General features: G+C 37.8%; 1 protein-coding gene across 2 annotated transcripts; it reads left to right on the top strand.

Moving 5' to 3' along the window:
• Positions 1-43,495: 43,495 nt before the first annotated feature.
• LOC149795764 (uncharacterized) lies at positions 43,496-111,094 on the top strand. Of its 2 annotated transcripts, none has more exons than XM_089965675.1 (15): positions 43,496-43,649; positions 48,848-48,982; positions 58,200-58,296; positions 58,709-58,797; positions 62,541-62,658; positions 64,069-64,157; positions 66,552-66,669; positions 67,993-68,081; positions 71,473-71,590; positions 77,871-77,959; positions 82,873-82,987; positions 85,879-85,967; positions 92,153-92,268; positions 95,995-96,157; positions 106,758-111,094. In XM_089965675.1, exons 1-15 carry the CDS (start codon positions 43,619-43,621, stop codon positions 106,883-106,885), a joined length of 1,584 nt encoding a protein of 527 aa, XP_089821801.1. In that variant the 5' UTR covers positions 43,496-43,618; the 3' UTR covers positions 106,886-111,094. The 2 variants fall into 2 exon arrangements, with proteins under 2 accessions (XP_089821801.1, XP_089821800.1); XM_089965674.1 differs by having other exon boundaries at positions 48,845-48,982.
• The last annotated feature ends 28,958 nt before the right edge of the window (positions 111,095-140,052 follow it).

The raw sequence follows: 140,052 nt of genomic DNA, 5'->3' as shown, positions 1-140,052 counted from the left end.
GTCTGTGCAAACAATACATTTATTGTGTCAGAAAGAGAATTTAGTATGACCTATTCATGGATACTTTACAAGAGAACATTCGTGGTTTGCCTGTGGAGTTGAGAGAACGCATTTACCGAGAGCTGGTCAAAATACAAGTCAAACGTAAAGAACAATTGCATCCGTTACGTCACCAGATCTTTAACCACTGGTACCTGAATGGTATAAGAGGACTGATTCGTCAGAAATTGTTTCAGTGGTCAGACCTTGTTCATCACTTTCAGTTAGTGAATGAACTAAATGTTCGTAATTTTGGTTACTTCGAGATTCACCTAAAGCAACGTATTGAGGAAGACGAGTTAAAGGATTACCAACATATTTTACGTGGAATCTGCTTAGCGGAAGACGAAACATCTAGACAAACTCTGAAGTGTAGGTTACAGTATGCAAGATTTAGATTCCCTAGTGGAGACCGAAGATGTCTAGTTAGAAAGTACCTTTATTGCTTCCGAAATAAAGAGACTATAAAATCAGGAATCCATGCCACGGCTTATGTCACAAGTGATTGAACAGATTCCGTGGAAGGAACTCAATGACCATATTCAAACCGTGCATCATTGCCATCAATTATTACAAGAACTGTATCCATTCAATTTGGGTCGACAAGTGGTGCGTGTCTTAGTGACTTGTTTTCTGGGATTTCGTTTACCAGCCGATTCCTTGTGGACTCTTTACGATCAGTACTTACCACCCAATGGCCTTAAATGGTCACGAAAGGCTCCTTTTGCTCAAAGCCTTGCGGTTTCATCTGGATACTTCTCGACCTCTACGGGAAAAAAGATTCGTCAACTTTTAGCTACCCGAGACGTGTATGACGATGTGTGTGTAGCTTGTGACTTACACCCCCATTGGACAGATATCCGTGCCTGGAAAGAATGGGATTTTGAGGCTTGGACCCAAGAAGTGGCCCAGTATGCACGAGAGTTATTCAAGGAAAAAAGTCACTTTTAAACCTGTGTTAGTGACGGTGCCAGAAGAACCCGTCACCCAGGACAGGACTGCCGTGGACATGCCTGAAAGACCCTTTCGGGAAGACACTTGTGTGACCTTACCCCCTATAGAACTGGTCAGAACTTTACCCAAAACATGTTGTACAGACACTTGTTTCTATTGAACGTTGATAATTTCGATGTGCCTTTTATCGTTGTACTTAAGCCTTTGGCTTTTATGTATTTTTGTCTTTCGTATTCATGTTTAAAACATTCAATAAACGTGTCCTGAAAAAGTATATAAACTCTTGTCTTGTCTGTTTTCGTGTCACAAGTGACATTTCTCACACTATGGCTACCTCTGCTGTCTCTGCTCCCTCTTCCTCCACTGTCAAAGTCATCGACGAACACTTAGATCGTGCCAGTTGGGAGGCTTTGTATCTTCGCCATCCCTTTAACATGCTCATTGCTGGACCTAGCGGTTCAGGCAAAACCGAATTCGTCAAACGTTTGATCGAACATAAACATCACTTGATCGATCGTCCACCCCAACGCATCGTGTGGTGTTACAAAGAGTGGCAATCGGCGTACAATCTCTTGCGAGAAAGTCAAGGCGATTCCATCGTGTTTGTGGAAGGCATTCCTAAAGAAGACGATGGCATCGTCTCTGACTCCCGTCAAACCCATTTGGTCATTTTCGACGACATGTTAGGGGAAGACGAAGAAGAAATTAAACTGTGGTTCACGCGCAAAGGGCATCATCTTAATGCCAGTGTCGTTTACATCACTCAAAATTGTTTCAACAAAGTAAAGCCCATCGCACCATCAGTCTCAATGCGCATTATGTGGTCTTGTTTAAAAGCTCTCGAGATAAATCGCAAGTGCAAGTCTTAGCCAAACAGTTAGGAACGCCTTGGCTGACTCAGGCGTACGACGATGCCACCCAAACTCCACACGCCTATTTACTCGTCGATTTGAAACCTACGACCCCCGATGATTTGCGATTTCGTACCCACTTGTTTCACCACTGGTGCCAAGACGGAGGGCCTGTCCTGTACACGTCTCCGTCATCGACTTAATTTCACTCCAAAAAATAATCTATAAAAACCTCAGACACTTTTCGTCTGTCGCACACAGTGTGAACATGACGTCCCTTCAGTCACATCTTCCCGTCAAATTGATTCGTGCCTTATATGGCATCAGTCGAGAAAAAAACCCACAAATACGAGCTCGTTTCTTAGAAGCTAGTCTCAAAGAAGTCTTACGATGGTTAACGGTGACTGCACGTCAATTACTGCAATGGATCATTCAGATTCCTTATCAAACCAAACGCTTTTTTGATCGAAACAAAGTCGCTTTGACCCAACTGGCCGATCCCCGCATCGACACTCAAACCAAAAAACAAATCATTTTGAAACCTGGAGGGAGCGGTACTCTAGGAGGGGTCATCATTCGCTCTCTCTTAAGATGGGATCCTAATGCCCCCAAAGTTCTCCCCAAGAAAAAAGTCAAACGAAGCTCCAAGAAGAAGAAGAAAAAGACCAGGTCCCCAAGGAGACCTGTGTCTCCAAGAACTTCTTCAGTGGCGGGACCCTCCTCTTACCAGACACCACCCCGGAAAAAGAAGAAGAAAAGCCCCCAGAAAAAGAAGCAGAGAAAAAGTCCCAGAAAAAGAAAAGTCCACAGAAAACTAGTCGCAAGAAAGGCACTTCGGCCAGGACGCAACCTTACAAACGCAAACCACGACCTGCAACGGCGGTGACTGCGTCTCCGGCAGCCTCAAGTTCATCCACTTCCCCGTTGATGACACCAAGAACTGAAGAGTACTTGGAGACGTTGATCACACCAAGAACTTCTCCGTTGATGGTCCCAAGAACTTCCCCAGTGGCAGGACCCGCCAATTTAGTGGCAGTGGCTGCTGCTCACAAAGTACCTGCTCCCAAAATCAAAGTTCAAGAAAGATCGGGCATGTTACAAAGTTTACTGGATTTGTCCAAGCAAGAACTGGCTCGATTTAGTCCGTTGCGTACCCCTGCACGACGTGTCATGCCTGTCCTCAAGTTGATACGACGTAAAGACAATCAGTGGCGACGCGTTCCAGTATAAAAAAGGTCTGTGACCAAGTAGGGTATCAGTGTTTTGGTGCTCCTGAAGATGTCACCCTCCAGAAAACATCCCTCTTCTAAACAACCCCAGGGAAAGAAAAGGAAAGGACTGCCGCCACGTTTAGTCAAACATGGGAACATGTTATCTGTCCTGTCCAAAGCTTCTCCACCCCTACGAAAAAAACTCATTCAATCAGCCTCCAAAGAGGTCATCGATACCGTGTGCGAATGTTGTTTGAACGTCTTGAAAGGCACGATCCCTTTGTCCAAACACCAGAAACAATGCTTAGGCGAACATCGTCACGTTCTTCGCCAAATGGTTCAAAAGAAAATCCCCCTTCGCCAAAAGAAGAAGATGTTGGTCCAACGTGGAGGCATTTTACCCCTCTTGTTAGGCCCATTGTTGAAAGGAGTCTTGGGAACCATGTTGGGAGGACTGGTGGGAGCAAGATAAAAAGGCCCTCTGAAGTCCCAAGATCTCAGAATCGACCCCTGACAACCCCATGGAAGGACGAAAACTAGCTATATTGCCTTACAAACGATGGATGGAATACCATCGTTGGCAAGAACAACGCACCCCGCATTTTACCTCCCAATCCCAATTTGAGCGAGATGTCCCAGTTACAACACGAATTGCAGTCCTTGATGGATCGCCAAGATTTCTCCGAAACAGAAAAATCACAAAAGTACGGTCAACTCTTGCAACGACTACAACTCTTTCACCAGAAAGCTTTAGACGAAACAGCTCTACCCACTCTGAAAGATTTTAAGACCTTGATGAAAAGTTCAGCACCATCATCACTACCACCACCACTACTACCATCCCCAGGGGTCACCAGAGATGCTACCCCACGAAGACCTGAGAAAGAAGAGATGCGAGAAGTGTTTCAAACACCGTCAGCAGCTCCCATGTCAAGTAAGATTGCAGCATCCTTGTTGACCCCGTCCCCCACACCCCAACGAGAAGAAATGAAAGCTTGGGTTAAAAAGATGATGTCCACTCCTCCATCGACAGAAGTGAAAAAGAAAGAAAGGAAACCAGAAGTGAAAAAAGAAAAGAAGACCAAAGCCATTCCATTGCCACCTCCACCACCACTACCTTCGACTTCTACTCCCGTAGCCCATCGGACACGTAAATCCGTTTCTAAACCAACCTTTAGTCCCACCCAAAGTAACATCACCGAAGAATGGGTGACTTATTAACACACACAAAAAAATGGAAAAGGTGTTAGCCAACATTTACTACGATCCCTCCCATCCTGCAGGTTACGCAGGAGTTCAAAACTTGTATCGTGCTGCCAAAACTCGACTGAAAAGTCTCCGTTTACCTCAAGTGCAACAATGGTTATAAGAACAAGCTACCTACACTTTACACAAACCCATTCGACGCAAGTTTTTCAGAAGCCGCACCCGAGTGGAAGGCATAGATCATCAATGGCAAGCCGATTTAGCCGATGTCTCTCATTTGGCCAGCTACAATCGTGGCTACAAATATTTGTTTTGTGTCATCGACGTCTTTTCCAAATTTGCCTGGGTCGTGCCCATGACTTCCAAATCGATCAGCGAGTTAGTGCGAGCCCTGCAACGGGTGTTGAAACAAAGCGGTCGTCAGCCTCTTCGATGGCAAACGGACAAAGGTACCGAATTTCTGAACCAAGCTTTCCAAAAAGAATTAAAGAAACGTGACATTCATTTTTTTACCACCGAGAATCCCGAAACCAAAGCCAGCATCGTGGAACGTTTTCAACGCACTTTGAAAGAACGCATGTGGAAATATTTTACGCATCACCACACTCTGAAGTACATTGACATCTTACCGCATCGGACGTGCCCCGCAAGAAGTGACTCCCGACAACGAAGTGTTGGTGTTTGAGCGCCTGTTTGGTACGTCCCCGACGAGGGCTGTCCCCAAGAAAAGTAGAGTGTTGGACGTAGGAGATTGGGTGCGCATTGGCAAAACCAAACGCACTTTCGACAAAGGTTACTTACCTAACTGGACGACCGAATTGTTTCGTGTCACTGGACGAGTGCATGGCCGTCATCCTGCCGTCTATAAATTGGAAGACATGAACGGAGAAGTACTCAAAGGAAAGTTTTATTTGCCCGAGTTACAACGTGTCACCAAAGAAGAAGAAGACGTGTACGACATCGAAAGCATTCTCGGACGCAGAACCCGTAAAGTGGGCAAACGACGTGTCAAAGAAGTCAAAGTACGTTGGAAAGGATATCCACCCAGTTTTGATTCTTGGATCGACACTTCGCAAGTCATCGACTATAAAAAGAAGTGACCATCATGCCCTTTCACACAGACGCAGCTACGTCGACCACTCCTTCACCTAGTTCTTCTCTGCAAGATTTGCAAAAACAACCTTTGTGGGTGTGGTGTGGAGAACGTGTGCCTAAAACGCAAATCGTCTTTTTCTGCCAAATCTTCGTGGTGTATTGTGTCATCGGTGCAGCCATCGCCAATTTAAGTTTGCAACAAGGAGACAAACAATTGTGGACCATTTTATTGAGCAGCTGCATCGGTTACCTGCTTCCCAATCCCTCCCTGAAATTCTCTTCGAACGGGAACAACGGGAACCTTGTGTCCAGTGCCAGTGCCAGTCACCACTCCAACAACAACAACAACAACAACCCTATTTTGGGTGAAGACACTCCTCTGACGTCCAGTAACCCATCGGACAGTCACAGAACTCTAGCATTATGAGTCACACTAACCAATTTTACTTAACCTTACCCAGTGACAGTTCCATGGAGGTGTTTCCCAACAACACGTTGTGCTGTTACACGACCAAATTACCTCAGGCCATCCAATTAGATCACGAAGCCCATTGGGAAGTGGCTTTGGTAGAAATGTTTCACCCTACACAAATCCAAAACATCACTGAAAAGCAAAACACTTTTGAGGTCGAAATCATGAACGAGCAATTGCAACAAGCCATGAATGAAATCGGGTTTTCAGGCGACACAAAACCAGCCAACAATCCACTCTTCAGTATCTACACCTTGAAAATTCCGTCAGGGTTTTATTTTAGTGGCCAACATTTGGTGGATACCATTGCTTACAGGTTCGAGTTAGCCTTTGGCAAAGCCCTGAACAGAATCAAAAAAAGATCAGCAGGGAAGTTGTACAGACCAGACTGCCAGACCAAAATAAAGCTTCCTACGAGAACTTTCTCCGTAGAAGCCTCAGATTTCAAAAATAAGCCTTCCTACGAAAAATAATTTGCGTAAATTCAACCCAGAGTGCAATTTTTGTGTGCAAATTCGATGATTCTGGACAAGTAAAAAAGGGGGGGGGGGGAAATTTATTTCGTCGACGAAGTTTGCAAAGTTTGGCTGCGAGTCTCATGAATAAATTTGATCAAGACCGATTCGATATCTACTACGCGGATCATGAAGATTAATCGTGATGAAACCATGCGGTGTTGCCTGGGCGCGGCTGAAGAAATTTTTGAATTTGTTTATGTCCATATCACCGTTGCACCAAGTCTGATGAATATTTCTCAACGTGTGAGTATCAACGCCATTGAAAACCGACAAAATGTTACAATTGTCCCTAATTACCTTTGGAATTTGCGTATATCGCTGCGTCACGTAAATAACATCGGTGTTCTTGTGTCGGCCACGCGAAAATATCCTAGCCGGATTAGTTTGCTTATCCAGCATAACATCATCGAATACAACAAGATTATTAACATCGCCATCTAAATTTTCCACTGATGGAGCTTCATTGATGTCTGTGATGAATTCGATTGTGCCTTCGTCGGTATTGTCACTAAATTCCTTTAGTACTTGATAACAACGCTGATCATCAACGGACGGTGCAACCAAATATAACTTATCCCATTTTAGCCATCGCATTATCAAATTTAGCAACAACTGCGTCTTTCCAGAACCGGACGGGCCAATGATTATCATCCTTATCGAATTCGGTAACACCGCGTTGTGTTTCACCTGCTCGCGTCGCTTCGTGGCTGAAAAATCAATTACATTCATGTTACTAGAATACATGGATCTATATTGTGTTAAGTGTCGCACGCGCACAGCTACGATAAATCCAATCGAAATCGTCACACGCAATAACAGGAACGCAATTGCAGGAGAATGCGAAGTTTGTAAGACGCGCAAGTTCAAATTTGTAAAAAAAAAATAGAAGAACCGGAGGAGACATTACCGCCTCCATGAAAAATCTACCTGGGTTGCCCTGGGCGAAATATCCCGGAGAAAAGCATCTGCCAGGATACAATTACTGCGGACCCGGCACGAGGCTTGATATAAGACTCAATGATAATAATCAACCAAATCCCGGCGAAGATCCAGTAAACGCCATCGATAACGCGTGTTACTATCACGATCTTGCGTATCGTAGCGGGGATTTACAACAAAGACATCTCGCTGATATTAGGCTAATTCATGCAATAGACGCGATTCCTGACAAAAGTTTCAAAGAAAAATTGGCAACTTGGTTGATAAAAGGCGCAATGAAAGGTAAATTAGTATTCGGTGCTGGTAAATAATAATGGAGCAGATATATTATTCTCCGCGAGGATTCTGGCGAGGAAAATCAGCAATTGCCAAACTCGCTAAAGCCGCTAAAGTAAAACAATCCACCGCTGAATCGTGGTTATCGAAACAGGCAGTCTGGCAAATATATCTTCCTCCGCCTAAGAAAATACCATATGCAAGTTTCACCGTCAGTGTCCCTAATGAAGTCCATCAGGCTGATTTAATGTTTCTTCCTTACGATACCGTCGACGGAGTCACATATAAATATGTCTTGACAGTCGTTGATATCGCCAGCAGGTATAAAGAAGCCGAGCCGTTATCGAATAAAACAGCAACGGAGATCGCTAAGGCGTTTAGCGAAATTTATTCACGATCTCCATTAACATGGCCGAAGCTTCTCCAGGTTGATCCAGGTCGAGAATTTCTTGGCGCGGTTACTTCACTGATGAAAAAGAATAATGTTAAAATCCGTCGCGGTATTGTAGGTGTTCATCACAATCAGGCTATCGTCGAAAGATTCAATAAAACTCTTGCAGAACGATTATTCGGATATCAGTACGCGCGCGAATTTATTCAAGATAATCGATCTCATGATTGGGTAACAAGATTACCTCACGTGATTAACGCGCTAAATAACGAAGTAACTCGAACAATAGCAATGAAACCCGCAATTGCAATTACAAAATCGAATATACCACTAAAGCGAGATTCCACAATTCCGCCTGTGCTAGGTAGCGTCACGGTCAGGTATTTATATAAAGAAGGCGAGGCCGAAGGAGGAAGAAAAAGAGCAACCGATCCAAATTGGAGCGTTACGACACATAAAATATCAGCCGTAACAAGATCGTCAGGGAGACCAGCAATTTATTTCCTAGATTCGCTAGCGCCACAACGCGGATTTACCAAGGAAGAATTACAAATAATACCGAAAGATACTCAACTACCGCCAGCGTCATTAATGTGAAACCGAATTCTACCTAACTGAGATAATTTTCTTACTCTTGACACAGCTAAATATACTAAATTTGACCAGGAAATTCTATCATCGACGATCCAAACTTGGCCATCCACGGTTAATCCCTGCGATGAGTGTATCGTTGTTGCTTATCCTAGTTTCCATGGCGATCTTTCTGCATTTATCGCGTCATTGACAAGATTAATATCAACAAGAATAATATCGTTCAGTACCAAGATCTTTTCCTCTCCGCAGGGTAAAGTAACACTGATATTTTGTTTCCTGGTATCAGCGGGCCTGTAACACAACGGCACCTGCAATGTTGGAAATTTCTCGCAATGCAGCTTGAATAACATCTCCTGAATAATATCGCGAACAATTTTCCTACTGGCAACAATCAGATGATCGGGACGCCACAAATTAAGAAAAATATCCATCGGAATCTCGTCGATTATTCTTCTCATCACATCGCATTGAAACTTATTCGGTTGTAATCGAATTATTTTCTTAAATTCGGTCAGTAAAATATCATCGGATCTATAATCGGCGTCGATTTCCTCATAATAGTCAACGAAATTCCTGAGCCATTCGTGAGGAGATTCACCATCAATCGGATCAGGCTGGCCGTGATCTCCGCACATTATCACGGCGGTATTTTTCTCCTCCAGCCAGATCAGGAACGATTTTAATACAACTAAATTTACTGTGCAAATTTCATCAAATATTATAATTCTGTTGATATATTTATTTCCCATACGAGCCGAATCCCATAATCCACCGCTGTATTTGAAATAACTGTGATAAGTACAAGAACCAACGCCGCGTTGCCTTATTTCTCGCGCTAATCTGTGAGTTGGAGTCAACACTATCATATCGGATTTCGCAAATAAATTTATCGCTCGCGTTGTTTTACCGCTACTACCAGGACCATTTAGGTAAACGAATTTACTACGTGAAATTGGATCAAATGCGGATGCAGCCGTCGATATTTCCTCAAATTTATCTTGATGAAATTTATCGCAATCTTCGACATCGGCGTCCTCACAGTAATCTAGGATATCTTCGTTTTTTATCCTCCAAGTGCCCCAAGAACCATCAGCGATTAAATTTTCTAGCCTATACTGATATTTCTTATCGATATAAAACGAGTCCGTTGCGACCCTTACCGCGATATCAGAAAATTTATTTATCATCGACAGTAAATTTATACTCACATAAGCTAGCATCGATGATCTCAAATGCGTATACTGCGCTGATTCTCCATCGAGATAGCTAATTACGGTACCCAACTTTACTCCGTCAATGATAATATTTTCTCTGTTGCAGAATATTCCTCGCGATACCGTATCGGCGATAATAAAGTCCATCTCGGCATCGTTGATAAATAACCTAGCGTGTCGGTGTTTATGATCAACGGATCCTCCTTGAGTAAATTTGCCAATTATTTTTCTTCCGATATCCTTCGCGTTTTCACAATCCGTCGGCAACCACACCTTAGTTTGTTTTCTGTAGGATATAATCGCCTCGCTAACCGTCAACGATATTAACATTGACGAATCCAGCATATACCTCAACAACACCGTAGGGACCCAACGACGCTGCGATAAATGCCGACCAAACCAAATATAACAAATTTTATGTAAATTTTCAGCAAACTCGAATGAAGTAACACAAGCGAATCCGGTCATGACAAAATCAGGCAACGGTCCGTTAATTGCTACCCTTGTCATTTCGTTGGTGGGATGGCCGAATTTAGCAAAATAATCCGCACAATCGCCATATCCGAGGAAACTTCCAGGATAGCACGCGCTCATGTCAACGGATATCATGTCTTCGAAATAATATTTGGTATTCCACAATCCGCCATGGCCGTATTCGATACAGCTAAGTTGAATATCAGCGAGAAATTCGTTTCTCGTAGGTTTCCATGAATTTCTTTCTCTGGCAGCGTGAGCAGCAACAGACGGAACAGTAAAGCAGTTCGTTAATAACTGATCAGGATTTGACGAATATTTCACCGCGATATTTTTCATAGATTCATGTAATTTTTCATCTCGATAAATATCCCCTCGAGGCAAGATAAACTGATCATACCTTTCTTCGCTCGAGAATAACCAAACCGATATCGGATCAGATGCGGCTAATATTTTGATATATCGGAACATAGCATCAGAATTATCCTTTGCGCCTTCCACGGGATAAAATTTAACAGCACGATTCCGCGGGAATATCATTACCGATTGTGACCACGCATGTGAATTATGATCAATAATTTCGATTGGTACTCCTCGTGATCTATACGGCGACGAATATAATATTTCTCCCGATAGTGTTTTCACCGTGATAGGAAATTTAAGTTTCTTACTCAACGCAGCAACATCGTCAATCGATGCGCCATCAACAACAGTCTTCGCCCATGAATTAATTTTATTCAACCTCAACTGAGTCAGACCAGATCCACGACGAGCGTTTTTCATGTGCTCGATAACGCGCTCGGCAACGCAATTTATCATCGGTGATTCTTTCATCGCAGGTAGATTTTTCATGTCAGGATTATTATTTAGCCGATAAATTCCATAAACAACTGCACTAGATGGATATGCCCTAGCATAATAAGGACCGTCAATTCCCAATAATAATCCTGGCTTCGAATTTTTATCAAGAACAACATTTTTCTTACCGCCACGCACGGGATCTCGTTTATCGCGAATAATCCAAGTGTCGTCAGGCATTTGTGCAATAAATTTTATTCCAAAGATAAATCGCTCCTCGGAATGCGAGTTTTTTATATGCTCGATTATCTTCTTGGCCCGTTCCAGATTCATCGTAGCATCAACAGAGTTAGTTTTCCATGTCGACCAAACATGAATCCCCCCATCATCGAAAAATTCTTTTTTGGCACGATCAACCTCAGGTATAATATATTCTGCCTCATCAAGATCAAATGTATCCATTATTATATTTTAGACAAATATTTAAATTATAATATGCAATGCAAATGGATACCAATCGGATCAACAAAATCATGCGACAAATCCTGCAGAGGCGATTATTGTGGCGCTCACATATATGCGATTCGACGAGGCAGTAAAGGACCACAGCGGTGCTTAGTTTGCCAAGTTGGCACTCGAGGAAAAACTCGATTGTGTCTGGCTTGTGGAGGGAAAAATTATCGGGAATTGCGGCGATATTATGAAAAAAGATCCTCGTCGATAATAACATGCGAAGAAGATTATATTAATCGATTCAAGGCAAATTACGATTTAGACAAATGGAATATTGTATATGGAACTGAAATCGACGATTCCTGCAATGAAAATCACACACGAGTTTAGATCTCATCCTACGATCAAGGGATACGAGTCATCATCAGATGGTATTGTCAGAAATATCAGAACGAAGAAAAATGCTGGTAAGGTTGGTAATTCGGGTTATCTCAGATTTACTGTCAGTGAGAATAAAAAAACGAATTATTTCTGTCACAGATTTGTGTTCGAATGTCACAAAGAACCTATCAGGGATGGTCTTGTTATCGACCACATTGACGGAAATAAACTTAACAACAAAATATCTAACCTTCGCGCAGTAACTCCAAGTGAAAATTGTAAATTTAATGGCGGATACAGAATACCAAAGGCAGTTAAATCAGTAAATAGAGAAACAAATGAAGAAATTATATTCACGTCGATGAGCGCCGCTGCAAAATATTATAATATTAATTCAGCATCGGTGCATCGTGCGGCAGAAAAAATAACTAGCGCAGCATTTTCCTACAAATTTGGCGAGTGGATCGAGTTTTACTATATTCCGATAATATCCGAAGAAAATTAATTAAATATTACAAAATTAATATAACATGAATGAACAAACCATAAACAATATTATCGAAGCTATCGATGACCTGAGAAAAAAAAATATAAATCTTCCCTCGGAGTTGGACACGAATAAAATCCGATCCGAATTCGAGACGATTGTTCAGGGGAAACTTGAATACAAATACACGCTGCCGTCAGAGTACAAATTAATAAAAAAGATCCAAATTGCCATGTATCAATCACTTGCGACAGTCAGCGATGATCGCGTCGAGGATTTTGTTAAATTATCGACGCTGGTGGAAAAAGCTAGGTTGATTTTATCAGACGCATATGAATCAAGAAAAATTACAAGCTCACGCGTCAGACAACTGAAAAAACTTGTCGATGAGAGCAAGGCCAAGGAAATTTCTGATCCTTGAATTTTCCTGAAGATTTCCGCAAACAAAAAAAAACAAAAATTAAAAAAATCTTCCAATTTTGAAAATTTCCCCGGTTTTTATTTATTTTTTTGGCCCATTTTTCCCTGGTGTACAGATTCAAAAAATCTGCGATTCTCACGATTTTACCAGCAGATTGATACTTATCGTTTCCCCGCGTATATCAAGCAAATTTCCTTTCTGATCTGTTAGTTTGAAATTTATCCTTGACAACAATCGATTGTGGCATCGCTGGTAAAACGGATTTACTGGTTCTTTTATTATCAAATAACCAGGAGAAGCGCTAGGTGAAAACGAATACAAGATGAATCCCTGCTGTGCTTGATTTGACTCTGACGAATCAACATTGTAGCTGCCCTCGACAACATCCGCGTGAAGATAAATCGCGATAACTTCCGTTATGTTAACGATACCTGGCGAGATATGCCGCCCTTGCCCGGCGGGATCGTTATTGTGTTTGAGAATTAATTCCGATTGTATTTTTTTAGTCCACGCGGCATGTAACTTCGGAAATAAATCATCGATGGTATCAGTGACGGATTTTCTCATTTTATCAACATCATAATCGGGAAATTTGAAATTTGGTAGCGTTTCCTCGGTTAAACCAAATACTCTCATGAATTTTTGTTTTTCTCCTGAATTTCTGATCAACTCGAATTTGCTAATAGGAAGAACATAATCGGCAATTGATATATCGTCGATTATCGCCCGAATGAACATGTCGTGATAATATTCAACATCATTCGCGAGTTGATTTAAAATTTTCACGCGTTTGATAATTTCGCTACATGAGCCTGATTTATTTAGGATGCATTCATGAAATGATCCCCGCAATAAATTTAATTGTATTGTATGTTCTTGAATAAATTCGTCGAGGGTTCTTCTTACCAAGATACCGTCTATGGGGGCTATTATCATGTTAATGTTGGTAGCGTCGAAGATTTCCACGCCGGGGGGAATTTTGGGAAGAACCAACCACGAGAGAATTTTTTCGTTAATAAAAGTAAAAGCGAACATTGCCCAGTTAAATTTGTGGTTATTTATGAGGTTGATGGCGCTGTGGATCAGAGGCTTGTGTTTGTTATCTTCTCTCCATACTTCGTCAGTGGTAAAATCTGATTTTTTTGGCTCCGGTAGTTCTGGAGGAGCTTCCTCGTACCAACCTGGAATAAAAACATCTGGTTTTTCTGGTTTTACCAGAGGTGCGATTTCAGGCCAACCTAATATGGTCCTAATCGATGATTGGTAAATATCTACCATGTACGGCGATTTCACTTCTATCATCGATGACAGTGTTGGTTCATGCGCAGATATCTTTATTCCCGGAGTAGCATCGCCGGTTATATTTGATATTCTACTGGTAAATTCCTTATCTAGCTGATCAATTTCGTAACTGCCTGTTGGTATGCCAACGACGATCCAATCAGGTGTTCCATCGGGTTTGTTTTTGTTGGCAAAAACAAGTGAATTGTTTGATAATAATCTGCCAAATGATTTCGATCTAACATTGGGCCAGCTATTGTAGACACGCAATTGCGTTAACGCAATTTCTTTGACGCTGATTGGTGTTGAAAAATTAATGCTAAATTCTGGATTGGTTGAGCTTAACGATATTAGTGTTGTTGTCGGTGGTGTCGTGTTTGTCACGATCTGGGCTAGTTCGGACATTATTAATATTCATTTGTTCAATCTCCGAGTAAATACTTATCATTGCCGAAAATTCTGGATCGGAGATAACGCCATCGTTGAGACTTTCAGAAAGCAGCGATGATAATTTCGAATACGCGTCGTTGACCTGGGATAATTTATTCTTGTACAATGATAACTTTTCACTCGTGCACGAGGAGATTTTTTTCGCTACGATATTGAGAACACCAGCGATTGTCGTTGTTGACGAGATTATTATCGTTGCAACGATTGGCGCGATTGTTGTTACCGCGGATAAAATTATTCCAGCACCAGCGACTACCGCGGATACCGCGTACACAGCGACGTCATTGATAACTAATCTACGCTGGTATTTCTTTATTTTTGTTTGATATTCGTCTAGGAGCTTTTTTAGCGAATCCTGCCATGATCGCGCCTGATTATAACGGTAATCCGATGCGGTCATTTATTAATCTACGATAACAATTACGGATTCTGCGTATATTCGGATAAAAATTCGAAAAATATAGTATAATACACTGGTCCCATGTTGGTTCTATCTGGTGGTCCTAGCACAAATGTGACCTCGTAACCTGCGGCCATAATGTAATTAAAATTTTCATCGAAAGTGCCACGTGAGACTTTTATTTTAAATTTTATCGGAGCTTGAAGAAATATTCGATATACTCCAGTAATTGGCGGGGTAAATTTAAATATGTTATTCTCGGGTGTCCATGCGCCCTTTTGTGTCTCTACCATAAATGGCACACGGCATTGTAGATTTTTTGTTTCTACCTCCGCTGGTATCGAAATACGCGATAATCTTCCAAGGTTCATTGACGATATTTTTGTGTTAATATCGCTAATTTTTGTAGTTGCGTCGAGAAGTTTCGTGTTTAAATCTCGAATTTCTCCGCCGTACACTGATGTAACAAATTTTTGACGCGCTAATTCACGTACCACGTTAATTTCATCGTTAATTTTAGTAATATCCTCGTTGACTTTTTTTATTTTCTCATCTGTCGATTCACGCGCCGCTTTAAACCCCTTGGTAAATTCGGGAACAACAACATCGCTGAGTTTATTAATTTCCTCGCTGATTCTTTTGTTGAGATCGTCGATTGTTGTTCTCTGACCCAACGAGATATTTATTTCGTTAATTTCGGCAAGAATATTAGTAATTTCCTCGTTGATTTTTTTTATTTTCTCGATGAGATCGCTGTGTGTAGTTGAGGAGGTATCGATGAATTTTTTTATATCCTCGTCGAGTTTTTTACTGAGATTTTTTGATACCTCCTCGAGTTTTTTAAGATCATTATTTAGCTTGTTAAATCTTTTTGTTATTTTTTCCTGGAAATCATCCTGTGATGCCTTATCGGACTTTAGAAGCATCGCCGCTGATAACTCGCTATTTTTTTGTTTTATATCCACGAGATCGGCCTTTGGTGGAAACTCCGCGATAATATCGGTAATATCAGCTATAGATTTTAATACCATCTCCGATTGACGAGTAAACTGACTGATATGATCATTATATTCTTCTCGCTTGATTATATCAGTTATTTTCACGTTGCTGGTGTGTAATCTTCCCTCGGTATTTTGAAAAACAGCAACCTCGCCAGGATCTACTTCTGACAGCGATAGGAGATTGTTAATATCACTCTTGGTTGCAAAATTTTGATGTATCGATGTCGCCTGCTTCTGTTTTTTCCTTCCTGAAGAGGGATCTACCATAAATGTCAACCATGATATTTATCTACGGCGTATTCAAATACAATTTTGTTATAAGGACCGGATGATTTTGAAATTGCGTCGAGGACGTTAATTGACTCTGGGCCGCATATTGGTGGATCCGCTAATGTTTGTGTTGGAAGAGTCGAATACCAAACCGGAAGTCTCAGCGAAGACACGTAGTTGATAAATTCTTTCGGTGGTGCTAATCCATATGAGTCAAAATAAACGACTTCGCGAGGATTAATCGCGTAGGCAACCCAATGCGTGCCAGGGCCGGTATTTAAGTCGAGATTTATTATTCCTGTCTCGGTAGGGTTTGGTTTTTCTGGTAGTTGATCCCGCATAAATACGCCTCTGAAAAATTTTATTTTTTTATTCTTTGCTTCGCTAAGTAGATCTAAATTTGAATAGGCCGTGCTAATCTTAGGCCGGATCCGTATGGGGGACGTCTTAGATAAAGGCCGTTCCCCTTTTTTTTACCGTATCTCCCTCCGGTAACTTTTCGCATTACTGTGGAGCCTAATTCAGAACCTAAACCTCCGAGCGCGCCTAATCCGAATGCCTTTCCAATCGCCGGAAGAGCCATTTTCGCTAGCCCCAATAGAGCAGCAGGGAAAATACCGCCCGTTTTGACCATATCTCTGATGGCGCCTATGGAGAGACTCACATGAACACCGGAATTTAATGATTTGGCCTTGGAAAATCTTTCACGTTGACTTCTAGTTAGCGATAGTTTATTAGGTCCACCGTGAATTTGATCATTTTTCAGGGTTAATTTCATACCGCATCGCTTTGATATCGCTGATTGGAGTTTTTTCATCTGACCTGGGGTCAGAGTTACACTGACGTGTCGAAAAATTTTCAAAATCGATGGCTATTTCCTCGGATGGTTCTTGCTGGCCGTTTATTCTCAGTGAAACGTTTGTTGCATCGAATCTATCGAATATCATGTGACTGCGATTTTGATTATATCTATCTGCGTTTTGGAGAACAACGAAGATGTGCCTAGGTGCCGAAACGCCTTGTTGTGACGCAATTCTCCAGGTAAATATTCCGTTGATATTAACATCGCAGGAGTCGGTCATCGTTGTCAACCAGGACATGACGGATTTTCCGCCTTGATTCATGAATGATAATAATTTTTCTTCCTCAAGCATCGATGGAACTATCGCCGGCATCCACAGGGTAAATTTTTCAAGGACCACCTTACCAATATTAACATTATCCACGCTCACTTCTCTCCAGATAGCTCTGTTATTACCTTCGGTGTCTCGAATAAAAGTTATCGTGTGTTTTGCTCCATAAATAACTTTTCTAAAATGTCTGCAAAATCCAAAAATGTGAGATAACGGAATTGCACAGGAGAATTTTCGTTCATTGCCAGTCAGCATAGCTCTCCGCGTGGCAAATCCGAGATTGTAATCGACATTGGAGCCAACTATTATATCCTCAAAGGCAGCAACAATAACAGGAGGAACAGCGCGATCAACAGGTTGTCTTTTTTCATACAAGGTAGAATCAGGAAAGTCGGAATTATCCTTGGCGAACATCATACTAGGACCGGCCGACCTAGTAAAATCATCCGAGTACCTGGCTAGGCCTATAATCGTCGTTGCTACATCAACGTTGTCCGTAATTGATTCGATTTCTCTTCCGTCAATCATGTAAGTGGCGCTCTTGAATAAAGCCATGATACCATTGTTAACGAATCCGACTTGAAAATTTCTTTCATAATTGGTATCGTTTGTCCTAATAATTTTACCAACAACTTCGATATACGCCTCAGATGGAAGAAAATATCTTGTTGTATCGTGAACTTGAATTTCCAAGCGATTATTCATATTCGGTGTCACTGCTTCGTACGAGAAATACTGGAAATCCCGCACGGATGTGTCTCTACCTACAGGCTCGTCCATGTCAAACACTTCATTTGACACTTGTGCGAACATTTATTATTAAGAATATCATCTAAAACGAAGACCGCTGCCTGAAATAAAACTTGTATTAGCAACTTCATTTGCGAGATTTGTCTTAGCAACTTCCTGCGCTATATTTGTCTTAGCAACTTCCTGCGCTAGATCGTTTATTTTTTTATTTGCCGCGTCGTTTATGACTTTGCTGATTTCGGGTGGCATTTCTCTGGTGATAGGCAATTTGACGGGTTGTTTTTTACGCATTAAATTTAATATTTTACTTTTGACAACATTGAAGCCTTTACTGGCCAAATTACCGATACCAGAAATGGCGGTCTCGCCGATCTTTCCTATTGCTTTTAACCCGAGCTGTTTGACCACGGGTCCGATTTTAGGTATTATTCGCGTAACGAGACTTCCAATGATATCGCCGAATCCATTGCCGTGGATATATTTGTACACGGGCAATCTAGAGTTTACTATGCGGACCTGTTTGGGTCTGCGCTGATGTTTGTGAACAATCATGTTATTTCAATTGTGTTGTTTTAATCGATGAGCTCATCGACAAGTTCTTTGTAAATGTGAGAATTGATGATGCCACCGCGGAATAACCGCTGACAAATATCTGAGGCTTCGTTGATTACTTCGCGAGAGTTATTTCCGGCTCGTTTTCCTCCGATTAATACCTCGAGGCGAGACACGTCGTTGACAACACTGTCAGGGCAAATTGTATATCCGCTTCCTGTCTTTGGTTTTGGAAATTGCGATGGCGATAACGCTTCCTCGAATTTTTCTCCTGACGATGTCCCTGATGACGACGTTAGTGGCGAATATATTTCTGGTGAAGATGAAGGGGTACCCTTAAAAAACCAACCCTCTGTTGGATCAATACCCCATCTTATTTTGGGGGAAGGTAAGGGACCCTTCCAGTTTGTCAGGTTGGGGTCGAAGGGGGGTAATGGTTCGGGGGAGGGGATGTAGGGCCTGACTAACGTATAAACATCTCTAGTAGATGGTGGACTTTTTGTCGCTGTCGCTATTTCTCTAGTAGATGGTGGACTTTTTGCCGCTGCCGCTTTTGTTGATTTGTATTGATCAACCTTCAATAAAAATTTTGCAAAATTTTCATCATTGTAAACTATCGGTTTTCCTAAACTACCAAAATAAATTATCGCCTGCCAATCAATTTCTCCGACTTTATCAGCAATATCTTTTCTCAAAAATAAATTTTTAGTTTCCTGAGAATCATCCGCAGCAACTACCATTTTTTTAATATCGTCATCGATTAAATTCATATGTTCTTTGTTCAAATAACTATCTGCGGGTAATTTAGGATCAATTATTAATGAGCCGTTGTACACAGATGGTTTATATTCGCTTGGTTGAGTTACTGATTCCTGATCACTCTGATCTTTTTTCTTTTTTGATTTTCTCTCCTTTTTCTGAGGTGGAGTTCTTTCTTTTGGTCTAGCTCCTAATTCCTCTGGTTGAATTATTGGTTCCTGTGGTTGAATTATTGGTTCCTGTGGTATTACCCTTCTCTTCCGTGTTTTAGCTTTTTCTTCCTTCTCCTGTTGTTTTCTTTCTTTCGCTTGCTGCCTTTCTTCCTTCTCCAGTTGTTTTCTTTCTTCTGCTACTTGCTTATTATATCTTTGTGTGTCTCTTGCTGCTTCTAAAAATCTCCTGTAACGCGGATCCGTTACCATACTCACATGTGTTTTTCCCGAGTAAACTTTATATACCATGTTGTACCAATTATCACGAGTTCCATATCTTTTTTTTCCTATTGCAGTCAAATATTCATTTCGATCGCTAAAATAATTTTCTGCAAATTCGCCAATTTGATCTATGGTATACAGTGCCGAGAGCGGTCGTGATATCATATCCCATCCCTCATCGGTGAAATTTTCTCTTAAATTCTCGATATTAAACTTCCCTTTTATCATTACAGGTTTTCCTCTTACAGGTTTTCCCTTATCTGCTCCAGAATCAATTGCAAGTTGTTGCCCCTGTTGTGCTGCTGCTATTGCTAATCGCTCGGGTAATGTTCGTGATTGTTCCTCAATACCTTCCAACATAGGAAAAATTCCCTTTTTCCTGGTATCTGGATCTTTTTCGTCGCCAAATACAACTTGCTCGATTGTTCCGGTAACTGGCTTCAACCATTTCGATGATACCTCGGAAATTCCATGTTGTACATCTTCGTAACCACGAACATTTCTCTTAAATAATCGTTTTGTCGGGATAAGTTTCTTTAATGCCGCTAATTGCTCTCGCGCTAATCTGGCAGAATGAGGCTCTCCAACTGTACTAGCTTTCGGACTCATATTATTTTCAACTATATTGTTTTAATGCGAGGTAAAATTAGGATCAGCAGCCAAACTTTGCAAACTTCGTCGACGAAATAAATTCCCCCCCCCCCCTTTTTACTTGTCCAGAATCATCGAATTTGCACACAAAAATTGCACTCTGGGTTGAATTTACGCAAATTATTTTTCGTAGGAAGGCTTATTTTTGAAATCTGAGGCTTCTACGGAGAAAGTTCTCGTAGGAAGCTTTATTTTGGTCTGGCAGTCTGGTCTGTACAACTTCCCTGCTGCTAAAAAAGTGTCACCCTGGAGTACCATAAAGTGGCTCGTCGCTTACTGATGAATTTCAGGATTCCCAAACGTTGTCCATCAGTTTTAATCGTGACTTGTTTGACATTTTAGGTGGAGACACAAAAATGGCTCCAAATTTTAAACCCAAGATAATCAGTAATACGGAATTTTACAAGTTTTTTCGATTCCCTGTAGAACTGAACCAAGGACTGAATCTGATCTTTGTGTACTCAGATGTGGTGGAGTATAACGTGGTCGGACACACCTCCGTGCCGTTACTGTGTGTCATTCCTTTCAAAGTGGATTCTACCACGACCAGTGACCAGGAAGGTGGAAACACCTATCACGTTCACCGCGAATTTGTACATCCTCACTATTTGCCTGTCAGCAAGTCGTATTTGGACACGGTCAACATTGCTATAAAAGGAGATCTGGGACAAAATATTTCATTCACCAAAGGAAAAGTCACGGTGAAACTCCATTTTCGAAAACGGTTATCTCACGAGTTGTAAGTCATGTATCCAGTGTACCGAGGGGCTGCTCGACAGCGAGGACACGGTTTAGGAGATATGTTGAAACCGGCTTTTCGTTCGGTGGCACCGGTGTTGAAACCGATGGTGACACGCGGCTTGCACGCCTTGAAAGATGCCGCACTGACGCAAGGCAAAGAATTTCTCCAAAATGTCATCATCGACAAACAAAACCCCAAAGAAGCTTTCATGAGAGCAGGCAAAAATGTCTTGCTGCAAACGGGTAAAGATCTTTTGGGCCGACGAGACACACCTATAAATGCCCTGCACGCTACCGAGTCAGGCATTCCTACTTCCCTGACGCCACAGCAAGGACAAGGCAGAAAGAGACGACGAAGAAAACACCCTTTCACCAGACTTCACACGTCTAAAGCTAAAAAGACAAAGAAAAGAAGAACCGTTCAAGACTTAGACGTTTTTGATTATTGAGAGAGAGAAAAAAATGATGCACCGAGAGTCTTGTGCTTGTTCCAAGTCGGAACTGGATCTGTTTGCCATGCCCCCACCATGATGACGATGCAAGAATCCCAATGGGTCGAATTTCATCCCGTCTCCTCTTTGACCGATTCAGCTCCCATCGAGTTTGATATCAAAGGTCAGCCCGAAGATTACATCGATCTGAATAGCAGTTACCTGTACTTGAAAGTCAAAGTGATCAAAGCGGCGGACAACAATCCTGGAGCCAATGATAGAGTAGCTCCTGTCAACAATTTCATGCATTCCTTGTTCAGCGAAGTGGACTTGTACTTGAAAAACAAACTGGTCAGCAGCAGCATGGATACTTACCCATATCGTGCCTACCTGGAAAATCTCTTTACGTACGGAAAAGAAGCCAAGAATACTCATCTGGATGCTTGCGTGGTATGGAAACCTGACACAGCGGGTGATGGTACGTTTAACGACACAGCCCTGACAGAAGATGGAAATCCTCACAATATGGGGTTTAACACACGTAGAAATAAAATTATGCAAGGGCGAAGTTTAGAACTGATGGATCGTTTGCATTTGGACATGTGGTTACAAGAAAAGTATTTGCTGAACGGCGTGTATATCCGCCTGAGACTGAATCGTAGCAGTGTCGCTTTCCATTTGATGGCCCATGCCAATGAATACAAAACTATCATTCAAGAAGCCCGACTTCACGTGCGTCGTGTGGAAGTGTTACCCAAAGTGGGAAACGACATCAGTCACACGTTGAGCAGAACGACCGCCAAGTATCCAATACGACGCGTGGAAGTGAAAATTTTCACTATTCCTGCTGTACAGCGATCCATGATCGAAGACTATCTCTTCCAAGGCCAGTTACCCAAGCGTTTGATTATTGGTATCGTCAAGAATTCTGCCTTCAACGCAGCCCACAACGAAAACCCTTTTTAGTTTCAACATTACAACGTAGCCAAAATCGAAGTCAGTCGCGATGGCAAGACACCGTGTACACGACCCTTTGAGCCTACGTTTGGTGACAGGAATTACTTGAGATCATACTTGTCCCTGTACGAAGCTTCGGGACAGTTAGGAACCAACACCAGTCACGGGATTTCGTACGAGGATTATGCAGGAGGCTATGCTTTGTGGGCTTTTGATTTCACTCCAGACCAAGGCAGCGACGAGGGACATTTCCACCCTATAAAATTCGGTCAGATTCGTGTGGAACTTCAATTTGCAGAAGCTTTACGCGCAAAAAACACAGTGAACGTCATCCTGTATGCCAAATTTGATAATATCATAGAAATCAACAGTTTGAGAGAAGTCATTCTAGATTATTAGAAGCCATGGAAGACTGTTATCCCTCTTTACCTAGTGGAGAAACTTTGAAGATGAATGTGAGGAGACCGTGGAAGAAGAAGAAGAATCCCAAGACGAAGAAGTTATCATGATGAAGTCAAGATGGCCAAAACAAGAAGCCCATTTAGTCTCCTGTTTTGCTACAGTCCTGGCAGATATAATGAAAGAATTGTTCAAGGGAGAGTGCTATGGATGTCACAACGATCATCCCAGTCAAATTCAACACGACAAATGTCTGATGTTGAGTCAAGAAGAAAAATTGGACGAATATCTGGACAAAGCTTGGGATCACATCGAGATAGAATTCGTGTTGAACGAGTGGTATAAAGGCTTGGATAAACATTCTTCTCCTCCATTAACGTTTCTGGAGTGCCGTCGCATCGAATCTCTCTTGGACCAGAGTAAGAAGTCATATCTAAACGCCTTTTACTTGTGAGACATTTTCAAGCAAAAAGTCAGGATCGAATTGATCACTTATCATTACCTGTGAAGAAAAAAAACACACAAATCAATGGATACCTGGGAACTTTATTACCTTTTGAACCACAGTTCGTATACGGCTTCTTGGAATCCTGTCGTCTGTGCTAAAGATGAACTCCCTCATCGCAAACCTCAAGACCATCTAGCTTATGTCATCAACACGGACGACAGTCATCTCCCAGGAACCCACTGGGTAGCCGTCTACTTTCCTCAAGAAGGATGTGTGGAATATTTCGATTCGCATGGATTGCCTCCTTTGGAAGACGATATCATTGACTTTATGAGAAGAAATGCTCAGACAACCCGATTCAATAATGTGAAATTACAAGGCACATATTCCTTGGTGTGTGGACAATATTGTGTGTATTTTCTGCATCATCGCAGCCTGGGCTATTCCTTAGAACATTTAGTGACTCATTTTGATCCTCGTTCTTCTTCTAGAGACGATGTGAAAGTAGATCAATGGTTTTGTGACCATTATGCTTATCTTTTGTCTCAAGCTAGGAAACGTAGTGTCCATCAATGGCCTAATGATTTCCAACAGTGGAAATCACGATTTCATTCACAACGTTCTCAGCCCTGTTTAAAGTAGAGTGTTAATTGAAAAAAAATGTTTGTGATTTGAAAAATATGTTTGATGTTATATTGTTGAATTATTATTATTAAAAATGTTAGAGTTGTTTGTTAGTGTTAAGTGATTTTTGAATAAAAAATGTTGTGTTTTGAAGAAAAAATGCCTTTGTGGTTTGTTTGACTATAGAAATCTTGATTCATGCTCTTTGACTTCTTACTATCCCTCTCATAACACTCATTGAACGTTCCGGCTCGAAAACCGTGGAGGGATGTTTTCCTTCACGTCCGCGCTTTGACTTTAAAACCGGGGTAGTTTCCAGTTTTACCATCCATTGCCGACTCATCCTCCTACGAAGATGTGCTCCAAACTAGCTAAGCTAAACGAAGCCTACGTGAATTTGCATAGGGTCAGACACAGTCTGATACCGAAGCCAGAAGAGATAGAAAATGTGAGAATGTTAAAAGTCACTGAAGACCTGATAAAAGAGCTCTTCAGAGAAGAAGTGATCAGGGAGAAAGAAGAATGGACAGAGAAGTACAGACTCCAGAAACAGCAGAGAGAGCAGCAACAGCAACAACAGCAGCAGCAGCAACCTGAACCTGACAGAGGCTTTGTCGACTGTCGTATCGACACCAAAGAGTTCTTCTTCTCTTTCCGAAGAAGCAGACCTATCGTCAGAAAGTCTATCGTCAGAGGACGTCGTATTCTTAGAAACTAAAAGATCGCCCTAGCTTCAACTTTGCACACAAAAAACAGCCCTTTTCAGGGTACCCCAATCTCTAGAAAAGAAATAACAATCGATTTGCCAATGTGTGTATGTAGAGTAGTGTGAATATAAACAGTGACTCTTTTCTAGTGTGATTGTATGTGTTTGTGTTTGTAAGCACTCACGTACGTTTGTGTGGATAGTAGATAATGATAATGTTTTTTTTTATGTTTGAGGTGTAGTAGATTTGGGGTTTGTTTATTGCTGCTCCGCGTATGTGGATAGTATATTACTATTTTTAAAATAGTAATGGGTAGTAAAAAAGTGAGTGAGTGTTTCTTTTAGGTCCGCGCGTTGTTTGATCAGGTAATATAACTTTTGTCTTAGGGGATGTTTTCCTTCACGTCCGCGCTTTTAGTATAAATTGAAAATCGCTTGGCAGTCTAGCTACCCTGTTCATTCGTTAACAAGACAATGAATACCAGAATTGTAAAGCTTCTAGAACTCCAGATGCACCTGGAATATACCAGGCGTATAGTGAATGAGCTGGCTGCAGAGGCCATAGTAGAAGAGGCAAGGATAAAGAAAGAAGAGGAGGAAAGAAGACAGAGTAAAGAGGAGGATAAGAAATTAGGAGAGAGGATGGCTTACAAGATACCAGAGACAGAGGATTGGGGTGCAGAAGCCAATCATCCTCCCTCTGCGCTCTCAAGAAAAAAAGTAAAAGGAGACTGGGGAAGAAGATGTGAATGTGGTGCCTGGTCTGGAAGGTGCCATCATTAACCAGGTGTCACTGGAGTTCAAAAACAAACATCCCTTTTCAGGGCTACCCAAACCTTTAGAAAAGAAATAACAATCGATTTGACAATGTGTGTATGTAGAGTAGTGTGAATATAAACACTTACTCTTTTCTGGTGTGATTGTATGTGTTTGTGATTGTAAGTGGTCAATTAGGTTTTTGTGTGGATAGTAGATTATTGGGTTTGTTTATTGCTGCATCACGTATGTGGATAGTAGATAATATGAAATGAGAAAAGTAGGAGATGTTTTCCTTCACGTCCGCGCGTCGTTTGGTCATGATCTAGGTAATATAACTTTTGTCTTGGGGGGGGGACGTTTTCCTTCACGTCCGCACTTTCACTATAAGAACCCACAGTATTCGTCGTTCAAACCATTCTACAAAGAATAAAAAAGAAGATGGCTTCGAACCAACTTAATAAAATGAAAACATTGCAAGACGTCCTGGACAATTTGGGTATGATGGAGCAAATGTTAGTTAACTTAAACGAGGATCACTATTCTTATAGCCCCCATAGAGTGAAGATGGAGATTAACAACTTACGAAAAGTAAAGGAAATGATTAGTGATCTGTTGAAAGAAATAAAGGAGGAGAAGGAGGATGAAGAGGAAAGGATAAGGATGAGAGCATGGAACGAAAAAAATTGAAAAAGAAGAAGAAAATGAGAAGAGGAAGAAAGAAGAGGAGGAGAAGCAGAAAGAAGAGAAAAAGAAGAAAAAGGAGGAAGAAAAGAAAGAAAAGAAGAGAAAAAGTGTAGGACAGAAAATAAGAAGCTGGTGGAGAAATAGAAGAAATTAGAAGAAGAAGAAGAAACCCAAAGGTATTTTCAGGGCCACTCCAATCTCTCGAAAAGAGATAGACTTTCAATTGCCTACCCCTTTTTTATATTATGTGTGTGTGTGTGTGTGTGTGTGTTTTATCCCTGTTCCCTTTCCATAGACCCATCAGATCAGGTCGGGACCATATTAAAATAGGGTCCCGACCCTGTTCCATTTCCCCTAGTCCCTAGACAGACACACACTCTATTCCCATGTTCAATTCCCCTTGTCCCTAGAGTGACCCAGCAATTTTTCCCATGTTCAATTTCCATTGTCCCTAAATTGTCCCAGCAATTTTCCCCATGTTAAATTTCCATTGTCCCTAAATTGTCCCTGGGTTTTTTAATGGTAAGTCCCATTGTCCCTACGGTATCCCCATTCACTACTACCATCGCCGGGGTAAGGAGTTTCGGAGGAACATTCACGTCATAATGCTTCTTCTCTAGGGAGTTGTTAACCAAATTATTCATACGTGCTTTAAGATCAGTCTATGGAATTATTTACAGTTGTGTTCAAGTATAAGTTGAGAGGAATTAATTATTTAAATTATTCATTGGAATTACAAAGTGCTCATTGACATCTGGACTGGCACATTGTTTTGTGATTAGTGTGAACTCAATCAAAGATTCTGAATTGCATCATTGTGGTACGTCATAACATTCAAGACTATTTTGGTTCTTTTCTGAAGCAAATTATTCTCGAAACGTGTCTGATTTGAATTTCTTTGTAGAAATATGTAAAGTAACGAATATCGAATTCAATGTTGGAAGGGGGGGGGTCGATATTTAAATACCTAGTGCGGAACCCACTACTAACTTCGCATATTTATTAAATTGTACACATCATAAACACGTTTTTAGTTATAATAGTTGCAGAAACTATAGGACTAAAATTAATGAACTAAACCACAGCAACTGAACAATAACGTTAACTTGAAATATTTTATCAGACAGCCTACGATAAAATGATGCAAAATGGTTTACAGAAGCGGTTAACACATACCTACAAGTTTTTGTGTGGTATGAGAACGGTATGCCATAAGTTTGTTGTAAGCAAAAGTATTTCGGTATCCCTCGCCAATACGCTGATAAAGAACGCCATCTAGTGTGTGCCATCTTTTAAGACTTAAGAAACATACCATCATGAAAAAAATTAGAAAATTATTAAACTGCGTGTGAATAAAATGAGGTAATTACTTTCCTTCGTGTAATCATGTATGTATAGTGGCATATTAAGGAGATCTCGGTCATTAACAGAATCAGCCCATTACAGGCTCGGCCCATCCAAATTTTATTTAGAAATTTTCCAATAAAATACTCGGCCGTTTACAGAGTTGATCCACAACAAAGTCTGCCTAATCCTTAATCTTGCATCGCTTCGTAAAACAAATCCGTTTTTGACTCAGTTTTGTATTGTTTGTGATCTTATATAGCCTCGAAAAACAATATCAGTTTCGAACCCAATTTTTGTATTGTTTGTGATCTTGTATGGCTTTGCAACACATGAAATGTCTAAACAAAACATCTAAGGCTGCATTACCCCTGATCTTATATGCTTCATAACATTTGTTGCTATTGAACAATAAATAGTCAACAAAATCCGTTTCGGACCAAAATTTGTATTTTTGGTGATCTTGTACGGGTTTGTCACACTTGTTGTTATTGAGAAAGAAATATTGAATCCAAACATGTTATTTACTAACTAACTAGTTAATCATTAATGTGTATGCAAACTTTGTGGGTTTTATTAACCGTGAAATGAAAGCAATACAGAGAATGTAATACAGGTACGTTACAATTATTTTATGTACCTATATTTGGTTCACAATGACGGTTATAATATCTTCTGCTAAATTATATTTTATCGTAACTAAAAATCTAGAGAAAATCTATTTTAAAGCTTACTTGAATTTCAGTATTTTGTCAGATCGAATTGAAACCTTTTGTTTTTATCAATTGAATGATAACTTGTATCAATTGGTCAAGGAAACGTGTACGTCTAAACACTATACGTAAGTATAACTTACATAATCCATTCAATAAAAAAATACTTACATTCATTACTTTAAATTTTTAAAACTTTTTTGTCGGTTTTGATAGATTATCACCTGGTGAAAGATTAATAAAGCGAAACAAATCAAAACAGTAATAAGTCGCACTTTTCCTTCTTAATGTTAAAAATATAACGTCTTTGCTATAAATTCTCCATGGTTATTCAGTATATGATATCATGTTAAGAAGAATTTAACTAACGTCTTCTCGTTATTTCATCTTAATGCTTTGTGTCCTTTTCTGTTGACTCTATCTTACTGCGTTAAGGAATCCTTGGTTTTATAAATTTCGTTTTTGTTACGTGTTAGGGATTTCTCGAAAACAGTACCGTCAAATGATGAAACATTTAATCACTTTGCATTGAGAGAAGGAATAAGACAGGGCAATGACGGGGAAAGATACAAAATTTTATCCTAAAAGATAAAGACATCATAATTTGAAATGTTTGCTTTGTCAACGTCTTTTAAAACAAACATAGTATCTATTTAAATAAACTAACATAATGGCCTAATTACAAAGACATTTTAAGCTTAGAATAATGGAAAATATTTACTGCTGATACAAAATTTAGGGTATATGGATGGGAATTGCAACTGTAATCAGATTCACACGTGTCAACACATGTTTACGATTACAAATAGTAGAGCAGATACGTGAGTAGTATATGGGGTCACCCTAGCGTCAAGGGGACTTACCATGCAAAAACAGTCGATACACTCTGGCGTCAAGGGGAATTTAACATGGGAAATTTTAACATGGATGGAACTGTAGAGCGTCAAGGGGAATTGAACATGGAAATTGAACAGGACCGGTACTTTAACGTCAATGGGACTTTAACGTTAAAATATGGGGTTTGCACTTTGTCGTCAATGGAAATTGAACATGGGAATGTCACCTGGATGTCAATGGGAATTGAACTTTGGGTGACGTCATGAGGTTTATAGGGTCAAAACATTTTATAGGGATTTTAATGTATTTGTAAGGACAAAGGGTAGATAGGGACAAACATACAAATACACATTTAAACACACAGAAAAGACGATAGAAATGTTCTAAAACAAACCTCACAGAGAGAATAGAGGCTCAAAACAGAAATGTCTATTGTATGGGTTCAAAACATTTATTCAAGTATATACATGGGGTCTCTGGCCTGTGCTTTGGTCTAAGCACTGTCCATTTAATACATAAGCATTTCTACATCAAACAAACCTATTTACTAGTTATTTAGTTCTTGGCTCTAGTAAACCTGTTTACATTTAATTTCATTTATAAGAAAAAGCTAACACAAAACAAGTAACATGCAATCAAATAGGACAAAGTTCATGTTTCTCTCTCTCTATTCGTCTCACACGTTGTTAAAAATCTGGTCAGCTAGCACTTGTGTCCCAGCGTAGATATTTCCCATCACTCAATCCGTTTCATTCGCAAATCGGCTGTTATATCCATCGTGCTAGGTACACTTATCAGTAAGCAGATCAAGTGCAGTCATCGTCTTCTTCCCATGGAGGTACAATGTATACCATATGAATGGTTACTTTTCCTTCGTTGATGTCAAATTTTCCTCTCATCGACTGCACGTCTTCAATAGCTCTCAAAAGTTTGGAAGAAGTTATTTCTGCAGGTGTGCTAAATCCGAGACATACAGGTGAGTTCAAACTGTCGTGATACATAGATAGGCTCAAATGACCTCGATCTTTGACTTGGCAATGACATTTGAGTTCCTCTAACAGTGAGTCAAGTAGGTCCGTAATGAAACCTGCTACTTCCTCGGCTGAAATGTCAGACGCGAAGTCTCTAAATTTCACCGTGTAGGTGTAAGTTGTCGTTCTAAATTTTCTTGAGGTCGCTGTCTGAGTCATTTGGATGCTAAAATACTCCTGTAGGTCTACTGAATCCTTTCCCTTCTTGGACGCACTTTGCTGTCAGTGATGTTTGTTCCTTCTCTTTTTTCATCTGCGTAGAGTGATTCATCTTTCTCGTTGCTTGTCCTCGCAATGAAGTGTCGTTCTTGGAAGTCGTCCCTTTTTATACTGGGTGATATCAGTATGTCCATAAGGTAAAGTTTTGTGGTCTGGAAGTTTCACTGGTTGCACGTAGTTTGTCATGGCGTTAGTACATAAATAACTAAGATGTGTTACTGCATTGGTGATGTGATAGTGAGGCAAAGAATCACACCCGAGTTTCTCGTTGGACTTGAGTCTTACGCTCTATACTTGCTGTTTGAAGGGGTTCATTTTTTCTCGATTGGTCTTAGTAGTGACAATGAACTGTTGGTCTTGGACGTTGTCCTTTTTTATATGCTGACCAATATTGATGTGACCGTACGGCAAAGTAAAGTGGTTGGAAAGTCGCACTCGCTTCAGGTACACGATTTGATAGACTTTTTCCAAGGGTCGACTGACGATGTGGTGAGTGGGTAAACGTACAATCTTGTTCGGCTGGTAGGTGGTCACTTTAAAGTTTGCATCCTCTCCAGACTGCAAGGCTTCTTTCAATACGCCAAAGTTGACCACACGACTGGTACGATAATTCAGAGTCAATCCTTTCACTTTACACTCTGTGTGCACTTCTCCTTGTGGGTCCCGGTATTCGTAGCCGTAAATTTTAGGACCGCCACTCGCGAAACTTAGAATCTTGTCGTCAGGATGTTCGTCTGTCCAGGCTCCTAAACGGTCTCCTTCGATGTTAGGGTGTTGCTGACCCGGTCGATCGATGTAGATGCAACTGTCCGTGTCAAAGTACAGGACGCGATCCCCTAACAGTTCTAAAGCTTCGTACAATTCTAAGCGAGCATGAGCTGTCACGTAAGCCGCAATGATGACATTTCCAAATGCGTCGGCTTGTACAAAGTCCAGATCTTCTTCGTAATTGACCAAGATCAAATCCTCGCAAACGACGTTCACGTGTTTGATGAATTTGGTTTTGTCGTGAATCATCTGGAAGTAGCGGGAAGGTTCTGTCAAATATTCCGTCTTGGGTAAACACGGTCGTTGTGCCATTTTTTCCCCACAAGCAATTTAACATCACTTTGGCAAACGATCGCCTGCCTTCGTTTTTCTCTATGTGGTCTAAAGTGATGCCTTCTTGTTCCCGGTATTTATTTTTGAATTTTATTTGGTCTTCGGGAGTGTGACACCAGGAAGGATAGCCGCTGGCTTCTTGCTTCAGTTTCAAAAAGGCATCCACGTAGTCTGCGAAAATGACTTTCTGAGTGGGGTCACCCTTGTGGTATTGTTCTGTCTTGGGAAAGTGGCAAATTTCGTACACTTCTAACAGTTGGTATCCCATGTCCATAGCTTTGAACAATTCTACGCTGAGCCAGGTTCACGTCAAGGTCCCTTCTTCCTGGGTGTGCTGACAAGGCTAATCTTGGTTGCACGTTTCGGCACAAGTACGGCACAATGGAAACATCAGTTTGCCTTGACAATGGTGAGGTAAGACGGGACGGTATAGGTTCGTGGGAGGCAAAACTTTGCACTTGATCAAGCCTTCGTATTGTCGAATGTTGACCAGGTCGATGTGTTCCGTCAGCAATCGCGGGTGCCCTGTAGGAAAGTGACAATATTTGCACACGTAAGGATACAGCGAACACACATCCAAGTATCTGATTTCTTCTCCTTTCTCTTCGTCGGCTTGGTAGCAGCAAACAGGTGGCATTGGTCCTTCCTCCGTACAAACTATCCCTCGGGTTCAGGGGGTCCATCAGCTTGTAACTTTCCACGACACGTTTAAACTCGGGATCGATTTTCAAACGGTGATCGTATTCGTGTTCCCACATTTCCACCACTTGGTATCCTTGCTGTTCTAACTTCAAGCGTCGCTGACAAGTGTCCTGGTACAGGTCTTCCATGGTCCGTTGTAAAAACTGATTTTTAGTGTCACGATCAGGGTAGCTGACGGGACATCCGTGAAATAAGCAACCGTTAAACTCATACACGATCTTGGGTTTTTTTAAGTTCCAGCCATCGACCGAATACGTTCCGATGGTCTTTTCGCCTCCTCCGTTGCGGGCATGCTGAATCCATTTGCCTTCCTTGTCGCACAAGTAATGTAACCAGCGTAGGGCTTTGACCGAGTATTGACGTTTGACATAGTTGGTCGTTTGAGGACTGATGACAGCCACGGTCTTTTGAGGCACGAATCGTTGGCGGTACACTAAGGAACACGCTTTGGCAATGGTGCAAGCTTCTTTCAAAGGATCGACCCCTCCGTGTTCCATGAACAGTTCTCGAAATTTTCCACAGCAACGTCGTAAAATGTCCACGTCGGAACGACAATACTTTAACATTTCTTCCTGAAAGTCGAAGGGGTCAGAGGCATGAGCCTGGTACCAAGCGTAGAAATCTTCTCGCTGTTCGGTACGCATGTTGTCGGGGTCGTAATAGTGAGCCTCAGGCAAATGGGGTAGAACGGCATGTTGATTGACTTCCGTATTGAAAAAGTGAGGAAAATAACCTTTAGCCATTTCTGTCATTCCAAACGTTTTAGGCATTCGACGCAAAGGCATGGCCAAGTAACTCATCGAATCTTTAAACTGCACTTGTCCCACTTGCATGAAAATGATTTTGGCTCCGTTCAAAGTGACTTTAGGACGTTCGGTGCCATGTTCCGTATAGTACCTCAAAAGAAACTGTCCATCGTATCCGGAGAAATTGTGAGCCATCACTGTGGCATGGCGATGACAATCTCGGTAACGTTCGATGTTCTCTTGGCTCCATGTCTTGTCGATGGGGTCTAAGACCCATTTGGCAAAATCGTCTAGCGTCTTTGGTCCTCGAAAGATTTTTTCACGCCCTCCAGGAATTTTGCTGCAGTGAGGGCAATAACTGAAGATAGGTTCTTGAATACACTTCTCGCACGCTCGATGAGCCACGCAGAAATTAGGAATGTGAATGCCAGTCTCTTGCATGCATTCGAAATCGAAAAAGATGAAATTGCCTTTCTTCTTCTTCTTGTGACCGTCATCTTCCTCTTGTTGGGGTTGGTATTTTTGCACGTAACATTGATGTTCCAAGTCCACGATTTGGTGACAAATGTGACATTTTTTCTTTCCTGAACATACGTGTGCCTTGGCACTATTAGTACGTATGCCTTGTCCACACGCGGGGCACAATCTCAGCAGTTGACAAGCGCATTTCTTCTGTGAACCTTGTGTTTTCAAATGTTGTTGGTAACAGGTAGGACTGACAAACGTGCGCTGACAAGCTGGACAACGCACTGGTTCTTGTCCTTCGTCCAGACAGGGTTGAGAGGCCAAACATCCTGAGCATTTCGATCTACAATGTTTGTGTTGTTCTCGATTTTTATGGCCATAGTCACATTTCTCACAATAATAAACATATCCCAGGAATCCAGTGATACTGGTAATGGTATCGAAATGTTCATCGTGATGATAAAGGTGAATGTATTTTCCATCCTTAAAATCTTGGCCTCGAAACAACAGAGGCCCACGCACTTCTTGAGGGTGCACTTTCAAGGTGTAGCGTGGAGCTAGGACATCTTGCAATTTTTGCATTTCAGGAATGCCACAGGGTGTGTCTTTGGACAGGCCAGCTTGTTGCAACAGGAGTTCTGCTTCGTTTCGTTGTTTGGCTCGGTCCGATTGTTGAATAGTTTTCCAGGCTCTTTTCCATTCTGCCGTGTCGTTCTTGTTGGCATAGGTTCGTCCCACCACGATGGCTCGGGCTAAGCACATCTGGTCTTGAGGGTTGTTAATTTGGACGAGACTCTTTTTGGTGCTGCGAAGGTCGTTCACCAATAAGACCTTTTTGCGTCCTGTTCCTTGAGGAAGAGAGACGTGGGCCATTTTCAGTGTGGCTTTACCATCGGTGATGTCAAACTTGTCATTGGATTGTTGCACCTGTTGTATCTTGTCCATGACTTTGGAAGGGGTCAGTTCTGCGGGTCTGCTAAACTCGATTCAAACAGGGGATTTCAAGCTGTCGTGTTGTATGGATAGTGTCAAGCGATCGTCTTCTTTGGGTTGACATTGTCGCTTGAGTGTGGTGAGCAAAGAATCCCACATCTCGGTGATGAACCCTTCTGCTTTCTCCAACGGTACGTCGGACTTGAAATCTTCAAACTTCACCGTGTAGTTGTAAGCCGTGGTTCTAAATTTTCTAGAGGAGCGTTTTTCTGTCTCTCGAATGTGATAGTACTTTTCAGGGTTGACTGGTGAACTTTGGTTTGGAGTAGACTCTCTCTGTCTGGTCGCAGACGTGGAAGGTGTTGGTTCAGGTTCGCTCATGTCTTCTATTTGAGCGAACACTTCTTTTCGTGTGTGAGGCGATACGTCACTTCGCTGCCTCTTACGTTTTTCTTCTCTCTCACTGAAATCGTGCGATCGTTTCATCTCGATTGCTGATTCAGAAATGATTTAACCAAGTTCATTCTTTCCATATATACCCTCTCTACCTCTCGTTGTGATAATGACTTGATATAAAAATGTAACAATGTTCGTCCTATCCTCAGTGTAAACTGAGAGAATATAGGACGAACATTGTTACATTTTTTCCTGAACCCATGTTTTAACTTTAGAATTCAGAGTTAACCATAGGAAGGGTTATACGGTGCAATGTCACTTGGTTCATTCTTAAAAAAGCCGTGTGATTGTCTTTTTTCTGAAAAACTGTAAATCTAACGTTAGACGAAAAAAAATTGCTTGACATATTGCAGTTCCAAAACAGGATAAAGTTAAGATACCAGAATTGTGCGAACTCAAGCTTTTATTTCATCCAAAGATTTACTGATGGAAAAACAAAATCGTTCTACAATTTTTTAGAGTGTAAACTTTTGAAAAAAAAATGACATGACGAACAGTTCACGTAATTATGGTGACTACTGATCACAATTTTGGAGAGGTATCTTCAAACGGGAACATATTCCATTAGGGTATAAATCAAAACTACAATGAGAGAGAGAGAGAGAGAAAGAGAGAGAAAGAGAGAGAGATCATGTATTGCTACTTTGAAAATATGACGACACGTACGTTTGTTTTTATGGCACATTTTCCTTATGAAAGTTTCAAAGAAACACTCATTCCACTTACATAAGATAAGATAAGAATTCTTTATTTCAGACTACATAGTCTATACATCTAAATTAAAATATAGATATAAAGTAAAATCACTGAAAACATAAAAGAACATATAGAACATAACACAATCACATCCATAGAAAAAATACACCCTTTAAAAAAAATATCACAAGAGTGAACTGAAGACACATGTAATTAAAGAGTGACCGCAGAAAAGTACATCCAAACAAGTCGTGCTATATTTCGTAATATGACTAACATAATTTCCATGAGCCGCTCATGGCGTGATCATTTGTGTTTTAGTTTTATTGTTTGTGAAGTGACTAATGGTCAGGTACAGAAAAACGTGTCTGATCATCTCACGGTGCGAATAACAAGTGAAACCAATTTGAAGCTAAGGAGGTGGAAAATATCGACTGACCAATGAAGTCACTTACAATGTGTAACACATTGTTTGGTTGTAAATTGAGGGCAAGTAGAGTAGCGACCAGCCGCAGAATAAAAAAACACGTCCGATCTTGTCGCTGTGCGAAAAGGTACTGAAGTCAATTCGAAGCGAAAGCGGTAAGAAAATAAGTATAGCCAATGAAATCGTTTATGATGAGTGATGCATTGTTTTTTTTTTTTTAAAGGTAGTGTGGCAAAATAATACCAACGCAAGAGCGCTGTTACCATTGCAGTGCAGACAGATTGTAGTGTAAACGTACAAACCCTTTGTTGCGTATTGTACCATTTCTTCTTGCCACGTCAAATATTAAACGGCCACAGTATTGGTTCGCGTTTTGAAACTGACAAACATTTTTAATCTTACTCAAACATTTTGACAAGCACACTCACATCAATAGAGACAGAAGTGTAAAATATCGGTTAGCCAATGAAATCACTTACAATGTGTATCACATTGTTTGGTTGTAAATTCAGGGCTTGTTGACAGTAGTGTAACGACCAGCCGCAGAATATAAAAAAAAACAAAACACGTCCGATCTTGCCGCTGTGCGAAAAGGTACTGAAGTCAATTCGAAGCGAAACCGGTAAGAAAATAAGTATAGCCAATGAAATCGTTTATGATGAGTGATGCATTGGGGGTTTTTTTGAAAAAGGTAGTGTGGCAAAATAATGCCAACGCAAGAGCGCTGTTACCATTGCAGTACAGACAGATTGGAGTGTAAACGTACAAACCCTTTGTTGCGTATTGTACCATTTCTTCTTGCCACATCAAATATTAAACGGCCACAGTACTGGTTCGCGTTTTGAAACTGATAAACATTTTTAATCTTACTCAAACATTTTGACAAGCACATTCACATCAATAGAGACAGAAGTGTAAAATATCGGTTAGCCAATGAAGTCACTTACAGAATAAAAAAACACGTCCGATCTTGTCGCTGTGCGAAAAGGTACTGAAGTCAATTCGAAGCGAAACCGGTAAGAAAATAAGTATAGCCAATGAAATCGTTTATGATGAGCGATGCATTGTTTTTTTAAAAGGTAGTGTGGCAAAATAATGCCAACGCAAGAGCGCTGTTATCATTGCAGTACAGACAGATTGTAGTGTAAACGTACAAACAATTTGTTGCGTATTGTACCATTTCTTCTTGCCACATCAAATATTAAACGGCCACAGTACTGGTTCGCGTTTTGAAACTGACAAACATTTTTAATCTTATTCAAACATTTTGACAAGCACACTCACGTTGTCGAGTAGCGTAGTTTTCTGGAGTACGTACGTGTCCCAGCGACACAGTGCCGTCTCTAGGTCTCTTGAAGACACCAACTGTCTGTTTTATTTTTCTTGCAACTATTTTCTTTCGTGGTAGGGTTTGAATAGAAGGGTCGTCAAGATGCATGAGGTGTTTAAGACGCAACGCTGTCGTTGGGTTCCCATATGCTTGGCTTTCACTTGCCTTGTGAAATATACCAAGTCATTGTCACAACGAGAGGTAGAGAGGGTATATATGGAAAGAATGAACTTGGTTAAATCATTTCTGAATCAGCAATCGAGATGAAACGATCGCACGATTTCAGTGAGAGAGAAGAAGAACGTAAGAGGCAGCGAAGTGACATTCGAGAGACGGAAAAGCGCTCCTCTAGAAAATTTAGAACCACGGCTTACACGTACACGGTGAAGTTTGAAGATTTCAAATCCGACGTACCGTTGGAGAAAGCAGAAGGGTTCATCACCGAGATGTGGGATTCTTTGCTCACCACACTCAAGCGACAATGTCAACCCAAAGAAGACGATCGCTTGACACTATCCATACAACACGACAGCTTGAAATCCCCTGTTTGAATCGAGTTTAGCAGACCCGCAGAACTGACCCCTTCCAAAGTCATGGACAAGATACAACAGGTGCAACAATCCAATGACAAGTTTGACATCACCGATGGTAAAGCGACACTGAAAATGGCTCACGTCTCTCCTCCTCAAGGAACAGGACGCAAAAAGGTCTTATTGGTGAACGACCTTCGCAGCACCAAAAAGAGTCTCGTCCAAATTAACAACCCTCAAGACCAGATGTGCTTAGCCCGAGCCATCGTGGTGGGACGAACCTATGCCAACAAGAACGACACGGCAGAATGGAAAAGAGCCTGGAAAACTATTCAACAATCGGACCGAGCCAAACAACGAAACGAAGCAGAACTCCTGTTGCAACAAGCTGGCCTGTCCAAAGACACACCCTGTGGCATTCCTGAAATGCAAAAATTGCAAGATGTCCTAGCTCCACGCTACACCTTGAAAGTGCACCCTCAAGAAGTGCGTGGGCCTCTGTTGTTTCGAGGCCAAGATTTTAAGGATGGAAAATACATTCACCTTTATCATCACGATGAACATTTCGATACCATTACCAGTATCACTGGATTCCTGGGATATGTTTATTATTGTGAGAAATGTGACTATGGCCATAAAAATCGAGAACAACACAAACATTGTAGATCGAAATGCTCAGGATGTTTGGCCTCTCAACCCTGTCTGGACGAAGGACAAGAACCAGTGCGTTGTCCAGCTTGTCAGCGCACGTTTGTCAGTCCTACCTGTTACCAACAACATTTGAAAACACAAGGTTCACAGAAGAAATGCGCTTGTCAACTGCTGAGATTGTGCCCCGCGTGTGGACAAGGCATACGTACTAATGGTGCCAAGGCACACGTATGTTCAGGAAAGAAAAAATGTCACATTTGTCACCAAATCGTGGACTTGGAACATCAATGTTACATGCAAAAATACCAACCCCAACAAGAGGAAGATGACGGTCACAAGAAGAAGAAGAAAGGCAATTTCATCTTTTTCGATTTCGAATGCATGCAAGAGACTGGCATTCACATTCCTAATTTCTGCGTGGCTCATCGAGCGTGCGAGAAGTGTATTCAAGAACCTATCTTCAGTTATTTCCCTCACTGCAGCAAAATTCCTGGAGGGCGTGAAAAAATCTTTCGAGGACCAAAGACGCTAGACGATTTTGCCAAATGGGTCTTAGACCCCATCGACAAGACATGGAGCCAAGAGAACATCGAACGTTACCGAGATTGTCATCGCCATGCCACAGTGATGGCTCACAATTTCTCCGGATACGATGGACAGTTTCTTTTGAGGTACTATACGGAACATGGCACCGAACGTCCTAAAGTCACTTTGAACGGAGCCAAAATCATTTTCATGCAAGTGGGACAAGTGCAGTTTAAAGATTCGATGAGTTACTTGGCCATGCCTTTGAGTCGAATGCCTAAAACGTTTGGAATGACAGAAATGGCTAAAGGTTATTTTCCTCACTTTTTCAATACGGAAGTCAATCAACATGCCGTTCTACCCCATTTGCCTGAGGCTCACTATTACGACCCCGACAACATGCGTACCGAACAGCGAGAAGATTTCTACGCTTGGTACCAGGCTCATGCCTCTGACCCCTTCGACTTTCAGGAAGAAATGTTAAAGTATTGTCGTTCCGACGTGGACATTTTACGACGTTGCTGTGGAAAATTTCGAGAACTGTTCATGGAACACGGAGGGGTCGATCCTTTGAAAGAAGCTTGCACCATTGCCAAAGCGTGTTCCTTAGTGTACCGCCAACGATTCGTGCCTCAAAAGACCGTGGCTGTCATCAGTCCTCAAACGACCAACTATGTCAAACGTCAATACTCGGTCAAAGCCCTACGCTGGTTACATTACTTGTGCGACAAGGAAGGCAAATGGATTCAGCATGCCCGCAACGGAGGAGGCGAAAAGACCATCGGAACGTATTCGGTCGATGGCTGGAACTTAAAAAAACCCAAGATCGTGTATGAGTTTAACGGTTGCTTATTTCACGGATGTCCCGTCAGCTACCCTGATCGTGACACTAAAAATCAGTTTTTACAACGGACCATGGAAGACCTGTACCAGGACACTTGTCAGCGACGCTTGAAGTTAGAACAGCAAGGATACCAAGTGGTGGAAATGTGGGAACACGAATACGATCACCGTTTGAAAATCGATCCCGAGTTTAAACGTGTCGTGGAAAGTTACAAGCTGATGGACCCCCTGAACCCGAGGGATAGTTTGTACGGAGGAAGGACCAATGCCACCTGTTTGCTGCTACCAAGCCGACGAAGAGAAAGGAGAAGAAATCAGATACTTGGATGTGTGTTCGCTGTATCCTTACGTGTGCAAATATTGTCACTTTCCTACAGGGCACCCGCGATTGCTGACGGAACACATCGACCTGGTCAACATTCGACAATACGAAGGCTTGATCAAGTGCAAAGTTTTGCCTCCCACGAACCTATACCGTCCCGTCTTACCTCACCATTGTCAAGGCAAACTGATGTTTCCATTGTGCCGTACTTGTGCCGAAACGTGCAACCAAGATCAGCCTTGTCAGCACACCCAGGAAGAAGGGACCTTGACGTGAACCTGGCTCAGTGTAGAATTGTTCAAAGCTCTGGACATGGGATACCAACTGTTAGAAGTGTACGAAATTTGCCACTTTCCCAAGACAGAACAATACCACAAGGGTGACCCCACTCAGAAAGTCATTTTCGCAGACTACGTGGATGCCTTTTTGAAACTGAAGCAAGAAGCCAGCGGCTATCCTTCCTGGTGTCACACTCCCGAAGACCAAATAAAATTCAAAGAGAAATACCGGGAACAAGAAGGCATCACTTTAAACAACATAGAGAAAAACGAAGGCAGGCGATCGTTTGCCAAAGTGATGTTAAATTGCTTGTGGGGAAAAAATGGCACAACGACCGTGTTTACCCAAGACGGAATATTTGACAGAACCTTCCCGCTACTTCCAGATGATTCACGACAAAACCAAATTCATCAAACACGTGAACGTCGTTTGCGAGGATTTGATCTTGGTCAATTACGAAGAAGATCTGGACTTTGTACAAGCCGACGCATTTGGAAATGTCATCATTGCGGCTTACGTGACAGCTCATGCTCGCTTAGAATTGTACGAAGCTTTAGAACTGTTAGGGGATCGCGTCCTGTACTTTGACACGGACAGTTGCATCTACATCGATCGACCGGGTCAGCAACACCCTAACATCGAAGGAGACCGTTTAGGAGCCTGGACAGACGAACATCCTGACGACAAGATTCTAAGTTTCGCGAGTGGCGGTCCTAAAATTTACGGCTACGAATACCGGGACCCACAAGGAGAAGTGCACACAGAGTGTAAAGTGAAAGGATTGACTCTGAATTATCGTACCAGTCGTGTGGTCAACTTTGGCGTATTGAAAGAAGCCTTGCAGTCTGGAGAGGATGCAAACTTTAAAGTGACCACCTACCAGCCGAACAAGATTGTACGTTTACCCACTCACCACATCGTCAGTCGACCCTTGGAAAAAGTCTATCAAATCGTGTACCTGAAGCGAGTGCGACTTTCCAACCACTTTACTTTGCCGTACGGTCACATCAATATTGGTCAGCATATAAAAAAGGACAACGTCCAAGACCAACAGTTCATTGTCACTACTAAGACCAATCGAGAAAAAATGAACCCCTTCAAACAGCAAGTATAGAGCGTAAGACTCAAGTCCAACGAGAAACTCGGGTGTGATTCTTTGCCTCACTATCACATCACCAATGCAGTAACACATCTTAGTTATTTATGTACTAACGCCATGACAAACTACGTGCAACCAGTGAAACTTCCAGACCACAAAACTTTACCTTATGGACATACTGATATCACCCAGTATAAAAAGGGACGACTTCCAAGAACGACACTTCATTGCGAGGACAAGCAACGAGAAAGATGAATCACTCTACGCAGATGAAAAAAGAGAAGGAACAAACATCACTGACAGCAAAGTGCGTCCAAGAAGGGAAAGGATTCAGTAGACCTACAGGAGTATTTTAGCATCCAAATGACTCAGACAGCGACCTCAAGAAAATTTAGAACGACAACTTACACCTACACGGTGAAATTTAGAGACTTCGCGTCTGACATTTCAGCCGAGGAAGTAGCAGGTTTCATTACGGACCTACTTGACTCACTGTTAGAGGAACTCAAATGTCATTGCCAAGTCAAAGATCGAGGTCATTTGAGCCTATCTATGTATCACGACAGTTTGAACTCACCTGTATGTCTCGGATTTAGCACACCTGCAGAAATAACTTCTTCCAAACTTTTGAGAGCTATTGAAGACGTGCAGTCGATGAGAGGAAAATTTGACATCAACGAAGGAAAAGTAACCATTCATATGGTATACATTGTACCTCCATGGGAAGAAGACGATGACTGCACTTGATCTGCTTACTGATAAGTGTACCTAGCACGATGGATATAACAGCCGATTTGCGAATGAAACGGATTGAGTGATGGGAAATATCTACGCTGGGACACAAGTGCTAGCTGACCAGATTTTTAACAACGTGTGAGACGAATAGAGAGAGAGAAACATGAACTTTGTCCTATTTGATTGCATGTTACTTGTTTTGTGTTAGCTTTTTCTTATAAATGAAATTAAATGTAAACAGGTTTACTAGAGCCAAGAACTAAATAACTAGTAAATAGGTTTGTTTGATGTAGAAATGCTTATGTATTAAATGGACAGTGCTTAGACCAAAGCACAGGCCAGAGACCCCATGTATATACTTGAATAAATGTTTTGAACCCATACAATAGACATTTCTGTTTTGAGCCTCTATTCTCTCTGTGAGGTTTGTTTTAGAACATTTCTATCGTCTTTTCTGTGTGTTTAAATGTGTATTTGTATGTTTGTCCCTATCTACCCTTTGTCCTTACAAATACATTAAAATCCCTATAAAATGTTTTGACCCTATAAACCTCATGACGTCACCCAAAGTTCAATTCCCATTGACATCCAGGTGACATTCCCATGTTCAATTTCCATTGACGACAAAGTGCAAACCCCATATTTTAACGTTAAAGTCCCATTGACGTTAAAGTACCGGTCCTGTTCAATTTCCATGTTCAATTCCCCTTGACGCTCTACAGTTCCATCCATGTTAAAATTTCCCATGTTAAATTCCCCTTGACGCCAGAGTGTATCGACTGTTTTTGCATGGTAAGTCCCCTTGACGCTAGGGTGACCCCATATACTACTTACGTGCTCTCGTAAAACTGTATTAACAATTAACAGCGGGAGGACAAGGACAGTTTCAAAATGTTGATTATGCAGTATTAATCTCGGGTTATGATTTTTTCCACTATATTTCTATTGCAGAATAAATGACCAGTGAAAGAAACGTAAAAAGAATATTTAAAAACAAGAAGAAAAAATGGCTGTTGAAGAAAGAACATTATATCCACGTTACTATTTTATAAATCGTGGACCATAAGGCTGACCGAACATATAATGGGACGAGTTCATTATGGGCCGAACTGGGTAGACCGAGTTTGTTATGGGCCGAGTTCGTTCATCGGCCAACTCTGATATGGCCGGAGTAGTCCCGTAATTGCACATTACTATACATGCTGTGCATATATTATACAGATGTAGCAAAGGGATGTAATCAAAGTTAAATTTTATTGTTGTTTGTCTTAATAATCACCATTAATTGTTACCTCCCCTGGAAAGAAGTCACATGAACATAAACATGGCGAAACAACGTACGTAACGTTTTCTGCTTTTGCAAGAAATTATCAAAATCAGTGAATCTGACAAGTGCTTAAAGAGAGAAAGACCATGGTTTGATGTAAAGAATGACAAAGGGATCCTTTTTACTTCTCACAGGTACAATTTGGTTTCACAGAACTAGACAGACTCAACCGGCCATGGAATTTATGTAGTGCTACAAGGCTATATGTAAGACCTCGACGCTGATATTTATGTTGTGTGCAGCACAGGTGCTCGACGCGAGCTTGATGTTAAGAAAAAAAATAATAATCTAAAGAAAAAAAATCATACAGAGTGACAAAAATACCCTAGATTACCCCCATGACCCGTTCTGACATAGGACCCTCTCTATCATAATATATAAGAGAGAAGGTACGGAACTTCCAAATACTTCGCTCCACCCATGACCCTCGATTTCCTTCTGCTATTTCCGTCTTTAAAGGCATACGACCATACTATATGGCTTGTTTTACTTCTGAGATATTTTTCTATCCATCAAGCCATATTGACTTTTCTGCGTTGTACCAAACTGAAGTTAGGGGCTGCGAAACGTGCGATTTTCGCGAAGTTTTCCTTTGTGGACACTTCCGTGCTCATCCGAAAACCGGTGACCAGAGCGATATGGACAATGTTTTCAACTCTATGGTGCATCCCTTCTTGAATTACAGAACAGCGGTAGATGCAAAAATAAATTTTTTACTTACCATTAACTCGATTCAACTTTAGGAATCCTGTTCCATGCAAGTATTATAAATTGTCTTCTTCACTGCACAACACATCGTATACATGCATCTCTATTTTCAAAATAGGCGGCACTAATGTCAATGCCGAAATATGATTGGCTCAAAAGGTTATTCTTATTATCATAGGAGCACGGAAGTGTCCACAAAGGAAAACTTCGCGAAAATCGCACGTTTTGCAGCCCGTAACTTCAGTTTGGTACAACGCAGAAAAGTCAATGATGGCTTGATGGATAGAAAAATATCTCAGAAGTAAAACAAGCCATATAGTATGGTCGCATGCCTTTAAAGACGGAAATAGCAGAAGGAAATCGAGGATAATGGGTGGAGCGAAGTATTTGGAAGTTTCGTACCTTCTCTCTTATATATTATGATAGAGAGGGTCCTATGTCAGAACGGGTCATGGGGGTAATCTAAGGTATTTTTGTCACTCTGTATGATTTTTTTTTAGATTATTATTTTTTTCTTAACATCAAGCTCGCGTCGAGCACCTGTGGTGTGCAGTAAACAAAAATAACATGTGCTATGTCTGACACTGTAGGACTAGGAATTTATGATGTCCTTTTTCAGATGTTTATAGTATTTGCATACCCTCCCTTTTGTTTGTACCACCCTTAACGATTTTGAAAACGAAAGCATCAAGGATACACAGCCATGTCGGCCTATTCTGCGCGTCGGGTAATTCTGTGCAACGATAAGTCATTTCTGTAAACATTTGATCACGTGCTATTTTGGGTTAAAAATCCATTTTGTATCCAGAAAGAAGAATTGTACATTAATTTAGAAAAGTGATATTCGTAAAGTTTACAAAAATATCCCACATTTAGACTCGAAATGCACATAAAAATGTGATTTATAAATAGCAACGTGAAGACCCACTCCATGACCTTCTTGAACCTGTAACCCAGAAAATTTGATTTACTATGCATATTTTAGAATCATACAAATAAATACATTATATAAAAGATGGAAATGTGTACCTTAAAACAAAACAGTATTTTATTCCAAGTTTCCAATTTTGCAAGAAGTTGTCCCACATGTACAAAATCGTCTGCTACCCAACGTGTCTACTAGCCGCTAGAACATAAATTCTCAACACATTCCCTGGCGTATAGTCTGTTTCTAAATTCTGTAGTAATTTTTCCCCATCAACAAGATGTTGTAAACACATTACACCCTATTCATTGTTGTTTTTCTTCCACATAATAGCTTATTTTTCATAAAATGTTGAACTTTACTAACTTTTTTACAAGATCGGTTTAGTTTGCTTAATATCTCTTGCCATTTACTGGCAATTTTACATTTAATTTTGTAAAACTAGCTATAAACCTGACCTAATTACTCGACAGAACTGCTGACAGAAACAGTCCAAAGTAATATATTTCATTTCTATAGCAAGATGGATAAACATTACATCTTTTCAAAGCTATGCGCAGAATAGGCCGACATATCGCGAGTCAGGAAAACAGTGGGGTGGTATCCCCTGTGCCGAAAATTAATATTATTTTGAACAGAATATTCTGGTGACAATTGCATCTTTTCAAATGTTAAGCATTGCTGTATTTTATTTTTGTAAATCGCTCAAATTCGGTATGCGTTTTGCTTCAGTATTGGAAACGAAAACCATAGGTGCACAGAAATGCCCAACAGCAGTGTAATACACAAAACATTGCTTTATAATTTCCAACCTGATTGTCGGCAGGGAGTCCCTAACACTGTCAACTTGTTGGCATTTTGAATCATACGGGAGTTTCTTTAGCAACACGGTTGCCATATTTGCTTGGGCCAGTCTCTATTTTCAGTCAACAGCTGTGATGTAGTTCACCAGCTTTAAAAATCTGAATAATTCTGTAAATTTTGGATTACATTTATTTGATCACACATATACAAGAGTTTCTCATATTTCATTGTTGAATTTGTTTGTTTTTTAATTATTGAAAATGATATTGCATGGATGCAGATGACATAGTTTTTACTGAAAAAAGAGTCTTAGAAACCAGAAATGGACAGCGAACAGTCTATAAATATGTTGATGCAGTCACACTTGACTATTAAGCAGCAGGTGGTACTTGGTCGAAGATAAAGTAAAGATGGTAGCCATAGGACAAAAAGAAGAGTAATGACGGGAAAGGCAGAAATAAGTAAAAGAGTGTCAGTTTATGATTTTGTCCTTTCATACTCAGACTGATCCAGCTAATGTAGCAGCAATGAGATAATGAACCTCAACTGGCATAGCCCTGAGAATCACTAGGTCTTACTTTTAGCTGACCAGTTCATTATAATGTGATTTCGGAAAGCCCCTGCTTGTGAGATACCAAGTCAGGAGCTTCTGTAATTATTGATGGTAATTTGTTCCAATTCCCTGTTGTACGTGGGAAAAAACTGAACTTGAAACAATTTGTTGATGCTGATATTAATTGGAACTTATTCCTGTGGTTTGTTCTAATTTGGCTATATGCTAGGGTCAGGCATTTGTCCACTGTATGCCCACTAGATTGTTCACTGTCTTGTACATCATGGTCAGCTGGGCCATAGTTTGCTTGGACACAGTTGAGCATTACTCAAGGCCTGGTCAAACCAGAGTGAAATATGTTGCACTTTTTATTTCCTCACAGTTGATTTGGAGGTTACAGCACAGGAAACCAAGGTTACTGTTCCCTATTTTTACTATCTTGCCCATGTGCTTATGCAAGAGAGGTTTCTGGACAATTCCATCCTGATATATTTTGTTGCCTGCTCACTGGCTAGCTTGTGCCCCTTAAGAGTATATTCGGACAAGATTGGTGAATTTTTTCTGTAAACTCATAGGATGCTGTATTTTTCTGGGTGGAGTGACAAAACCCAAATTTTTTCCCAGAGGGCCAGATGGTTCAGGTCCTCTTGAAGGATCTCACATACCTTGGGCGGGGGGGGGGGGGGGGGGGGGGGGGCATTTATTTCCCGGTAGACTATATAGTCATCTGCAAAAAGACTTATGTTGGATTTGACACTTGCAGGTAGGTCATACGCATGTTTACATTGTGAGCTTTGATTTGCAATGAAATGTCAATTTGACAGTGTTAGGGACCCCTTGAAGACAATCAGGTATGAAATTAAAAATCAGTGAATGAAATAAAAAAATGTTTTGTGCATTTTTTATGTCCTTTATGCTTTTTGTTTTTACAATCAGTAGTGGGTACAAAAAACAGGAGGGTATGCAAATATAATAATTGAGTGCTGTCTTGCACCAACTTGGAATACTGCAACAAGACAGAATCCTGACTTGTTGCACTCTTTCTTGGGAAAATGTGGTAAAGAATTCCAATCTTTGTAGCAGTTTATATAAACATGTTATATGAGTCTACATTTCACAAAAGGTCTACATGACATGTAATATACAACCAGTATAAGCATATGACTAAACAATTAACTGGTTGATTTTTATAATCTTGCGCTGATGGTACAAGGTAAGTTTGACTCTAACACTGAGATGTATTATGTTGTATATTATAAACTGTTTCATGGATGAGACTATTTACACAGCTGTCGTGCATATGATATGCAGAAGGCTATGTACAACCACTGCATATGTAATTGACTTAAAGCTATTCATGTGTCTGCAGCTTACCTGATCAGCTGCTTTTTTAAGTTCTTGTAGACAAAACTAGTACAGTCAAGGCCAGATTAAAGGCAGAGCAAAATGGCTTCCCTACCCCCACATTATTTTCTTCCTAAAATCAGATTGAAACCATAAGTGAACCTGTAGTATTTAGATCACTGATTCTGTTTTTAAAACACAAGTTGCTGTTTACATATTTTTGTTTCAGTTTTGAAACACAATTTTGTAGGTTTTTATCATCAAAGGATGTTTTTTAAAGTGGGCATTAGTTGCTAACTTACTCAGGAAAGGGTTAATGGTCACTCAGCTATCAAAACAGATGCCTGTGAATGTGCAAGAGTTAGTTTGATGGCATAATTGGTATAAACACCTGCCATATGATGTCTTGAAGCATATAGTTCATCCTGAGCTACAACACAACAGTGGAGCTTGCCTGCCTAAGGTAAGGGATTATCTATATATAAAAAATGTGGTCACTCAATGTATCTCTAAAAAAATCACAGGGCAAAGTGGTTTTCACTTTCCTAATAGAACAAGGCAAAGTTGACATTTTTTAGGAAACTTAGTCACCACCTTGCCTGGTAGCATGACCCCTGACACAGGATTGTTCCACCAGGTGGAGTCACATCCGTACTGGAGCTACAGAGTATCAGTTGATGAGAGTCACAGAGGCAGTGCAAATGTGCAAGCAGCATAAATTTTGTAACTGCAGCAGATCGTCTGTTGATCAAGCAACTTCGAGAAGCATCTTCTGTCACATGTGCAACAGACGATTTAGATTGGCCTGATTAGCCGATCAAATGTTGACAGAAACCTAGCTAGTTAGCAGTATCATGGTCATCTTAGAATTCAACAACAACAGAAATTGTAAATTGGGATACACTCTAGTTGTTGAAAACTGTAGCAGTAGTAGTAGCAGCAGTTGTAGTAACAGTGGCAACACATAAATTAATCACATGTTGTTTATATTTCAGTAGTCTTTCCAGCAGTTTCCCTACTGTCATTCTCAAGGGCATCAGGTCATTGGCAGGTGACAAAATCTTCTCCAAATTGTACTGATGTATCATTCCAAAACTGTACGCCATGTCAGGCTGGAGCTTATGCAAATGAAAGTAAGTTGTCATGTACTCTACATCCAGAAATGAGAGGAATGAGTGTAAGACTTGATGTCATCACAACTTTCAAAGAAAACATGTAAACTCAACATTTAATAGCAGCAATAGCTTACCCATGGCTATTGTTTAGCTTTTTTTTGTGCCAAAAAAAACATACTGTATGTTTGATGTGCATACATCCTTCCATAGAGTGAAGAATTGTCAGTATGATGCAATTCCTCATGCAGCTCATTTGTCCCCATTATGTTATGTGCAAAACAAGCACAGCTAGCTCATCTTTTTCAGGGATGTTGATGTGATCAGATGTGTGCCAAACACCAGAGAAAATTTGCCTGTTTCATTGTCTTCTAATCTCAGTTGTGACATGGCCTGTACAATAATTATATCTAATGGTGTTATGTTATCCATTCGTTTTTATTCCCAAATATTTGTGTGGTAACCTTTTCCCTCCCGTTTTGGTACCTCCAGGGACTTGGGTTTACTTAGTGTACACCCGCAGAGGTCATATAAACTTACTATCAGAATCATTTTATATCTAGATACTGGTAAGTCATTTTTGCGAGGAGTAGTGACTCATTAGATGCTGCATGTTCTTCAGTTTAGATTGACACCACAGGAACCACATTGTATACAGTATCTATACTAGATATGTGTTGAATTTTGTTCACATTGTTATTGTATGTATGTATACTTCATTTCTCAATAAAAATTGTATAAAACACTGAGAATTCTCTGCCTTACACGGTAAAAGACTGGTAAATTTATGTTACAGTTTACGGTCTACAGATATCACAGGGGTGCAATCTGTACACAATACATACAAACAAGGTGAGTTCTACATGACATTATAAATATTTTAATTTACTATATTCAGGAATAATATCAACACAGTCTGTGAGAAAGTGTGGCCTCAAGAAGTCTTCCATGGACACTCATCCAGACTGTATTAAATGTACAAGAAAAAATTGTTGTGCATTTTGTAAATCATGGTCAGCAGAAAGCTGGAATATTATAGACTCCAGCCGCATTTATCAGAGAAAGAAGAAACTTCACTTCTCCTTCTTCTTCAGAATTTTTTGGCTTCTCTGTTACTGAAAATAATGGGTATTCTGACCAGAATACCACTCCCAGCATGTCACTACATTCCATTAAGAAAATACAGCGACCGTGTAGCAGCCTGTCTCTGCCTCCCATGGAGGAGATGCACCACTTATCCCATAGGGTGTTGCTGCCTCCCATTGTGGAGGATATACACCACTCATCTCTTGGTGTATTGCTACCTCCCTTAGAGGATGAGCACTTCTCATAGTATGTCGCTGCCTCCCATCGAGGAGGAGATACACTGCCACCACTCTGTCATAAGTAGTTTGTCACATCCTCCCACTGGGAGGGATCAGTACCACACCTTCCTGAGTGATGCATTAGTTGATGATCCTGTATCCTCTGATGATCACACTAAGGCATGGTATGGGGATAGGGTTTGTACCAAATGCCCCCTCTCCACCCTCCACCACCTCATTATGAATATTGGGAGTCCACCCAGCTGGCTTAGACTAGGATAGGGGATCAAATCGGTATTACCCCGTTTCCTATTATCCCAATGAATTCCTATGGGATGTGGGGCCCTCCACCTCAGGGACCTTGATCATGTATGCCCCCTTGGGTTTTTGGATCTTGCCCTTATAACAGAGGCAATGCTGTGGCTCGTGTCCCGCCATCACATCATCTGGTGGAAACCATTTGGAAGGCTGGAGGCGTCACTTCTTTCAGGAATGACAGATGTTCTTATCTCTCTCCAGCTCTTGCCACCCCTTCAGCTCCAACTCACCGTGTTGCAGTACAGGACTTAGCGCAGAGTGTTCCTATACCCTCCTAACCTCCTAGGGACTTAGTGATTCCAACACACTCTCCAGTTCAGAGTGTCCTTGATGATGCTATCTTCATTGTAGTAGACTCTAACACCTGCTCCTACTCCTGCTCCTTCATCTTTGTTAGATGTGGAAGAGGAGGTATGGTCTTTTGACAAGGCAATAAGTGAAGTGTATCGCCTCTTACCCCCTGACTTGTGCCCAAATCCACTGCACAGTCCAAAAAGATCCTTTCCAGTCTGGAAAAGATCTTTGGGGCTCAAACTCATTCACTCCTCCTCCTCCTTCCTCATTCTTCTGCGACTGAGGAAATTGCTGAAATGTTTTCAACAGACCAAAATCTTTAACCAACAGTATCGAGGGTAGACCATTCCCTCCTCAACTTTGTGAACCTTGGTCTCATCTGCCATTTATTGGGTACATTCACCAAACTAGCGCATGAAACCTCCCCAACTTAATGCCGGTGCGGCCGAGATGGGTATTTCAAATGGAGCCTGGTCACATCTTTCCATTAAAGACATTGAAACTATGGAACAGAAGGTTTAATTGCTTGTCACCATAGCTTCTCATGCCAATCTCTTCTCAGCTGCTTCCTTTAGTATGCTGAGGGAAGCATCCTTGAACCCAGCCACTCTTCAATGCATACTGGAAGCTGTGGACAATACATCTCAGCATGCACTTTCTGTTTCTATGGCTTTGTCAGTGGAACTTCTTCATGTCTGCCATGATGTTGCTTTGGACTTTTAAAAGGTACTTCTTGATCACAATAAAGACATCCTTAGAGCTGCCTTGCTTGAAGCCGAGAGTCTGTTTGGAGGCCTCATTCCTTCAGTGGCATTTCAGGACTTGTTGCAACCTCAAAATGAGCCTCCTCCTTCTCATATGTCTGGCTCCCAGAAACTGAAAAACAGATATGGTCAACAAACATGGAAAGGAAGGAGGCAGTTTCCACAGACCCCTTCTTTTCTCAGAGGAGGGAGTGGGGGTCGGTCCTTGGGACTTGAACTCTCCCCTGCCGCACATCCCTCTCCCAGGCATTCCTGTCAGTGTTTGCCTAGGCCTCTTTTCCAAGCCCCAGTCAAGCATCACAGATGATGATCTGTTGCAACACGTGGGATCCCACTTCCACATCAACCCACAAATTCTCCACCGTCACGCTTGGCTCATCTCAAGCAATCTTTCCACTAGAACAACTTTTCGGGTCAAGGTGCCAGTTGCATCATTCAGGCCAGGAGAGCTTCTAAATCCAAGGTCTATGATGCCAGGTGGAGAATCTTCTGTGATTGGTGCAGTAGGAAATGTGTTGATTGTAGCTGGCCCTCTATAACCTCTGTGGCTGATTTCCCTTTGTTTCTCTTTGAGAACAAACAGTGCTCTGTATCCACTATCAAGGGCTATAGAGCTGCCATTTCTAACACACTTAAATTTTCTCAAGGTGTTAATTGGTTCAGATTCACACCTTGCTATCTTATTAAGTGTTTTGAGCTGCAGAGACCTGTCTTGTCCTCTCTTATGCCCAGATGGAATCTTTCTTGTGTTTTTATGGTCATTAACCAAGATCCCCTATGAACCATTGAGTGAGGCTTTTTTCAGGACCTCACTCTCAAGACTGTATCACTTGTCCTCGCCTTAATGCAACGACAAAGTGAGATTCATGCCTTATATTGACACTGGTCATCTCCGGTTTATGGGAATTATGATTCAATTTCCCTCCTTTGCCAACCATGATTTTTAGCCAAATGTCAATTATGTTCCATAGCTCCACTACCAGTAGAAATCCCATCTCAGTCGAATCTGTGCTGAGGATGATACAGATAGGCTTTTAAGTCCCGTGAGGGCACTCCGTTTGTATCTTTAGGCACTCAGGGGAAAAAGAAAGGGTAGGAAGCATCTTTTCCTTCCTCTCAAATGCTCCCTAGACATTTCAGCAACTACTAAATCATGATGGATTGTCACCACAATCAAAAGAGTGTACCAGTCTCTTACTGATCGAAACCTTTCCTTTATGAAACTTCACTTGAAGGAGGATGTGTGCACATCAGACGGATAGTAAATTTTTTTCAGCATGAAAAGAAAGTTAGACAATAGCCATGTGTAAGTATTGTATAATTAAAATTAGTTTTACCACCACCCCTAAAAAAACACAACTACATATTGATACTGTCTGTGTGTGCATTTATGCTAAGAATTTTAGTATCAAAAGTCCCATGAAGAGTCCTAGTCATTTTTATATATCATACTTTTAAAATGGGGAATCCCAGTAAATTTCAAACATTTCTGAGAATTATAGATGCCATTTCCAGTCACAGAGAAACTGTATCCTCCTGTACCATTTAGTTTAAAAAAATAATTAGATGTTCTTTTATACATTATGGAATATGTCATGCTTATAATGATTTGCTTATTTAGTTCCAAATGAATCTTCAATTTCCACAAAATCAAATAAATGGTGTTTTTATTTTTTTACTGGAGTAGGATTTCTTTTTGTTACTCCCATACTCTGCCCCCCACCCCCAGGTTATACATACACAAACTTGAACAACCAGTTTTTGTTAATTTATGATATAGATTATGATAGACAAAAATGTGACAGAATTTCAATTAAGATTATAGAATTTTTTGCCTGATTCTACACTTTGGCATTCAGAAAGACTGTATACTCGCAAACTGCACAGACCCAGATTTGCTATTGCATGATGCACCAGTAGATCTAGTTGTATGCAGTTTGTTAGGAGTAATTAGTAGAACAAACAGCATAGACCCTGATAAGCTGACACATTATGTAACAGCAAATTAGGATCTGTATTGTCTGCAGTTGGATTCAATTTGCCTGTGAGTACATATGGTATCACACGAACTATTCCAGTAAAAGGCCAAAGTATATATGGTATCACATGAACTATTCCAGTAAAAGGCCAAAGTATGTATGGTATCACATGAACTATTCCAGTAAAAGGCCAAAGTATGTATGGTATCACATGAACTATTCCAGTAAAAGGCCAAAGTATGTATGGTATCACATGAACTATTCCAGTAAAAGTCCAAAGTATGTATGGTATCACATGAACTATTCCAGTAAAAGTCCAAGGTATGTATGGTATCACATGAACTATTCCAGTAAAAGTCCAAGGTATGTATGGTATCACATGAACTATTCCAGTAAAAGGCCAAGGTATGTATGGTATCACATGAACTATTCCAGTAAAAGGCCAAGGTATGTATGGTATCACATGAACTATTCCAGTAAAAGGCCAAGGTATGTATGGTATCACATGAACTATTCCAGTAAAAGGCCAAGGTATGTATGGTATCACATGAACTATTCCAGTAAAAGGCCAAGGTATGTATGGTATCACATGAACTATTCCAGTAAAAGGCCAAGGTATGTATGGTATCACATGAACTATTCCAGTAAAAGGCCAAGGTATGTATGGTATCACATGAACTATTCCAGTAAAAGGCCAAGGTATGTATGGTATCACATGAACTATTCCAGTAAAAGGCCAAGGTATGTATGGTATCACATGAACTATTCCAGTAAAAGGCCAAGGTATGTATGGTATCACATGAACTATTCCAGTAAAAGGCCAAGGTATGTATGGTATCACATGAACTATTCCAGTAAAAGGCCAAGGTATGTATGGTATCACATGAACTATTCCAGTAAAAGGCCAAGGTATGTATGGTATCACATGAACTATTCCAGTAAAAGGCCAAGGTATGTATGGTATCACATGAACTATTCCAGTAAAAGGCCAAGGTATGTATGGTATCACATGAACTATTCCAGTAAAAGGCCAAGGTATGTATGGTATCACATGAACTATTCCAGTAAAAGGCCAAGGTATGTATGGTATCACATGAACTATTCCAGTAAAAGGCCAAGGTATGTATGGTATCACATGAACTATTCCAGTAAAAGGCCAAGGTATGTATGGTATCACATGAACTATTCCAGTAAAAGGCCAAGGTATGTATGGTATCACATGAACTATTCCAGTAAAAGGCCAAGGTATGTATGGTATCACATGAACTATTCCAGTAAAAGGCCAAGGTATGTATGGTATCACATGAACTATTCCAGTAAAAGGCCAAGGTATGTATGGTATCACATGAACTATTCCAGTAAAAGGCCAAGGTATGTATGGTATCACATGAACTATTCCAGTAAAAGGCCAAGGTATGTATGGTATCACATGAACTATTCCAGTAAAAGGCCAAGGTATGTATGGTATCACATGAACTATTCCAGTAAAAGGCCAAGGTATGTATGGTATCACATGAACTATTCCAGTAAAAGGCCAAAGTATGTATGGTATCACATGAACTATTCCAGTAAAAGGCCAAAGTATGTATGGTATCACATGAACTATTCCAGTAAAAGGCCAAAGTATGTATGGTATCACATGAACTATTCCAGTAAAAGGCCAAAGTATGTATGGTATCACATGAACTATTCCAGTAAAAGGCCAAAGTATGTATGGTATCACATGAACTATTCCAGTAAAAGGCCAAAGTATGTATGGTATCACATGAACTATTCCAGTAAAAGGCCAAGGTATATATGGTATCACATGAACTATTCCAGTAAAAGGCCAAGGTACATATGGTATCACATGAACTATTCCAGTAAAAGGCTAAGGTACATATGGTATCACATGAACTATTCCAGTAAAAGGCCAAGGTACATATGGTATCACATGAACTATTCCAGTAAAAGGCCAAGGTACATATGGTATCACATGAACAATTCCAGTAAAAGGCCAAGGTACATATGGTATCACATGAACAATTCCAGTAAAAGGCCAAGGTACATATGGTATCACATGAACAATTCCAGTAAAAGGCCAAGGTACATATGGTATCACATGAACAATTCCAGTAAAAGGCCAAGGTACATATGGTATCACATGAACAATTCCAGTAAAAGGCCAAGGTACATATGGTATCACATGAACAATTCCAGTAAAAGGCCAAGGTACATATGGTATCACATGAACAATTCCAGTAAAAGGCCAAGGTATATATGGTATCACATGAACAATTCCAGTAAAAGGCCAAGGTATATATGGTATCACATGAACAATTCCAGTAAAAGGCCAAGGTATATATGGTATCACATGAACAATTCCAGTAAAAGGCCAAGGTATATATGGTATCACATGAACAATTCCAGTAAAAGGCCAAGGTATATATGGTATCACATGAACAATTCCAGTAAAAGGCCAAGGTATATATGGTATCACATGAACTATTCCAGTAAAAGGCCAAAGTACATATGGTATCACATGAACTATTCCAGTAAAAGGCCAAAGCACATATGGTATCACATGAACTATTCCAGTAAAAGGCCAAAGCACATATGGTATCACATGAACTATTCCAGTAAAAGGCCAAAGCACATATGGTATCACATGAACTATTCCAGTAAAAGGCCAAAGTACATATGGTATCACATGAACTATTCCAGTAAAAGGCCAAAGCACATATGGTATCACATGAACTATTCCAGTAAAAGGCCAAGGTACATATGGTATCACATGAACTATTCCAGTAAAAGGCCAAGGTACATATGGTATCACATGAACTATTCCAGTAAAAGGCCAAGGTACATATGGTATCACATGAACTATTCCAGTAAAAGGCCAAGGTACATATGGTATCACCTGAACTATTCCAGTAAAAGGCCAAAGTATATATGGTATCACCTGAACTATTCCAGTAAAAGGCCAAGGTATATATGGTATCACGTGAACTATTCCAGTAAAAGTCCAAGGTATATATGGTATCACATGAACTATTCGAGTAAAAGTCCAAGGTAAATATGGTATCACATGAACTATTCGAGTAAAAGGCCAAAGTATATATGGTATCACATGAACTATTCGAGTAAAAGGCCAAAGTATATATGGTATCACATGAACTATTCGAGTAAAAGGCCCAAGTATATATGGTATGACATGAACTATTCGAGTAAAAGGCCAAGGTATATATGGTATCACATGAATTATTCCAGTAAAAAGGCCAAGGTATATATGGTATCACATGAACTATTCCAGTAAAAGGCCAAGGTATATATGGTATCACATGAACTATTCCAGTAAAAAGGCCAAGGTATATATGGTATGACATGAACTATTCCAGTAAAAGGCCAAAGTATATATGGTATCACATGAATTATTCCAGTAAAAAGGCCAAGGTATATATGGTATCACATGAACTATTCCAGTAAAAGGCCAAGGTACATATGGTATCACATGAACTATTCCAGTAAAAAGGCCAAGGTATATATGGTATGACATGAACTATTCCAGTAAAAGGCCAAGGTACATATGGTATCACATGAACTATTCCAGTGAAAGGTCAAAACAGGCAAGTTATTTATTTTGATCCATTGTTACAGCTCATAGAGATTAACTACATGTATTTGTAACTTAATATAACATGTGGAGCAGGTAAACAAAATCATTGATATAAATCCTAATTACTGGACAGTTGTGCAGTTTGAAGCAATTAATAATGGACATTTTTATTGTAGTTAAAATATTCATCTGTATTCTCATTTTATGTGTACAGACAAATGTATAAATAAAACCATTTGCTAGTGCAAACACGGAAACACTTAGGTCAAGCACTTTACTGTTACATTCAGCTCCGATCTTCTGTTTTACAAAAAGTCCTGTTTCCTTCTTTTCTCTTACATTGTGCATATTTTCATGCCTCATCATATCTCAGTATGTGGACCAATAGGAGAAATGCATTCTGCCAATAAATGGAATGGTGTCTTCTGAAAAGTGGCTCTGAGCAAATGAATAGTTTTTGTGGCCTGTAGAATTATTTGTTTAAAATATGTCATCCACTTCTTGTAAGGGTTTAATTTTATTTTTCCAAAAATGTTGAAAGCTCAAAAGTTTTATAAATACTAAAACTGAATATTTTCAAATTTGTGGTACTAAAAATTTAACTAATGCCTCTTTAGAAACTTCATGATACCTTTGGTGACTTGTAGGATAATGTTGTGACTGATGGGACTGTTTAGGATACTGTTGGAACTGTTTTAGGATTGTTTTAAGATTATGTTGGGACTGTTTTAGGGTACTGTTTGGGACTATTTTAAGATATTGTTTGGGGCTGTTTCATTGACTGTATGAAAATATATTTCTCTGAAAAATATGATCCATTCCAAAAGTGGCCATGGGTTTGGGTGTATGGAATGAAAGGAACAAATAAACTCCATAAAAAGGATGGGAATGACCTAGTTTGCTGCATGTATATGGTCACTTAATTCAGTCTTAACATTCTGCACATGGTAAAAGTAGGTGACATTTTGTTGTTTTCCCTTGTAGCAAATATTCACTGTTTCTGCTGCATGGATCAGTTGGATGTAGGAGTATGCTTAAGTCATAACTATTGTGTACCATGTCCAGCAGGATACTATAATAGGTAGTATTCTTGGACACCTTGCTCCTCCCCACCTACCTTTGTTCTTTCTTTCTTTCTTTCTTTCTTTCTTTCTTTCAGTATGGAAATTCTGAATTGAAAATGTTTTTTTTTAATTATGTGCTTTTACTATTATATTTCTTCTCATATGCCCATTGATTGATATTTAATATAATCACTTAAGTTTATGTTCTATTCTTTTCTGTAAGAATTTGAAAAATAACATGGGTTTGTAAGAGTATTCATGAATATTGGTGGAGTTTTAGATGTTGATACATTCTGAATAGACTTTCTCAGGGAATTATTGATGACACTCTTGAAAAACAAGAAACGATTCAGTTTTAGCTTAGTATTTTTGTGTTTTTTAAGTTTAGCTTGAATAGCATGCTGAATTTCATTGTTTTTCTTGATCCAGAGATAATGGCAGCAAGGTGTGCTTTCCATGTGCACAGGGTAATTTCTCCAATTCAACAGGTCAGAGTGAGTGTTTGATGTGTCCTCCAGGTAGGTTGCTTGTTTTCAAGATATTGTACGGCACTTGCTCATATATAGTGCTCTGTTGATTTTCCCCATGCATCCCCACCTCTGATCTCTTACCACCATCACTTTTGTCCTATAAATTGTAATGTCCTGATAGTTGTGTTCTTTTATTCATGCGTTCATCTGCTATCCACCAATGATATACTATGTACACACATCATTATAGTAATGGTATTTCACCCCCTTGACTGCCATGTCAGTTGTAGCGTTATTCAGCATTATTTCCATGACTGTTTGCTTATCAGAGAGATTTTCTCTGTATGAAAGCTATGCTTTCTCGATGAAGGACTACTTTTATCCTACCCCTGTCAGGTCACTAGATTGTGAGATGAGACAGAAAGAATGTGTTAAAGGTTAACTGTGTTTGCTTTGAAATGAACATTTCTTATAGATCATAATAAGCTAAAGAGTGTAAAACACACATAAATAATGATCAACCTATTTAAAAGTGTCAAACACACTGAGATAATTATAAATCTATTTAGAAGTGTCAAACACACTTAAATAATGATCAACCTATTTAAAAGTGTCAAACACACTGAGATAATTATCAACCTATTTAGAAGTGTAAAACACACTTAGATAATGATCAACCTATTAAGAGTGTAAAACACACTTAGATAATGATCTACCTATTTAAAAGTGTCAAACACACTGAGATAATTATCAACCTATTTAGAAGTGTAAAACACACTTAGATAATGATCTACCTATTTAAAAGTGTCAAACACACTTAGATAATGATCAACCTATTAAGAGTGTCAAACACACTTAGATAATGACCAACCTATATAGGAGTGTCAAACCGACTGTAATAGTGATCTACCTATTTAAAAGTATCAAACACACTGAGATAATCATCAACCTTTTAAGAGTGTCAAACACACTGAGATAATGACCAACCTTTTTAAGAGTGTCAAAAACACTGAGATAATGACCAACCTATACAGGAGTGTCAAACAGACTGAGATAATAATCAACCTATTCAAGAGTGTTAAACACACTTAGATAATGATCAACCTATTTAAAAGTGTCAAACGCACTGATATAATAATCAGCCTATTTAAAAGTGTTGAACACACTGAGATAATCATCATCCTATTTAAAAGTGTCAAACACACTTAGATAATGATCAACCAATTAAGAGTGTAAAACACATAGATAATCATCAGCCTATTTAAGAGTGTCAAACACACTGAGATAATGACCAACCTATTTAAGAGTGTCAAACACACTGAGATAATCATCAACCTATTTAAGAGTGTCAAACACACTGAGATAATCATCAGCCTATTTAAGAGTGTCAAACACACTGAGATAATGATCAACCTATTTAAGAGTGTCAAAAACACTGAGATAATGACCAACCTATATAGGAGTGTCAAACAGACTGAGATAATAATGAACCTATTTAAGAGTGTAAAACACACTTAGATAATGATCAACCTATTTAAGAGTGTCAAAAACACTGAGATAATGACCAACCTATATAGGAGTGTCAAACATACTGAGACAATAATCAGCCTATTTAAGAGTGTCAATGAATTGAGATAATAATCAGCCTATTTAAAGAGTGTCTAACACACTGAGATAATAATCAACCTATTTGACAGTATCAGACACTCTGAGATAATAATCAGCCTATTTAAGAGTGTCAAACATACTAAGATAATTATCGAACTATTTAAGAGCAACCATGGTTAGACTTGAGATGTTTTGGTAAGTATTCAGTTGATCTTCCTGAAATGATGTCTCAGTCTGCATTGGTCATTGTGCTTAATATCACTGTGTTGGTATAATTACAATGAAACTGGCTTTTGACGGGGGGTTAAAAAGGGTGAAAAAATTGGTCTCACCATTTAGACTTGTGAAACTATTGAGAGATAGAATGAAAAATTAAAAAAAGAATGGGTTTGGATCCGATAAGAGAGAGAGAGAGATAGCGCATTGTTTCAAGCTGCATCCCAATATAAGTCAGAAAGAGATTGCTATACAGCTTGTGCCCTGTGGCACTAACCTGTCAGGAGTTGAACTAAGTTTTAGGTGAAAAATGGGAGGATGATGTGTTTAATTTCGAGTCACCTAAGAAATGTACATGTTTACACTGGACATGTGGTATCACCATCATGGTGACTAACTGTCTTGAAACTCTTGCCATCACTGCTTCACCTGAATGGATGGTTGTACTGAGATGGTTGTATTGAGATGGTTGTATTGAGATGGCTGTATTGAGATGGTTGTATTGAGATGGTTGTATTGAGATGGCTGTATTGAGATGGTTGTATTGAGATGGTTGTATTGAAATGGCTGTATTGAGATGGTTGTATTGAGATGGCTGTATTGAGATGGTTGTATTGAGATGGCTGTATTGAGATGGTTATATTGAGATGGGGTTTTCACTAAAAGACTTCTTATATTGTTAAGTTGATCCTGGATATAAATGGTGTTGATCTAATATACATTATCATGCCATTATAGCTGAGCAGATGGTTGTACCAACATGAAGATTTTCACTAAATACTTCTGATTGTGTCTTGTTGTTCATAAATTAAATTGGTGACAATCTAACTTCCAATATGGCCACCACAGTGGCCATCTTGAAAATTTTATAACTACTTCTCTTGAATGGATTGTTATATTGACATGAGGTTTTGCTAAAAGACTTCTTATGATATTTAGTTGGTCCTAAATGGTCATCTTATAGTTACCTCTTTGGTACAGGTGGTAATATATACAGGTGATTTCACTAAAAGACTTTTTCAGAATCTGTCTTGTTGGTCCATAATAGAAATGGTGCTGATCAATGGTGGGTGTGAAAGTCTGGTTGTCCCTATTTCCTAGGTGGTTGTTCTAAATGAAGATGATACACTACACCTTGGACATGTTGTCTTAGTGGCCATCTTGAAAATACTGTTATATGTACACCTGTTTCTTGAATGGTGACATTGACTTTGCATAAACAATCTTCTTGCAATATTTACTTGATTCTGAATGAAAATCGTTCAGGTTTGACCACCATAATATCATATCCCCCATTTGGTACATTAATTTGAAAACCAGACCTAATTAATCTTTCGAGTTAAGCCAGAGCTCATAGCTTCCATTATTATGAGCTTATGAACATTATGTGATTTGCACATGTACACATGTATTTTGACCCAGATTTGTATTTAGTTTCATTGCAATGAACAAGTTTATAGTCATTACTGTGATGTTGAATTGAGGGTCAACATTGTTGACTGAGGTTTTTGGATATACTGGTTTGTAAGCATGATAACACAATGAAGTGTGAACGGATCTTTATCAATCCCAGTTTGTGGATATTTTAGTAGAATTCCTTAAATGATGCCACGTAAATAACTTTGCTTTCTTCAACCAAAATATCTAAAACCATTATAGCAATAGCACATAGGCATATCAAACCATTGTCATTACAGTTCAGTCTGTATGGACTTGTTTTATAAAACAGTTTTTTATTATTACTCATAAGGTCTTGAGATAAATTCTGTCATACACCAAATTTGCATGCTGGCATCCAGAGATTTATATTTATTACATCTGGTATTAATCCAGACAAATACAACTGCCTATAAATGACTTCAAAAATCTTTCAATTCATTCTGAAAAAATTTGACAAGAAAAAATCTTGTAATAGTGCTGTTAAAAATGAAAGTTATGTTGATAAATGGATTTTTTTCTGTAAAAAGGGACTTTCCAAGATAAATCTGGAGCTTCAAATTGTACCCCATGTGAGCTAGGAACATTTCAGAATGAAACAGGAAGTACAACTGGCTGTAAAAATTGTACCGAAGGGACTTATTGCAAGTAGGTGCATTTATACCCATATATTGGAATACAATGTCCATATGTCTAGAGAACTATGTTGCATTCTAACTGAGGACACTTAATGTTGACCTCTGACCATTTGATATGGATGTGCAACATTAGCTAATACAGAGAGTTCAGGTCAGATGGTCAGAGGTCAAGATTAGATTCTCAGATGGCCTCAGATCTTTGTGTTAAGGTGCCACCAAATACTATTACATTCATATTTATGTACTATATACCTCAGATCAAAACTTGACATTAGACTGTAATGTATTGCCTGTTATCCATATATAAACTTGACATTAGACTGTAATGTATTGCCTGTTATCCATATATAAACTTGACATTAGACTGTAATGTATTGCCTGTTATCCATATATAAACTTGACATTAGTCTGAAATGTCTTGCCTGTTATCCATATATAAAGTTGAGAATAGACTGTAATGTATTGCCTGTTATCCATATATAAACTTGACATTAGTCTGTAATGTATTGCCTGTTATCCATATATAAACTTGACATTAGACTGTAATGTATCCTTTGATAGCCATATATAAAATTGACATTTGACTGTAATGTATCCTTTGATATCCATATATAAAATTGACATTTGACTCTCATGTATTGTCTATTAGTCATACTCAGAAAGCATTGTGTCAAAAACTTGTAGAGTACAATAAAAAGAAACTGTATACATTCTTAACATTTTCCATTTTTTAAAATGTTTCAGATTTTTAAATTTTCAAATTTGACAACCCTGAAATGATTGATTGTTCCATTTGAAAATGCTGAGAATTTTATCCAAGATGAATGGTTCAAGTCCACTTTAAAATCTTGTTCAAATATTTGGTTTCTAGATTCCGGTCAGGTCAATAAATTTAGAGAGATATTTATCTAAATAAACTGTTGATTAATATTGTTTAATTATCTAAAGTATATATCATGATGGCCATTCATTTTAGCATTTGTCAATTGTTCAGAATGGATACTATACAGTGAATAGTTTGTTTTGTTTTTGTGCATTTGTAAAATGGGCTACATATTTGATTTTAATTATCAGAAAAAAAATTAATGCATAAGAAAAACAATATGCAAAATCCAGGAATCACAAATTAAAAATTGCTGTTTTCCAAATTTTTATTGAAGAATAATGTAAAGAAAATACATTTGTAAAAATTACCTCATCTTAGTAACTACTTTGTTTTACATAGAATTCTTCAGTTTTCCTAAATAAACAGTGCTGAAATAAAATCACACTAAGAACCAACCCCCTTAAAATATATCAATCTGTATGAAACATAAACTGTCATTTTTTTTCAAGAAGGAATATAATGAAAACAAATGTTAATATTTGCTTAGAAATGCTTCCTTGAGTCTGGAGTATGCTGTCAAAATTTCCCTTTCAGTAAAACCAAATGTGAGATATGTGATAGATGCCCAGCAGGTTACTATAGCAACACAACAGGAACTGTGAATTGTCAGTCCTGCAGCAAAGGTAATATTTATTTCTTTATTTTCCTCAAACAATATCAGTATTCCTTGTATAAGATTTGGAGAGAACTACATGGGGATTTTGAATTCATATTTTCAACCAAAATTGACTATAGATGAGTAGTCATAGAACATGACCATTCAAGTCCAGATTATTTATTTTTGATCCATCTATATTTGCTTAAAAGCCTGGTCCAAATGTATGCAGCATAGACCCCAAATAAATGATCACATAATGCACCTGCAGATCATGGTCTGTTTAATTTATGGGTACATGATTAAGCTTGCCACTAGCTTCCCAGGGGTTGGTGATTCTTCCTCCACCAAATATATCACCTACCATGTGCTGAAAAAGGCATTAAATGCACAAAACAATAGCTATGTTGTTTGTTCTGTTTTTAGTCCCAATGAACTGCATATACCCAGATCTACTAGTACATCATTTGCAGGAAGGGGGGAGCAGGGGGCATGTCCAGATATATTCATATTCTGTCTCTAAGCCACTATTACTCAAAAGATTTGAAGATGATGCAAATGTGTTAGGGGCCAGAGATTGGTCCATAATAGAAATGGTGCTGATCAATGGTGGGCATGAAAGTCTTGTTGTCACAATTTCCTTTGTGGTTGTTCTAAATGAAGATGATACACTACACCTTGGACATGTTGTCTTAGTGGCCATCTTGAAAATACTGTTATATGTACACCTGTTTCTTGAATGGTGACATTGACATTGCATAAACAATATTTACTTGATTCTGAATGAAAATCATTCAGGTCTGACCACCATAATATCATATCCCCATTTGGTACATTAATTTGAAAACCAGACCTAATTAATCTTTCAAGTCAAGCCAGAGATCATAGCTTCCATTATTATACCTCACTGAGCTTATGAACATGTTGATTTGCACATGTACACATGTATTTTGACCCAGATTTGTATTTAGTTTCATTGCAGTGAACAAGTTTATAGTCCTTACTGTGATGTTGAATTGAGGGTCAACATTGTTGACTCAGGTTTTTATATATACTGGTTTGTAAGCATGATAACACAAAGAAGTGTGAACGGATCTTTATTAATCCCAGTTTGTGGATATTTTAGTAGAATTCCTTAAATGATGCCACGTAAATAACTTTGGCTTCTTCAACCAAAATATCTAATACTATTATAGCAATAGCACATCGGTACATTAAACCATTATAGCAATAGCACATGGGCACATTAAACCATTATAGCAATAGCACATGGGCACATTAAACCATTATAGCAATAGCACATGGGCACATTAAACCATTATAGCAATAGCACATGGGCACATTATATAAAACCATTATAGCAATAGCACATGGGCACATTATATAAAACCATTATAGCAATAGCACATGGGCACATTATATAAAACCATTATAGCAATAGCACATGGGCACATTATATAAAACCATTATAGCAATAGCACATGGGCACATTATATTAAACCATTATAGCAATAGCACATGGGCACATTATATAAAACCATTATAGCAATAGCACATGGGCACATTATATAAAACCATTATAGCAATAGCACATGGGCACATTATATAAAACCATTATAGCAATAGCACATCGGTACATTAAACCATTATAGCAATAGCACATGGGCACATTATATAAAACCATTATAGCAATAGCACATGGGCACATTATATAAAACCATTATAGCAATAGCACATGGGCACATTATATAAAACCATTATAGCAATAGCACATGGGCACATTATATAAAACCATTATAGCAATAGCACATGGGCACATTATATAAAACCATTATAGCAATAGCACATGGGCACATTATATAAAACCATTATAGCAATAGCACATCGGTACATTAAACCATTATAGCAATAGCACATGGGCACATTATATAAAACCATTATAGCAATAGCACATGGGCACATTATATAAAACCATTATAGCAATAGCACATGGGCACATTAAACCATTATAGCAATAGCACATGGGCACATTAAACCATTATAGCAATAGCACATGGGCACATTATATAAAACCATTATAGCAATAGCACATGGGCACATTAAACCATTATAGCAATAGCACATGGGCACATTAAACCATTGTCATTGCAGTTCAGTCTGTATGGACTTGTTTTATAAAACAGTTTTCTATTATTACTCACAAGGTCTTGAGATAAATTCTGTCATAACACCAAATTTGCATCCTGGCACCAAGACATTTATATTTATTACATCTAGTATTAATCCAGACAAATACAACTGCCTATAAATGACTTAAAAACCTTTCATTTAATTCTGAAGAAATTTGACATGAATAAATCTGGTAATAGTGCTGTTAAAAATGAAAATTATGTTGATAAATTGATTTTTTTTCTGTAAAAAGGGACTTTCCAAGATAAACCTGGAGCTTCAAATTGTACCCCATGTGAGCTAGGAACATTTCAGAATGAAACAGGAAGCACAACTGGCTGTAACAATTGTCCAGAAGGGACTTATTGCAAGTAGGTGCAATTCTACCCGTATATTGGAATACGATGTCCATATGTCTAGAGAACTATGTTGATTCTAACTGAGTACACCTAATGTTGACCTCTGACCATTTGATTTGGATGTGCAACATTAGCTAATACAGAGAGTTCAGGTGAGATGGTCAGAGGTCAAGATTAGATTCTCAGATCTCCTCAGATCTTTGTGTTAAGGTGCCACCAAATACTATTACATGCATATTTATGTACTATATACCTCAGATCAAAACTTGACATTAGACTGTAATGTATTGCCTGTTATCCATATATAAACTTGACATTAGGCTGTAATGTATTGCCTGTTATCCATATATAAACTTGACATTAGTCTGAAATGTCTTGCCTGTTATCCATATATAAAGTTGAGAATAGACTGTAATGTATTGCCTGTTATCCATATATAAACTTGACATTAGTCTGTAATGTATTGCCTGTTATCCATATTTAATGTTGACAGTAGACTGTAATGTACCCTTTGATAGCCATAGATAAAATTGACATTTGACTCTCATGTATTGTCTATTAGTCATACTAATTGTGGCAAGCATTGTGTCAAAAACTTGTAGAGTACAAGAAAAAGAAACTGTATATTTTCTTAACATTTTCCATTTTTTAAAATGTTTCAGATTTTTAAATTTTCAAATTTGACAACCCAGAAATGATTGTTCCATTTGAAAATGCTGATAATTGTCTCCAAGATGAATGGTTCAAGTCCACTTTAAAATCCTGTTCAAATATTTGATTTCTAGATTCAGGTCAGGTCAATAAATTTAGAGACATATTTATCTAAATAAACTGTTGATTAATATCACATAATTATCTAAAGTATATATCATGATGGCCATTCATTTTAGCATTTGTCAATTGTTCAGAATGGATACTATACAGTGAATAGTTTGTTTTGTTTTTGTGCATTTGTAAAATGGGCTACATATTTGATTTTAATTGTCAGAAAAAAAATTAATGCATAAGAAAAACAATATGCAAAATCCAGGAATCACAAATTAAAAATTGCTGTTTTCCAAATTTTTATTGAAGAATAATATAAAGAAAATACATTTGTAAAAATTACCTCATCTTAGTAACTACTTTGTTTTACATAGAATTCTTCAGTTTTCCTAAATAAACAGTGCTGAAATAAAATCACACTAAGAACCAACCCCCTTAAAATATATCAATCTGTATGGAACATAAACTGTCATTTTTTTTTCAAGAAGGATCATAATGAAAACAAATGTTAATATTTGCTTAGAAATGCTTCCTTGAGTCTGGAGTATGCTGTCAAAATTTCCCTTTCAGTAAAACCAAATGTGAGATATGTGATAGATGCCCAGCAGGTTACTATAGCAACACAACAGGAACTGTGAATTGTCAGTCCTGCAGCAAAGGTAATACTTATTTCTTTATTTTCCTCAAACAATACCAGTATTCCTTGTATAAGATTTGGAGAGAACTACATGTGGATTTTGAATTCATATTTTCAACCAAAATTGACTATAGATGAGTAGTCATAGAACATGACCATTCAAGTCCAGATTATTTATTTTTGATCCATCTATATTTGCTTAAAAGCCTGGTCCAAGTGTATGCAGCATAGACCCCAGATAAATGATCACATAATGCACCTGCAGATCATGGTCTGTTTAATTATGGGTACATGATTAAGCTTGCCAGTAGCTTCCCAGGGGTTGGTGATTCTTTCTCCACCAAATATATCACCTGCCATGTGCTGAAAAAGGCATTAAATGCACAAAACAAAGCTATGTTGTTTGTTCTAATGTTTTTAGTCCCAATGAACTGCATATACCCAGATCTGCTAGTACATCATTTGCAGGAAGGGGGGAGCAGGGGGCATGTCCAGATATATTCATATTCTGTCTCTAAGCCACTATTACTCAAAAGATTTGAAGATGATGCAAATGTGTTAGGGGCCAGAGATCTGGCATTTTTTCCAGTAACGGGGTGTAACTCATTCCACGTCTTACCAATTCTTGTAATTTATTAATGTCAAGTAATGTATTCAAGGTAGAATTCAAGTATTGATGTAAAAAAATTTTTTATATATAATAGGCACACTCTATCAGAGTCCCTGTAGTTACATTTTAATACATGACAGAGAATGCATATCCACTGGGGTAATAACTGAAGTACTATATAGATGGAATTTAGGCACCAGTTGCTCTGTACATGGGGACATCCATCTTATCCAACTTCCACCTGGGTGGGCAGATGACTTTTAATGCTTCTGCTTCTAAAAACAAGCATGGAAGGGCTGGATTTGTTAGGCAGTGCTTCTAATATATTATTATTGGCTAAGTATTAAAGAAGATACATATTTTATTCCAAAACTTTATTCCCTTATCAAGTTCTAATCTCCTTCTATCAGGTGTGGAATTCAGTGCAGTTAGCATATCATTGCACATATGCATTCATATTCCCTATTATATCGAAGTAGATTCAGCACTGTTATAATTCAGTGTCTTACACTATCAAGTATGTAATAAGTAAGGCCCATGTCACCTCACTTGGTGCTCAGCATTAAGAGGTTAGTGTTAGGACTGGTCAGCCTAGCATCAGGATAATGTGACTGGGTGGGATATGATGCCACATGTCTGTGGCATGATGCCCCAGTGCTAGACATCCCTGTAAACTGCTACACTGCAAACATTGTATCAGTATGACTGAAAAATTATTAAAGCTAAGTGAAAATCACACACATACACACACACATACACATACACACACACATGGTCTAGTGGTAAGAGTGACCGCCTCTTATACAGGAGGTTGCGGGTTGGAACCCCAGCCGAGTAATACCAAGGACTTATAAAAATGGTACTGGCAGCTGTCTCGCTTGGTGATCAACATTAAGAGGTTAGTGTTAGAACTGGTTTTCCTGGTGCCAGGATAATGTGATAGGGTGAGACATGATGCTACGTGTCTACAGCATGATTCCCCAGTGCTAGGCATCACTATAATGTGTTACACTGCAGACATTGTAGCAATATGACTGAACAATCACAGAGACACACATTCTTGGCAAACAGAATATTTTCATGGACAGTCTGTCAAGGATGGGCAAGAAAATCTTTACAGAATGATCTTTGCACCAATCCATAGCAGATTCCCTGCTAAAACCCTGAGGGACAGAATTGATGGACTCATTTGTGACAAGTCTAAACAACAAGCTCCCTTTTTATATTTCACCATTCCCTAGCCAGGGGGTCTGGGCAGTGTTTGTTTTCTGCCTGATGTGGGATCATCTGTTCATTTGTGCCTTTTCACTCTTCAGGGAGGTGCTTCACAAAGTAAGGAACTCCTCTGCTCAGCTTATTTTGATAACCCCCCTGTAGCCCCCAACAATCATGGTTTAATAATCTTCTAAACCTGCTGGTTGACCTTTCCAAGAAATTACCCCAGACAACTTTCTGTTACAGTACAGGAACTGTCTTCTACAGAAGAGGCAACAAAGTTTCCATGTGTGTCTGATATCAAATGATTTCTCTTCCATTTCAAAGTTTCTAGCAAAGTTGCCAAGTGCATCATTCAGTCCAGGGGATGATCAGTGCCTAAGTTATATGATGCTGAGTGGAGAATCGTTTATGATTGATGTAGTAGGAAATGTATCAGTCCTAGCTGTACCTCTTTGAGCATAGTCTTCTTCACTTCATTTTTGAGGAGAAACAATGCTTGGTTTCCACTATTAAGGGCAGCTCTATGCAACACACTCAAATTCTTGAAGCTTCTAGAATCTTACACTCAAGACTGTTTCTTGCTTTCCTTAGCATCTGTGAGATGAAGGAGCAAGCCTCATCCCCTTTCCATGGAGCAAGTCACATCCCCTTTCCATGGAGCAGCCTCATTCCCTTTCCATGGAGCAAGTCTCGTCCCCTTTCCATGGAGCAGCCTCATCCCCTTTCCATGGAGCAAGTCTTAGGTTTAAGGTTCACTGGAAATTATGAGTCATTTTCTCTCCTTTTACCACCAGGTGTTTTTGCAACAAAAAAAAAAAACATCTTTCATAAGTTGCTCGATTTCTTATTCATTTCCCACCATCTGAGTCAAATCTGTGCTGGGGATGATCAAGATAGACTTTTATGTCCATTTAGGGCTGTATGTTTTTATTTGACAGCTTATAAGGGGAGAAAAAAGTTTAGGAAGCATCTCTTCCTCTTCCTTAAGGGCTCTGCTGATATTTCAGTTTCCACCATTTCAAGATGGATTACAATAACTATCAAGAGACTTATTGTCCCTTACCAAGAGGGACTGTTCGTTTATGAAAATAGAGTCCATGAGGTTATGAGCCTTTGCTACATCATGGGCCTATTTCATTCATGGCTGACAGATGTAATGAAAGCCATGTTTTGACAATCTCACACTACTTTCTCCTCCATTTATCATCGATTGTTGGCTCACCAAAGTGAACCAATATTGTTTATAGGCTGATTGTCATGGCTCAAAAAGTGGCCCATAACAAATTTGGCACGTATGTGCAAAAGTGATGGGATTTAAAATGTACTGAAGTTTCAGTTATTTTGCATGGTTTCATTTTATTCTCTATGCAGTAGCCAGAAAATGTTTGATCAACCCAAATACAAATTATGCCAGTCCACTTTTCTTTCAACTGACACTAATCCATACACTGATAAGACTGCCTATGAATGACTTTTCAAAAACCTTTCAATTAATTCTGAAGAAATTTGACAAGAAAAAATCTGGGAGCAGTTCCATTCAAATGAAAATTATGTTGATAAATGGATTTTTTTTTCTCTGTCAAAGGGACTTTCCAAGATGACATTGGAGCTTCAAATTGTACTTCGTGTATGCTAGGAACATTTCAGAATGAGACAGGAAGCACCAGTGGCTGTTACAATTGTACTGAAGGGACTTATTGCAAGTAGGTGCATTTATACCCATATGTTCGAATATGATGTCCATATGTCTAGAGAACTATGTTGCATTATAACCAAGGATACTTATTCTTGACCTTTGACCACTTGATCTGGATGTGCAACGTTAGCTAATACAGAAGTTCAGAGGTCAGAGGTCAAGGTTAGGTTCTAAGATGCCCTCAGATCTTTTGTGCTAAAGTGCCATTAAATACTACTGCATTCATATATAAGTGTGTATACCTCAGATTAAAACTTGACATTAGATTGTCATGTATTGTCTGTTTAGCCATATATAAACTTAACATTTGACTCACATGTATCCATTGTTAGCCTTATATAAAGTTGACATTTGACTCCCATGTATCCTTTGTTAGCCATATATAAACTCTGACAGCAGAGTTCAGGTATAAAGAAACTGTGCTTCCTTTAAATTTTTCCAATGGACATGGTTAAATAATGGTTGGCTCCCAAATTAGCAATAAACTAAAGTATTTGTATGAGTATTTGTTATGGTTATGCCATATCCACTGTATAACAACCATAACCTATGTAGACATGATATAATGAGATAGTGTGAAACTGAAAGTTAATTATGCTCCCAATTAATTAGACCTGTGTTCAGTCATAAACTTGAATTGAGCCAGATTTCCATCTCTTTGAATGCCTCAAAAACCTCACAAACTAACATCACATTCAAGAACATTTTAGTTTTTGATAGAAGATACTTTTTTTAACCATCTAACACACATCCAGATTTCATGTTCTTGTTTGTAGCAGAAAAATGAAGGCAAACTGGGAAACTTATTCCATCTGTCATTTTCGTCACTACACAGTTTTAGGGTTTTGACTTCATAGTAACACAAAATGCCATTTTATGTTTCTTTAAACAAAATTAATGTTCAAATGCCAATTTCTGTTTGTATGGGTGATCATATATTTTTGTCTATTGCTGGTTGTATTTTGAGGCATTCTTTAGCCAAATCATAATTAGAATATTTGGATGAGAGATACTAAATGATAATTAGACTATTTGGATGAGAGATGCTAAATCATAAATAGAATATTTGGATGAGAGATGGTAAATCATAATTAGAATATTTGGATGAGATACTAAATGATAATTAGACTATTTGGATGAGAGATACTAAATCGTGATTAGGATATTTGGATGAGAGATACTAAATGATAATTAGAATATTTGGATGAGAGATTCTAAATCATAATTAGACTATTTGGATGAGAGATGCTAAATCATAATTAGACTATTTGGATGAGAGATGGTAAATCATAATTAGAATATTTGGATGAGATACTAAATGATAATTAGAATATCTGGATGAGAGATTCTAAATCATAATTAGACTATTTGGATGAGAGATGCTAAATCATAAATAGAATATTTGGATGAGAGATGGTAAATCATAATTAGAATATTTGGATGAGATACTAAATGATAATTAGAATATCTGGATGAGAGATACTAAATGATAATTAGACTATTTGGATGAGAGATGCTAAATCATACTTAGAATATTTGGATGAGAGATACTAAATGATAATTGGAATATTTGGATGAGAGATACTAAATGATAATTAGAAAATTTGGATGAGAGATACTAAATGATAATTAGAATATTTGGATGAGAGATACTAAATGATAATTAGAATATTTGGATGACAGATACTAAATGACAATTAGAATATTTGGATGACAGATACTAAATGATAATTAGAATATTTGGATGAGAGATACTCAATCGTGATTAGAATATTTGGATGAGAGATACTAAATGATAATTAGAATATTTGGATGAGAGATACTAAATCATGATTAGACTATTTGGATGAGAGATGCTAAATCATAAATAGAATATTTGGATGAGAGATGGTAAATCATAATTAGAATATTTGGATGAGATACTAAATGATAATTAGAATATCTGGATGAGAGATACTAAATGATAATTAGACTATTTGGATGAGAGATGCTAAATGATAATTAGAATATCTGGATGAGAGATGCTAAATCATACTTAGAATATTTGGATGAGAGATACTAAATGATAATTGGAATATTTGGATGAGAGATACTAAATGATAATTAGAAAATTTGGATGAGAGATACTAAATGATAATTAGAATATTTGGATGAGAGATACTAAATGATAATTAGAATATTTGGATGACAGATACTAAATGATGATTAGAATATTTGGATGACAGATACTAAATGATAATTAGAATATTTGGATGAGAGATACTAAATCGTGATTAGAATATTTGGATGAGAGATACTAAATGATAATTAGAATATTTGGATGAGAGATACTAAATGATAATTGGAATATTTGGATGACAGATACTAAATGATAATTAGACTATTTGGATGAGAGATACTAAATCCTAATTAGAATATTTGGATGAGAGATGCTAAATGATAATTAGAATATCTGGATGAGAGATACTAGATCATAATTAGAATATTTGGATGGGAGGTGCTAAATTATAATCAGAATATTTGGACGAGAGATACTAAATTATAATTAGAATATTTGGATGAGAGATACTAAATCATGATTAGAATATTTGGATGAGAGATACTAAATTATAATTAGAATATTTGGATGAGAGATACTAAATCATGATTAGAATATTTGGATGAGAGATACTAAATGATAATTAGAATATTTGAATGAGATACTAAATCATAATTAGAATATTTGGATGAGAGATACTAAATCATGATTAGAATATTTTGATGAGAGATACTAAATGATAATTAGAATATTTTGTTGAGAGATGCTAAATGATAATTAGAATATCTGGATGAGAGATACTAGATCATAATTAGAATATTTGGATGAGAGATACTAAATCATAATTAGAATATTTGAATGAGATACTAAATCATAATTAGAATATTTGGATGAGATATACTAAATCATGATTAGAATATTTTGATGAGAGATGCTAAATCATAATTAGAATATTTTGATGAGAGATGCTAAATGATAATTAGAATATCTGGATGAGAGATACTAGATCATAATTAGAATATTTGGATGGGAGGTGCTAAATTATAATTAGAACATTTGGATGAGAGATACTAAATCATTATTAGAATATTTGGATGAGAGAAGCTAAATCATAATTAGAATATTTGGTTGAGAGATACTAAATGATAATTAGAATATTTGGATGAGAGATGTAGATGAGGTGCATTGAGGTGTGATGTTCACAGCAATTTAAAAGAAAATGAAGCAGCTTATGATATGATGCCATTGTTGACTAAAATGGTTAGTTAAAAAGGAATGATGTAAAATCTCCATGTATGTTTATATTACCTGATTATATCAAGTTGCACTTGTAATTTATGTTCTGCTCTTCTATGATTTTGACTGCTTCAGTGGCCTAGTGGTTAGAGCATCTGCCTCGGATGCAGCAGGTCATGGGTTCAAACCCTGGCATAGTCATACCAAAGACTTATAAAAAAGGTACCAACAGCTGCCTTGCTAGGCGCTCAGCATTAAGAGGTTAGTGGTCGGCCTGGTGTCAGGATAATATGACTCGGCGGGACTTGATGCAACATGTCTGCGGCATAATGCCACAGTGCTAGACATCACTGTAAACTGCCACACTGCAGACATTGTAGTGATATAGCTAAAAAACAATTTAAAGCTATGTTAAAAATCCATATCACACACTCTTCTTTGATTTCAAATATATTGGCATTTGGCGCTTGTTCAGACAGGATCATAAAATAAATATTAATGAGAAGCACACAATAAAGTTATGAAATCAGCACTGAATCCAGTATAACAAAAATTATTTTGGTTCATTGCTTTAAATTTGGGGTACTTGTATTTAAGGCTTGCTTTTATGTTTAATTTTTTTTTGGGGGGGGTGATTTTTCGGAGTTTCTTTAGAGCCTGCATATTTTTGTTTCTTTCTACTGTAAGAATTTTTTTCAACTAATACAATGGATATAATAAGTTCAAGAATAATTCAATTAATACAAGGGAGATAATTGGTTCAAGACTAAGTCAACTAATACAGTTGGTATCAAAGGTTTAAGAATAAGTCAACTAATACAAGGGAGATAATAGGTTTAAGAATAATTAAACTAATACAAGGGATATAACAGGTTTAAGAAACATTCAACTAATACAATGGATATAACAGGTTTAAGAAACATTCAACTAATACAATGGATATAATTGGTTTAAGAATAATTCAGCTAATACAAGGGAGATAATAGTTTCCTATCACTTTTATATATCAGAGCAAGAATACTTTTTCAGAGCATTTGAGAGCCAGCTTTTTGGATAACTTCAGACTGGTCAAGTGACAGTAATGATGTTGATGAAATAATTGTGGGATAAGGAGTGGGTGGCATACACATTGGAACAAATACATTTGTAATAATCTGTTTACTGTTTGGTTTTTATTTTCCTTCTCTTTATTCTGGAGTCACATATTATATAAAATGAGACATTGTGCCTGTCCACTCATTGTCTTCACAATGAATATAATCAGAAACACAAGTGCATAGCTTGCCATATGCAGTACAGCTAATGTACTCTCTCACTTCCATAAAATCATAAAATATGTCAAAATTTGTGATCATTGATCAGTGTAAGGAATAATTTTATGGAATAGGCAATAAAATAAAGTATGATACTTAAAACTGCTTTGATCTCTGACATTCTGAACATTTGGGATTAGTACACTGTAGCAAGTTACAGCTATTTTGGGATTGATACACTGTAGCAAGTTATGGCTATTTTGGGATTGATACACTAGCAAGTAATGGCTATTTTGGGATTGATACACTGTAGCAAGTTATGGCTATTTTGGGATTGATACACTGTAGCAAGTTATGGCTATTTTGGGATTGATACACTAGCAAGTTATGACTATTTTGGGATTGATACACTGTATCAAGTTATGGCTATTTTGGGATTGATACATTGTAGCAAGTTACAGCTATTTTGGGATTTATACACTGTAGCAAGTTATGTCTGTTTTGCTTCTGCACAAAAGATGTGCAGCTTTTGGGTGTTTGTTTATAATAAAGAAATACCCACATAACTTTTTAAATGAAAATGGAAATAGGTGTCTAAGGTAATCATCCATACTTCATATAAATATATTGATCATTTATACAATGTTTCAAATGAAAAATGCATATTTCTACATAATATCATTGACTATTAGGCATACCGTGTGCAAATGCAGAATTTTAGATGTATCTCTTTTGACAGTCAGCGTCATAAGAGCAAGTTAGCCATACTATGTGAAATCTATGAAAATAGGTTCCATGAGAGAGGAGGAAACCATCTGCTTTTTAATAGTGCATTCTCTTTATTAAAAGCAATCCCAAATAAGAATTAAATACATATATTTTGAGATGAGGGTGGGACCTCTTTTATTTATACAAGTTTTATGCAAATCTGGTTATGGGCCAAAATTGGCTCTTATTGAACCTTGACCTTTAAAATGTTTCAAATTAAAATTTTCCAAATTCACAACTTTAAAAGAAGGTAATTTTTCCTTTTGCAAATCCTGAGAATTTTTTCCAAGCTGAATGGTTTTAGATCCTTTTTCGAGTATTAGTTCCCAGACCCATGGCATCTCCATAAATTTAGGGGTAAATTTATCAAAATAAACTACTGATTTATTAGTATAACTATCTAAAATTCATAAGATAGTGTACTTATCTTATATGTGTACTTATATATATATATATATATATATATATATATATATATATATATATATATATATATATATAATATGATGGTAGTTCATTTAAGTATTTGTCAGTTGATCAGAATGGGTACAAATCATATAGAATTGATCACATGTATATACAGTGAATAGTTTTCTTGTTTTGTATGTGTAAAATGGGTTACATGTTTTGTTTTACTTTCTTGAGAACATTTCATGCTTAAGAAAAACAATATGTTAGAATCCAGAAATCACAAAGTAAAACTTGTTTTGTTTTTTCATTTTTATTGAATTTTACTCTAAAGTCTTCAAAAATACCTTGTCTGTTTTACATATAATTTTCCTAAATAAAGAGTGCTGAAATTAAACCATGCCTTTGATAAATTTGCACAAATTTCCTTACACCATAAAAAAAATCCATATTACCCACGTATATGTGTATAGAATGTAAAATGTCATTTTATTTCAAGAATGAATATTATGAAAATAAATGTTAATATCTGTTTTAAAATGTTTCCTTAATTTTGGAATATACTATAGAAATTTTCCTTTCAGTAAAACCAAATGTGAGATATGTGACAGATGCCCAGCAGGTTACTATAGCAACACAACAGGAACTGTAAATTGTCAGTCCTGCAGCAAAGGTAATACTTACTGCTTTATTTCCTCAAACAATACAAGGATAGGATCTGGAGAGAATTACATTGAGATTTTGAAACCATATTTTCAACCAAAATGTGGCTACAGATTAGCAGTCAAAGAACATGACCAACTTAGTCTGGGTTTTGTTCCTTACAGACTTGCTTAAAAGTCAGGTCTAACTGCAAGCAGCAGAGATTGTTCATATGCCATTGCATGGAAATTAGGGTCTATTTTGTTTGTTCTAATAATTAGTACCAACAAACTGCATACTCAGATCTGCTGGCACATCATTTGAAGGGGTGGGGGATATATAGGCATATCCATATTCAATCTCTAAGCCACTATCTCTCAAAAGATTTGAAGCTGCTTCACATATATCAGGGGGGCCCCAGAGGGCTGAGTGGTCTAAAGCACTCTCTGTTATGTATCACTGCCATCTCACCTCTGTCTGCGTGGGTTCGAGTCTCGGATTCGGCTAATGTGGGTACGTGAGAAAGCTTGCCAGTAGCTTCTCGTGAGTCGGTAGTTCTTATCAGGGTTTTCCCAGGTTCTTCCTCCACCATTAATACTGGCCACCATGTATAGCCTATCGTGTGCTGAAAAATGGCGTTAAACCTACAACAACAACAACATATATCAGGGGCCAGAGATATGGCCTTTTAAAGTTTAAGGGTATGTAATTCCCTCCACATCTTGCCTATTCTCCTAATATATTATTATCAGGTAATGTATTTAAGGAAGAATTCAAGTCCAGAAGTAAAATGTGTGTTTTTGATTGTACTTACCCAGTCATAATGTAGGTACACTCTCTCAGACTCCCTGTAGTTACATTTTAATACATGACAGAGAATGCATATCTACTTGGGTAATAACTGAAGTACTGTATATATGGAATTTAGGCACCAGTTGCTCTGTACATGGGGACATCCATCTTATTCGACTTCCACCTTGTGGGCAGATGACTCTTAGTGTTTTTGCTTCAAAAAACAAGCATGGAAGGGCGGGAATTGTGAGGCAGTGGGTGTGATCCTAATTTGTTCCAAAAATGTATTCCATTGTCAAATTCAAATCATCTTCAGTATGGTGTGGAATTCAGTGCAGTTAACATATCAGAATACTTATTATATCTAATGAGATTTACCATTGTTATAATCTAGTGTCTTGCACTATTAAACATACAATAATTAGGGCCCCACATCATTTTGTGGAAACTTTATACTAAGCACCTTTTCCAGCCATCTTTTCATCTGTTCAGATTGTCTTGTTAGTACTAATTCTGCAGACATTATGCATAATTGGATGCCATTTTTTGATAGGTGAATTGCCTGTTACCTGTATCTGTGAGGTTTCATCTTTCCAGGTTCATATTTATTGAGTTATTTCCCTTTTTCTGTCAGTTTTGTCTGCTGCAGTAGATGTTTGTAATCATCATAGATGAGGAACTGTTGAACATATTCTGATGCAGTTTGCTGTGCATATTGCCTTATTGACTGGCATGTGCCTTTAATGGGTTTGATCTTGTCACCTCAGTTCTGGATAGAGGTACAACCTGTGGCAATTAACTTAATGTCTTCATGTGTAATATTGCTTGCAGCTGTCATAACTTAGGAAACCAGTGAGGATATTCTGATATAGAAGATCCGGATCTCAACCAGGCTTGGCATGTGGCTTCAGATTCATGAGCTCTTTAATGAATATGATTTTCAATACTCCATGATCTCATTTTCATGAGTTATGGCCCCAGATTGTCCAATGTCCCGATTTTGGTTTCCACCACTTAACTTTAGAAAGATTGCTTGGATTTCAGCCAGATATGTCACACATATTTATATTGTTGAGTCCTTTAATAGATTGATTTTCAGCATTCCACATTGTTATCTGCAGGAGTTATGACCCCTGTTTATCTGTTATCCTCTAGTTTTTGCACAGCAGGATTTCAGTCAAATGTGGCATGCAATTTTATAGTGATGAGATCTTGAATGAGGTTAATTTTAACTGAAAATACACTGTAGTACTGGGTGTCTGACACTGCTAGGTCAAGGAACTCTAAAGTCCAGTTGGCAGGTGGTCTCTTTAGTGCAGGTGGCAGTTGATTAGCTTGCTGATGTTTTCCATGCACAAGTACTAACATTTACCCAAGTTTTTTAATTAATTGTGTAAGCAGCTGATTTTTTGGAGAGATATTATTTTTACATGCTAACTGAGAATGAGACAGTAATGTACTCTCTTTCACATTGAAAATCTTTATGAAGACAAATCTTTTAAACAATGTTTTAGCTAACCCAGTCAAGAATTTCACATCATCTGGTTGTCAGGCTATGGGATTTGCTCAGCTCTGCATTTCTTTTCTTTGTTTTGTTCAATATAATCATTTTTGTTGTCATCTTAATTCTTGGAGAGCCAGTATGAAAATTCTACATTTTAGCATTGGGCCATAATAATAATAATAATAATAATAATTATAATGATAGCAGATATTCGTGTAAAGTATCAGAGAATACTTTCATCTGTCAGAATTGTCACAAAGATTTGCATATGTTCGTAAAATACAACAGAAGAATATATTTCAAGTTTGTAACTGCTAGTGATAGATGAAGATTTCACAGAACCGTTGCTTGGACACATCTAGCTGTAGACTTTACAATTAAGTTGCAAGAATACTCATAAATATGCAATCAGTTTATAGAAGGTTTTATGATGTCAGTATGATAGACAGAATTGCTTTGTAGCCTTAAAATGTTTTTGTCAAAAAACATAGCCAGAAATAAATAAATAATTGAATAATGACCTATGTTAAAGGCATTTTAAAGTTAATCAAGTCATTTTACAACATTCCATAATTTGTCTTAAGTTAGTGTGACTTTTGGGCTTAAATGTGGTTTTAACACATATTATCCATCCTTACACAATCAGATTGTGGCATTTTCCTCTGTTATTACATTTAATCATTTCTACATTTAAATGACTCATTGGGACATGCTTTCTTGGCAAAATGTTGAAAATAGTTCACTCTGCATCCTTTTACCTCCAATTTGTTCAGCATAATTTTTTCCATGCTTCACCAGGAAAAAGCTACTGTATGCTTATTTCAAGCATGGTCTCCTGTGAATTTTGTTTCATTTTTCCATGGTTGGTATGATTTAAAATATATCTGCAAAGTATATTTAAAATCTGGATGTAAGAAATACATAAAATATTGGAGAAAAAACAAACAGTAGATACAGTTTTGTTAAAATGTCTCATTCAAAGCAAAAACTCCTGTTATTACCTTTGTAAATTCCAAGTGAGGATCATATTACAATGATGCCTTTAGTTTGGGATGCTGACTTTTTGGCTTGCATTGGTTTCATCAGTCATCAAAGGATATGGCATATTGTCTACTTTCTGTTGCTAAAAACTGAATGTATTTCTCTTAATCTCATCTGGCATGCCAACATTGAAAGGCAAGTCAAGTTATGTAAAGTGACATAACCCAAATTCAAATCCTGAGAGGAAATGATTTGTCATAGTGGTTATCTCTCATGGTGTCATTTGGCGACTTCTATCACTTAGAACAATACTGAATCATTTCAACAGAAAATGCTTATCAAAGTAATTATTTTAATATTTATTAATTTTTTTAATTTAACTGTTGAGAGATAAAGAGAAAAGACCGAAAACAATTATAATTATGATTGTATGTATTTAGAGGAATATTGATATACGCTTACAATTAATTTCCAAAGTAATGTTAAGTCGTATCATCTGATCATTTCTTTTTTAAATGTTGTGACTATACTTATCCTATTCATTTTGTTAGTAAGATTCCTGCTTGTAGACTCTTATAAAGTAGCAGAGAGCCTCAGAGGAGACTAGATACATCTGTATTCTAACAGAGCTACCCTTCTTAAAGAAAGAATTATTATTATTATAGTATTACTATCCCTTTCATCCTGTTTAAATTATTATTACATGAACCCTCAAAGCCAAGAGTATTTTCTATACATGAATTACATTTTAACCCACTTGCTATAGAAGATCTTTGTTCAGATGTGAATATTTTCTGGATGTAAAGGGTTTGAATTCTTTTATACCTCATGATGAACTTTATGTAATAGTTTTATTAAAGATGGTGAACTTTATGTAATAACTTTATTAAGATGGTGAATTTTATGTAGTAACTTTATTAAAGATGGTGAACTTTATGAAATAACTTTATTAAAGATGGTGAACTTTATGTAATAACTTTATTATAGATGGTGAACTTATGTAATAACTTTATTTTGGATGATGAACTTTATGTAATAACTTTATTTTGGATGGTGAACTGGATATAATAACTTTATTATGGATAGTGAACTTTATGTAATAACTTTATTATAGATGGTGATTTTTATGTAATAACTTTTTTTTGGATGGTGAATTTTATGTAATAACTTTATTTATTTTGGATGGTGAACTGGATATAATAACTTTATTATGGATAGTGAACTTTATGTAATAACTTTATTATAGATGGTGATTTTTATGTAATAACTTTATTTTGGATGGTGAATTTTATGTAATAACTTTATTTATTTTGGATGGTGAACTGGATATAATAACTTTATTATGGATAGTGAACTTTATGTAATAACTTTATTTTGGATGGTGAACTGGATATAATAACTTCATTATGGATAGTGAACTTTATGTAATAACTTTATTATAGATGGTGATTTTTATGTAATAACTTTATTTTGGATGGTGAACTTCATGTAATAACTTTATTTTGGATGGTGAACTGGATATAATAACTTTTTTTATGGATAGTGAACTTTATGTAATAACTTTATTTTGGATGGTGAACTTCATGTAATAACTTTATTATAAATGGTGACATTATCAATTTATGTTTAGAAACTGTTGGTAAGGGCAAATTTATGTTTCATTGCAGGACAGTACTCAAATATGACAGGGGCATTGGAGTGTGAACAGTGCCCAGAAGGGACATACCAGCCAGATGTCAATGGGACCCAGTGTCATCCGTGTCAAATAGGGACTTATATAAAGTAAGTCCTGCTTATTGTGAAGTGCAAATTCGGCTCTCTTTGGTAATTTTCTAAAATAGAACTACTGACATGATTTCAGTAATGTTAACTTTTATCCCCACCAGTTTGAACCTATTCAGGCTCAGCTAGCATGGGTACGTGGGAAAGCCTGCCAGTAGCTTCTCGTGGGTTGGTGGTTCTTCCCTGGGTTTTCCAGGGTTCTTCCACCAGTTATACTGGCTGCCATATATAGCCTATCTTGTGCTGAAAAATGGCATTAAACCCTAGAACAACAACATTGAACCTATTCTGTAGGATGCACTAAGGTTGTCTTCATCCTTTTAAAACTTCAGAATATTATTGATATCATCGTTTGACCCCGAGTACATAAGTACACCCACCCACCCACCCACAAACACAAACACACACACATATATGTAACATTGACGTCTTTTAATGAATGAATTTTCAGGTACCAAATATCATTTTAAAAGTTTATTACTTAAGTAATTGTACCTGCTGATTATGTTTCACCAATGATAAACTGATGCTTGTTTATAAGCCCATTCTTTACTTATAATAAATCTCCCATGATTAATCCATGCTTGATGTTATGCCCATTGCTTGTTTATCATAAATTTCCCACAATAAATCCATGGTTGATTGTATCCTCATTCCCAGCAATTATCTATGATGATGAATCCATGCTTGATTATATCCCCATTCCTGTTATTATTCTGTGATGATAAATCCACGTTTGATTACATCCTCATTCCCAGGATTTATCTATGATATTGAATTTGTGCTTGATTATATCCTCATTCCCAGCATTTACCTATGTTGATGAATCCATGTTTAATTATATCCTCATTCCCAACATTTACCTATGTTGATGAATCCATGCTTAATTATATTATATTATTATACCTATGTTGATAAATCCATGCTTAATATATCCTCATTCCCAGCTTTTACCTATGTTGATGAATCCATGCTTAATTATATCCTCATTCCCAGCATTTACCTGTGTTGATGAATCCATGCTAGATTATATCCCCATTCCCAGCATTTATCTTTCATGATATATTTATGCTTAATTACAAGCCCTTTCTCTGCTTATTGTTAATCTCCCATGATTAACCCATACTTGATTAGAAGACCATACCATACATTGTCAACTTTGTTTTTGCAAAGTTTTACTTAAAAGCACTTTTTATGATGACAACCCTCCCCTCTCATTTCAAAAGGTTTCAAAGGCTGGCCTGCTGGGCTTTTAGGAGAAATACTGTAATATACGTAAGAGAAATACTGTAATATACGTAAGAGAAATACTGTAATATACGTAAGAGAAATACTGTAATATACATAAGAGAAATACTGTAATATATGTAAGAGAAATACTGTTAGCTCTAGTTGTCATAGACCAAGAGAATTATGGGATAGTCTGTCATCCATCATCTGTTCATCTGTTAGCACAAGTTTGGTAATGCTACACCTCAGAAACTACTTGAAGGATTGCCATGAAACTTTACACACACATTTATCCCATGGCCTAGTTTGTCCTAAAGAAATGGTACTGCTTGAACATCCTGTATACCACTACAGTGGCCATCTTCCTGAACAAAACGTCATATTTACATCGGGTTTTCATCAGAAGACTTCTTACTATGTCTGCTTGGTCCTAAATGGTCTGCTTGGTCCTAAATGGTCTGTTTGGTCCTAAATGGTCTGCTTGGTCCTAAACGAAAATGGTTTTAATCTGACTTCCAGTATTGCTACCACATTAGCTGTCTTGAACGTCTTGTTATCACTTCCCTTCCTAAATGGGTGATCATATCAAAATAGGGGCTGTCATTAGAAGACTTCGTAATGATATCTTGTTGGTTCTAAATTGACAATATGCTAATCTGATGTCCACTGTGGCCACCATAGCAAGCGTCTTTATAATATTAGTCAGATTGACATGGTGGCCAGCTTGAGAAAATTGTTATAGCTTCTCCTCTTAAATGGAAAGTCATTTTGACATGGGGTTTTTAGCGGAAGAGTTCTTACGGTGAATGGGTTGCCATTGAGGGTATCAACAGTTCCCTTGTGGGTGGGGTCACTGCGGCAGTGAAAATGAAAATAATGCAAACTGACCTTCATTGTAGCCATCTTGGTGGTTTTCTTGAAAATAGTGTTAGCTCTACATGACCCAAATTGATGGCCATATCAATATGGAATTTTCACCAATAGACTTCTTGTGATACCTAATTTTTTCTTAATTGAAAACAGTGTTAATCATACATTCGCTATGTCATGATGGATGTCTTGAAAATCCTGCCACTACTCACACTACTGACATAGGGGTTTTGCCAAAAGATTTCTGATAATGTCTTCTTGTTCATTAATGAAAATTGTGCCAATCTAGAATCCAATATGGCCATTACTACAACAATTAAAAGGAAGAAATGGTCTTATCTTGAATTGCTCTAAATTCTTTTTGGTATTTGTCTCTTTGAGAGACACTTGTTGATTCATGCCACCAGGTTTTGTCATTAAAATCAGTTTGCAAATATCTACTAGTAACACTGGTTTAACCCAATATCTTGCTGACTTGTTAAGACATGGTATATTTGTTTTCCATCAAAACTACAACCAAAGTTTGATTTAATTTGGGGTTTTTCTGTATTGTGTTGGTTCAGTTAGGGGTTATTTTTGTTGCCTATTTCATGTCCACAATGAGAAATATGTATTGTCTTTGTATATTTCCTACAACTGTGCTTTTTCCCCATCCTGATCCCCTTAAAAAACCAAAATTCATTTTTACCTTAGTTTCACTTCATAGAACTTTGGCCAGGTCCATAAAATATAATGTGGTATCAGTCTCATCCAAGGTCAGTAATTTAAATACTGTCTTACGTCTGTTTCAGTGTTAATGGAAGTGGTGGATGTCTCCCATGCTTTGCTGGTCATGAGGCCAGGTCACAAGGGTCTACAAACTGTACACTATGTGTTCCAGGTATCATTGCAAGATTTACATACATTTCTTTATACATATTGCAGAATTTCTGTTCTTGTTGTGATGGAAACTGCATTGTTGCTTTATTTTTTGTTTATACCTACACATGGTGTATTTATGCATTTTTATTATTACAGACATAATTAGAAACTGGTTTGCCATCACATATTCTACCAGAAGATCATGTTCTGTGTTGTTTGTTCTACTAATTGCGTCTAATAAACTGCAGAGACCCAGATCTGCTGGCATATTATATGATGGCTGATTTGGGTCTGTGCAATTTGCAGTTGGACCTGACTTATAATGACTATATATGGTATTTGTATTACAGTTTAACCAACTTTGGACAGTAAAAACCTGCCTTGAAAAAACATCGTTTTTGGAGGCCATCTCTCAGTTAAGTCCAGATTCTTAGTGCAATAGTCTGCATTCAAACATGAACCCATTTCATCGTTCCACACAATCTATGGAGATAAAGAGGTATTTATCTTGCAAAGTAGTTCCTCTTTTTTTTGGAGGAATGTGTCACTGTCATGAAGACCTTTTATGATGTAGCATTCCAATGTCAACGCAGTGAAAAGTAGTTCTGCAGTCTGGAGGCATGTGTCTCTGTCACAAAGACTTTGTGTGATGTAACATTTTTAATGTCATTACAGTGAAAAGTAGTTCTGCAGTCTGGAGGCATGTGTCTCTGTCACAAAGACTTTGTGTGATGTAACATTTTTAATGTCATTACAGTGAAAAGTAGTTCTGCAGTCTGGAGGCATGTGTCTCTGTCACAAAGACTTTGTGTGATGTAACATTTTTAACGTCATTACAGTGAAAAGTAGTTCTGCAATCTGGAGGCATGTGTCTCTGTCACAAAGACTTTGTGTGATGTAACATTTTTAATGTCATTACAGTGGAAAGTTGTTCCTCATTTTGGGGCATATGTCACTAACACAAAAACTTGGTATGATGTAACATTGCACTGTCATCACATTAGTGCACAGCCACTGGTTAAGCAAGACACTCACAGGCCATTGTACTATGTACCCAAAATTTGGTCAGTGTAAACAATCCAAATTGTGTTTTTATTTAGTTGGAATCAAAATAGTGGCTTGAAAAGGTATAACTAATTACAACATTATGGTTGTGGTTTATGAAATACTATGTTGATATACACGGGATAAATAATGTAACATGATTGTCATAAGAAAAGATATAATATTACGATTGACAGGAGGAGGCAGAGAGGGAGGATCAGTAGCTGCTGAACCAATGTTTTAAGTAGTTTTTCTTGTAAAATAGTTGTTTCTAGGAACCAATTTTAACTGTAAACATATAGTTAAATTAATTTGAAGAAAAACATTTTCTTTGTTAGTTATCCAAAGTAATACAGTAATGGCTCATCATCAAACAGCAAGAAAATCCTAATTGGTTGACATTAACAATAGATCAAGGTATGTAAAACTTGTATTGTGCCAGAAACCTTAAGCTTCTAGCTGAGCATGCAAGGACAACAGGATGACTGAATATCCATTTTATTTGGCTGTTATTTGTAAATAATGTAGGCAACCTTATTGCAAGCTGTGAACTAGAGTTGCAGTTAGGGTACTTTGACTCCCAGTTTATATTTTCTCTTTAGTGATAATAATTTTTTTGTTGGAAGAATGCATTGGTTTTATTTTGACAAAAACAATTTTATGGGAAGAATGCATAGGATGTATTTTAATAAAAACAATTTTTCATGGTTGATGTAAGACTTATGTACTGCCCAAAGCATTGCTAACTGTAACTGTTAGGGGTAGCAATTTTGTTCAGTATTAAGTCAACTAAACATTTTGGACTGGTCCCCTGTCTCATTAAATCTGAATGCCATATAAACCGCTATTGCTTGAGAGAACACTGGTTTTATATGTAAAAACATATGCAGATGCAGGGGAACCCCATTATTACACACTTCATTTTTTTTTAAAAATGAGATCAAACATGGTTGCATCATGGCTTCTGAGGTTTTATCTTAGATCTCCCTTATTTCATGATATTGCTTAAACCATCAGCCAAACTTAAAACAGATTACAATAGCTGAGTTAAGGGTCAGAAACCAATGGCTTACAGATCATAATAAATGTTGTTACAAAGCAATAATTTAATTTCAGTCAGCATATAGTTATCTTAACTTCAACTGATACATTAATTGGTAGGTAGTAAAATGATTACTAGTATGTCTGACTGACATTGTGTTTATTTTCTCTCCACACACACACACACACACACACACACACACGCACACACACACACTATTGTCGTTTGGTGCATAGTGAGGTCATTGGTTACAACCCCCCATATACCTTGTTATGGCAGGCCTCTCCTGTAATGGGAAATATATATTACATTTTTAGCATTGAGCAATGTCATCAAATGTTTTAAGATTTTATATTAGAGTTTTTGAAAGTATTTATAACCAACAGCTTATTTAATTTTGCGAGCTACTGTATACTTGCTTATAAGCCAGGTCCAGCTACAAACAATGATGACCCTGATCTGCTGTCACATATTGTGCTGTCAGATCAGGGTCCATGCTCTTTGTTCCACTGATTACTTCTAACAAACTGCATAGACTTGGATCTGCAGGTGCATCTTGCAACAGAAAAAAATGTGTCTATTGTTTGCAGTTGGACCCAACTTAAATGTGAGTATAAATGGTAAACATAGCATTCTGTAGATATTTCATATCACTGAAATGGGAGTATAAATGGTAAACATAGCATTCTGTAGATATTTCATATCACAGAAATGTGAGTATAAATGGTAAACATAGCATTCTGTACATATTTCATATCACTGAAATGGGAGTATAAATGGTAAACATAGCATTCTGTAGATTTTCATACCACTGAAATGGGAGTATAAATGGTAAACATAGCATTCTGTAGATATTTCATACCACTGAAATGGGAGTATAAATGGTAAACATAGCATTCTGTAGATATTTCATGCCACTGAAATGGGAGCATAAATAGTAAACATAGCATTCTGTAGATATTTCATACCACTGAAATGGGAGTATAAATGGTAAACATAGCATTCTGTAGATATTTCATACCACTGAAATGGGAGTATAAATGGTAAACATAGCATTCTGTAGATTTTCATACCACTGAAATGGGAGTATAAATGGTCAACATAGCATTCTGTAGATATTTCATATCTTTTAAATGTGAGTATAAATGGTAAACATAGCATTCTGTAGATATTTCATACCACTGAAATGGGAGTATAAATGGTAAACATAGCATTCTGTAGATATTTCATATCACTGAAATGGGAGTATAAATGGTAAACATAGCATTCTGTAGATATTTCATATCTTTTAAATGTGAGTATAAATGGTAAACATAGCATTCTGTAGATATTTCATACCACTGAAATGGGAGTATAAATGGTAAACATAGCATTCTGTAGATATTTCGTATCACTGAAATGGGAGTATAAATGGTAAACATAGCATTCTGTAGATATTTCATACCACTTAAATGGGAGTATAAATGGTAAACATAGCATTCTGTAGATATTTCATATCTTTTAAATGTGAGTATAAATGGTAAACATAGCATTCTGTAGATATTTCATATCACTGAAATGGGAGTATAAATGGTAAACATAGCATTCTGTACATATTTCATATCACTGAAATGGGAGTATAAATGGTAAACATAGCGTTCTGTAGATATTTCATATCACTGAAATGGGAGCATAAATGGTAAACATAGCATTCTGTAGATATTTCATACCACTGAAATGGGAGTATAAATGGTAAACATAGCATTCTGTAGATATTTCATACCACTTAAATGGGAGTATAAATGGTAAACATAGCATTCTGTAGATTTTCATATCTTTTAAATGGGAGCATAAATGGTAAACACAGCATTCTGTAGATATTTCATATCACTGAACTGGGAGTATAAATGGTAAACATAGCATTCTGTAGATTTTCATACCACTGAAATGGGAGTATAAATGGTAAACATAGCATTCTGTAGATATTTCATACCACTGAAATGGGAGTATAAATGGTAAACATAGCATTCTGTAGATATTTCATATCACTGAAATGGGAGTATAAATGGTAAACATAGCATTCTGTAGATATTTCATATCACTGAAATGGGAGTATAAATGGTAAACATAGCATTCTGTAGATATTTCATACCACTGAAATGGGAGCATAAATGGTAAACAGCATTCTGTAGATATTTCATACCACTGAAATGGGAGCATAAATGGTAAACATAGCATTCTGTAGATATTTCATATCACTGAAATGGGAGTATAAATGGTAAACATAGCATTCTGTAGATATTTCATACCACTGAAATGGGAGCATAAATGGTAAACATAGCATTCTGTAGATATTTCATACCACTGAAATGGGAGTATAAATGGTAAACATAGCATTCTGTAGATATTTCATACCACTTAAATGGGAGTATAAATGGTAAACATAGCATTCTGTAGATATTTCATATCACTTAAATAGGAGTATAAATGGTAAACAGCATTCTGTAGATATTTCATACCACTTAAATGGGAGTATAAATGGTAAACATAGCATTCTGTAGATATTTCATACCACTGAAATGGGAGTATAAATGGTAAATATAGCATTCTGTAGATATTTCATATTTTTTAAATGGGAGTATAAATGGTAAACATAGCATTCTGTAGATATTTTGTATCACTTAAATGTATAAATAGTAAGCATAGTGTTCTGTAGATATCTCTTTATCACTTCTTTGAACTTGGTCACAATCAGAAGATACCAAAATTCTTCCGACAGTGTTAACACATCTGTTTTCATGCACCATCTGCATTGTTTAACACTGTTCTAGTAAAAGTTGATTATATGTTAGATTTTTCAGATTCAACTAAGCGTGTATAGTGTTCCCTCATTTCATGCAGATAAAACGGTATTTATCTTACAAAGTGGTTATTGTAAGAGAATTCAAGCAAGGTGCTAGTAAATCTAACCATTATTTTAATTAGATATTTATTTATAATGCTTAAAAATAATGTATGAATCTTATAATTTACTTACACACAAAAGTCAAACATAGAATATAACAAAATGATGTACACAAAGTCCAATAATGAATGTAAGAATGATTATATAATTCCTAAATGGAACCATCAAAACACAGTGTTATGACTTTATATGATCTTAAACTATGTAGCAGAAAAGCAAAATCAACAAGTTTAGTAAAATTCAACAAATAATTAATTATCTTGGATAAAAAGTGAGAATTTGAAAAGAACTTACAGTATTGTGGATTAAATCCCAAATGGCCCTAAAAGTTCAATTACAAGTCCAAAAGCATGGAGTGTTTTGAATTAATTCCAGTGTTGAATGTGCTGATGTGTCAGTAGTCTTGGAGGAGTTAATGTGCCAAAAGTCTTGATGTATCACAGTCATATAATCCAGAATGCCTTTGAATGAATTCCAATGAATAATTTTTAAATAAATGATTCATTAAAGTGACATCAAATTAAACTAAATTCAAACAATTTAATTGCATCCATGTTATAAGAGGGGCAGCTTTACACATAGGGTCTCTCTGATGAGAAACCACTGTATACCATACCTGGGAGATACTATAGTGAACAACCACTATATACCATACCCATGTATTAAAAGTGACAGTGTTATACTGGGGTATTATAGTTAGGGACTACTGAATTCCACACCTTTGTTTTAAGAGCTTTGGTTTAGTGAGGGTCTGTATAATGACAGACTACTGTATACCATGCATGTGTTATAAGATGAACTGTTTTATACTGAGAGACATTACACTGAAAGACCACTATATACCATACCCATGTTTTAAAAGTGGCAGTGGTATACTTAGAGATATTATAGTTAGGGACTACTATATTCCATACCTTTTGTTTTAAGAGCTGTGGTTTAGTGAGAGTCTGTATAATGAGTAATAATGAAACCATAGACGACTTTGACATTATATTCAAAATTTTGTTATTTTTCAACAATAGTTGAAATTCATATGGGTTTGCAGGTAAGACATCACTTTATCATACTATACAGTATTCAGTTTTCAGACTTCCTACAGTTGCAGTTACTGTCATTGTTTCATTTAATTCACTTACCAGGAAAGATTTTTGTATGGAGAAAACATACTTTTCAGGGACATATAAAAGTGGAAATGATAGCAGTTTATGCCAGGTTTGTGCTGATGGTTGGTATCAGACTGATCCAGGTCAAAAAACATGTATAGAATGTCCCCAGGGATTCTACTGCCCTGTAAGTATAGACATTACACCCCATCACCAAAAGAAAAATCTGTATACATGAAAAGAATGTTATAAGAGTCTTGAGGCTGCATAGTAACAACGTTGAGAAAATTATGTTCAGTATTTATAGGTTACTGCATTTGTATGGGAAAATATGAACAAGTTTTTTGGGTGGAAATACTGCATGACCTTGGGAGTTCAGTATATCCATCCGACAAAATGAGTTCATATTTTCCCATACAAATGCAGTAACCTTTTTATTATATGCTCATTTTCTTATTCTACCTAAGGCTTAATTATGTAAACAAAAATACACTACATGAAACAAAGTAACTGAATGTATGCTGTATTCCAAACTAAATACACAAGCGCAGATTCATCATTGCACAACAGTATTATTAATGCGCACTTAACTCGTCCCAGATAAATTTGAACTTAGTCATGCACTAGACATACCTTTTGTAAGAAAATGGCGTTTTGATCTACTTAAAATTGTAATTTTGAGTCATATTGTGAATGAAAGTGCATTGCAACAACTTTTCCATTTGATCTGGAATGAATAGATTTTTGTATTTTTTTCGTTTCTATGAAATTTCGTGATTATGGACTGGATTTATGTGCCAATTCTACATGAAGTGCATTGAATTTCAGCGGCAATGGAACAGCATGTTGACATCTGCAAGTGTGTTTCTGTTCTGCCGTTGAATTTTTGAATTCATAATGTGGGGAAAATATGAAGTCATTCAATTTCAGTTATCAAAAAGATGCTATGGAATATGTTTACTTCATTTTGAGTGCAATAAGGAGGATGCAATTGCACTTGGAATATAGTCGAAATTACAGTACAATTTCGAAATGCATAATCAGGCTTGAGAACCTATGACATGGCTTATGTAATTTGGATTTGCAGAACTTAGAAAGTACATTTTGAAGAAATTCAGGATGTAAAACTGTAAGTATACTTTTTGCCATTCTTATTACCAGCGAAAGGAGACAGTTTATGCCTTGTAACTTCCATGTTATTTATAGGTACCCAGCAAATTTATGAAATTGGCATCTATTGCCAAAATCCAAAACATTGCATCAAAAACGTTAAAATGGAATGTAGCAAAGCAGCTGGTATGTGGCAGTCCACAAAACATCTGCTTTAGTTCAGATACAAATTTAATCAACAAAAACATAAAGCATCTGCAACACAAGTGTACATGATTTGTTTACAAAGTAGTTCCTAATACACCATTGGGCACACGTGATCTGCACACGGGTACAATATGAAGGTGTACAATATCGTAAAATACTGAACAATTCTGACAATGTAAAGTTAACAGAGAAAAAAATGAGCATATGATAAATCATTTTATGACTGGATTGTATAATTGGGTGTTGCCATAAATTTTGTATTTTTATATATTGTAATACAGGACAGTGTAATGCAATGCATATTGTAACATACTGAGAAGCTATGAAGAAAGTATTAAAAACATTAAAAATTGAACAAGTGAATAATGAATAACTAGACTTAGCTTGTTTTAAGAATTCATCTTGTGCTAGCTGTGGTATGGTTCAAGTCATATGAAAAGAAATGACTTAACACTTTGTATTACTTGTCACTGTGAGGTAATTGCCTATGCAGTATGGCTTATCACTTGTATTGCTTGTCACTGTGACATAATGAAGTAATTACCTATGCAATATGGCTTATCACTTGTATTGCTTGTCACTGACATAATGAAGTAATTACCTATGCAGTATGGCTTACCACTTGTATTGCTTGTCACTGTGAGGTAATTGCCTATGCAGTATGGCTTATCACTTGTATTGCTTGTCACTATGATGTAATGAAGTAATTACCTATGCAGTTATCACTTGTATTGCTTGTCACTGTGACATAATGAAGTAATTACCTATGCAGTATGGCTTACCACTTGTATTGCTTGTCACTGTGAGGTAATTGCCTATGCAGCATGGCTTACCACTAGTATTGCTTGTCACTGTAAAGTAATTATCAATGCAGTATGACTTATCACTGTGAAAGAAATGCCTAAGCTTTACAACTTGTTAAAATTGGTTTTGTGTTCTCAACTGTGTAGTTTTTGGTGAAATGATGTAGGCAAAACAAAAGACATGGTTATTGATTCTGTTTCAATCTTGTTTGGAGAATTTCAGCCCAGAATGCCAGATGACAAATTTTGCTTTATTATTGAGCACCACATCATATTGGTTAATTTTGGGTCATCACCATGCACAGAGTGGGTTACATCATGCAATTCAGACACTTTCTTGGCAGTCACATCTTTCAGAAATGTTTTTTTTTTGTGTTTTTTTAAGCAACAGACATAGCAAGACACACAGACATTCAAATTAAACAAATGAAGGCGGAATAAAATGTAATATTTGTAGACTGCAAAAACTGGTTCAGTGGCAATTTACCATGAAAGGATCCATACCAAAATGTACCAGTATACTGGTAAAACAACACACTGGATAAGTGTGTGAAAATATAGTGATTCCTCACTACACTACTGTTTACAGGAGCCATAAAAGTGTAGTGTTGCATAAAAAGTCACCTTATACTAGGGTGCATTATGCACAGTATTGCTATTAAATAATATAATGGCATCCATAACCCTACCCACCCAATAAGTGGGCAGTGTTATACTGGGGTGCATTAGAGTGAGGATCACTGTATTTGCTTTGTACCTCAGTGATCCAGTTTGTTTCCTGGTTCCAAAACATGCAATGGCCAAATTCAAGGTTAGCAATTTTTAGTTTCCTCCACCATTTGTTCCATCAAGAGCATATATTGTAATCTGCTTGACTGTGTTGTATTATAAAATCTATTCCTGTTAAGTTTAATTTATTTTCATCCATCTTTTTTGTCCGAATTGCCAAAGGAATTTTGTCTTATTGACTAATGATGTCTGTCTGGAAGTCCATCCATTTGTCCATCTGGCATCAACACCCAAGATTTGGGTTTGAACCTGGGCCATTTTCTCAGACAGCTTGTAGTCACATGACTTGGTATGAAAATTTGTAATGGTGCATACAACAGCCATCTGTGATAAGTCCCTGTGACTTATATTTTATGGTTTGAACTCCATCCATTAAGCCATTGACAGTGTTTTTGTTTTTACTTGTTTATCCTAATAGTATTATCAGTTAACAACCTTGATTGCATGCCTATGAAATTTTGTGCTTAGGTTTTTCAGCAGACTTTCTAAATTCAAAGTGATTAGATGGACAAAAGGATATTGGTTGACATGACTGGAGAATATTCATTGTGAGGATATATTACATTTCTAACTTGTTGAGCACAACCAATTTATTTCTCGAAATCTGAGGCTAAGCTTTCCTGAACAAAATTAATTTCATCAGTTCAGATATTAGTTACATTGACATTATTGGTAAATTCCCATTTACATTTATCATTGAATCAGTCCATTTCAATGAGCAGCTTGATCTGAATTAAAAGAAAGCCTACCAAAACTTTTTTGATGGATGAATTTTGTTCTCATGCGTACTTTGTTTTTAATCTATTTAAAGTAATTGAACCAGGGACAGGCAAAAGACCTTTGTATCAAGTTATAATTGATTGTGTCTTCCTCTTAGTTAAGTTTAAAAATGTAGAAATCTTGTGTGCTTATAACAATATGAAACAAGAGTGTCCTTCAAAAATGGTAATCGCCAAAATTGCATGTGCACTAATAATTTCTGATGGAAATTATTTATGTTATAGCAACCAGATAAAGGCCCGCAAGCCTGTAAAACAAACAGCCTGTGTCCGCCAGGGAGCCGTAACCCTGAGTACTGCTTGAACCCTTGGTTTGTTATAAAGGAAGAAAGTCAGAAGTGTGTCATGTCTGCAGAACTCATTGGGATCATCGCTGGAGCTGTTACAGGTAAGATTGTTTTCGTGGTCCTCAGGGGGCCCAAAAATGTTACAGGTAAGATTGTTGTCCTGGTCCTCAGGGGGCCCAAAAATGTTACAGGTAAGATTGTTGTTGTGGTCCTCAGGGGGCCCAAAAATGTTACAGGTAAGATTGTTGTCTTGGTCCTCAGGGGGCCCAAAAATGTGCCAAATGTGATCTTTTAAATCATATAGAGTTTTCAGTTTTAATAATATTTTTCTGAAAAATGTTATTCTTCTTGGATGAAAGTTTTTACCAAAATGATGGGTGAGGGCCTCTATTCCCATTCACCATAGTAGGTAATATTACTAAGAGAGATATACAAAAATGTGCATGTGTAGATAGAAAACAAACTGTCCTTTGTAAATCACAAATTCGTATAGTTCCATCCTGGCAACAGGATCCTGTTAACTTCTAGGGATCATAGCATCTACCTCTGAGTTTATTTTGAGAAATTCATAAGAAAATCAACAAACATTTCATCAATACTCGTTTGTACTCATTTGTAAGCCAATTCCAGCTTCAAGCAACATAGACCCCAATCTGCCATAGCATAATGTTCTGGCAGATCAGGGTCTATCTTTCTTTGTTTTATTGACTAATCCTAACAAGGTGCATCAAGTCAGATCTGCCAGCTCATAATGTTCTGATAGATCAGGGTCTATCTACATTTCCAATACTGAGACTGTCCTCCCATTTCTAGGCTATCCAGAGAATGTAAGTTCACCCACATGTAGAAGCTTCTAGGGTCTGTAAATCTTGGCACATTGGGCAATTTCCTGATGTGGATGAGCCATATGGCCAACAGTCCAGTCTTTATAAAGCTGGCTACCATCAGGTCAGAATGCCAACTGTACTTGACACTTGCTAACCAGGAATAATTAACTTTCACAAGCTGTGCCATGTACCAGCGGGTCATACGTGGTTTTGTGTATCTATAGGAAGATTCAGTTAGTCTATCTCTCTGTTTTACCACATGGACGAACTAGGCTTTTACTGAAGTCAGTCTGGCTGTTGAGTCAAATATCATGCCAGTCATGTAGAAGAGGGCTGTGCTGACTGCTTAGGTGATAGACACAATTACTGTCATTTCATATTGGCAGGACAAACCAAGGCCCAGCCACTGATAGATGCAATTACTGTCATTTCATACTGGCAGGCAAACCAAGGCCCAGTCACTGATAGACACAAATACTGTCATTTCATACTGGCAGGACAAACCAAGGCACAGTCATTGATAGACACAATTACTGTCATTTCATACTGGCAGGACAAACCAAGGCCCAGTCACTGATAGACACAAATACTGTCATTTCATACTGGCAGGACAAACCAAGGCCCAGTCACTGATGCAGATGCTGAAACAAATCTGTACAGTTTGTGTTGTGGGGAGAAATGAATTAATACACAGAGATGATGGTATGACCTCATTACTGCCCCTTGGGGATGTTTTATTCTGATGTTGACAGAATGCCTGATGAGGACAGCCACCATGTTGAATGAACATGTTCCTTTGGTTTGGTTTCCAATGAACCACTTAGCAATCTGATGCTCTTTTGTTTTGCCTCAATACCAGCTCTTGAACTTTCATCAAGATCCTCAACTGTGTCATCTCTCTCTTCTGGTTGACTTCATTGGCAGTAATTGCAGTGTGTCTCCATGACATCCTCCCAAAACACAAGATAAATTTATCTCTGATCAATATTAGATTTTTTCAACCTTTTGAGTCAGTTTGGTTTCTGATCAGTTGAGACAAATCAGAAATTTTTCCTTCCCAGCATTATCATACACCTAGGTATATAATTCCTTACAAGACTCAATTTTGTTTGTCTTCAAAAAGCGCATGGCACAGATTAATGAGCTTGCAGTGTCCATTTCTGACAATGACTGGATCTTGGCAAGAGAATTTTTGCAGTTCCTCAAACTACTTTGTGTGAAAGCAAATTTGATTCTCCTTGACTGACTTTTTTATATACCCTCTGCAGAGCCTGCTATCCCAACCACATGCCTTTTTCAGACATCTAGATCACAAAATCATGATCTCAAATGATGTAGTATCTTTCTGGTGTCAGTGGTGTAAGAAGCAATGGCCCACAGCAGGAATTCTATTATAAATGCCCCATCCAGAAATTATTTTTATGGATGCCAGCTAGTATATTTGGGGAGCCCATATATTGCCCAGCTTCGACATGGTAGTCAGTGGCAAACAGGAACTGCAAAAGTCACCTATCTACATTAGTACCCAAGACACTAAAGTCATAATAAACACGTTTTGTTTCTGAAAGAAGCAAATATATGGAAAGGTAGTTCTTACAATGTTGAACAATTGTGTGGTAGCGGATATCTCCCTTAGCAAGGGGGACAAAATCAGACATACTCTGGACAACCTCAGTGTTCTGACCAATTCATTGTAAGGGATGGGCCAGACCCTTCGCATAAAATGGTCCATTCTCCCAATGATAGATGCACTATCAATCAACAGGAAGGGGATGGGGACAATGGCTGCCACCCTGGTCCTGGTACCAGCACACTAAAACACTATGTAACGTGCACAAAAAAGTGCCGGGGGTGGTGCAGGGGATGGGTTGGTTGGTGATGGTAATGCCTCCAGTCAAGATGATGAATATAAATACCCAAGCCCTGTCATCATGGCTAGAGACGTAATATGCTCAGCATATTCCAAGATCACAAGAGATCAAGTACGCCTCATGAACATTTCAGCATAAGAGCATGATCTAGCTTCACAGAGACAAGAACTAAATCTGATAGGTCATGTGGCTGCAGTGCAGACCATCAACAGACTGGTCTAATAGGTCATGTGGCTGCAGTGCAGACCTTCACCAGACTGGTCTAATAGGTCATGTGGCTGCAGTGCAGACCATCACCAGACTGGTCTAATAGGTCATGTGGCTGCAGTGCAGACCATCACCAGACTGGTCTAATAGATCGTGTGGCTGCAGTGCAGACCATCACCAGACTGGTCTAAAGTCAGCTCAGTCGACACAGAACAATGATTTTGCTAGGTTCATCTGGTGATTAACTAGATAACAAAGAAAGTTGTTACTTCCCTCTTTCTCTAACACAGATTCTGGCATCATTGCTTTGGTGAACATCAATGGTGCTGTTCTCTTATTAGAAGTACAGGTTACCCTCATACAGGCAAGAATCCTTATCCTCATACAGGCAAGAATCCTTATTCCTCATCAGGCAAGAATCCTTATCCTCATACAGGCAAGAATCCTTATCCCTCATACAGGCAAGAATCCTTATTCCTCATACAGGCAAGAATCCTTATCCTCATACAGGCAACAATCCTTATTCCTCATCATGCAAGAATCCTTATCCTCATACAGGCAAGAATCCTTATCCCTCATACAGGGTAGATGTAGGATGCTCTCCATTGCCTCCTCCTATTTCCTGTTCATGCAACATTAATGTGATCATTGATTGTATTCAAAGGAGAAAGCAATTTTCGTAGCAAGTTATGTTTCTCCGAGAATACTTACCCAATCACATTACTAATAACCCCCCCCCCCCGACAAGTCTGGCAAATGTGAGCAACCTCATCAAGGTATCACTCAAGCAAAACTGGTAAACAACCATAGTCATCTAGTAGAGGTAAGGGGAAGGGTTGGGAAGAGTTTGTTCCCTTATCTATTTGGAATATAGACAGAAAAGACAAATTTGTTTCATATTTCTATGATTGCTGTATTTGGAGGTAGCAGATCATCTTAACACTAAAATGATCTGTTACGTATTCTCAGAGAAACTTAATTTAATTGTTCAAAATTTGCTTTTCATAATTACTCATTCACTGTTTTCCCTTGCAAATATCATATGACAGCATACTCTGTAGCCATTAAGTATTTAACTTATGTAACTGTTAGAGCATCCACCTCTGATGTGGAAGGTTATGGGTTTGAACCCCTGCTGAGTCACAACAAAGGCTTATAAAAATGGCACTAGCATCTTCCTCCCTTGGCAATCAGCATTAAGAAGTTAGTGTTAGGACTGGTTGGCCTGGTGTCAGGATAATGTGACTGAGTGGGACATCTTGCTACATGTCTCCTAGACGTCACTATAAACTGCCTCACCGCAGACATCATAGTGGTGTGACTGAATTTTTTTAAAACTACGTTAAAAATCAAAATCACACACATATATTCAGTTTTCATTATATGGTATGCAAACTTCATTATGTGACATGGATGTTATGTTATGTTCAGTTTTCATTATATGGTATGCAAACTTCATTATGTGACATAGATGTTATATTATGTTCAGTTTTCATTATATGGTATGCAAACTTCATTATGTGACATGGATGTTATGTTCAGTTTTCATTATATGGTATGCAAACTTCATTATGTGACATGGATGTTATATTATGTTCAGTTTTCATTATATGTATGCAAACTTCATTATGTGACATGGATGTTATGTTCAGTTTTTATTATATGGTATGCAAACTTCATTATGTGACATGGATGTTATATTATGTTCAGTTTTCATTATATAGTATACAAACTTCATTATGTGACATGGATGTTGTGTTATGTTCAGTTTTCATTATATGGTATGCAAACTTCATTATGTGACATTGTGTTATATTATATTCAGTTTTCATTATATGGTATGCAGACTTCATTATGTGACATGGATGTTATGTTATGTTCAGTTTTTATTATATGGTATGCAAACTTCATTATGTGACATGATGTTATATTATGTTCAGTTTTTATTATATGGTATGCAAACTTCATTATGTGACATGGATGTTATGTTCAGTTTTCATTATATGGTGTGCAAACTTCATTATGTGACATGGATGTTATATTATGTTCAGTTTTCATTATATGGTATGCAAACTTCATTATGTGACATGGATGTTCTGTTCAGTTTTCATTATATGGTGTGCAAACTTCATTATGTGACATGGATGTTATATTATGTTCAGTTTTCCTTATATGGTATGCAAACTTCATTATGTGACATGATGTTATATTATATTCAGTTTCTATTATATGGTATGCAAACTTCATTATGTGACATGATGTTATATTATATTCAGTTTTTATTATATGGTATGCAAACTTCATTATGTGACGTGGATGTTATGTTCAGTTTTCATTATATGGTGTGCAAACTTCATTATGTGACATGGATGTTATATTATGTTCAGTTTTCATTATATGGTATGCAAACTTCATTATGTGACATGGATGTTCTGTTAAGTTTTCATTATATGGTGTGCAAACTTCATTATGTGACATGGATGTTATGTTATGTTCAGTTTTTATTATATGGTATGCAAACTTCATTATGTGACATGATGTTATATTATGTTCAGTTTTTATTATATGGTATGCAAACTTCATTATGTGACATGGATGTTATGTTCAGTTTTCATTATATGGTGTGCAAACTTCATTATGTGACATGGATGTTATATTATGTTCAGTTTTCATTATATGGTATGCAAACTTCATTATGTGACATGGATGTTCTGTTCAGTTTTCATTATATGGTGTGCAAACTTCATTATGTGACATGGATGTTGTGTTATGTTCAGTTTTCATTATATGGTATGCAAACTTCATTATGTGACATTGTGTTATATTATATTCAGTTTTCATTATATGGTATGCAGACTTCATTATGTGACATGGATGTTATGTTATGTTCAGTTTTTATTATATGGTATGCAAACTTCATTATGTGACATGATGTTATATTATGTTCAGTTTTTATTATATGGTATGCAAACTTCATTATGTGACATGGATGTTATGTTCAGTTTTCATTATATGGTGTGCAAACTTCATTATGTGACATGGATGTTATATTATGTTCAGTTTTCATTATATGGTATGCAAACTTCATTATGTGACATGGATGTTCTGTTCAGTTTTCATTATATGGTGTGCAAACTTCATTATGTGACATGGATGTTATATTATGTTCAGTTTTCCTTATATGGTATGCAAACTTCATTATGTGACATGATGTTATATTATATTCAGTTTTTATTATATGGTATGCAAACTTCATTATGTGACATGGATGTTATATTATGTTCAGTTTTTATTATATGGTATGCAAACTTCATTATGTGACATGGATGTTATGTTCAGTTTTCATTATATGGTATGCAAACTTCATTATGTGACATGGATGTTATATTATGTTCAGTTTTCATTATATGTATGCAAACTTCATTATGTGACATGGATGTTATGTTCAGTTTTTATTATATGGTATGCAAACTTCATTATGTGACATGGATGTTATATTATGTTCAGTTTTCATTATATAGTATACAAACTTCATTATGTGACATGGATGTTGTGTTATGTTCAGTTTTCATTATATGGTATGCAAACTTCATTATGTGACATTGTGTTATATTATATTCAGTTTTCATTATATGGTATGCAGACTTCATTATGTGACATGGATGTTATGTTATGTTCAGTTTTTATTATATGGTATGCAAACTTCATTATGTGACATGATGTTATATTATGTTCAGTTTTTATTATATGGTATGCAAACTTCATTATGTGACATGGATGTTATGTTCAGTTTTCATTATATGGTGTGCAAACTTCATTATGTGACATGGATGTTATATTATGTTCAGTTTTCATTATATGGTATGCAAACTTCATTATGTGACATGGATGTTCTGTTCAGTTTTCATTATATGGTGTGCAAACTTCATTATGTGACATGGATGTTATATTATGTTCAGTTTTCCTTATATGGTATGCAAACTTCATTATGTGACATGATGTTATATTATATTCAGTTTTTATTATATGGTATGCAAACTTCATTATGTGACATGGATGTTATATTATGTTCAGTTTTTATTATATGGTATGCAAACTTCATTATGTGACATGGATGTTATATTATATGAAATCCAGTTTTCATTTTTATGATGTGCAAATTCTTTTTGGGGAGGATCAGATTGAAAACATTGTTAAGAGTGAGCTAAGTGATGCAACAGTTACAAAGGAAAATGCTTTGTAGTTGGGTCAAATGTCCTTTATGTCAGTGGTTGAATTACATATAACATAGTAGTGTTGTACAAGCTCTACACATCCCTTCCTATTTACATATGGACATTTTACAGATGATGTCATTGGCAGGCATATTGGAAGACAGTTGATAAATTATAGCAAGGATTATTTAGGAAATATGACAATTCAGACAATTTTTAAAAAAATCTCTGAATGATGAAACATACATCAGTAGAGTGTGCATAAATTGAATTACATTCAGTGTCTTAGTAATCAATGTACATAATTTAATACATCTTAGTAATACATGTACATAATTTAATACATCTTAGTAATACATGTACATAATTTAATACATCTTAGTAATCCATGTACATAATTTAATACATCTTAGTAATCCATGTACATAATTTAATACATCTTAGTAATCCATGTACATAATTTAATTCATCTTAGTAATCCATGTACATAATTTAATACATCTTAGTAATCCATGTGCATAATTTAATAAGAAATGTACAACTTACAGGACCAGCTACATTTCGTACATCATATAATAAACAATAATAACATATAATAAGACAGACACATAATATAGTAAAACATATACACAGCATATAATTAGAAATTCACATCATATAATAATAAGTGCACAACATACAATAAGGAATACACACCCTATTTAGTAGTTTGTTCTGAATGTATTAAAAACTGACCACTTAAGACAGCTTAGGCATTTCCATAACATAACATAGGAATATGACCACTTAATTCAGCTTTTATGTTCCGTAACACAGCATTGGAATATGATCACATAAGACAGCTTTGATGTTCCATAACATAGCATTGGATTATGACCACATTAGACAGCTTTGATATTCCATAACACATCATTGGAATATAATCACATAAGACAGCTTTGATGTTCCATAACATAGCATTGGAATCTGACCACATTAGACAGCTTTGATATTCCATAACATAATGTAAGTATATGACTACATAAGACAGCTTTGATGTTCCATAACATAGCATAGGAATATGACCACTGAAGACAGCTTTGGTGTTCCATAACATAGCATAGGAATATGACCACATAACACAGTTTTGATGTTCCATAACATAGCGTTGGAATATGACCACATTAGACAGCTTTGATATTCCATAACACAATGTAAGTATATGACCACATAGGACAGCTTTGATGTTCCATAACATAGCATAGGAATATGACCACATAAGACACCTTTGATGTTCCATAACATAGCTTAGGAATAGGACCACATAAGATAGCACTGGAATAGGACCACATTAGACAGCTTTGATATTCCATAACACAACATAAGTATATGACCACATTAGACAGCTTTGATGTTCCATAACATAGCATTTGAATAGGACCACATTAGACAGCGTTGATATTCCATAACACATTGTAAGTATATGACCACGTAAGACAGCTTTGAAATTCCATAACACAGCATAGGAATATGACCACATAAGACAGCTTTGATGTTTCATAACACAGCATAGGTATTTGACCACTTACAACAGCTTTGATGTTTCATAACACAGCGTAGGAACTTGACCACATCATATAACTTTGATGTTCCATAACAAAGTATTGAAATATGACCACATTAAACAGCTTTGATGCTCCATAACACATCATTGGAATATGACCAGATAAGACAGTTTTGATGTTTCATAACACATCGTTGGAATATGACCAGATAAGACAGCTTTGATGTTCCATAACACATCATTGGAATATGACCAGATAAGACAGTTTTGATGTTCCATAACACATCATTGGAATATGACCAGATAAGACAGCTTTGATGTTCCATAACACATCATTGGAATATGACCAGCTAAGACAGCTTTGATATTCCATAATACTGATTAAGAGTATGCTGCAGATATAATTTTTTATAGAAGTCTGACTTTGCAAAAGTTGCTCCAAATATTTAAGTTACCTTAGTTTTTTGTTGTAAAGAACCTTACTATAAAATTTAATGTTAATTATTTAATGGCAATGCAGGGACTACAACAAACTATTTGCCCCTAAGTGATCTGGACATCCAGGTGATTTAACCAAGATACCACAGAGAACACCTGCTTGAGGGGCAAATAGTTTGGGCTGTTTTATACAAAGTCATAAAGTACTGTGTACTCACTTATAAATTGAGTCCAACTGCATGGACCCAGATTTGTCATCACATATTGCACATGTCAGATCTTTTTCTATGTGGTTTGTTAAAAGTCATTGGAAGAACAAACAATGTAGAACCTGATATGCCAACACATTAGGTAATGGAAGCTCATGGTCTATATTGTTTGCAGTTTGACTTGACTTATATTCGAGGATATGTGGTAAATGTTTTTGTACCAAATCGTATTACCTATTATTGCTTCATGGCATATCAGCACATAAAAGGTTAAATCATGCACCTTTTTTTGAGTAAACTTCCAGGTACATATCATGGTGGCCAAGCCAGTTAGATATAGGCAGAATTCAAATCTCAGTCCATCCAGCCATGAGTGCAGCATGCTAACCACTCAGCCACCAAAGCTTTTTGATAAATTTAACCTTTCTCTTTCAGACATGGTTTAATGGCTGTCATCTGTCTATACTGTTTTACCAAAGTACTTGCTATCAATCTCATTCATTTAATGAATGGGTCTAAATGTCAACCTAGTGTGAGTTACTGTACCGGAGTGTATGTGTGTGTTACTGTACCAGAGTGTATGTGTGTGTTACTGTACCAGAGTGTATGTATGAGTTACTGTACCAGAGTGTATGTGTGTGATTTAGATTTGTATGTAGTTTTAACAGTTTTAGTCATATTGCTATGATTTATACAGTGTGGCAGTTTATAGTGATGTCTTGCCCTGGGGCATCTTGCTGTAAACATGTAACATCATGTCCCACCCAGTCACATTATCTGACACCAGGTTGACCGGTCCTAATACTAACTTCTTAATGCAGAGCACCAAGTGAGGCAGCTGCTAGTAGCATTTATACAAGTCAGTGGTAAGACTTGGCTGGGGTTTGAACTTGTGACCTCCCACAACTGAGGATTGAGCCAGACAATATTTCATTAATAATTTTTCCTCACCTATGATTATTGCCCATAATTGTGTTTAAAGGGAAATAAAGAAAAAACAGTTGACTGGGAATAAGAATTGGTTCCCAAGAAATACAACAGCAATTAGGTAATAGCAATAAATATCTACCATATGTACTCACTTATAAGTTGTGTCAAACTGCAAACAGCAAAGATCCATATCTAGGGTCTGTGTTGTTTGTTAAACTGATTACTCCTAACAAATTGCACAGGTGCTAATCTGCTGGCACATTATGTGGTGGCAGAGCTGGGTCTTTGAAGTTTGCAGTTGGATACATCTTATAAGCAAGTAATATGGTACTTTGTCACCATAGAAATAAAAGCAAAATATCTGCCATAATAATGACAATGAAGTGATCAGTAAGAACCCAATATCTTCCATGACACCAAGAGATTATTTTAATATTATTTACATTTACCTTCTATTTCCAGTAATTGCCATAGTTGTTGTAGTTATTGCCGTGAAGGTGTACTGCTGCCGTAAAAGACGCAATCGTCCCATGGGAGAAGAACAATCATTAATAGAGGCGAAGAAAAACTTTAGTTACACTGGCTTATAAACCCATATTGAGTGAGTGGTGTGATATTGATTTTAAGGTCAGATGTTAGTTATGTTGGTTATGTGTTACAAGTGTGTAATGAAGTGATATTTAATCTGTGATAATTAAAGAGGTCATTCATATATATATATAATTGTCAGCTGTAAATTAATTGCTTACCTTAATGTCTGTTGCTAGGATTCTGCTTGACCATTGACTAATCACATCACAAAATATGCGTACCAACCACGTTTAGAACAAGATTATAAGATATATATCAGGTCATTCTATATAATTTTCCAGATATACAATGTGGGATCAAGGATGAGTGCTTTCTTCTCAGGTGTCAATTTGTTATTTCATGTATATACCAGGCATTTAAAAAATATAAATCCAGTGGGTTTGTGCCTATATATGAGTGTTAATATTCTGTTTGCTAAGTAAGATCTTGTGTACCTTGAGCCCTTATCTTTGACATAGTGTCAAAAGATCCATATTTGAACAAGTAGACTATGTCATTAATGGACGTAAAATCCTACTTCAGCATTATGCAACACTAAATCTGGCATTGTAGTCAGTAGAGTGCTAATTCAAGAAAGTGAACTTTGGCAGAGTATATGTTAGTGATAAATCTTATTTTGTAGCAGGAGTACTCACAAGATAATACCTGTGTCCTGTGGAAAATTGTACATAACAACCATAAAGAACAGTTTCCAAACTTGTTCCAGCTGACTAAGCTAGCTATGTATATGCCCCTTCAGACAGCAGACTGGGAAAGGGGGCTCCCAGAATGGAACAATATTCATACATAGATAACGAACAGATTAAGCTTAATTATGATTACAGTTTTCTCTTGTTAGTCGAAACTTCCAAAAATGTTCATTTACTAAGCTCACCTGTTTTTGATCCAATATGCCTTTTGGAAGGTACACCTCGAACATTGTGATTTTCTTGGTACATACCACAGTTCATGTGTTTTTCTTCTTTATTACCATCTATACTTGCTTATAAGTTAGATTCAACTGAAAACTGCACAAATACGGATCCTTCTTGTCATAATGCATCAGCAGATATGGCTGTATTCAGTTTGTTAGATCTAATCAGTAGAATATACAGCAAATACCCTGATCTGCAGACACTTTATACAACAGCAGATCTAGGTTTGTGTTGTTTGCAGTTGGACCCAATGTTCAAACAAGTAAATGATACGTATTTTTATTGGTTAAGTCAGGTTTAAAAGTTGCTCTGCCTTGTGCTTTATTCAGCATGTCGTCATTGGCAGGGAGTACGTGCCAGTCTGAAATGGAGAGCTCCCAGCATGGACAGAGGCTTTGATGTGTGAATATTCAAAATGTGATACCACAATGATTAACACATATTTAGCGATGTGATTGGTCATTCTTCAAGCAAGTATCAAGTGCTGTAAGATATTATTCATCACCTTTAAGCATGTTGATTAATTATATGAAGAAAGCCATTCATTACTTTTACAAAAAATATTTGTCACAAATTAAGATTTTGCATAATCTTAAGAAATACTCTTAGTATATCTGCTTTTTAAAGATAGTCAATTTTACATACTCCTTCATGATTTTAAATTTTGCAAGTACGAATGTATTTGAAAGAAAACTAAAGAACATTGAGAATTCACAAATTCTCAACTTTTATGTATCGAAATAACAATAATCATTTTTGAATGTTCATCCATATTTTATGATGAATTTTTACATCCAGTCTTTATGGCATACAAAAATTAAAAAAAATAATAAATGATGTTTATTAAAAATATCATCTTAGAAGAAAAGTTTCAAATTGGCAAAATTCAGGACCTTTCTAGCGAGTCCATTTTAAACTGACATTTTCAGATGGTAAATTGGCAAAACCAGAACCTTCCTGGTGAGACCACTGGATTGATATTCAAAGATGGTGATATCAAATGTACACATTTACAGATAAAGTTTACCAAGTGGTCTAAAGTGTTCACTGTTACGTATCGCTGCCATATCACCTCTGTCTGCGTGGGTTCGAGTCTTGGGCTCGGCCAATGTAGGTACGTGAGAAAGCTTGCCAGTAGCTTCTCGTGGGTTGGTGGTTCTTTCTGGGGTTTTCCTGAGTTCTTCCTCCACCATTATACTGGCCCCCATGTATAGCCTATCTTGTGCTGAAAATGGTGTTAAACCCTATAACAAGAATAATAACAGATAAAAGAACAGAATTCACAAATGTTGTCTTCACTTTCTTTTCCATCCTTTGGAAAGATAAAAACAATTTTAGCATTTTTTCCTTACCATTTGTACCTGTGTACAAGTTAGAGCCAACTGCACACTGTACCAGCAGATCTTGATCAGTGCAGTTTGTTTGGTCTGATATGTTGTATAAACAACATTAACTTGTATCTGCATGTTCATCATGCAATGGCAAATCAAATCTATATTGTTTGCAGTTTGACCCGACTTCCAAGAGAGCATATATGGTTCTGTAAAATAATTTTTGTTTCCATTTTGGAAATTTTAAGCTATGAGATTCCTAGTTGTAATGTTTATTACAATTTGTTCCATTTTATGCGTCTAATATTGTTAAATATTCATCATGTTTTCTTTTAATTTACTTACAATTTCACCATAAAATGTGTAGATCGTATCACGAATTCTATATTATGCACTGTAATATTTATGCTACTCACTTTTTAACAAACTTTTTATACGATATACCTGCTTATAAGTAAAGTCCAACTGGAAACAATGTAGACCATGATCTGCTATCACATAATGCACTGGAACATCAGGGTCTATGTTGTTGTTCTGCTGATTACTCCTAACAATCTGCATAGACCCATATCTGTATAGAAACATTCCTAGGTCTGTGAAGTTAGCTGTTGGATCCAACATATAAAGCTAGTGTGTATGGCATATTATTTTCTGACAAAGAAATGATCAAGAAATATGTATAACTTTTTAAATTTTAAAAAAAATTTAAAAAATAATTGACAATTTGATTGCAACGTTTTGCATTAGAAACTTTACTTTTTATCTTTTAAGAGCAGAGTAGAGCTTTTGTAAGATTCAAAAATATTCACTGAAAATTAAAGAATAATTTTTACATAGGACCTCTGGAGCCAGAACTAGTTGAAATGTAAATGAACTCTAGTCTTTGATAGATTTCAGTCTTGAAACTCTAATCTCATTGGTTCCAGTTTCCTCAATTATGTACCAAAGCCCCAATTTCACCAACATAAAGTTGGAGTTTTCAAAGTTGAGTCTTGACCAAAAACATGTTTGATCCATTTTAAGTCTGACTTTTTCAGCCAATCAGAATGTTGTATTGTAGACTTAAATTTAACTCCAGACCTTAACTTCTCTTGGTGAAATTTAGGACAGGTCCCATTATAAATAACTGAAAATTGCATGGTAAACATAAATTAACAAGTATAAAATATTAATTGGTATAAAAAAAATATTGATATTATATATGTTTTGTAGTATTCACTCACTTATAAATATGTTACATGTAAATATATGTTGGTACCTCTTGTATTTTTCATATTCCAAATGCACTTTTTTGTTTTCAGAAGATCAACATCAAACACTGAAAAGTTATATCAATGTATCATTTTTTTTCTACGTTTATTGTTGTGTCATTTGAATTTGTTTTTTTAATATCCATTTCAGTGTAAGAGGATTATGAGATTTATAGTTAATCTGTATTTATCTGATCATCTAATTACTGTGTTTATCATGTGTGAATTCTACATTTACATTCTGCTGTCTTAGTGAATAGAATGTGTTTGAGCAGTAAATTCAACCAGTAACATTTTGAACAAAATCATGTCTTGAGTAAACACTTTTCTTTTTATTTGCCCCCTTTTCAGGAAAAGTCAGGGCTTTCTTTTTTCAATTTGTTCAGACAGGGTTTTCTTTTTTCAATTTGTTCTCATACAAAAAGGTATGTACAAGAAGAATGCCATAGATCTGGCCTTATTTTACAACATGGAGTAAAACTTATTTTAAAATTCTTGCTGACAGTGTTTGCTAAAACTTAATTTATCTCAGAAAATAAAAAAGTTGCTGCAGTAGCTTCATTTAATTATAATTTATACATGTATAATATTTTTAGTCATAAAGTTGCACATTCCATTATTTTAAGGCCCAGTTTCACTAGCATATCAAAGCTGACATTGCAATAAAACAGATAAACAAAATGCTCATTTGATAATAAAAGGAAAGAAACTAACCTTGTATTGTTATCATTTCTTTTTTTTTATCATGATCATTAAAGAATAAAATATAAACACATACTCCATATGTGTTGTGTAGGATTCCATACTGTAGTGTGTATCACTTATGTCTGATAACACATGACACGTTGTTCATTGACACAAACATTGAAAAACAAATCGTGTTTGGTTGTGCTAAAAGGTTTGAATATGTTATCTGACTGAAAACTGCATTCAACAAAATTGCAAACAAGAGGGAAATAATCAACCAATATCCTGAAGGCGATTGTCATTCACGCATGACACAGTGTTTTGTACAAAATAACCAAGATTGAATTAAATCCAGGTTAACTATATGACAATATCTCGCAAATACAAATCATTATTTGAATACACATTCACTTTAGTGCAAGTGACAATCTTTACGCTAGCACAGGTTACAAAAGTTATCATTAAAGCAAGTTATTGCTGTGTATATTATTTAGCTGAAGACATCAGTGCCCATTTGTATTAATTATAACTACAGATGCCAAGCACACAGAAGCCCTGGTGGTGAATAAACACAACTGGCAGCAAGCAATAAACTCAGTGTTTGAACTTAACGATAGGACATCAAAGACAAAGGTTATTTTATTACAAAGCAAGCCAACCTTGGAAGCTGACTTTGGATACCTTGAAGCCAGGCGATTGTTATTTTGTTTTTTAAAGGATATCAATAAAAAGGTTATTTTATTGCAAAGCATGCCAACCTCGGAAGCTGACTTTGGGTTCTTGTAAGTGTGTCAATTTTTTAAATATTTTTTTGTGTGGTGAATATGCAATGATGTCAGAGATATGGAGTCAAACTTCTGGTACCTTTTCATTTGTATTCATGTGAAATTTGAAAATAAAGAGAGCCACGATATAGTGCTTTATGCATGGATATCGATGACCTAGCATCACCCAGAAGATTTGGAGAAAATAAAATACAGTGTACAAAAAAATAACTCTTAAAATAAATTTATGGTGTCTCAACAAATACAGTGACCCAGCCTATACAGTAAATATGGTAACAAGTTTATCTGTCATCAGATGAGCTGAGCTTGTTAGTACTTTGGAAGCCATATTTCTAATATGAAACTGATCAAATTTTAAATGTTGGCTTATTACATCAAAATATAGGATAATTTTAGTAATGAGCAAGATCCCCTTATATTACTGACATAATCTTTTGAATTTCTATTCTGTTATTTAGAGCCATGTAATGTAGAACCACCAAAAAAGACATTTTTAGACAATTTCTACACAATCCTAAAGCGTCTTTGATTGGAGACAATAATCTTTTATATGAAGACATTACTATGATAAAATATTTGTCTTGTTGACCTTTGTCACGCTGACTTCCTTTGCTTCTCAAATGCAGGCTTGCTCTGCCCTTTATTACATGCTATTTTGCATTGCAGATTTTGCTGTGTCATCTATTACATGCTATTTTGCATTGCAGAGTTTGCTGTGTCATCTATTACATGCTATTTTGCATTGCAGATTTTGCTGTGTCATCTTCTTTCACTTACTTGAATTAAAAGGCAGGATTCCTTCAATGAGTAAATTGATTTACAAATCCAAGCAAGAAACTGTTTTTGGCAGAGTGCTCTTCACTAATTAAGCTCCTTACATATTTCCTTAATGGTCCTACATTTTTTAATCAAAAAAATGCATCAAGACTATTATGCGTATGTTAGGTACTTACTCGGACATAACATATAAACAAAAATCAGTGTAAGTTATGTTGCATTTTCTGAAATTAGTTGCATGTTTAAAAAAGTTAATTTGTTGTGCAAGATACCTTAAGTGTTCAGAAACATGACGCTTGTTGTTTTGTCAAACTTTGCAAAAGATAAGTGGCTGTACTCAATGAACATTTCATTTTCTGTTTAGGCTTTAATGCTGCTTTCTATTTAATGTAAGGAACTTTCTTCTCTCATTAGCAAATCTCCTGGAAATATCAGAGGAAAATAATGATTTTCTTTGGGGCTAAAATTGGATGCAATACGAGCTGGTTGAGCCAATGAATAAGTGTGATACCTTTAATGAAAATCTCATGTCAGTAAAAGCAATATGATTTTCAAGAAGGCCACTGAGGCATCCATGTTGGAAATCTGAGCTTCATTATATTAATTTAGGACCAGTTTAGTTTTAGAAAATAATTCCTACTATGAAAATTCAAGCAGGATATCACCAGTTGTTCAGAATGATTACCAGTAACAAGATTTTCTTTATGGTCATGGTGGCCATGTTGGAGGTCACCTTGGCATGATCTTTATTTAATGCCAACTACATATTGCAAGAACTGTTTGAAAATATGAAGTGTATATGACCATCCGTTCAAATAGTGATAACAAGATTTCAAGATGGCTGTCATGGTGACAATGTTGGAGTTTAAATCAACACCATTGTCTTTTAGGACCAGACTCGAGATAGTATAACAAATTTGCGCGAGAAAAACCCGTCATTTTTCTACCATTCTTACATGGAAAGTATGTTTCAAGATGGTTTCATGGTGGCCATGATGGTGATCAGATTGACATCATTCAACTACAAATGTTAGGAAGTCTTTTAGTGAAAACCACACATTAGTATGACCGTCTCCTCATGTTGAGTAGTGATTGAAATATTTTCATCAAGTCTGTCTTGGTGGCCATATTGGATACCTGAGGGGTACCATTTTTATACAGAACCACAGCTTGGGATAAAACTGTACTAAGTTTGATGACTACTAGTATTGATAAAATAACAAATGACAAATGCAGGACCATCACATGTGTTATATGGTGGAGCCAATTACTTCTAGACATTTTTGGACATTTTTATATATAACTGAATGTACTTAAACTAGTCATGTAAATTCCACTGCTTTCTTTTCAAAAGGTATCATTTACTATAAAAGTCTATGGTATTTGTGGAATTGAGGCTCATTTATTGCCACCTGTGGCCATGATCAATACAAGCTACTGTGTATATGTCTGTGGCCTGGTTATTGTTATGTTATCCACAGTAGAAAAAGAACCTATGGGACTGAAAAAGAATCTGAATATTTGTTTCTTTACAGTGTCTAACCTTTTCCTCATAGTTTGTTCAAAATGTGGATAAGCAACATGAAAGTTTAAATGCTCAGGAAAAGTTTGAACTTGTGGTGCTGTTCAATTAAATTTATCTTTACATGTACAAGCTGTGTCTGAGCTGTTCCCAATTAAAGGTGATACTATGCACCAAAATTATGAAAAAGGTCATAGACCCCAAATTTACTTTTGACATATTCTCCCTTAAGTCTAGAGTAAGAATAAAAAACTGTAATCAGCCTCTTGTTCTTGTTTTATTCCAAAACATCCCACCAGGTTCATCTTTGATCTTTGCCAATTCAAAATGTCGTCAACAAACTCCTGCTTGCTGAGAGTAAGTTTAATGCATTCAGAGCCTCTTATCACTGCCATATTTCCCTCAATATTGGAAACGAAAACTTTAGGTGCGCAGAAATGCCCGACAGCAGTGTACCTATGGTTTGAAAAATAGAGACAAACATGTAGCTGCCTTTGCATTATCCCATGACACCATCTCAAGTCGGTTACCAGATAAATCCTCAATTTTGACTGCAGAAATTGAAAGCATGCTAAATGTTTTGAGCTACTTTGAAACCTCTCTGAAAATAAATTTCATCTTTTCTGATTCCCTTTCAACATCGAATGCTGTTCTGAATAGAAAATATCATTATCACCTGTCGTTAGAGGTTCCATCTTTAACCAGACAATGAGCACTTCTTTCAAACTGTTTATTTCCAGATTATTATTGAATTCTGCATACAAGATGACACTCACCGTGTTTGCACCGCTCCGGTGGCCTAGTGGTTAGAGCGTCCGCCTCGGATGCGGCAGGTCGTGGGTTCGATCACCGGTCGAGTCTTACCAAAGAGTTACAAAAATGGTACTAACAGCTGCCTCGCTCGGCGCTCAGCATTAAGAGGTTAGTGTTAGGACTGGTCGGCCTGGTGTCAGGATAATGTGACTGGGTGGGACATCATGCTAAATGTCTGCTGCATGATGCCCCAGTGCTAGACATCACTATAAACTGTCATACTGCAGACATCGTAGCGATATGACTGAAAAATTGTTAAAGCTACGTTCAAAATCCAAATCACACACACACACACACCGTGTTTGCCAGAGCTGGTGCAAACCGACGTTCCATGCTAAGTTGGCGCGATGTTACAGGGCGGAAATGTCTTTCGTCGCTGCCTTGGTCAGTAGTGAACTCAAATCCACCACAAGGCAGATCCTCCCACATAACTAGACATAACTAGACCAACAAGTTGTTCTCCACTTTTTATTTTTTTGTGGAGAACAACTTGTTGGTCTACCCACATAACCAGAGTACAAAAATCCATGGCTACTGTTGGTTCCTACGTAAAGTAAGATCTCAAGCAATTTTTTCTGGGCAAAGTTAGGTTCAAAATGTCTGATACACAGCATATGACCATCTCGTTTTATTTCTATTTTTTTAACACAATTAAGTTTAGAAACTTTGAAGGATTTTTTATCGATTCCTCCGTTAAGAGCCTCGTTGCTTACGGTACTGCTGACCCTGAAAAACACAATCTTCAATCTTGGATAAGAATCCAGAAGCAATGGCGAAGGTTTTGTCTTCCACTCATCGTAGAGGATACTTGGTTGTCATTCTGCTCCGAGTTTGACTGATGCCGTTTCTCAATTTAGGCAAAACGTCCTCGATGTTAGTTTGTACTCGTTGTCATTAGCCATCAAATGCTCCATTACGGATCACTGCCATTTCACCTCTGTCTGCGTGGGTTCGAGTCTCGGATTCAGCTAATGTGGGTATGTGAGAGAGCTTGCCAGTAGCTTCTCGTGGGTCGGTGGTTCTTTCCTGGGTTCTTCCTCCACCATTAATGCTGGCCACCATATATAACCTATCGTGTGCTGAAAAATGGCGTTAAACCCTACAACAACAACAACAATTAGTCATCAAATGTAACACTGTAACTACTTCGATTCCGTCTCAATCGTACATCCACCCCATTTAACAAATATTTGTCTTGCAAGCACATATCCCACTGCAAATAATCCATCATTTCCAAACTACATCCTTTGTTTGATTTTCTTTTTACAGTCGTCAAATTCAACCTTATGGTTTGTATGAGTAACCGTTATCAAAGCTGTATTGATGAACTTGTCAGGTTTCCATATCACTAAATCATACACATGTGCATTCTTGGCTTATTTCCATACGTCAAGAGAGATTTCCAGTCACGTTTGGTAAGGATAAGTATCCATGCTGCTGCTAACCAGTTTGTTGTTCAAATACATATCCACGTCGCTGAACGAAAGAATGCTTGAAATTTGCTGACGATAACTATTCTTAAGACCCCTAGATTCGGTTTCCCCATTTTGAGAACTTTGACTTTCAAGTATAACCTCTGTTATTCACATCGGTTATCTTCAGTATTTCTTATGATTTGAAGTGGTCAAATACGATACAGGATGTAATTCTACCTATCCAGGATTCTTTGCATCGTCATCATCATCGGTGGCATGCAAACGGCATCTGACATCCAACATTCGTGAGAATCTAGGTAGCAGCAGGGGGGGCGAATCGGACATTTTGTCCAAACGTCATTTGGTTTAATTAATACCTTCTGCACTCAGCGGATCCGGCGTCGTCAGCGCCTGGTAAAAAAAAACGACGTCGTCGTCGGGGGGTAAATCGAACGTCATTTGGTTTAATTAATACTTTCTGCACTCAGCGGATCCGGCGTCGTCAGCGTCGGGTAAAAAGCGCGACGACCGCGTCGATGTCATCGCCCCCCCCCCCCCCCCCCGCTGCTAAGAGTACAATGAAAGTCTTTATGATCTTACAAACAGAGTGATCACTAACTCCTCCTCTTGTAGATCAGTTAGGTTATTTGACTGATCGGTAAGTCTGAAATTAATTCTTGTTAAAAACCGATTATGGCATCGCATATAGACCGGATTAATTGGACTCTCAACAATTAAAAATCCCGGAGGGGCTGTTGGTGAAAATGAATAAAGGATATACCCCTGTTGAGCCTGATTTGATTGCTTGGTATCCACCTGGTAACTTCCTTCGATAACATCACACACTAGATTGATTGCTATCACCGATGCAATATTTACGTTGTATGGAGCAATATGCCTACTACCCTCTCCGTTATCGTGTCTGAGGATAGTTGATGGACCGAGAAAATCATTAAGAGATTTTTTTAGTTCTGGCGCGTTGTATCCTGGAAGCTTTAAATCGGGTAAATCGGCTTCTGTGATATTATACTCGGTTAGGAATTTTTGTTTATTATCATCGCTGTTAGCAGATATTGTTTTAACGATTCGTTCATTGATATATTCCATGTCTGATATAAGTTGATTTAACACCTCAACGTGTTTTCGTGTTTTTGTTTTCCGTAGCTGTTCTAGTTGTGATTGGTAATTACGATTAATCTCGGTAAAGGCACCAATGATATCATTTAAATTAACTGTGACCACGGCGGATGATTCAGGAGTTTCCTTATACGGAAAATACCATTGCATGGTATTCCTGTCTTGAAATATAAACCTGCTGGGTAATAACGTGTTTTTTATAATAGACAAATCATCTCGATAACTGGGATTAATTTCATGATACGATTGCGCATTCGTGTGCAAGTCAGCGGGGATTTCATGAGGTGGATTCTTAGGCCATCCTAGTATGGTTCTTATTGAACTGTTATAAATATCAACCATATACCCCGGTGTGCTTATTTCAATCGTCGACGATAACGTTGGTTCATGAACCGTAATAGCTATTTTTGATTCCTTTGTGGTAATCGATTTTATCCTGCGTTGAAATTCTTTATTGATTTGTTCTATTTGGTATGACCCAGTTGGTATTGTAACCTCCTTCCAGTCTGGGGTCCCATCGGGTTTATTTGTCCATGCAAAAACCAGCGAGTTATTAGGTTGTTGTCCGTTAAATGCATCCGCTCGGATATTAGGCCAACTGTGATATACTCGCAATTTTGCCAGCGCTATTTCCTTCACTGGAACCGATGATGGGAAGTTCACACTGAATTCGGGTTTCGTTGATGTTATTGATATCATACTTGTTTGTACCGGAGTGGTGTTCTCCGCGATCCGTTGAAGTAATTGAAACCCTTCGGGGTTCAGCGACATTATTATTATTCGCTGTTTTTAGTGTTCAATTTCAACACCGAATATTAACAACTTGCTTGTTTTCAGGAGAATGTTTTAAGCCCATTGAAGTGGTTTCAGCGACGTGGTTTCCAGCTTCCAGTTGAAAATCCTCGATTTTTGACATCGCGGAGTCATACAACTGAACCATCGTGGAGAATTCAACATCGGATATGAACGAATTATCAATCGACAACGAGATCAACCCGGATAATTTCGAGTACGCGTCGGATACTATTTGATGTTTTACTGTATACTCGTTGAGTTTTTTCTGAGAACACGATGATATCTTTCTAGTGATTGCGTTGGCAACTCCAGCAATTGTTGTCGCCGCGGAGATAGCGATTGGAACAGCGATCGGGGCCATCATGGTCACCGTGGATAAAATGACACCGGTACCAGCTACTATACCGGACACCGAGTACACGGCCACGTCGATGGTGGTTATTTTTCGACGGTATTTTTTTATTTTTACACGGTATTGTTCGGAAAGCGTTTTCAAGTTCGCGGAGAATTCTTTTACGGTATCGAATCGATATTGATGTGACGTCGGTGATACCTCTGATTCAATTACCTTGGTGGTCATTTTTATTTTAAAAGAACTAGTGTTTTCAATTACTTACTTAGATCCACTACAAATTCCACATACCATGTGATGTTTGCCCTGGCTAAATTTCTATCAACGGCATAAATTGTAAACCGTTCAGTTTCATCCTTGTCAATGATTGTTGATATTGTACTGTTAAACCCAGATGAACTCGACGATGATATATTAAACTGCATCATTGAAACCAGTGTCAATCGATAAATGCCCTTAACAGTTGCGGTAATATTTACTATATTATGCGCAGAAGCTGTCCAAGTGAATGAGCCATGTCGAATTGTGTATACTGTGTTGATGGCGTTCTCATGAGGGATTTTTATTTTTTCAAATTGCTCTGTCATTTTCGGTAGTCTGTCTTTAATCGCTGTAATATCAGTTTTGATCGTTCCTATTTCCCCTGTATGCGCGTCTATACTTTTTTTGTTCGTTGCAACATCAGTTTTGATTATTCCTATTTCCCGTGTATTCTCGGTCATACTTTTTTTGTTCGCTTCAACATTAGTTTTGATCGTTCCTATTTCCTGTGTAAACGCGTTTATACTCCTTCTGTTCGTTGCAACATCAAGTTTGATCGTTCTTATTTCCCCTGTATGCGCGTCTATATTCCCTTTGTTCGTTGCAACATCAAGTTTGATCGCTCCTATTTCCCCCCAATACGTGTCTACATTTTTTTTGTTCGCTGCAACATTAGTTTTGATCGTTCCTATTTCCTGTGTATGCGCGTCTATATTTTTTTTGTTCGCTGCAACATCAGTTTTGATCGTTCCTATTTCCCCTGTATGCGCGTCTATACTTTTTTTGTTCGTTGCAACATCAAGTTTGATCGCTCCTATTTCCCCCCAATACGCGTCTACATTTTTTTTGTTCGCTGCAACATCAGTTTTGATCGTTCTTATTTCCCCTGTATGCGCGTCTATATTCCCTTTGTTCGCTGCAACATCAGTTTTGATCGTTCCTATTTCCTGTGTATGCGCGTCTACTTTTTTTTTGTTCGCTGCAACATCAGTTTTGATCGTTCTTATTTTCTGTCCATACGCAGTGATATCATTTATAGTTGTTGTAATTTCATCCAGCTTGGTATTTTTTTTACCAAAGAATTTATCAAAGTTGTCATCGATCCTGTTAACATTTTTTCGTAACGTGTAAAATTGGCCCGACAGCGTTGTAAACTCCGAAATAGTATTTTTTATTGTTGCAATATTCGGTTCGGTTACCGTCGGGGTCCCAAAAAAACTAGCGGTAGTGAGTTGTATATCGGTGACAGACTTTTGTATCCCCTCGAACTGATTTGCTTGCGCGTTAAATCTATCATAGAAATTTTTTAACGAATTCGACATGGATATATAATTGTCGCCCAATGTATTTATTTTTCCATTTATCGTCAAGATGGATTCACCTGAATTAAGTCGTCCGTCGCTGGAATACAGCGCTATACTGTTTTCAGCGACATCGCTCTTCCGTGTTAAAACGTCATCCAGCGACACATTACTGGATTTCAATTTACCCTGGCGATCTTGAAATACAACTATTTCACCTGGGTCAACACTTGTTAGGTTCAACGTCTCAGCGATTTCATCCTCAATTAGTTTTTTTATGTCATCGGTGGCGGGCGTTTCCGTGGATTTTTTCAGCGCCGAAACCGGTCGTCCCCAGATATCAATCATTGTTATTGTAAAAAAACACAGTGTTTTTAATTAACCCTGGGCCTCTACGACCCCACTAGTGTATTCGTTTACAACCACATGAGGTGGTTTCCGCGATGATGAAATCGCCGCGAGTACGTTCAATACCTCACGGCCGCATATCGGTGGGTCACTTAATCGCTGTGTTCGCAGCGTGGAATAAAAAACCGGGGCTGAACACGCCCGGATATACCGCATGAACTCGTTTGGCGGGGCTAACCCGTATGAATCAAAATAGACGATCGCACGCGGATCAATCGCGTATGCAACCCAATGAGTTCCCGCTCCGGAGGATTTATCGAGGTTAATTATACCGGTTTCAATATTCCTTGGTTTTGTTGGTAATTGATCCCTCATAAAAACACCTCTGAAGTTTTTTATCGCTAACGCGTCTGCGGCATCTATTAAATCAAAATTGGATAACGGAACCATAGACTCTTGCGTTAATAAACGGTCCCCGGTAGTCTTAGACCCTTCCCCGAGTACCATGAATACGGGGTTCCCGGTAGTCTTAGACCCTTTCCGGCTACGGATCGTCCTCGTTTCTTTTTTTTATAGCCTCTCCCGGTTGCCTTCTTCAATGCCATTCCCGCCGCGGTACCAACGGCTCCTAACGCCGCCGCCTTCGCCACCGCTGGGGCCGCCACAGCAATCAACGCCGGAATCGCAGCTAACAACGGAAATATCCCACCGGTCTTTTCCATGTTTTTAATCGCCGCGGCTGAAAAATCTATTTGAACACCCTTTTTATTCCTCATTGCATCACTGAAATGTTTTATTTGACGCGCCGTCAACGATATCTTATGATTACCACCAGTCATCTGCGACGGCTTCAGCGTTATTGTGGTTCCGCATTGTTTAGCGGACTTTGATTGTAATTTTTTGACTTGACCATCAGTCAGCGTAACACCGACAACACTATACGACATTTTTATTGTAAACGCGTTTGTGTTTTTAATTACATATTTTCCACTGGTGCATCAACGATTCTCATTCGTCCACCAACACCTTCCAACAGCATTGATTTATCGCTGAGAATGACAGCAACCGCTCTATAATCAACACCGCCCGGGGCTATACGAGCTCGGAAGTGTATATCAACGACGGATTGTCTCGTTAAATCAAGATGTTCCAACGAAAAATAATAAATCGGATACAGGTTTTTAAAATCAAGTTGTGATATTTGCAAACCAGTGTCGACGTTTTGATCGCGACCCATATATGACAGCAATCGATGATACACACGTGCGACATGGTTGTCGCCGTAATTAAGCTGTATATCCTCGGATGGTTCCTGTTGTCCGTTTATTCTCAGCGAAACATCCCTGACTCCTAATTGATCAAATATCATATGGCTGCGTTCTTGATTGCCCAATCGATTCCTATTCTGTAGCGCTATAAATATGTGACGTGGAGCTGAAACGCCTTGTTTTGATGCCAAGTGCCATGTAAATGTATCAGCGGCATCATCCTCTTTAGCATCAGTTGTTACCGCTAGCCAACTCAACAACGATTTCCCCCCCTGTTCCATAAATGATAACAATCGTGCTTCCGTGGTAACTGATGGAGTCAACACCGGCATCCACAATGCTATTTTAGTTAAAACGACTTTACCGTTAGTGACGCCAGCAGCACGCCATATTGCATTGTTATCATCGCCCCTTCGCGTTAATGCGATTGTGTGCTTGGCCCCATAGATAACTTTTCTGACATTTCTACAAAATCCGAATATGTGATGAAGTGGAATCGCGCATGAAAACTGTCGGCGTTGTCCTTGCAATGTTGCTACTCGTGTTGCAAACCCTAGATTAAAATTATCGTTAGTACTTTTTATAATAGTGAAATCAGCGCCTGGTCTTGCCCTGCGGTCTGGATTGGCTGCTTCAGCCTGTGGGTCAGCTGCGGTATCTCTTTCCGCCAGCACGTTAATGTACTGAAGATGGTCAGCGTTATTAGTGGTATCCTTTGCGAACATCATAGATGGGCCCGCCGATCTTGTATAATCATCCGAGTATCTTGCTAGCCCAATTATCGTCGTTGCAACATCAACCTCGCGTTCTATTGATTCAATTTCTCGCCCGTCAATGAGATATCTGGCACTCTCAAATAACGCCATGATACCGTTGTTGACAAAACCAACTTGAACACGAGGGTCATCTGCGTATGGTGTATTAGCGGCAACATTTGTCACGAGTTCTCCCTCGATTTCGATAAACGCTTCACACGGCAAAAAGTATCTACTGGTATCATGGACTTGAAGTTCAATTCGCGATCGTAGGTCGGCTTGTGGTGGTTGATAGGAATAAAATTGATAATCACGGACAGAATCATCCTTGCGCACTGGGGCATCCATATCAAACGCGGGATCAGCGGTTCGCGCAAACATTTTATTATTATCATGTTGATGTTTTCAATTGCAAACTAATCTACGATTTTCAGCGTCGTCTTCGTTTCGGTTTAAGACCACTTCCCGCTATCGCGTTCATGATCACGTTGGTTGTTGCATTGGTGGATGGCGAAGCCATCAATGGCGAAGCCATCGACGGAGTCGCCATCGACGGAGTCGCCAATGACTGAGTCGCCAATGGCGAAGCCATCGACGCTAGTTTTTTTTTTCCACCGCGTTATTTATTACCCCGCTGACATTTGCAGGCATCACTGTTGTAGAACGCAGCGGCGTTTGTTTTTTTCTTCTCACCAACGACATTAGTTTGTCCTTTGCTGCAGAAAACGCCTTTCCGGCAACATCTCCAATAGCGCTAATTCCCTTATCACGAATAACATCAATGGCTTTCATCGATAATTGTTTAGCTAACGGCGCCACTTTTGGAGCTATTCTTGTAAATAACCCCGCAATGGTGCTACCGAGACCATCTCCGTACCACGCGCGGTATACAGGCAATCGTGAGTTTACCACGTAGACGCTGACTGGTTTATCATGGTTGTAGTGTATAATCGTCTTTGTTATAAAAACACCAGTTTTCCAATTAATCATCCACGACTTCGTCTATGAGCGTTCGATATACATTAATGTCCCTGATACCACCGGCAAATAACCGCCTGCAAATATCAGCGGCCTCATTGATTATTTCCGGAGAGTTATTTCCGGCTCGTTTTCCTCCGATTAGTACTTCCAGCTGTGATATATCACTGAGAACATTACCAGGACAAGTAACACTAGCGTTTTCAACCACACCGCTGTATCCTTTTCCTTTTTTTTGGTTTCCTACTTTTAACCTTATCGATGAATGCTTTGTAATCGGTATCACCACGTGGTATTGTATCTTTATATCTACTTGCTAAATACACCATTCTTGCCCATTTTTCCACCAAATTTACATTTTTCTCGTAACCGCTATTGATATGCTTATCTCGTATATCCTTAGCAAAATTTGTAGCAGTAAAATTAACTAATTCTTCATCGCTGTCGAAGGCTCTAATTTGATCTATTATGCTCTTTTTAAGTACATTACGGGGTATATTCCCCCCTTTCTCTTCTTGTTCTTGTATTTCTTCCTGTATTTCTTCCTGTATTTCTTCTTCTGGTTCTCTTGCAGTAGCACCTGGTTCTTCTTCATCAGCCATTGTAACATAAGGTTCTTGTGGGTCGGTTATAGCGAGTGGTGGTGGTCTTCGCCGCTGGTGTGTTGTAGCAACCGCTATTTCCGCAGGAAGTGTTTCTAAAGACTTTTTTGTTTGTTCGGTCTGAGCCGCTATCTTTTCAAGTACGCCAAGCAGTGGCGCCTTTTTCTTTCTTTCTTCGTCGGGGATATCCCCGTATATCGCTGTTTTCACATCTTTGGTTGCACTCGTTATCGGAGCAAAGAGTTGTTCACTTCCAACAGTAAAATCAGTTTGTAGTTGCTGCCGCGTTTGAAGTTGTTTTCGGACCCTGTCTCGTAACGGTATGAACTTTTTAAGCGCTGCTAGCCGCTCTCTGGCTAGCCGAGTAGTAAGTGATTCGCCTACCATTATTATAAATAAAAATTTTCTAATTTCCCGCCGAGTGTGGCAGGAATATACCCAAATGCCATGAAACGCAATCGTCTTACTATTTCAGTAGTATGACCTATCGGGGGGAAAAAAAAATATGTATACATTTAATGTGCCACTCCCGTTACGCTACCATTAAATTGGGGGCTCCACGGGGGTTTCGTCTATAATCTTTCTAATGTTTTTAATCTTACTAAAAATCTCCCGCCGTCGTTCATAGGCACGTCCAAGTTTTTTTCGTACTGTTTCAACGGCAGTGAATAGCCCAATGAATGCATTTACGTCATTGAGGTACAGGTTTTCATTAATCGTATGTTGTAATCGTTTTATAAAAGCGTACTCGCGGGCCAGGGTAAAACGCCCCCGTTTCGATTGTTCGTTAATAATTTCATAATCGGATAATATTCTTTCGCTGTTGAGACTATCAGATAATTCAATTCCTTGATTTTTTAATTTTGAAATCTCGGTTAATATATTATTGATGTCTTCGATATTCATATTCTTATAAACATCTTATTTCTAATATAAAAAAAAATTATTTTTACAAAATGGTCTCTAGGCACAGTTAACATCTTTACTGCCTAGAGAAATATGTACTTAATTAAGGGACGGCACCAATACCGTTTGGCAACCCCGCTGGCGCCTTTTGACGTCAGAGAGGCCCATCGGTTACATATACGACAATACGTCTTCGGAACTCCTTGATTGCCACCGCATTCAAGCAAAGCTCGAAGACACCCGAAGCATTAGATCCCCATAGGGAAGTCTAACTCGGCAAACACCGTGTTAGGCCTCCCAGAGGAGGTGACAATACAAGACAGACTTCGGAACTCCTTGGTTACCACCGTATCCAAGTAAGTCCAAAGGGTAATGGGACGGCACAGACATAAAACGGCGGGGCGGAACTCTACGGTCAATTCAACCAATCAAAAGCAACCCAATTAAATCAACCCGGTTGCATGATTGTGAACAAAAGACAACCACACGCCCGGGTCAAGAGCGTGGGTTAGTTTTGATTGGTTGAATTGGCTTTCGAAAGCCCCAGGCTTATAACGAGTCGGCTTATATATAAGGTGACTAATACAACCGCGTCAGTCACAAGGTGTGTTATTGTATTTTGTAAAATTACTTAAAAAACGCTATCAATAGCGTTTAAACAACACTAAATACTTCGATGAAACATAAAACAGAATATTACAGTTGTTTGTAAAGACAATTTATTCTATCAGTTTTCTTTAAAACAGACAATTTATTAATTGTAATAGATTGTAGCGTTCACACTGTCGGTAACTTCGTCACTCGGTGATATACCATCACGAGTTATTCCCCTTTGATGTTATATATGAAAATCGAATTCTGTGTCCGGTCTTTTTTGAGATCGCTGAATTTTGTATTCCTTCTGCAACAAATCGTACTGAGGTTCTACAAATGTCAAAGTATTTACCGGCTTCATTCATAGAGTGAAATATTTTTTCTTCGTGCGTTATTGTATCAAACGATTTGACGCTCTTTGCTTTTTTTTGCGTGCTTCCCTGTTTTACCTTTTTTGTTATTCTGACTTTGAGTAATGGATTGCAGGTTTATAAGAGAATTATTTAGACAATCAGAATCAATGTGATCAATAACGAAACCATCCTCGATTGGCCCCTTAAACGTTTCATATACCACCCTGTGAACAAGATATTTCTTCTTTCCAGCATTAAACATCAAATACCCCTGATTATTCACAGTACCAACCGGCTTCTTTAGTCTGCGGTTTCTAAAAACGCCGTCGCGAGATGCCTCGTAATTAACAAGCACAGGGTGAGGTCTGAACTCTTGGTTCATTTGTATAATAATACTACTTGTCTAATTCATTATTTGGTTTAATTATAAACCTTTCAATGTAGTCCTGAGGAGTTTTGATGATTTTGTCCTTGACGGAGTCAGCGGTGGGGTCAATGACGGCGTTTTTTATTCGTTTATCGTAATAACGTTTTAACTCTCTGTATCGCTTTCCTCCACAATTGATACACAACTGCGATTTGCCTCTTACACCAACATGGCAAACCAAGCACGGGAGGGGACCAAGAGAACCATTACGAACGCTTTGTAAATGATACCCGCAGAATTCACCTCTACATGATTTATTGCACGGGGTTGTCGACCCAATCATCAACCATTTGCAGTAATTCATTATACTATATTATTTCATTTAAATACTTGTTTTAATTATATGGAGGAGGAGTTCAAGAAATTAGCAGCAATTAAGCCCTGGAAAAATATTAAGTTCAATCTCGATAAAGCCCTCAAGGACGCACCAAAAGTGTTAATAAACGATAAAACCCTGTTAAATAAAATACGTGATTGTATCAATGAATTCAAGCGTGATGGTGCATCTCATAGTTGGTCAACATTTCGAATTGATGGCGTTGTTGATGCTACCATGAACGACAAACGCGCAGCAACGATAATATCACACCTTGACGGTAAAAAGTATTTTTTCAGAGTAAAATTCATTGTCCGGATGGAATCAGGTAATTGGATCATACGTGATAAATTTGAACCAGTTCTCAGCGACAAGAAAACAGTCATTGTTAGCCGCGACTCCAAGCCGGGGCTGTTAACCGGAATTGACAAACCATACTATGAACGAGCGTATCCTGAAACAGCAGTTGTTTATGGAATATACCCGTTAAATAAGAAACCTGATATCGGAAAACTAGCGCCGATGAAACAGTCAACGGGGATAAATTGTGTAGCAGAACGAATAATAGAGCATTTTACAAATGCGTGTCGAGGAAATAAACTGACTGATCTACGGCGTAGCAAAATAAACCAATGGGAGGAGACCGTGCGCGAGCGAGGAGCAACCATCAGCGACATAGCGAGATTAGAAACATCGTTGAGATTTCCAATAACCGTTACAACGATAACCGGTGAAGTATTATACGAATCAAAGTATAGATCAAAGGGAGCCCCAATCAAAATTATTGATCATAACGAACACGCATGGACGCCCGCGGTCACAATATTTCCACGGGATAGAACAGTAAAGTATATCCCGGGGGAATTCCTGGGAGAACAATTCTCCAAGGACGGTTTTCTCGCGAAGAGGAAACTATTTGATGCTATTGCCTACTTGTGTAAAAACGACCCTGTATCAGTGTGGTTACTTCGCAGCGCTGAAAACGATGCGGATACCTTTGATCAGTTTGTAAGACCAAACGGTGAATTATATCGCACTGAAGCGTTTCACAACAAGATGAAAAAAACCGCCATGAAATTTGAAGAGCATGATGAACAACTGCTAACAAATTGTTTTACAATTCCATCGGTTGCGGCTCATGTTGCAGCAAAGAAAAATGCGTGGAGACCAACGCGCAAGGAATTTCTACCGGATGTAGAATCCAGTTGTTTGGAATACTATCACGGTGGACTATGGAACACTAGATACAACCGCGGCGCTATGATTTCCGTTGATATGGTTGCCTGTTATCCAGCGAGTTTTCTCTGGTATGGATCCGCCGCTGAATATTTCAAACGATTTGGACACCCCAGACATGAAATGACTCGTGTTGCTATTAATGGACCACTGCCCGATTTTGATTTAACCGGATTCGCTCGCATAGTATCATTTGAATTCGCGGCAGGACTTCATCGCTGTTGCTATATTTGGATCGGTAGACACATGACTGAAAAGAAGTGGCTGCCAATAGCGCTGCTACGGTATATGATTGATTGTAAAATGCTAGTTTCGTTGATTGTCAGCGACGCGATTATATCATATCGGGCGCAGACTGAAGTCTGGTTACCAGAACCGGAGCGTCTAGATAGCATAATTGACGAGTCCAGAAAACACATTGATGCCGACGAGGAATATATCGTCGAATGGTCCAAAAAGATATTCAACCAACGAAACCGCGAGGCAAAAGATCTCGGTAGAAGAATAATTGGTAAGTTCACACAAGGTGGAAAAAACTGCGACTACAAACGATATTGCTCACGGCTGATTATAGATGACGCAGAATATGATTTCGTAATCAAGGACGCAGTGGCGAAAAATAGATACGTGAACTGCAAAACAGCTTTCTTGTCCAATGGAACAAGGTTGGGCACAGTTGTTACTTACAGCGATGGAGACAGCCCGGCATATCCACATTTGAGGGCGTCTATGCTGGGTTACGCCGCTATCAATTTATTCTCGATGTTAAATATATTTCCCGACACCGCAGTTAGAGTTGCGATTGATTCATTTTATATTGACGTAAAGTATAAGGAAAACAGAGACGAGTTTACTAGTCCGGACGAGAGTTGGGGTACATGGAGAATTAAAAATGAAATACGACGCGATTATTCCCCGTCAGCAGATGTCACCGTTGAGAACAACTACTTACGCGGTGATAATCTATCAGAATGGTCTAATGCACCACCGTGTTCTGATCCAATTTGTAGATACAAAACAGTTTATTTAAGCGGCTGTGGCGGGTCAGGAAAGACGACTCGGCCAATTGAATTATTTCGAACGCGGGCAAGTATAATCGTGCTTACACCGACCCATAGACTAGCGCGAGAGATAAAACAACGAAATGTTGACGCCGTTACTTATCACAGCTTTTTTCGATACAGCGGCGGTGAGTGGACTCCTGATCGAATGGGTGAAAAATTTATTCCTGAGGTTATCATCTGGGATGAGATATGTACTGTTTCGTTAGATGTTTTACAAATGTTTCTTGAGTGGTTGCTGCGCGCGAATACAGCGGTGATAATGTGCGGAGACCATGGCCAACCACCACCATTTGTCGGCGAGGGTCCACATGATTGGTTAAAGGGTTTTGTGGACTAGTATGAAGAAACCGATACTGATTACCGAGCACTTGATGAACAACTGCGTGAGGTTAAGAAATTAATCAGATTACAGCCGGATAGAGTTCAATGTGAAATAGTCCGCGAGATGATTCCGGAAACGCCGTTAAATGAATTCTGGGAAACATGGAGACCAAACGATTTGATTGTAGCGAGTAGAAAGATAGTCAGAGACACACTTCAGCAAAAGTTGTTTACGTTGCATAAGGGAAAGTTTCCAACGCGCCCAGTGCCGTTATGTTATAGACCCGCGGACACACGGCTGCAGAACATTGAAGTTGAAATTCCAGGCCCGACAGTGTCAGGGACAAAAAAACAAATTCTTGTGCTGAATGATATCGTGCTCGTTGATATCAGCGTCGTCGAGGACGCGCTACGTGCTAATAAGTCCCCGTGGACGCTAGGATACGCAACAACAATACATTCCTCGCAGGGACTAACCATCACGGACACAATTGTTTGGATAGTTGATAATCGCATCGAATGGCCAAATCTAGTCGATCTTGCAGTGTCCAGAGTACGGAGGATAAATCAGCTTCGAAGAATTGTTATTGACGAAGCCGGTGACAAAGTCACCGACAAAGTCACCAACGACATCATCGATGCAAGCGTCATTAATAGAAAACTCTCGGGTTACCGCCAACAGGATAAAAAAAAAACAGCGGCGTTTTGATATTGATGCCGAATTAATAATTGCGTTACGAGAACAACAGAATAGTCACTGCGCGAGTTGTAATTGTATAATGCGGTGGCGTTATTCGGATAAAGACGCTCGCCAATTTACCGTGGACAGGATCGATAACAGTCTCGGTCATGTCAAAAACAATGTGAGGTTGACCTGTCTTGAGTGCAATAGACTCAACGGCGCTAGTTAAGACCATGCGGGGGTAATTGAGTATCGTCAGGTATCACTTGTAATTGCTCGCGTGTAAACCCCCGCTGTGGGGCAGTTGAATCCAGTCTATAGATCGGTGGTCTATCAGTTGATCGTGTTATCGTTGATATGTTATGTGTGGTAACACTCCAGATAGGATCAGTAGCTCTTTTTTTTACCGCCTTCAAGCTCTCCTGGTTCATATAGATATCTAACAGTGACATCGCCGAGAATCGGCTTGGAAACGCTATTTATTTTTGATATTCCGGGTATATACTTTTTTTTAATCGCGTCGCTGGGCTTCATGTTGATTGCTCGGGTAATCTCGTTATTTAACGCTGCAATTACGCCTGGCAACCTTTTGACCCATTCACGAGATCGTTTTTCTTGGATAAATTCTTTCGCGTACTGATATCCAAATAACCGTTCAGCAAGAGTCCGATTGAATCGTTCAACAATTGCCTGATCACGATGTAGCGCAGTATGACCTCGTCGTATCGCGACGCTATGACGTTTCAGCGTTGATAGAACAGCGCCGCGAAATTCATTGCCAGGATCAACTTGTAATAGATTTGGCCAGCGCAGAGGACCTCTTCGATAAATCCGCTCAAACGCATCGGCTACTTCAGTTGCTGACTTTGTTTTTAACGGTTCCGCTTGTTTGTATCGACTCGCAACATCAACTACGGTTAGCGCGTATTTGTAACCGTTGTCATGCGGCAAAAATAGTATATCAGCCTGATGAACTTCATTAGGTACGCTGACATCAAAGCGCGAAAAGTTGATTTGTTTAGGCGGTGGTAGATAAATTTGCCATATAGCCTGTTTGGATAACCAATTAGCCGCAGTGGCCCTCGTTACTTTTGCAGCGCTTGCAAGCTTACCAATTGCGGCCTTCCCCTTCCAGTATCCTCTCGGAGAATAATAGATGGATTCCATGTTGTTATTAATTACCAGCGCCCATCATTAATTTACCTTTCATAGCCGATTTTACCAACCATGAGGCCAATTTTTCTTTGAAGGATTTATCAGGAATAGCATTTAACGCGTGAATTAATTTTACATCCGCGATATGACGCTGTTGCAGATCGCTACTACTTTTGTAAGCAACATCATGAGCATAACACGCCTTATCGATAGCGTTTATTGGATACTCACCGGGTTTGGGCTGATTTTGATCATCGAGTCTGATATGTAATCGTGTTCCGGGGCCACAGTAGTTATATCCTGGGAGGTGTTTTTCTCCTGGATACTTTGCCCACGGTGTTCCGGGGAGTTTTGATAACTTGGCTGCAATATCACCTCCTCGCTTTTTTTTAAAACATCCCCGGGTCTAATAGAAATAAATCTAAATTTCTTTGTACCGCATTGTACACACTTACCAGTAAGTGCCGATCTGTTATTTCTTGTTGTAACGGTTGTCATATCATTTGTGCCAGTACGCACTCTACACTTCACACAATATAGATCCATAATTTATGTATAGAGATATGAATATAATTGATTTTTCGGCGACTAAAACAAGAGAACCAGTTAAGCATGTTGCAGCGTTACCAAACTCGATCCGGGTGATTATTATCGGACCATCTGGATCCGGCAAGACGCAATTGTTACTTAATTTAATAATGAGATGGATGAAGTGGGATAAGTTGTATTTAATCGCCCCTAGCGTAGATGATCAACGATGCTACGAGGTGTTGAAAGATTTTAACGAGAATGCATCAGCGATCACTGAAAAAAATGTTATTGAGTTTATTACAGATATCAATGATGCACCAGGTATCGATGATATTGATGGCGACGTTAACAATCTAGTCGTGTACGATGATGTTATGTTAGACAATCAAAAAAACCCAGCTAGGATATTTTCCAGAGGCAGGCATAAAAACACTGACGTGATATATGTCACTCAACGATACACTCAGATTCCAAAAGTAATCAGAGACAACTGTAATATTCTTGCTGTGTTCAACGGCGTCGATACACACACGCTACGAAATATTTGGCAGACATGGTGCGGCGGTGACATGGACTTTAATGTTTTTCGAAACTTTTTTAGTCATGCTCAGTCGACCCCACATGGATTGTAACGATAAATTTACATGACCCCCGGACACGATATCGTATCGGACTTGACCAAATATTTGGTTAAATTGTAAATAGCCCCTTAGCAGCAGGGGGGGGGGGCGATGACATCGACGCGGTCGTCGCGCTTTTTACCCGACGCTGACGACGCCGGATCCGCTGACTGCAGAAAGTATTAATTAAACCAAATGACGTTCGATTTACCCCCCGACGACGACGTCGTTTTTTTTTTACCAGGCGCTGACGACGCCGGATCCGCTGAGTGCAGAAGGTATTAATTAAACCAAATGACGTTTGGACAAAATGTCCGATTGGCTCCCCCCGCTGCTTAGGTGCATCATATTTCTTTTAATCAGTTATTAATCAGAAACGTCCATTTCTCTGACAGCTGTTACGTTCTTCTTTTTCTTTTTCTAATTGTGTCAATGAGGTCTGAAGAGTTTCCAACGTCTCCTGCTTTGTCCTTGATCTGGCGTTAAGGAGGAATTATTGCTTTCGCCTGATTTCATGTAGACTTCTTTAGAATTTTTTAATTTTCAAAAAATAATTTTAATATATCTCCCAAACCAAGTCTTCTTTTAGAAGCAACTCATTAGTACAAACGACGCATCTGTTACAATTAACGACGAATCTATATCGAAGATGTAGTTTCATAGTGACTTTATGCTTTCCAGAATATAATATTTTGGCCAATATTTTTGTTAATACTAATATTGACTGTCAACATGCGATTTACTGACATGAAAATCATGAGGATGTACAAATTCTAGGTAAATGGCAGAATCCACTTGGAAGAAACGATACAAATACATTATTGACCTGAGCGGGATAAATGATTTCTACTAACTGAACGGCCAAATAAGCTTCCTGATCTAATTTCATTGGCTGAGGTAATCTGGCTGTAAAACAATATAATCCGTTGTTGAGAAACACATCCATAAAGCTGTCACTGGGTAACGTTAAGTATGATTGATTTTTCATAGTTCGATACTTCTCGTCTCTGAGGAGTCATGCGTCGTCAAAAAAGACTTTTCCAAATAAGATTCCAGAAGAAGGCAGGCTGCTGCTGATGTGATTGGAAGAGGAGTAGTGACTGGCGCTGGTGAGGCTGCCGTTGTTGTGACTGATGGTATATTTGATCAAAGGATTGGGAAAAAGACAACTAATAAAACTGATGAGTGAAATAGTACACAATTGTTTATCTCCTTGTTGCAAACTAAAATTTCCAATGGTTGTACCTGATGACACAATGAATCAAAAATATTGAACATAAAAAGACGATTTGATTTTTTGGCACACACTCTACATACCACATCCACAGTTATTTTTGTAGTTCTTGAAGAAATGAACTCTGAGAAGGAAATGTACCCGTCTTGAACGGTATGGTGGAAACTTCTAAAGTTATTTTTTAATAGTCGATGACTTGTGATGCTACACTCCAAGAATAGAAGATGGGTGGATATATTTTCCAAGAAAATTTCACTTCTCAATATTGGATCTATTCCAACTATACGTGTTCTCTGATGAAAATTTTCTTCAGATATCGTATGCTTTGTCTTCCTTCTAGGTCACTTGTTGTAGCTCAGGCAAGTAAAAACTTCCTTTTAACACTCCTCCTTTAATATCTTCCACTTTATATACAGAGGGATAACGTCCACGCACTTGTTCTGTGGCACAAAATAATTCTGTTGTCCAGTTGGGTCGATAACTTTTGTCAAACGTGCGTTGGTTTGACCAATCCGAGCTAATATCCTATGTTTACCACTTCTCTTTTCCTGGTCTTTGACTTTACTAACAGTCGATGACACACAGTCACTTTTGTTTTGAGGCATCTCTTTTTAATGGAACAGATCCGACGATACGATGGTAGGATTGCTTGCAAGATTTTACTGGCGATGGTACCACTTCGGGAGTATGTTGATGTGTAAAATATTTCCACATACATTCTTGCAAAGTTCTTTGAAAACATCCCATAACACTACCTTTGGTTTCAAGATTTTAATGTGAAAAAAGGAATAATTTTTTCCAATTTTTTTTAAAAGCTTGGTTTCGAAATCTGTGCCTTTGTCTGTTTACCATAGTAGAGAATGTCGACCAATTTGTTTCAAGACCAGCTTGACAGATCGCATTAACTCTGAGCATGTTTTAGATGTTAAGGAACTACCCATGTCATGTTTGAAAACACGAGAATGACACAAAACATATATTTTGTAATCTCAATAAATCTGCTTGCTATTGATTATCGATTCCAGCTACTTTCATTTGACTTTTAGTCGCATGGGTTTCTGCAACATGTTTTTGTAACTACTATCGTACATCTTGCAGACAGTTGATTTTATCTGCATGATACAAGTTTCTAAATCCCCCCCACCCCCCGTAACCACCGATTGTTTTCGTTTCTGACAAAACTGTTCAATCCATCAACGGATTGTTATTTTTGTTGTTATGGTATTTAACGCAATTTTCAGCACAAGATGGGCTGTACTTGGCGGCCAATACATCTGGTGGAGGAAGAACCTAAGAAAACCACGAAAGAAAGAAAAAACCACCGACCCACGTGAGCCTACCGGCAAACTTTCTCATGTACCCACATTTGCCGAGCCCGAGACTCGAACCAACGCAAAAAGTGGTGCGATGACAGTAGACAGGTGACGTAACGATGAGCGCTTTAGACCTCTTAGCCACTCAGGGTCCCCGTGTTTTAACGTGTTACGACTCGATAGTTTTAAACTAAGTTACAGAAAAGAGAGAAAACAAATAAGTTTTTTTAAATATTCAATAAATAAATAATTTCCCTAGAATACGAAGTGAAAATTTAAAAAGAACTTACCGTATTGTGAAATATATCCCAACTACTCCTGAAAGTTCTATCACATGTCCAAATATATAAAGTTCCAATTGAATTCCAGTCGTATTCCAAACAAGTTCCAATACTGAAAGTGTTGATGTGTCTATAGTCTCGAAAGTGCTAATGTGCCAATGGCCTGGATTGTGGTAATATGCTAAGAGTCTTTTAATGTATCACAATACTACAATCCCAAAACGTTTTTGTCTGAATTCACTATAATTCAAAATTAATGTTCTATTCCAAGAATATTATTGATGAGCACTTTGTATTTCCAGTAAATAGTAATTTGAATAAATAAATCCGCCCCACAAGATCTGAGCACTACAATAAGACTGATTCTGCTTCAAGACGTAATGCCCGAATGAGCAATTATTAGATTAACAAGAAAGCACATTTGCAATTGGATTATATTTTCCCTTGATGTGCCTGACGTCAATATTGTATTCCTGTAACACCAAACTCCATATTAATAATCTCTGATTTTTGTTTTTCATCTTGCCAATGAAAGTAAGGGATTGTGATCACTGAATACAATAACTACAGATGGCGCTAAACTAATATACACTTCAAAGTGTTGTGAAGCCAATATCAAAGCCAAACATTCCTTCTCTATTGTGGAATAATTTATCTGATGCTTATTTTTAAAAAAAAATTAAAATAGCACAATGGATGTTCTACACCATTTTTATCTTTCTGAATCAATACTGCATCAATCCCAACATCAGTTGCATCAACAAACTAAATGATTGACTGAAATTTGGATTCGAAAGAACTGATGTACTCTTAAGTATGGCCTTTAACTTATCAAAAACCTCCTGACATATTTGAGACTAATCAAACTTGGTTTTCTTGATCGATATTTTTACTTAAATTAATTATCAACTTTTTGCATCGCCGAGTCTATTAAAGAATTTCCGGATTGATTAAAATTGATTTGTATAGGTGTCATTATAGATGATAACATCATCGATGTAAGCGTCACAATTATCTAGACCTGATGTAATCCTATTCATTAAACGTTGAAAAGTACCAGGTGAACCTTTCACCTCCAAGAGGCTTTACTTTATAATGATAAAGTCCATCTGGAGTTACAAATGTTGAAATTTCCTTAGCCTTTTCTATCAGTGGAAATTGCCAGAATCCTTTGAAAAGGTCAAACTTGGTTACATATTTAGCATTTCTAATTTTGTCAATGTAGTCATCGATTCTTGGCAGTGAAATTAATCTGTTTTGGTGACACTGTCCACTTTTCTATAGTCGTTGCACATGTGAAAAGGATTATCTAGTTTCGAGACGACAATACGTGGTGAACTACAGTCACTTTTACTAGGTTATACGAAATCATTCTCCAGCACATACTGAATTCCTCTTTTCAAACATTCCTGTCTGAGAGAATTCATCCTGTATGGATGCTGTTTCATAGACGTAGAATGTACAATTTCATTGTAATGGTAGATTATATTTGTTCGTGTTGAAACATTTGGATCAAGTGCCCATATTCAAGAAACAGCTGTTTTAGTTTCAAAAAAAATTTTGTAGCTGCTCATGTAAACGTTTCTGGTTCAGATTGTTCAAATGTCTGAATTCTGAAGATTAGTTATACAAAAGTCACTACAGTCCAATTGTTAGCCATCGCTTAAACCCTCAAAGTGTGGGACAGGTACAACTAAACTGACTGCATTAACAGGTCGATCTCTATCAACATATTCCTTTAGCATATTTATGTGGCATGGTTGTTTTGATTTCGACTCCCATGAGTGTTAAATTGATATAATTTAAGCCACTTACTTTTTTCAAGTGTACAAGGACCATAGTACTTAGCTGAAGAGGATTTTGAGGTATGACCAAGAGAGCCAGAACTCTATCAAAAACTTATATATGAAATCACAAACATAGTCAAAAATACTTTTTTATTTATTATTCTGCTAGATGGTTCATCAATTGCAGGAATAGGTTACAAATGAGGCTTATCTATCTTCTGATTGGTTTCTCCTACCATTTGACAAGTGTGACAAGATCTACGGTATTTAAAAATATAACTTTTAATGTTCAGCTAATAAAAATGATGCAAGATCTTGTGATAAGTCTATTGACCCCTACATGGCCAGCCAAAGGAATTTCATGGGTCAAACTACGAATTTCATGTCTATACTACTTATGAACAACAATTTGATAGCTCACTGATCACTCGTCACCAGCTTGTTCCTCGGATGATCTCCATTTCCCCATAAGGACACAATTTTTAAGAAAATAACAAACGGGTACTCTGTGGCTTCAGTTTCGCTAATATCCCTTTGATGCAAACAAGAATTGTCAGGATCTTTTGTTCCTGTTCGACAATGATGTATTGTCATTGTTACCCTGATTAGAAAAAAGAGAATGATTAGTAGAAAGAAAATCAATGTGATCAATACCTCTTGATTGATATATATGAGAAGCAAAAGTGACCTCATCAGAAGCCTGAACAATAAATGTATCAGCAAAAGGAATAATTTCCTGATTAACATCATTCTCGGGAGTTTTATTTTCCGTAGCTCTAGTAGCTACAGAAGCTGGGACTAAATCAGTGTTTTCAGTTTCAATAGGATCCACATTCAGATCCAAGTAAGGCTTGTCAGTTACAAGTGGATTTAATACAATCTCATCTCCTGCTCGGTCTTTGCCTAGTAATAAATAAATAACCGCAAAGGGTAAGGACTACACTGTTTCAACTGTCACGTATCCTGAGACTAAGTCTGATGACAAATGAACACAATAGAGAGGAACATTAATTAGCATACGTGAATAAGAACACTTTCTTTAGAAGATGTCTTCTCAGTAAAAGGCAAAGGACCTGATAATTAAAAAAACTCTGAGAAACTCCTGTTGTTACGTAATTGTATAAATCCTTTTATTTATTAAATACATGTACTCGGGTTTCTTTTTTGTGTACAACGATACCCGAGGGTGATTTGTTTATATTGTACAATGTTTCGAAACTGAGTTCGGTTTATCCTATGCCGTACGTGCGAAGTGCTTTCGATGGGAAGAACCGAATACTTCCAATGCACAGACGATGTATGTCGGCATCGTCTGTATATAATGCCTCACCGTAAGACTAAATCTGCACATTACGGAACGTCTTGTCAGTGAGCGATCTACTTTAAGGACTTGCACATCTTCATCTTGTCGCCATAAACAAGTTTGTCCCTATGAACACTATTGTCCCTATAAACACTTTGTTCCAATAATACCATTCCAATGTTAAACCTTTGGCCCCAAACCGCTCCGGTGGCCTAGTGGTTAGAGCGTCCGCCTCGTATGCGGGAGGTCGTGGGTTCAATCCCTGGCCGAGTCATACCAAAGATTTACAAAAAATGGTACTAACAGGTGTATAGCTTGGCGCTCAGCAGCAAGAGGTTAGTGTTAGGACTAGTCGGCCTGGTGTCAAGATAATGTGACCCTGTGGGACATGATGCTACATGTCTGTGGCATGATGCCCCATTGCTAGACATCAATATAAACTGTCACACTGCAGACGTCGTATCGATATGACTGAGTTTTTTTTCAAAGCTACGTTAAATATCTAAATCACAAACACACACACACACTTTGGCCCAATTTAGCATAGAATTTCCCCCTGTCCCCCAAGTGGCACGCTGCATGTTAAACCTATGGGCTGTTATATAATTATGATGTCCCCAGAGTGTCTCATACTACTACTCATAGCAAACACATTCTCATTTTTGCCTCTATGGGGAAAATGGCATACTAGAGTAGGTTTTCCCCTCTCGTAGTTTCTCGTTTAAGCTTTTAACAATAGCGGTACGTGTGCTTTGCAAAGTTCTCCTTTTTTCGATCGGTTAGCTTTTCCATATTATTCTCCACCTGTTTCATTAATTCTCTGTTTCTCACTCATCTGATCAACATGCTGTGCTCTGAATAATGCCGAAAGTTTAACTCTTCTACCAATTCTTGTTCACCCCCTCTAACTCTGATGAGAATTCTGTATCGAATAATTCAAAGTCCCTCTTTAATTCAAGAAATAATTGATTCAAGTTTCGTTCTAGCTCTTCAATCTGGACCTTTAAATGTTCACCCATGATTTTCAATCTGAACCTTTAAATGTTCATCAACGATATTAAATCTTCTGTTCCATTTTTATTAACATATTGTTGAATACTGTGTACAATGGCTAATAGGATTCATTCCAGACCTGGTGATGAACATGTTTTCCAGTGACGGGCGTAAGAACGTCATCCATCTGAGTATAAACCATAAAGATTGTGCAAATAAACATGTTTAAACATATTCGACTAACTTATTAGTTCTTGATAACCTCTGTAATGTTCATCCTTTATAAATGCTTGAATGTATTACCTTCCTGATGTGACTACTGTAATTATCTTCTATCCGGTGCGTCTGTATACCTTCTACAGAACTTCACAAAATGAAACCACTGCTGCTCGGATCATCCTTATAGTACTTTTTAAAAAAAAAACCTGACCACACCACCCACCATCGGCTCGGTACGCTCTACTGACTATCTGATGGCTCCAGAATTAAACAGATGTACTGCCAACGGTCCAAAATACCTATCAGACCACAACAATGTGTACAAACCTTCTCGAACCCTAAGATCATCTTCTGACAGTCTTATTCTCGTATTCCCACATTTAAAACCTGTCCTACTGACAAGTTTCTTTTGCATATCAGGGCCCAGCTTCCTGGAATCAATTGGCTCTTGTATTTAGACATAATGACCTCATTAAAGAGCGCTCTAATAGCTCACATTTCAAATCTGCAAGAACACGTAACTATGTTTCTTTACTCTTA

The sequence above is a fragment of the Sinohyriopsis cumingii genome, chromosome 7 (genome assembly GCF_028554795.1).
Source record: "Sinohyriopsis cumingii isolate HCF-2022 chromosome 7, ASM2855479v2, whole genome shotgun sequence".
Lineage (NCBI taxonomy): Eukaryota > Metazoa > Mollusca > Bivalvia > Unionida > Unionidae > Sinohyriopsis > Sinohyriopsis cumingii.
Note: the sequence above shows the minus strand (reverse complement) of the source record. Positions and strands in the feature narration are given on the sequence as shown.

Bases quoted from the DNA above. Each gene is read 5' to 3' on its own strand.
- LOC149795764 (XM_089965674.1), top strand. From the start codon at position 43,619: ATGACAAAGGGATCCTTTTTACTTCTCACAG. The intron at 66,670-67,992 runs GTAGGTGCAATT...TTTCCCTTTCAG, and splicing joins CCAGAAGGGACTTATTGCAA to TAAAACCAAATGTGAGATAT. The intron at 96,158-106,757 runs GTAAGATTGTTT...TTCTATTTCCAG, and splicing joins CATCGCTGGAGCTGTTACAG to TAATTGCCATAGTTGTTGTA.